The sequence below is a fragment of the Podarcis filfolensis genome, assembly GCF_964270895.1.
Source record: "Podarcis filfolensis genome assembly, chromosome: 9".
NCBI lineage: Eukaryota > Metazoa > Chordata > Lepidosauria > Squamata > Lacertidae > Podarcis > Podarcis filfolensis.
In genome coordinates, this window is record NC_139610.1 from 38543513 (window position 1) to 38687691 (window position 144179).

Here is a 144179-nt window from a genome sequence, read left to right on the forward strand (position 1 = left end):
CTTGGCTCCATCACTGTCTCACAGCCTTGTCTACTGCAGGGTTCAATGAGGGAGCAGAGAATCAGGTGCATCACCTTCAGCTCCTTAGAGAAAAAGGTGGAATACAAATGCAATCAATCAATCGGCAGAAGCAATATGCCTCTGAATGTTGGTTGCTGGGAATCATAAGTGGAGAGAGTGCTGTTGCATCCCAGTCCTGACGATGGGCTTCCCATAGGCATCCGGCTGGTCACTGGAGAAGAGGATGCTGGACTAGCTAAGCCTTTGGCCTGATCCTGCAGGATCTTCTCATGGTCTTGTGTGTGAATAACCTTAAGGATGGATGAGAAATCCCTGATTTGCTAAGATGTTCAGCTAAAAAGAGCCAGATTACACGGGATGAGGGAGATCCATCATCAGACCTTTCTATTTTTTTATAATTAAAAGCAATCATGAAAGGAGTGGCCGACATCCAACTGGACGGGAACTGCAGCCTGGGGGAGACCTCCTTTCTCTTTTACCACTATAACTCCTTCCCTAATAGCAGCTGCAGAGGGTGGAAAAGACAGGCAGCCACTTTTTTCTTTATGTTATTACTTAAATGATTTTATTTAAAAGATTTTTAGCTCACAGAACCCATGGTGTTGCATAATGGTCACCCCAGGCGTTCAGCACTCTGGCACAAAAATCCCTCGTCAGTTTATGTTCTCCTCTCCTGGCACACTTTAAGGTTATATTATCTAATAACATTTTGTAACCACTCCTCCTCATATGGTCATATGGAGGTTTCCTATTTTCTTGCTTCTTTTACCACTTTTTTTTTCCTGGCAGCCATTAACTTGTTTTCCCAGCAGTGTCTTTTATAATACCTCCCTGCAATACATGTCAGGTATGAGGCACCTCAGGCTCAAGAGCCAATCAAATGCAGCCCTCCAGGTCTCTCCCCCTGCTTTGCACCTTCCCTCACAGTTTTTGCTAGGTTCAGAGGTGCCAACCTGAGCAGAAGACTGGGGGGGGGGCAGGGAAGTTATGACATATGCATGATGTGTGTGTGATGCAGGGATGCTGGGAGGAGCCAGGTGTGGATCCAGACAAAGCAGGATGGTTCAGTAGCTGGTGGTTCCTCATCTCTGGTGCTCAGATGAGGAAGCTTCTCAACCATGAGGGGATTGGTTTAAAAAAGGGGAGGAATTGAAAAGGCAAATTGAGAGGGTAAAATCTTTCCAGAATGCTTGGGAATTATTCAAAACTTCAATAATAGCAGCTCATCTAGAATTTATGCCACAGATTAGGAAACATACCCCCAGGGCCAAGGGGATGCCAGCAAGGTTAAGGAGCAGAGTCAAAGAAGTTATGAGGGGAAAGAACGCTTTCTTTAGAAAATGGGAGCCTTGTCCAAATGTGGGGAACAAAAAGGGACACTAACTCAGACAAAATATATGCAACTGGATAATAAGAAATGACACACACACATATATGCGCCTCATCACTTAAAATATTAGGTCCCACAATTACATAATATTAAAGTAGGAAAACAGGAAGGCAATTAGATCTTTGAACAACCAAGAAGTCAAAGGTGTGCAAGTGAAGGAAAAGGAGATTGCAGAGAAGCTGAATGAAGTCTTTGTCTCTGTGTTCACAGCAGGAAATATAGGGCAGATCTTTGTGGCTGAACTAAGCTTTTCAGGAAGGCGGCCTGAAGAACTGAGGCAAAAAGTGGGGACAAAACACTAAGTTCCAGCTCTTAATGGCAAATTTAAAAATGAACAGTCACTGGATCTAAATGGCATTTTAAGATGTAATGCTCTGAACTCCCTCCACAGTAGATCCAAGTGTGAATACGCGTAGATCAGGCATCCCCAACCTGCAGCCCTCCAGATGTTTTAGCCTACAACTCCCATGATCCCTAGCTAACAGGACCAGTGGTCAGGGATGATGGGAAATGTAGTCCAAAACATCTGGAGGGCTGAAGGTTGGGGATGCCTGGTGTAGATAAATCCTATTTCTTAAAGTCACTAGTCTCTGCTGTGCCCAACTGGGTGAGTGTCTGGAATCTTGTGCATCCGCTCAGAGGAGATTGGGGCATTGTATATCAATATGTTTTGTGGGATGTATTGATAGCTGGTACAGTACAACTTTTTTGCATCAAAGATACAGTGATGGGAAAAGTTGTAGCAGTGGAATCTCTGGCCAGGCAGGAAATATTTTCATGCCTATAACTGCCCTTGAAATATCTTATTAGCAACCTTTATCCATTTTCTGCACAATAAGTCCAGTTTCTCTATTTGGGGTCATTAACCGTTGTTCAGCACGATGGCAGAAAAGCAATGGAGTGGCAGCTTTAAGCTTTAGACACTGTTCCATAAGGTAGTCTGGTATTTACCCCAGCTTCTCTTCCCTCATAAGTTTAGAAGGCTAAGGTTGGTATCATATATTCGAAACTGGAGGATGGTGTGTTCCAGGTTAACAACTCAAGTGTACCAGCTTTGATACCATCAGGTGGCTTGGCTTTGGGGCAGAAAAATGAGAATGAGGATATGAAAAGGCAGCCACACTGGCGTAACCACATTTTGAAATGAATGAACTAATAAACATTACTATCTAGAGATGTGGTCTGGATGACAGTTATGTTCAGAATTTAAAATTACCGAACTGCACTATTGTGATGTTTTGTTTTTTGGTTGGGGGGAAGAATGAAGCCATCAGAGCAAAAAACCCTTTGCAACCTGTACAAAGAAAATATAAGTTACAGCAGGGCTTGTTAGAGAAGGATAGAAAAAAGAGACAATAAAGGGGATGGGAGTGGGAGGAAATTGTCCTGGAAATAGTTAAAGGGAGGGTTGGAATTAGAGAAAAACCAAAATATCAGACGGGTAAGGGAAACACAAAGTGCACGTGCAAACATTTTAAAAATACTGCAACTTTGAAGACTTTTTAATTTTTTAAAAAAAACACAACAATTTTATATAGAATCATTAACAGCCTTAGCATTGGGAAAATTCTGTAATCAAACACACAAAAATTAAACCTAAACCTGGACACCCAACAAAAACATTCCTCTTCTCTCAGGCCTTGGTTACGTAATTAAACAATCCATGGCCTTTTAAACTGGGGGAGGGTCTATTGTTTTTGTTTGTTATTATGGTATGTATTTTTATGTTTCTGTACTGTAATGCGCCCTGTGATCTTCAGATGAAGGGCGGTATAGAAAATAATTATAATAAACAAGCTCTGCGGTAGGTGAAGCATTTTTGCACCATTTTTTTTAAAGGGGAGAACCTTAAATGGGGTCTGCAAAAAAGTTATTTACAAGTGCTATACATATGAGTAAGCAAAGCTACAATAAATTCTGTTTAAAAGGCCTTGATAGTGCGTGCACTGGCATGAATTTTCATCACTCATTTGTAATGTTGTTTCAGCTCCTGATAAGACATTTGAAGCACTTCTTAGAGCCTCAAGTCAGTGGCAGGAACAGAGGGAAGAGGTGAGGCCATTGTTACCTTGAAGCAGAAAACTTAAAACGTACAGCACTTCTGAAAGATGACCATCTAGACCCTTCTCAAAGGCCCGACACAGGAATAAATTCCTCAACATCCCTATGCAAATTTTCGCACTGCTCACGGGCTCTAATGCTTTAGGAAGTTGCTCCTAATATTCAACCTGAATCTGTTCTGTGACATCTTAATTCCATTTGCATACAGCCAGCTGGCTAAACAAGTTGTACCAGGTAAAGCATTAGATTTAATCTTTGTTATTCGGGGGGGGGGGGGGCTTAAGGTGGATTTTGGTTCTTGGGATTCAGATGAGAGTATGCAATGAACTAAAACCATGCTGCATTAGCTATGTCATGAACCGATCACCTAGCCATGTTGGATCTCAGTGCAGTAACCTTGTAGGGAGAATAATAAAGTTATTAAAATCTCAAATTTGTGTGTGGGAGAAATAGAAATCTCTGTGACACACGTGGGGGACATAAATAAAATAATTGGCTGAGTGCCTGGATTCAAAACACAGGGCTAAATGCACCTTTCAGCAGGAGAGAGCCCTAGTAGCAGAGTTTAAATTCACGAAGTCAAGCAGCAAGGTGAAGCATTAGGAATGTATGCTGTTAAACCTTTTGCATATCCCATTTAGTCTGCCCCTCTTGCAAAGAGCAGACCACACGCTGCTACTTACAAAACATTCCAAAGGTCAGATTCATGCGTTTATACAAGCACCAGCAAGGAGAACACAGACAGAATACTCTTGGGTAGAACATACAGAAAGATAGATTCAAACACATGCTCTTAGCTTGGAGGTTATTTAGGCAAGTCCTCCTTGATCAGTTACTGGCACAGGGAAAAGGTGAATGGAGAACAAGATGGAAAAAGCTTCACTTTCTCCCTTGTTGGAGAAAGAGGGGAGTTGAACTAACTAAGTCTAGGAACACAACTCTGTAATTTTAACCCCTTCATGCACTAACTAGCACTTATGCATAATTATGTCTGAATGCAATTCCTCCCCCCCCCCCAAACAAACAAAAAAAACCCAGCATAGGAGATGGAAGCATTCCCTCCCATCACAAAATGGCCTTTTTAATTTATACTTTTTATTGAATAATATTTTATAACTTTCACCACACACAGATTAGTCTATATGTAAAATGAGTAAAATCCAGATGCTTCAGCCCAAATCAATTTTGGACAGGTTCCTTTTGGACAGAGACAATTTGGCTGCCATACTGCATGCTCTAGTAACTTCTAAACTGCAATGCACTCTACATGGGGCTGTCCTTGAAGAGAACTCAGAAGCTTCAACTGGTCCAAAATGCAGTAGCCAAATTAATGACTGGGTTTCCATTTATAACTCATATTACCCCCTTTCTAAACAGCACTGGCTTCTAGGCCAAATTCAAAATGCTCACATTAGTGTTTAAAACCCTAAAGGACCCCAATATTTGACGGACTTCCTCCTTCCCCACAGAGTCTCTTATGTCTTAAGATTAGCAGAGGGGCACTCTTAGTTGTTCCACTGCCCTCAGATGTTCGTGGGTGGTGGTGATCCAAGAGAGGCCCAGGAGAGGAATTTGTGGCAGAAATTCCCTCCCCACAGAGGTGTGTCTGGCACCTTTATTATGTAGTCAGTTTCCACCATATGCTGAAGACATGGTACCTCTTTGGTCTTTGACACTAGCAATACGTATTTTAGGACCCATCCTATTCTCGACTGCAATTTGTTTTAAACTTATTTTAACATGGTATTTTAAATACTGCAATCCACCCTAATGCTGTGATATAAACTTTTTTGCCACTAGGAAAATATAGCTATTTGTATCTGTCACGTATCTGCTAACATTAGTGCTCTTTCCCGCTCCTTACCCAAGCAGACACCCATATTTCCCCTGCAACATAGGAGTAGCTTCAACAGTTCTCACTATGAAGAGGAAATCCCTATGCAAATTTCCCCATTTCCTCAGCATGGGGTGAATACAAGAGCCATATTCTGCAACTGGATTTAAGAACAAACTAATGTGCACTGGATTTAAGAACAAACTAATGTGTTAGCAAACAGGTGGGTCAACATACAGCACACATGACAATTTTATTTTATTTTAATAGAATACTACACACTCACCTTGAAAGCTTATTTCTGCTGCTTTCTGTGATAAAACTCCACAGCCATGGGGAGGAGAGAACCAAACCCATTTTGGACAAAGTTACAGCTATTCTACCAGCAGTTTTTTGTTTTGTTTTGTTGACATGGTCAACTCTTAGCTGCAATTATAGTAATCTGCTTCAGGTGGTCTACAGTTTTGCTTGTGTTTCCAATCTGCTGCAGCTGGACAGCAAGGTATTTGAATTAAAAAGATCCTCTTGACTTAGCTTATGGGTCAGAGTATTTAACACATAACTTTAGGAAAGGAAGGGAAATATGTGAAGCTTGTGAAAAAACACAGAGGTTGAATATGCAATGCTGCTCCTGCTCCTATCAAAGCAGCAACATTAAGATGGAATTTTCCAACACTCTTTACTATGGAGTTTCAGCTGACAACTTATGCAATTCCTACCCTCTTCTGAACACCCCACCCCCCTGTTCAAACTGATTCTGCATCTGCAAGAACCCTCCCAACATGAATTCACTATGCTAATGGTTATCTTTGCATTGAAATCCACAATCCAAATCACAAGGAAGGAGTAACAAAGAGAAGGAAGTGATCCTGTTGTGGGGGGAGGATTTTTTGCAGCTTGCAGTTCCTTTGCTAGTTTCTCAGGGTCAATGGATGTCGTGTTTGAAATTTTCTTTTTGACACTGTCAGCAAGTGCAACAGGGAATAGGATAGCAGTTTGATAATGAAATGTTCTGCAACTGTTTGGGGGATGTATTTTTAAAGCATGCCTTAATTTCACAGAAGATTGCCCATGGTTAGGGAAGGGCCAATTTTTGTTTAAAACACACACACTCATCTGTACACAACTGGCATTTTCTGTTAAAACTGTGGCATGCCTTTTTCAGCAACAGCCCTGCTAGAGTCCTATTCAGGCCCCCAGTGTCTGAAAAAAATAGCAGTGAAATGCGCCAAGTAGGAATTGTTCCGAGGCAATTCATCGAGCTGTAGAATATAAGCCAATAGATCTCACGACACGTAGAAAAGCAACATTTATAATCACATAGGAATACAAAATCCAGAATTGAACAGGTCCACATGACAGGGATGTTTGAAGATATTCAGGCCATATAACATATACATCTCCTGAGAAAAGGAACTGGCAATGAGTATCCGCTTTATATAAACCCTCAATATTGGTTATCCCCAGATATGAGAGAAAGAATACGAGACCAAATAAAAATAGCACTAGGTGTGATAGACATGGTTAATATTCTCTTGAGTGGCTGGGAAAGGTTTTAACTTTGGCTGCATGTCCAGGGTTCATGATCTTTCAGTTGTCGTCTTTTCTGTATCACGGCCGGATGCTGTAGTCCCGCCACATGTAGACCTTTCACCTCAAGTCCTTTGTTACAGGTTTGTTTAATACAGAATAACTTTGGGCTTCTTGGTATACAGGCGCTATCAACGGGGAGGAGGCTTTCCACCCAACGTTATTTTAAATCCACCTACCCCTTTTTTAAATGACAATTGGCAGTTAACATATCATGCTTTTGCAGCAGTGTCTTTTAATCGAAATAAATAGAGCCATGCCTTTAAAGAGTTATCCACTCAGGTGTGTTCAAATTCTCCAGTTAGCAAGGCCCAGCTGCTTCTAGTATCCTTGCTAAATCTCTACCTCACATGCACACCATACATTCAAAGCACATGGCTTCCCCCAAAGAACTCTGGGGGGACTGTAGAGCTGGCTACACTCTTAAAAAAAGTGGCTCCATTGACTGTTTTGATAACCTCATTCAAACATTCTTCCCCCATTTGGGAAGGTGGAAAGAAGAGACGCATTCCCTGATCCTTGGGGTCGAAGTGCTTCCCCCAACAAATGGAGGGCTTTGGGGTGTACCTGGGTGTTAGCTAGGTTGACACCCATCATGGGCTCAGGCTCAGGGTGTGTGTGCAAAAATCACACCTCTCCACTCTGACCTTGAATCTTACTAGGCTGCTACAACACAGAGAGATCCATTTTTTCTACCCTCCACTGCCAATCCTTGACAGCAAAACAAGGACACGAATTAAATAATATATCTTATTAGAAGTGTGTGCTGAAAGAGTCAAAGGATGTGCATTCACATTCAAAAAGGTCTCACTTGACCACAGTTGCTATCTGATCTTAGATCTTCGTATTCTAAAGCAGCCTTCCCCAATCTGGTGCCCCCCAGAGATGTCTTGGACTACAACTCCCATAAGCCTTTGCCAGAACTCATGATATATGCTACATCTAGAACCAGAGGCTTCAGGACTCTGAATACCTGTTGCTGGGGAGCAACAACATGAGAGGACTAATGCCCTCATGTTGAGTTTGTGGACCTCCTATATGCAGCTGGTTGGCTGAGGCATGGACTAGGATCTAATGAAACAGGATTCCTTCTGTGTTCCTCGGATGAGGGTGATAGGCATTCAAGATCCATTTCCAGCACGTCTCATTTAGTTTCAGAAAGGCTTAACCATTGAAAAGAAACATGTTCTCAACCCAGCATTTTAGACCTTATTCAAAATGCATTCATTTCCTTCCAGGAACACCAAATTAAGCATGATCTGCTCCAATGTGAGCCTCAAACATTAATCAAAATTACAATGGAATAATGGAAACATATAGCACAAACCCCCATAAATGGGAACTTTATTAAACTAGCAAGATAAACTCAGAAATGTATAAATGGTCCATTAAATACATCCAGTTCATTTTTACAGATACTTCTTATATAGAAATTTACTTACAGTTTCCGAACATGTAACATTTAAATTATTTTCTCTTTTCAAGCTTACTACCATCAAAAGGTAATAAAAAAAATCCAACACCTGCTTTTGCAGATGAGCACACAAAAAGATACAGGTAGCGCCAAATGGACAGATTACTGCATTCAAACCATGGAGGGAGGAGTACCCAAGAAGCTTATAAAACCAACAACAAGGATTCCTTCCTAGCACCTATACTATAAAGAGGGAGCCCAAGTCAACATTCACACTGAGATGGTGTCTTGTTTGAGAGGGCCCAGTAGCACACTTGGTGACATTCTGGCATACGTTTTGAGGAGTTCCTGAAAACTATTTCTATAATGGGACAAAGAAATAAAAATAAAAATGTAAGGCCATGAACTGAAATGATAGAATTGGTGGGTTGAGTCAAGTTCAGCATGGTGCCTCTCTGCTGACGAAAGAGTCTGAGCCAATGGAGGCTCCATGAACTGAACTGGAGGGAGTTTATTTTAGCAAATCTCTCCTTTCTCCTGCAGACATCTACCACATCACTCCTGAAGTTCCCCCACTCCCTTGAGCAGATGGGAGTCAGACAGGGGGCTGCAGAAGGAAGAGAGAATGGTCTTCCTTCTGCTAGTGGAAGCATCTGCTAGAGCAAAGATTTTCCCATCAATGGAGGGACTCAACCCTCAAGATTCAATTGTCACATCAGTGCAAGTGTCTTGTTGTGACTGATTACACTTTGTATTAGGTGAAGGAAGGACGAAAAAGTGGGGAGGGCTAATGGGGAGGGATGACCAGCTCAAAGTCACCTGTCCAGCTATTTCCATTGCATGGGTATTTTTAATAAAAAGGGTTTTCATAGATGACTTGGATAGCAACTATTTAATTACATAGGCTGAGCAGCAACAGCCAGTTTCCCCACCTACATATATGTATCTGGAAAGGGACCAAAGGGAAGGCAGAACTCGTAGTGACAAGTTTTTCCTCATTCTCTGTATCTTAGTCTGACCTGATGTCATTTTTTTTGCAGTGAACTAGAGTCTTTTTTATATATAAAAACAAAGCTTATCAAAAAGTGAAGTTTAAAAAGTAGTGTTAAAATCTGCATCCTGAGCAAAATAAGCTTAATTTACCAAAAATTGGGGGGTGGGGTGGAGCTTTTGTCACGCAAAGAAGGAACTTGCATGTTTTGGGCCAGCTGGTCATTTTGATAAAAGAAAATAGGCAGCAGGGAAATCAAAGGCTCTTCCCTATAAGAGCCATAGCAGCATTTTAAAGTCACCCGACAGTAGTTAAAAATGAATGGGAATGAGAATTGGCAGGAAAAGTGCTCCGCTAGAGGTTGTAGCCCTCGTAGTATCTGTGATGTGTAATATAAATATGGCACTTTTGTATATGCCAAAAGCTGGCAAGTTTGCATGTTAACTGACACAAGGCAAGTCACCTGTAGCCATTTCCCCCCAGCTACTACTTGCGGTTTCTGAAAGTCACAACCTTCAGGCTAATCCTACTAATTCCAGCACCAGTCATTCCATTGACTATTCTATTTGTACATGCAAGGCAGTTTTGCCACACTCTTGGAGAATAAACCTTCTGCCCAGCAGAGTTTCCCCTCCTTCCTACAGACACACATACAATTTAAGACATGCTGCAAATCCCTCAGATGATATTACAACCAACGCTCCTCTCCCCCACAACACAGCAATATCCTGTTTGATCCTATTATAGGCCAGAGGTTCTTTGTGTCCAATTGCCAGCAATGGACCCAGCAACAGACACTTTTTTTTTCTTGGACCCAATGAATTAAAGCGATCCACATCTGCTTTCCATACTTCCCCAAAAAAGAATTCAGGACGGCATTTTCAGAAAAGCAGTGTTCATACAACTGGCCATAATCCCTAGCTCTGTTTTCCTTTCCTTTTCATTAAACAGATGCATTCCTTTAGCGTGTAAAATTCATGTAGAGGTACTATCTCCCAAAAGCAAAGGAACTTTGTTACAGCAATTCCATCACAGTAATGGTCAATACATTCAGTTCAGACATACAGCAGGATCCACACAATGTACCTTTAGTTTGCATTTGGTATTATTAATACGTTAACATTTGGGGTTATTTCACACAGCAGGAAAATGCAGTGTTTAAAAGAGCTGGTTTTCACATTCTGTATTGCCAAACACTACACACACCCTTTATTTTCAAAAGTGATTCAGCAGTTTCCCTATTGTAGTCTGATTTCCATCTTTACATTTGAGAGATGTTGACTTTTCCATTATCATTTGTTCCTTTAGCACGGGCTCCGCTTTAACACTTAGAAGGTCACCATTGTCAGTGTTCCTTTTGATAAACCTAGCACTATTTGCTCGCTTGAGCGTGCCTCCACCACTTTCCCGTGGATAAGAATCGTCAGAGGCTGTTGTCATCTTCATCCTAGGAAGCCTCTGAGACAGAGACCTTGTGAGGGCTGGAGCTTTGGAAGGGACTGGCAAATCCACCTTGGTGCATTTTGAGGAAGAGGCCACTGTATTCCTTGCAAAGCTCGGAACTGGAGCTGGTGTCTTGGGGACAGGGGCCGTTGTGCTTTTGCTGGCTTCGGTAGGGGATGGGGGTTTGGTCAAAGAGCGGCACATCTTTGTTTCGTCATTCTTCGACTTGGGGACATACCTGACTGGTTTGGAGCTTGGCTTTTTGAAAGAGCCCTTGTGCTGGAGCGGCTCTCTCTCAAAATGGCCGCTACTTGAAGCTGCCGTCCCCCTCTGGAATTTCGGCTCCTCTACAGATGTGCTCTGCCTGTACTGAGGTTTTGGCGCTGCCTCTGCAGAGTTGCCCCGGATGGAGTTGCGACGCGTGAGTCGTGCTTCAGGTGCACCGGTGTCTCGGGGTGCTGGCTTAGGATCTGGCTTTTTGGTACAGCTCGGGGGTGCTGCTTTGGTTGATCTGGAAATGGGCACTACTTTTCTCATACTCGCATTCTCCGAAGAATTCAGCGTTCTGACTGATGGTCTGGGGGGGTTGAGAGGACCACTGCCGGGTTTTGCAGCACTTGAAGATTTATCTTTCAGAGAATTTCTCTTTGGCCCCGCTGCATCTTTGCTTCTCACAGGTTTTTCCTTTGGGAGATCTGACTTGCTGCCAGAGTCATTCTTATCAGCAGAAAGCGAGTTCAGGCCCAAAACGGCATCACCACCAGCCTGAAGATCATTCCTAAAAGGGGCAATAGCACCATCTTTGCTGTTCACTTGGTTGTTGCCCCCGAGCCTTGGATCATTTCCTTCTGGCAGATCAAACATCAAAGAACAGTCAGAAGTCTCAGATACACAGAACATTGGTCCATGTGCCTTATTTCCTGAAACACTACCATCTGAGGATGTGGGGCTATCACTGCCTGGTTCCAGAGCTTCAGGGGCATGACCTGCTAATTTGGCTGCATGGTCAGCTTTTGATTTTCTGAAGGCTGGTACAGGAGGAGCTACTATGCCAGGAGTGTATAAGCTTGAGTCACCCAGAGTCTCCAAACCTCTCACATCAGCCTCAAAATGAACTGCAGATAGGTCCTCCACATCATCTGGTTCATGGGGGTCAAGCTTCAGCAGCCCTGGAACATGTTCATCTTCTTCAAGGGACAAGTCCCAGGGGGCTGCATCTGTGGCTTTCGTACAAGGCACATCGAATCTATACTTGTCGTTGTCAGCACTCTCTTGGTCGCTGTAGAGATTAGCATGGGCAGTGCTATCGTCCTCGAGGCTTACCATGTGATCAGAATGAGATGGGGGCAACTGGAAGTAGCTGCACTCCACGCCTTCTTCCGGTGCCTGGTGCAAGTGCAAGTTGGTTAAACCAAGATCTCCAGGCTCTCTAGATTCAGTCCAGGCCACGCTGGGTCTTGCTTGACCTGCATGCTCACGAGGAAGGCTGTTGGACTTGTTTGGATCCTCACCCTTTGAGGTCTCCAGGAAACTCAACAGCTCTCTGTCTGCAGTGACTCCCAGGGAATGCCGGGAACGCCTGGTGCTGACATTTCTGTAAGAAGGACTTTGCGGTCTCTGCTGCAAGAAGGGCAAAAATTCTTCAAGTCCTCTCTTTGTCAACATCCCAACATCATTTTCACTGCTGCTCCTGCCAAAAGCTCCAAGATCCCCGGCAACCCAGGATCGGCGTTTTAGCTCCAACTCCTTTAATCGCTGTTGCTGTTGAAGTTCTTGGGCCTCTCTTTCCTTGTTTTCCTGTTTAGAAAGAGAAAAGGGGCGGGGGAAAGGAATTCAAAAACTTTAAATTTAACATTTTTACATTTTTCATGTTCTTCCCTGTCATTTGAGTTTGGTTCTTGAGTACGAATTACTATGACAACAATTTTCTGCTTAGGTACTGGTTAAAGCAGTAAAACACTCCCTCCCCCCAAAGTATCTATTTAGGCCTGGCTGGTGAAGATGTTATGACATACTTGCTTTTCATGCTCAGGTTCATTATCCTGCAGCTTTCTTTGCAACTCAACTTAATATGAATATTGTTCTGAATCCTAGTTAAATGGTACTGCTTAAGTAAGCCTCCAATTAAAAAACAAAAACAAAAAAACCCATAATGTAGGTCAGCCAGGTAAATGTAATAAGATTCTTGGTCAGGTTAAACTTTCACAAACAGAGTATATTGAACACAGAAGGATAAATTCTTAGATATTTATTACTTCTACTCTCAAAGTGCTCTCTCAAATAAGAAGTTGTTGTTTATTTAAAGGGCAAAGGTGCCTATGACATGATGTTTCTTGCTCTTTCTTGAACAGGAAACTCTAAACCTTTGCTCATACATGAATGTATGCAACCTAAAAGCACTAAAACAAACTAAACATTTTGTGGTTTTGGAACACTTACAAGTGGAGCATGTGAAGCTGTCTCATACCTGGTCAGACTGTGCGTCTTTCTAGACAAGGGATGCAGCTCCTTTCCCAGGCACACACTTCCATGGGAGAAGGGGATGTTTAAAATTCCCCACTGTGATCTCCTCCTTCCCTCCACGTCAAGTATTAGGAAGCGGCTGAGCAGTGGCAAATAGAGAGCTGCTCCTTTCAGAAATGCTATTTTGAGGTACCAGCTCCCAACAGAATAGCAAGGAAAGCCTTTAGGAACCTCTGCTTCCTAAAGCTATAGTAGCTGAAGAGGGAGGCAACTGGAGCATTGCAACATCAGAAGAGATGGGGCATGTCCAATATCCTCCAAGGCTTGCAATACTCTGCCTACTTCCCACTTCAACTACTGGTCGAAGGGGTGGTTCCTAAGAGTGGCAATTTTTCAGCACCATTTGCACAATCACTGAGAAGAGGCCACTAAATAGCATATGGGCAGCATACATCCTGCCAGTTCCTTGCTTATTGTCTCATCTGAGGCTTCTTCCAGACAGTTGCTATTTTAAGGTCAGGTTCAATCACACACCAGAAAATTCAGGTTGCACAATTCAGGTTGATTGGGTGCTCCTGCACAGCAATCCCACTCCCTGCCCCCTCCCTAAAATATTACTTTTTGCTATAAGGACCTTGATGAGGAAATGCAAGAAAAGTGTGGGATAATGCTTGAAGTTGACATCCTCTAAACTTCCCACAATCAAATCAGAATGAGTGCTCAATCTGTAGCCAATGCCTTCAAACCTCCCAGTAAACAAATTAGGATGAACAGTTAAGAAGCTCACTCTGGAAGTGACTTGAGTGGCAGTAGCTCTCCAGGTTTTCAGGGAGAGATCTTTCCTGTCACCATCTACCCTATTCTTTTTTAAAAAACTGGAAGCACCAGTCATTGAATGCGGGACCTTCTGCAAGCAGCCTTCTACACTCCTTAACTCTCCTTTCGGAGCAACTATACTCTCTTCACCATATGAATGATATGCCCCCATCCAAGCTTCAGCAATTGATTAGTTTAGGACTATGATTGCAAAACAGTATGTCCCCCATGTCAGGGGGCTGCCATCGGAACAGGGGAGGGAGGCATGGGAATACAGAGAGCCGCCCACGCTTCTGAGGAGCAGCTCCTTGTCCAACGGTGGGGAAAGCCACACCTCCAGTGGAGCAGAGCGGGAATGGGAAAGCTGAGTGAGGTGAGGGCTCAAAGATGCTACTGAGAGCCCAAGCACCTCACCTAGCCCAGCCGGCCAGGAAACAGGCATGCCGTTTTCGTCGCCCAGTTTACGCAGAGGGGTGAAACACAAGGAGGGAAGGCGGAGATTTGGGGTGTCTAAGTTCTTATGCTGGGGGGGGGGCGGGAACCGGAAGGGGCCACTCCCGGAATCTGCAAGTGATTGAGACGGACATGAACTTTCTGGTCCTGCACTGTAAATAGTTTGCACAAATAAAAACCTGCTAAAGACAGGTCAGAGACCTACCTGGTTACTCGTGAGCAACCACCTCACCGCCTGACACCCCACTATGGTTAAATTCAATTTCTGAGCAAGCTCAGAATTTGGCAAGGAAAGTCAAATTCAGTATAAGGTTTCTAGGCCATGTGACAATAGGTTTGAAAGCATGTGGGCATTGCCTGATGAACATTCTGAAGACAGGAATCCAGGTCAGTTCTTCAGTACCAAATATAACAACTACTACTACTTTATTTATACCCCACCCATCTGGCTGGGTTTCCCCAGCCACTCTGGGCAGCTTACAGCCAAATATGTTTTGCTCACACAACTAGTACATATGTGCAAATTGACCCAACAGATAAAGGATTTCCCCTGTTTTCTATGCAAATCAATAAATCAAGGAATAATGGTTAGGTTTGGGTTTAGCCTCCTGAGCACCCCTGGATCTGTTGCAATACTGTTGCAGCCCGGGACTTCTGCCACAGGCGGATTTAGGGGAGTGTGAACAGTCTGCCTGCAGTGGGTGTCAAGATGAGAGGGTGCCACACAGGATGCTGCTGAAATCTTAAAGCCCAAAGTCCACCACAGATTTTGATGATGGGGTTTGTTAGGTGACTCCTGCCCAATGGGAGGTGTTCAATGCTAGTCCTACCCAGAGTAGACCAACTGAAGTTAATAAACATAGAATTGTAGAATCATGATTAACCTGGCTTCATTCATTTCAATGGGTGTACTCTGCGAAAGACTAACATTCAATTCCACCCAGAGGCTTACCAAAAGCATACAAGAAGGACCATGGAGGAGTAGGAATTGGAACCCAGGTTTCCTACTGCCATATGTTCCAAACTCTAATGGATACCCCCTCCCATTTAACACTTCTCTCTCTCATGGATGCCCCAGAGCTGAAACATAAAATGGCACACACCACTCTCTTCATCCAGTTAGCAGCATTTTTATTCTGAGAATCAACACCTGCTGCATACTAAAAAACGTACACTGAGTGCACCTGCTTACACTGCTGTTCAACAGTTCAAGGCCACAGATGCATGACCTTTTGGATCAAAAGGAGCCAAATGCTCTTCAGTATACATATATGACTCCAGGTACTTTGCCTATTGTCATTTTAAAAAAGCACAGGAAAGATTGCAGTGTTTGCATGCCTCAGGCACAGAGGCCAGTCATGTGGCCACCTGCAGTTTTATCTCTAGACAATGGCTGGTGGTGTCTTTGCTTCCACCCAAAAAAACTGGGCTACAAGACAATGGACTACACAAGACAATGGACCTGATAATGCCCTTTCCCCCTCACCCATTAATGATAATACAAACCAAGAAAAAGCATTGTGGGGATTTGCTTGCAGAGATCTAAAGCACTATACAAATTTAATAAGTAAGTAAATTAAAATAATCCTAAACTGTGCCCAGCGAACAATGAAATTTAAATAGCTATAGCTTAATAAAATCTTTTCTGTAACAAAATGTTGGTTTGAGGTTGGAAGAAGCCATTGTTGCAACAGGTGTCCTACAACACACACAACTTTGTTCCATTATATTAAGGTTACCAGACATCCTCATTTCCCGGGGACAGTTCCCAGATTTACAAATCAGTCCCCATACAAAATCCACTGAAGTTGAAAAGTGTCCCCGGATTCACTGGAAAAAAATCTGGTAACCTTACATATCATATGAAGGATTACCACTATTAAAATCATCCAACAGTAATGTAGCTTAGTTACATAAAAGTCAGTGGATATTTCAGGTAATATTCAACAAAGCTTTACTCAGAATAAATTCTTTAAAGTCAATCAGCATGATTAAGTTAGATCTGTTAATTTCAAAAAGCCAAGTACAACTTAGCTGAATACTACTCTCACAGTTTTGTAGAGATGTTCTTCTTACCTTAACGGCTTTGCTGAACCTAAGACAAAAATCCCTAAATATCTGAAAACACTCTTCCAGTTTCATGGTTTCTTTATCTTCGCATAAGAAGTCCATAAGGGCGTGTGATTCCTTCAGCAGTTCCCGTTTCCAGCGCTCCAGCTCTTTTATCTCTTTTACAGCAAACTTAAAATAAAACCAAAATACAAATTAGATCCAAACAGAGACTGACCAGTTTTAGCATCTGTTAAAGTCTAGGATTAATGTCAACTGGCTCGAGACTACAGGACTATAGTGTTTGGAGCTGTTTGGCTGAAGCTTTGCTGCCCTAGATGAACATATATACCTTTTCTTCCACTGGCCAAACAGGTTTTTTGAAACCTTCAAGACCAGTTTATTAGAAGCAATAGTGAATAAACAAATAATAAATGAAAGGTAGAAAAGATTGGAAGAAAAAGAATTCATTGGGCATACTCAGCACAGCGTCCGGAGTGCAGCGGAGCACATAAAACGCTGGAAAGGCCTTCCTTGCAATGGTGGAGGTGAGTCAGCTCAAACTCTTGCTCTCCGGTTGTATTTATGATATCCATTTAGGAAAATGATATTTATGTCCCGTATTTTGCACAACCAAAGGAGGCAACCCTACTTCCCACAAGTATTTGGTTGGTCAATGTGAGAACAGGATGCCAGACTGATCCAGCAAGCTTATATTATGTTTTTATATGGACACTAAAATTCCAGCACAACACATTTTTAGACAGCTTGCAAGAACTCAGCCTTATACCTGCCTTTTAAACATTGTGAGAATTTGCCTATAGGAACACTTAGTTTGAAACTCAAATCCAGTTTGAGATTTGACAAACACTGTTCAAGCAACATTTGTTTCATCAAGATAAGATGTTGCAGCCATGGATTTTAAGAAGATTAACTTGTTGTTTTCCTATCCCCATTTGTTCATAACAAGCATGCACACAGGTACTTGCAGAAACCTTTACTCATCTAATAAAAGAGCATTATTTAACAATGAAGCCAGTGCCAGAAATGTATTAATCTTCGTTTTCTCGGTGGTTTCCCTTACAAAGCAAGAAATCAAATGGGGAGCCCAAGGGTTTGCAAATGGGGAGCATGTAAATGTTGCCTTCAGAAGGGTAGATAATCTTCGCTTTGTCAGCCATCCAAAAAGGAAAAAAAAGAGTGTCACTCAACAAGGTATTTATTGAGATAAGCTAAAGGAGCGACGTGGAAAATTGGCTCCACCTTTCATATTAGTAGCTTATTCACAAGGATGGGAGAAGCCAAATTTTAAATCAGGTTACTCACCCACCATTTTTAGGAAGTGTTATATAAGGTGAACCTTGTAAAATGAAAAGCGATTCATTTGGAATTACTCCTGATGTTTAAAACAAAAAACATGGATGCTAAAGAGATTCCAAACATGGCCTAATACAGCAAATTTAGTAGCAATGGGGCAGAATGCAATTGTTCAGACATGGTAACAAATATGCTGAGCAGCGCATGGGAACCTATATAGAGGCAACTATAGGAAATGTGCGGCACAGAATCTAAAGTTCTCCGGAGCAAGAAATAAATTGCACCTGAATATCTAAAGTGTGAACACAAAAACAGGTTATGAAATTACTGTTTGAACTGGGTTTGTAGACTCTGGTTTGTGCTAACCATGCTTATACATCTGCTCCAAGCAAACCAGGGCTAAAGCAGCATTCCATATTCTCCCATCTGCCTGCCAGCAAGCAAGCAACGTGACAAGCAGGTCTTGCTATTATCTCTCCAAGCATACCCACCAGGGAATGAGCTGTGCTAAGCAAGCTGAGCCATGATTTCACTGCATACTCAGAAGCTTAAATCAGGGGTAAGGCAAGAAACCAGAATTAAGCTCTATCTCTCGCACCCAGCCATTGAGAGCAAGATTTGCAGGTCCCCACCTTCAGCTACAGTTGAAGGATTTTTGAAAAAAACGTGGTTGCTTCTGTTTAGTGCAAAGCCAACCCTTTCTACAGTTTTAGCAGCTATTGCTAGAAAACAGTACGAGCAAATGCTGTTTCCTACAGATGTTTTCAGCCACTCATAAAATAACCTGATTTAAAAACAACCATAAACAAAACAAAAACATGGTACTATACTTTCCTGAAATTCAGAAATCAAAGTTCCATAGAAAGAGAATGATGCAAATTATTTAAAAATTTGGGAGCTATAAACCAATCAAATCTGATGTGCTAGGCACATATTCTCTGAGACATTGCCACTGGTGAAGTGTTACTCCAATTACTATTGTACTCATGCACAGAGACAAATGAGACTGTTTCTCATCTCCTCTAATGTCTCCACATCAAGCATTTCACAAGAAGCAAACAGGTCTATGGGAAGGGGTCAGAAAGCAGCCAGAATCTTTAAGTTTCCCTACATAAGTGGGAGAGTTACAAACTTGTTCCTCTTTACAAAAAGCTGGGGTTCTCAGGATGCATACCCAGGAAAGCCAAGCTGGAAAGCCAAGTTGTGCAAACCACTGGATGACATCAGCATCTTCCCTGCAGACTACCAGTATTTAAACTGAAGCTTTTGTGGAATTGTTTGCAATGGATATCCAAACACGTCAAATTAAAATAAATCTACCCCCTCCAAAAACAACAAACCCAGGGATAAAGGCAGCAAATAGGAGGGGTGTCTGCTAGAGGGAAAAATGATTTTAAAATCTTTACTTCTTCACAAGCAAAATATAAAATCAATAATTTAGTTCAGAAGCATTACTGAAATGCAGTTTAGCGCCACCTAATTTAAGATGCAATGTATCCTTGCTCTTCAAAGTAGCAGATAAAATTGCAGCTGTGGTCTAAACCACAGAGCCTATGGCTTGCTGATCAGAAGGTCAGCAGTTCGAATCCCCGTGACGGGGTGAGCTTCCGTTGCTCGGTCCCGGCTCCTGCCAACCTAGCAGTTCGAAAGCACGTCAAAGTGCAAGTAGATAAATAGGTACCACTCTGGTGGGAACGTAAACGGTGTTTCCGTGCACTGCTCTGGTTCACCAGAAGCAGCTTAGTCATGCTGGCCACATGACCCGGAAGCTGTATGCTGGCTCCCTCGGCCAATAAAGCGAGATGAGCGCTGCAACCCCAGAGCGGTCACAACTGGACCTAATGGTCAGGGGTCCCTTTACCTTACCTATTGATGGCAGCTGCCTAAGCTTGATTGCCCCCCCCCCCACTCAGCATTCTTCTCTGTAAAAAGGCTCCCTTGAAATGCTTACCAGTAGTATGAAACACTGTGGCAGGGCACTCCTAGACTAAATATTACAGTTAAGGACATTAGTGAAATTCACCAAGGGTGCAGAATATGGACATAAGAAGGAACTGAAGTGGCAGAAATCTCCCAACAAACCTGGAGGAAGCCTTCCATCTGGTGAAACAGTTCAGAGTCCCGCCGAATATTATCCTTAAGAGACTTTGTTTTGACTGAGAGTGAATGGAGCTCTGCTTCTATACTTTCAAGAGATATTCTGCAAGGAAAGAGTTGTAATTGAAAGCAATTTTAGAGAGAAGAGTTACCCACCAATAAGTGCTGACTACCTAACTAATTAAAAACACACACATGACAGCAAGTGTCATAACACGAGGTGAACAAACTGGACCTGCCAGTTTAGCAAATCTTCCCACAGTAGAAGATATGACCTAATAATTTCCCCTCCCATTATTTTCAGTGATCAAGGTTTTATGCCAAAGCAATTTCATCAAGAAGTTTCAGTAATGGACTCTGACCAAAGGGCAAAATATTTCCCCAGACTACCTGTCACTAAATTAAAAGAGCCTGGGATTCCCAAGTCACAGATCTTGGGCACCCAAGGAGTCGTAACAGTGGTGGAACATCTGCAATGTTACAACTCCTTTTCTGTGCAGCCCTGTCCATTCTTGGTACATCATCACAGAAACTTAACTAAGTTTTAAGGCAGGGGCTGAGTGCACAATGTTTCTTTTTTCTTGAGGGCAATATTCCCTTGGGAATCTGTCAGGAGACACAGACCAATGGCGGGCAGAACCAGAGAGTAAAGTGTTATGGATGAACTAATCCAGAATTTGCTTCCATTTTCACCTTAGATTAGAATCCCAACCCTATTTAGCAGCAACCTTTTTGTTTTGACGGGTAATTTTGGATCTACAGAGTGGTTTTTTAGTACGGTGTAACAGACCAATACAGCTACTGTTCTGATAGGCAAGTGGAAGTTAATTCTTTTCTAACATTAGCGTTTTTTGCACACGCATGGCAGAAGCATACCAATATGCTCTCAGACAGCTTGGCTGGTGGGGTAGGGTAGGAGTGTTCCCCCCCCCAACCAGAGAAAAATTAAAAGACGGGAACAAAATGTTAATCAAATAGAGTATTGCTCCTTGTTGTAAAGCTACACAGAAAGTGAGAAAACACTTTAAGAAGCCAGGAAAAATAAGGAAGGAATTCTAATGGGATGGAAGAATGTGACAGCTTAGTAGGCATGGTTGCATGTGGCCTCTGGGGTCACAGGTTGCCTATCAGGTGCTTTAAGGAGCTCTAGTCACTTGTCTCATCACCACCGTAACAGAGCTTCCCATCTGGTGATGAGAGAAGAAACGGGAAACATGTATGTTTTCTTAACAACCACATTATAACTCACTATCAATTAAAAAGAGAACCAATTGTTGTTCTCAGTTCATTAGTTCCCTGCAAATTGATATCAGCTCTCAGTTTAAAAAAAATAAACAACTACACTATTTCTGCTCAACCTTACATAACTCGACTTTGAAGTTTGGTTTTCTGCTTGCCGGATTTTTTAAGGATTTGTCACCAAACCACAGGGATAATTCTTCCCCAAGAGAGTTACCCTACCTAGGTCAGTTGAGGAAAGTTGTTAAATCACCAAATAATCCCCTGTAATACCAATACTTAACTCTAATCAGTTGTTCTATCAACAAAATTATGTGGAGACCAATAACCTTGAACGAGTTAGCAGTCCTTCTGAAAAGCCCTTAAAGATAAACTCAGAAAACCTCTAAACATGAAGGCATGCTTCAGGCATTGTTCTATCCACAGTGAAAATGAAACCACAGAGTCTATAGTAAACACTTGTTAAGATCTCAGTTTTCACGCCAAAACTTTGCGCATGTATTGAAGTGCTTCACAAAGAAAAAAGTTCCCAGTCAACGTTCTCAGTTTTCTTGCTTACCTGGCTGCCTCCTGAACGTGCTGTAGTTTGTCTGAAAAGGCTAGAAGACCTCTATCCTTCTTTTGGGCTTCCTAAAACAGACAAGATGACCCCATAAAATTCCACTCCCATGCTTAAACAGTACATAAACTTAGAGGTCTTTTTGGAAGTGCAGCCGAAGAGGTTTCTGTTTTAAACCTGCTGTGTTTGTTTTAGAAGACTCTCTTTTAGAAGGCTAGGAAGGATCTAATTAAACAAGGTAAAAAAGACATTCTCTATTTTAGAGAGCCTGAGAATTAGTAATCCTTCAGTGAATTCAACCCAGGTGCACTAAGGAGAGCTATTAGGCAAAAGCAGTGTACTAATGCCATGTATGCAATCTAATACAATATTTCCTGCTTAATCTCCACCTAATATCACCTCTTTTCTCTGTCCCCCTCCCCCGGCGCCTTCAGATTAGCTGTTAAACCTATTTGCACAGGGATATTCACAAAGTCACAGAAACTAATGCTAAGACTTAGAACAAACTAGGCAAAGATTAACTATAATCACCACCAAGGTTAAACTAATTGCAAATTGACAATTATATACATGTAAGGAAAACCTCAATCTATGCAACCAGTTTCAAAAGAAATAAGAGGGCATTGCCCTCCTCTTAAATCTTATGAGAATCACACACACCCTGAAGTATTATCAGCAAGTAATCTATCAGATGAGGTAGCTTCTTCACAAACAACAGTTTAAGATTGGCATAGCTAGGTAGACAGGACAATCTAGAATTGGGAATTTAAAATACAATACCCAGAAAGTGCTTGTTCCAAGACTTTTAACTGCATGCTTACTCTGCACATTTTAGCATTGCAATAATAAATTAATGAAACCTGCGAAGAGCTTAACAATAACCATAAAAATGAAATGTTGCTCTTAAATTCTGTGGCATGCATCCCCCCCCCCCCCGCCCCACGCCTATCAATCACCTCCCCCTGCTGCTTAGATTTCTGCAGCCTGCTATCTTGGAAATGATTGTTATTTACATACCAAAGCAACAAAATGAAGCAGATTCATCCCAGGCTTGTTTGCTTTTGTATCTGCCAACTTGAGTAATGAGGACAGCTTAAAGCCAACTGCATTGCCAGCATATCCTCCCTAAGGAGTGGAGAGGGGAGGGGGTGATGGAAAAGACAGACAGAAGAGGTACAAGATGTCAATCTGCAGTACTGTAAATTCTGACCCTCTCCCCCAACGCCCCCAAATAAAGCTTGTCCACTTACTGCATTCATAATATTCCCAGCCTGAAGGACCAAGTGCAATATGGAATGTAACTCTTCACAGCACATTAGCTCTGCAAAAACAACAACAACAACATAAGGTTCTGAATCCATGGGCTGTTTTCAAATGGCATCCAAGAAATATTTTATTGCTCCAGAAAAATTGCAGTCAAACCAGGCATTATTATTTTTTTTTGGAGGGTGATTAAAGGAAAGTTCCCAAGCAAGGCAAGGGAAAAGCCAAAGCCCTACTGCCTCACGCTGACTGGCACACTGAGTATTTTGGAACCAACTCTGCAAAGAGTCTGACCAGATTGCCTGTTCACTTAACAGTGATGTACAAACCTGGTAAGGTGCTTGACATTATATGGAATAGTTAAGTCAGCAAAGCATGAGACTCTTAATTTCAAGGTCGTGGGATTGAGACCCATGTTGGGCAAAAGATTACAGCATTGCAGAGGTTTGGGCTAGATGGCTCACATGGTCTCTTCCAGCTCAACAGTTAGGAATAGAATCATAGAACTGTAAAGTGTTTTCAGTCACTCGCATACCAATAAAAGAAGGGCAAGTAATCTAAGAAATCTGAAGAGGCAAAATATACAAGCAGTTTTGTCTATTGAGTATCACCAAGGCTGTCAGTCAAGGGGCAACTAACCTGTAACCCTCCAAATGTTGCTGGACTACAACTCCCATCAGCCCCAACTAGCATGGTCAACAGTCAGGGAGCATGAGAGATGTAGTCCAACATCATCTTGGGGAGTCACAGTTCTTTCAATATACTGATTAACCTAGTGTGCTGCATTGGAAGCCAACAAATCATTGTCAGCCTACAAGCACTTTTTATTCCTCAACTTATTAATTTGCACATTTCTGAAAGAGGCCACTGTTATTCTTGTTCAATAGATGTGACCTAAAGGCCAAAGGTTTTCCTGTAACCAATGCTTATGTACCCAGGCCACAATTAAATTCATACATTATAAGGAGTATGTGGGAGGAAGCAAGAAAATGAAACAGGAACTTAGAATGGTCTGTTTGAGTAAACGCTGCAGTTTCTGGGTCAGTTCATGAACTGCAAAATGCTAATTTGGATGTATGAAGTGTTTAAACAAAGCTACAAATATAGTATGATTTATTTTTCTTAGATCCCACCCTTCCTCTTGGGAGAGCCTAGGAAAGATAACCATCATAATAAACACTACAAAATAGTTTTTTAAAAACCACAATTAAACCACTGACCAGCAAGAAATAAAATGTATCAGAAATAGTACTGGATGAATCCCAAGCCGGAATTAAGATTGCCGGAAGAAATATCAACAACCTCAGATATGCAGATGACACAACCTTGATGGCAGAAAGTGAGGAGGAATTAAAGAACCTTTTAATGAGGGTGAAAGAGGAGCGCGCAAAATATGGTCTGAAGCTCAACATCAAAAAAACGAAGATCATGGCCACTGGTCCCATCACCTCCTGGCAAACAGAAGGGGAAGAAATGGAGGCAGTGAGAGATTTTACTTTCTTGGGCTCCATGATCACTGCAGATGGTGACAGCAGTCATGAAATTAAAAGACGCCTGCTTCTTGGGAGAAAAGCAATGACAAACCTAGACAGCATCTTAAAAAGCAGAGACACCACCTTGCTGACAAAGGTCCGCATAGCTAAAGCTATGCTTTTCCCAGTAGTGATGTATGGAAGTGAGAGCTGGACCATAAAGAAGGTTGATTGCCAAAGAACTGGTGCTTTTGAATTATGGTGCTGGAGGAGACTCTTGAGAGTCCCATGAACTGCAAGATCAAACCTATCCATTCTTAAGGAAATCAGCCCTGAGTGCTCACTGGAAGGGCAGATCCTGAAGCTGAGGCTCCAATACTTTGGCCACCTCATGGGAAGAGAAGACTCCCTGGAAAAGACCCTGATGCTGGGAAAGATTGAGGGCAGAAGGAGAAGGGGACGACAGAGGACGAGATGGTTGGATAGTGTTCTCGAAGCTACCAGCATGAGTTTGACCAAACTGCAGGAGGCAGTGGAAGACAGGAGTGCCTGGCGTGTTCTGGTCCATGGGGTCACGAAGAGCTGGACACGACTAAACAACAACAACAACTACCGGAATAATTAACCTATATGCAATTGTTAACGTATTGAAATAGTGTACATTTTCTATGTACAGTCAAGTCCATGCTGATGCTTCCCTCCTCATTTTCAAGCGCTTACCATAAAGCCATTACCCCTTAAAGCCAGAACACTTCTCTGTGCACTAGGCAAGTGGGTAGCGATCAATGACCTTATAGCTCTTAAAAGCAGATTCAAGCCTGAGTGCGCACACCTGCCAACCTGAAATGGTGATGAGAAATGCAGTGTAGGGACTGGAGTAATGGTAAGGAGAACTTCTCAAGGCTTTATTGGCTTCGTTCATATAGGATACTAACCTATGGTTTATTTTAACAGTGGTTTGCAGTACAAACCAGGATCAGTCTTGTAGATGAGCAAGTAACCGTGGCTTGTTTTGCCTAATTGTAACTGCTCTGTAGCCAGGTGGGCATCTAGGGCAGGGCATGGAAATGAACCAGGGTTATGCCAGGAATGCAAGATCAGGTGTGATGAGAAACCATGGTTAAATACAAGCTGAAATTTGTAAACTAACATCAAACCATAGTCTTTGATTTGATCACAACCTGATTCAAGGTGGATCACAATGACAGCATTACAACCATAGAAATATAAAGTGAAAAAAACGGACACGTGTTTTGGCCGTATGAGGGGTCCCAGCTGAAAATTACCAGAATGGATGCCACTACTCCACAAATGAGAAAATACTGCAAGTTATTTCATATACAGGAAAGGAGTATCGTCAGTACAAACAAGTGGGAAAATGACTTCAATAATGTGGCCTTGTGATCAAAGTTAAGAATTTTGAGACACATATCAGACTGATAACACACACGCACCTTTGTGGAATGTGTCAGAGCTGGCTAGCTTCCTTTAAATAGCTAATAGGTACCTGAAATTCCAGATCTCATCTCTCTAGTTAAGTTGATTAACCTGCTAAGAAAAACAAGTGCCTAATGCATGCTGCAGCATGTTTAATTACCCTTTGTAGCCATTCTTATAATTGTCATGTCTTTCTGAAGAGAAGTACAAGATGGAGAGAATTCTTTTTTTAACACCATGGCTTCGAGTCGCAGTGAATAGCTGAAAAACAAACAAATTAAGATTTAGAACTGGTATACAAGTGAGAGAGAATTTATAGTGAATAGAAAAGGGCTTAGCGTTTCCTTACTTTGGCACCTGGATTAGTAGGTACATAAAAGAATCTGCTTGACACAGTTTTGATAGGTCTCCATTGAAATCCTTTAATTTCTTTACCTAGGAATGGGGGGGGGAGAGAGAGAGAGACAAGAGGTTGATAAGAGGTTGATAAGAATCAAACTGGTCACTGCTCAAACCAATGTTAAAGAATGAACTGAGATTTAGGAGCTCACCATGATTTTAAAAATTGCTTTTGGTGCTAGGACTAGATCTTATGGCAGATAGCCACATCAAAAGCAATGCCCATGCATATATTACCAAGTAACATCGGGTTTGCCATTGTCCTTTAAGTTTCTCTTCCCTAGAGTCACCTGTCTGTCTACTATTTTTATTGCAGGAGCAGGATATCTCAGCACAACACCGTCTCATTCATTTTCTGCTGCTAACATTTATTGGGGAGAGAGATAGGACACTGGGCTGCTGTTTCTAACAAGGGCCCTTTGTCTGCTGTTAAATCTAGTTCAAGCCCAAGACACTTTGTTTAATACAAACATTTAGAGGTGGGGTGGGGTTTTTTGTTTCTGTTTCTTGCTTTCTTTTTGGCAAAGCTTGATAGCCTACATCTAGGAAGTATGCCACCATGCCTGAAATGTATTTACTAAAACAAGCTGACACTTTCTTTTGCCCCCACATTTATTTATTTAAATGTTTTTATACTACCTTTCATAGCAAGGCACCTCATCAGGCACAGGCAAACTTGGCCCTCCAGATGTTTTGGGACTACAACTCCCATCATCCCTAGCTAACAGGACCAGTGGTCAGGGATGATGGGAGTTGTAGTCCCAAAACATCTGGAGGGCCGAGTTTGCCTATGCCTGCACTTCATAAAGGAAAGGCAGGACAAAGGCTTCCCAGGACCCACACTATTGCCAACTGATGACAGGAACTTTGCAGAGCCCCTCTCCCCACATGCCAACTGCTGAGCTGTAGTGCACCATTTGCTCCTTATCAGGGAAAAATGGAATTGTGAGTTATGAGCCCTTGAGCTGCTGTGTGCTCAGGCAGGGTGTATGTGTAGCAAGCAGTCCTTGTCTGGAGACTGTATCACAGCAAACCTTCCCAGCTGCTCCTACATAGCTCCTGGTGTGTCTGGCTCCCTGCAGGGCTGAACTGTGTCTGATAAACCTGCTCTTCTTTCAACCATACTTTTTTGAAAATGTAATTGTCAAACAAGCCAGACTCTAGAAAAATGACCCAGTTCTCTCTGTGGTTAGAACTAACAAGGGGGCAAAGAGTTGTTCAACTGTTTATTTGTTTACAGTGGTACCTTGGGTTAAGTACTTAATTTGTTCTGGAGGTCCGTTCTTAACCTGAAACTGTTCTTAACCTGAAGCACCACTTTAGCTAACGGGGCCTCCTGCTGCTGCTGCACTGCCGGAGCACAATTTCTGTTCTTATCCTGAAGCAAAGTTCTTAATCTGAAGCACTATTTCTGGGTTAGCGGAGTGTGTAACCTGAAGCGTATGTAACCTGAAGCATATGTAAGCCGAGGTACCACTGTATAAGAGTATTTTTAAGCCATCAGCTCAAAACAAATCTCATGGCAATGTACAATAAAAAATATTTAAAACAATCATAAAATAATAAAACACAGAACAAACGAACAACACTGAATCCAGTTAATTATCTAGGAAATTTGGGCAAAACCAACGTTTTCAGCAGGTGATGAAATATAAAAATGATAGGAGCCTGGTACATTTCCCTCCCACTAAATTTAACTGTCACTCACACACGCCTCTGTTTCAAACATGGGCTCGATTCAGACTTTGCCTGAATGCAAAATATTGCTTTGGGGCAGCAGAAAGCGTCAATGAATAAGTGCATTGCTAGGAAAAGCAGAGGTTTCCACAAGCATTAAATGTGTTCATTTGACTGCTTATCATTGAAATGTTTTGTCTGACAGGTATCAGGCATGCAGAGGACCACGAGATCAATCTCCATGTTGTCACAAAACTGGCACAAGGCAAACACACCTGGCAGTTAATAGTACTGAGCGCTACAAGACAGCACGAGACAGCCTGCCAACACATTACCGTGGAAATTATCAAAAACAAGTTGTGTCTCATTTCTGCCTCCCTCCCTTTCTCCTTTAGGGGGACAATTTCACACATTCTTGGCCTTTACTCAGACAAGGATATGGTATCTACATTACTTTTGGAAACCGTGAGCCTACATACTTTACAATTTGTGGGTAGATTAATAGAACATGAAGAGGAAAATAGTTTACTTAAAAAAAATTAAAATCAAACTTTTACATACTTCTAAACTTGCAACACCTAAAGCAAACCTGTAAGAATTTTAAAAACCTCTTTAAAAAGTTAATAATGGCTTTGCTGCAAAGATATTTGAAGCACTCCTACTTAGTATGCAAATTAATGATCGTAATATCTGTTATGTATTTGTTTAGTGCTCCTTGAATCCTGCATAGACACTGATTGTGGAAGCTGTGGGTGTACAGATGGCTTCAGTACTCATAAAGTACTTTTTAAAAAAGGCACCCACGCTGAAGACAAGGGTAGGCAAAATACAAATGCAACGTTAACTGGCTATGCTTTATCAGGGCAGGCATATTTCATAAGGCGTGAAGTTAATAGGCTTGTTTAGGCAGAAATGGAGGTGAACAGCTTTTATCATCCCATCGTACCCTCACCCTTTTGCACACCTGGTTCTGATTTCATGGCAACTTCATGGCAAGAAGTTGCACCCTTTACTGTATGGATCCATAAACTAAATCCCAGATTTGTAACGGGACAAGGGGGCGGGGTGGAGATACATTGGTGTGATTAGGTATTGTGAAGGCAAAAGCATTCTGCACATGTTCAAAGACCCTCTGTATTGTACACATTCAAAAACTGAGCCCCAATGTTTGTTTTTAGATCTGGGATGTGCCCAAGAGCTACTTAAACAAATCCTATCTATATCCAAATGTTTTAAAACAGGCATGGCCAAACTTGGCTCTCCAGATGTTTTGGGACTACAATTCCCATCATCCCCTGACTACTAGTCCTGTTAGCTAGGGATGGTGGGAGTTGTATTCCCAAAACAGCTGGAGGGCCAAGTTTGACCAAGCCTGTTTTAAAACATGGAGAACATTGGAGCAAAGCTTCCCTTTGTTCAATTACCATTATTTTTATAGACTTAAATGTCTGGCTCCCTCACAAGGTCAGTAACACAGTGATGCTGCTCACATGGGTTGTTTGGATTCCTGCTGTTTCCCCCTCCACTGAGACTATGGACATTGGTATGGAAACAGATAACGCAAATATCCAAATGCAGAGAAGAATCTATCTGGTGGCAATCTATAAAACAAGGGTGGTTTATGAACGGGATCTTTGAAAATATGCAATGTCCACCACCCATTTAAGAGACTGGAACTCTTCTAAAGAGATGAATGGAACCCATTTCCTTAGTATAAGAATTATGAGTTGGACATCACATATATTATCAGTTGTCAGCCTGGGAGGTGGGCAGCAACTGAATGAAAAAGAATGAAGCAAGTCCTACCTATATAGTTTTTGCATACAGTAGATCTTGCTACAGGGAAGGTATTTCTATGCTATTAAGTACAGATTTGGCCCAAAAACAGTTTTGCACATTCATGATTTGGTGTTATTTTGCGTATACAACAATGCAACTGGTGTGAATATTTCATTCCCCCTCGAAAAAATATTACAAAGTAAATGATGTATTATTTAACACAACACAAGCCACTTGTCACTTCTCTATCTTCATGCTTGATTTCTATTTTTCCTTCCCCCAACCTATTTGCATTTCAGTTTTCGTACATCTTTTTAAAAGACAACCCAACGATTGAACATTGCTTAAGAACTTTGCTCCAAATGTCACAAGCCTCTGACAAATAAGAAATATGCACTTTCTAGCTGAGCAGGTACAATAAGGAATAACTGCTCGAGAGAAGAACTTCAGTAGCCTATTGCTTCCTAATGAGCCATTTGCTACTGATGGATAGATAGATACTTTGGCAGGGAACACTATGCAAAGGAAATATTTCAAGGGCTGGGACCTGTAAACAGGGTGATACATTGTTCATTGATTCAGATCAATGAAAGTTGAATTCTTTAACAATGTAAACTAAGCGAAACGGTGTAAACAGGAGTCCATAAATTTAGTCACCATGGAAACTGTCCGTCCTTCCTCTGGCAATCATCCCTGCCCTCATCTTCAACTTCCTGAGCTTCAAAAGGCCCTGCCTCTTTCCTGAACCTAAGCTTGTAGGGGGAAGTTTTGCAGTCTCCATGCTGCACTTTATAGAAACATTCTGAGCAGCTCCAAAACACAGCGTGGTCAGAGATGAGACTCTACTCCTATCCTGAGCCCTTCTGTCTTCTGAGAACTTAGGAAAGGGGCACAACATTTGTGGACTTCTGTGTGTGTCCAGGGAGCTATGCAAGAGGCTCCTGTAGCGTGACTGCTGCCGCCTTCTGAATTCTGTTTACTTTCTGAACTCGTAATAAAAGCCAGAATGTTTTTTATTATACACCCAGTAGCAAATACAATGGCTAAAGAATTGTAGCATACAGTACACTGGGTATATGGGTAGTTAAAATGCTGCCTTAAGTGCAACAGTTACAGGTAGGTAGCTGTGTTGGTCTGCCGTAGTCGAAGCAAAAAAAAATAATGGAAAAAAAAATCCTTCCAGCAGCAAGTGTGCATGCACACGAAAGCTCAGACCAATAACTAACTTAGTTGGTCTCTAAGGTGATACTGGAAGGAATTTTATTTTATTTTATTTATTTTGTTTTGTTTTAACTGCAATATTTTGGGGATTAACATGCTAGCTTCTTAGCTTGCTCAGATCTTCAAGCTAACACTTCAATAAAGAGCTAGCTTGCAATCCAGCAAAATGTTGCAAAGTGCGACTATTTTAATTACTTCTACACCGTAGCAGTAAAACTGTGCAAGTCGAAGCATGCTGATGTTGAGTTATACCAAAAGCATCCATGATATGGCATACACTTGAACACAACCCTAATTGCAATACTACTATTCCCTCACTTCCTCTGGCTTTGCACACCACCCTCTCTTCTTTCCCAGTCCATCTGTGTAAAGTCATCTCATTTGGCAGCTCTTCGTCTTTAACAATGCTTACTGTCACTCTTCTCATTCCTGGGAACTCACGTGCTCATGGAATCAGCTATACTTTCCTTAGAAGACTCCCAAGGCTACCCTTGACATTCCATACTTTTCAGACCCAGAACTTTGTGCCTGTGCTCACACATGTGCACATACATGTTTCTCCCTTCTCTTGCATCTGAGACTGAATGCAGAAATCATTGCTCACCTTCCCTCCCCTCCAAAAAAAAACACACCAAACACATACACACATCCTATTCCTTTGGAACCACCATTAGAGAAACCCATTTCCCTTTGTTCCTAAATATGCAACCTTTGCCATGTCTTCATCTTTGTTCCTTCCTTCTCTGCTTATACACAAGCTGGAGGAGGAGATGTCTTACAACTTCTTTTAGATATGGGGGGGGGGAGGAACCAGAAGTCATTTTTCCCTGTTTGTATCTACTGTTGGGACACTCCTTCATGACTGGGTCATCCTGGGCCTCAACACTGGTCTCTGCTAAAGCCACCTTTCCCTTTAGTGATAACATCTGCAAGCCAGTTTATATATTCAGGGAAGTATATGACATAGTCCTCCATCCGAAAAGAGATTCTGTATGAAGGTGCCAAGGAGCAATTCCACATGAACATTCTGTGGTGGTCCTGGATGTCAGAGTTGGTTTTCCATGAAATGCTCAGTATCTACAAACTTCTGTTCTTATAGTTAAATGGACTTTTTTACTCTCCAGTCCCCAATAATCTATTTATTTTCTCTCTCTTTTTGTTAGCACATAAAACACCTTCTCTCAATCATGCTGCTCTTATGCCTGGAACAACTTCTCTATTACTGTGCTTCAAATTTCCATTCTTCCTTTTAGTTCCTCCACCCAATCCAGTCCCCCCCCCCAGAAAGAATTTTCTGGCCTATTCTGTTACTGGCTATTGCCTTCCTACTCCTTAGGGTTGTCTTTCCTTGTCCATCAGCACTGTTTCATCACTTATACAATCTGAATACGTAACAAAAAATGTTTTCAAAAAATGCTCAAGAGCACAACAGGAAAGGAGTAATTAAGATCCCTAATGTATACTGACGGTTCCATAACACCACCTTTACAAGATATAGCTTTAGCATCCTCCTAAACAACATTTGCTCAAATTTAACATTGCTTTAAGGCTGCTGTAATGTCAGGTTTTGTGACATTAGTCAGCAAGTCACAGCATAAGGATTATATTTTTGGTTTAATCCTGACCTGAGTTCAGCAGAGTTCCACCGCTGCTGAAGAAAGGGGTCAGGGCAATTTATTTATTTATTTATTTATTTATTTATTTATTTATTATCCCTCCTGCTCTCCACAGCCACCAGTGCTCCCTGAAATACTGCCCCTGGGAGTTTTGGGGACCCCCTAGAACATTGTTTGAGGTGGTACTTGGGCTGCAGATGGAATAAGAAACTTTTGCGGGATCTTAGCTCCCAGAACCAATGAAAGAAACCCTTCCATCCATACAGGATCAAGTCTGGATTTGACTCACTATCTTGGCCAGTTAGAACACCCCCCCCCCAAAAGTCATATCTTTCTCATCTCAAGAACATGTAGCTAATAGTGTCTGTTCAATTTACAGAAGTTTTTTTGACACAATCCTCCTCTTACCTCTTCTGTTTCTGGCAATAACTTGATGAGTTCACGTAGTATCTCAGAACCATAGAGATCACTTCTTCCCGAGTGGAGATCTTCAATTATGGATTCAACTGATCTTGGTGGGGAAATATAACAAAGACATACAGTTTGATCTAGGAAGTTTGCATTTCCATAGGATAGAACATTAGATTTCTTGCATGTTCAAGAACACAACCAAGCTATTTTTGCTTTATATGCTATGACAGCTTCATTGCTATACAACTTTCAGTGGCCATGCATGGTATTCAAATGTGTCCTCATTGCAGGTTCCACTGAAATGAATACAACTGTCTAGAACAATAATGCATTAATGCCAATGCAACCCACAATTCTTACTCTTTGCCTTTTTCACACATAAAATAAATGACTTTAGAAAAATAAAACATTAATTTTCAAACTATAATGGGTTTCAATCCTTGAAGAGAAACACTGAGCTCAACTGAAAATCAAGTATCTAACTACAGACTGCTCAACTTTACAGTAAGATTAGCACATGTATAAGGAAAATACAGTACAAGTAAAGTTGACACATCTGTACCCAATTTTTTAGTTAGATTGGGCTTGTAGCTATATTACTTATGGTGAGGTATTTCTCATTTTCTACCATATTTTTATCACCATGTCTGACAGTTTCAATAGTCATGTAACATCTTACTTTTTAAACTGCTTAAGGAAGATCCCAATATTCATACTTCTTTTGGCATCCAAAATATTAATCTGAAAAAAAGAGAGTGATGCATTAAAAGGCTTGTTCAAACAGAATGTTTTAATAATGCTGGATTACTTTGCTTACATTTCCTGGCATGGAAAAGCAGAAGAAAGTTCTATCCTATAGCAAATGCAAGGATAATTCTTCTGTGATATGCAGATAATCCCAAATACTGTGTAAACATTCATACACCATGAATGAAATTGCCATTAGAGCCAACTATCTGTAAACCAGAAATTACTTCTCTCTTTTTTTCCTATATAGTACAAACTTTACAATGCATGTATCCAGCAAAATACTGTTAACAGTTCATACTGTTACACGTCAAACATCATCACCTCTACAAAATGAAGCTGACTTTAAGTACTGCTGCCTTAGAACATAAATAATACACTTTAAGCTTTTTAAAAATAGCATTGCATCTTTATGGGGCTATTTGTTTAATATCCATCTGACAAAAAAAAAATAGATTGGATCCACGGTTTTCACATTCATGCTAACTAAAATTCATTCTACCTTAGCACTGATACTATAATACTATAATTACTATATCAGCCCCTGCAAACGATCAGGATTTGTGGGAGTTGTAGCCCAGTCAGGGGTTAGCCAACATTGCTGTGCATAGTTGCACATGCACAAATGAATGATAAGAAACAAAGGTGAAAATGTTGTCCGGAGCTTGTCCTACACTCGAGTAGGACTCTGGGGGGCGGGGGGCGGAGAGATACAATATAAATGAAACCTGAAGACTATCCTAACCCTCTAAAGTTTTCTTGACTCCTTTTGATATACCTGCCTACCCATTTGAATCTGTGGCTAGTCTTCAAATGCTAAAAGCCCAAATAAGTATGTGGCTTCCATTTTGCACACTCCAGACACAGTATTTCACCACATTCCAAACTGGAATCTAAAAAAGCCAGAAACAATTACCTGGAATGATGCCACCTTATGTTATTAGGTAAAAACGTTACATTGGTAACTAGGCTTTCATTGCTCCAATTAACCCCCATGCAGTTCATTAGCAGCAGAAAACTGCTTTATGACAACTGTCACCTGTAGGCCAGAAAAGGCAGATATCCAAAAGCATAATGTCTTTTACAAGAATAGCTCCATCATACACAGTGACTAGTCTAGCAGCCCTCAGTTAAATTCCTCTTAGGATAGCATAACATACCACACTTGGTAATCTAAACTAAAAATATACCGTTTTGTTCAATTCCCTGAAGCAGGGGTGAAAATATGAATTGTGGTTTTTGTGTGGTAGTACTCAAATCCCTGTGACAGGGTGAGCTCCCGTTTCTCGGTCCCGGCTCCTGCCAACCTAGCAGTTCAAAAGTATGTCAAAGTGCAAGTAGATAAATAGGTACCGCTCTGGTGGGAATGTAAACGGCGTTTCTGTGCACTGCTCTGGTTCGCCAGAAGCGGCTTAGTCATGCTAGCCACATGACCCGGAAGCTGTACACCAGCTTCCTTGGCCAATAAAGCAAGATGAGCGCCGCAACCCCAGAGTCGTCCACGACTGGACCTAATGGTCAGGGGTCACTTTACCTTTACTCACAAAATACAGTTGTTTGACTCATGCAAAGTCAGAGTTATCAGTTAGTCATTCCAATGCTATAATGTTGACTGATAACAGAAGTGACATCAAAATTCTCTTCCAAACGACTCTATGGTCTGGAAAGTAGTTACAGGATAAGTTGCATTGTTTCTGACTCTTAGTAAGCAGTGAAAATAGCCAAGATCCATTGATCCCTGGGCATGTACCTCCAGATGGTGGAGATGTCAGGCACTATCCTGGCGCCCAGATATCTTCACTTAGTTGCAAGTGGGCAATAGTCGGGTACAAAATGCACCCGGCACCTTGCTAATTTTGAACACTGTAACTATTGATAACAAGACCCTAAGTTTCCTGATAAATTACTGTTGGTGTTTATCTGAGAATGTACAAACATTACAAAAGTCCCCACTTGTTACAATATGCTGTTTATAACTAAAACATGAATACTAAGTTTTATTTTTTAAATTAGATGTTTCAAGTCCAGTCTTATATAAAGAACAACCCCTTCTGAATATTTGCCAAAGCAAGGAGTACATGGTTAAGTGAAAACGTACGCATATAGTACAGCCTGAACTATCATTACAGAAGCTGTATCTGCTATCTAATCTGTTCTCAAATGTTTTCCTGAATGTACTTTCATTGACCCCTAGAACAGCAATTTCATTGGCTAACTGGTAAACCCCTATTTAGATGCAAGGGAATCCTTTATAATTTTTATAAGATGTGTTAAAAGATACCAGATCACTATGTTAAAGGGAGGGGCAAACATAAGCCCCCAGGGGGGTCATATCATACTATCAATTTTGAAGTTACCACATGAAATAGATAAAAGTACACCATCTCCTTGGGTGGGTACTAACTTGAGGCATATTCTCTCTTTTGCAAACACCTACCTATCAGACCCTCTCAGTGAGCTGTGCAGTCAGATATTGAAGAGGATGCAACAGGCAAGGTGAAAAGAGCTCTCTGTTCAGCAAGCATTACTTTTTCCACACTCTACCAACAAATTTCTCCCTTTTGCTTACTGATTCATGCAACATGCTTTCTTGAACACTTGCCCTCAGATGTTTCAAGCAAGTACTGTATTTAGCAGGAAGCCTCAGGAACTAATAAGCACCCACCCTTTGGAAGTGCTCAAAAATTCAGGAAGACAAGCAAGGACAAAAGTTAAAACCTGTTAAAGTGTTGCTCAGCACATGGCAATTATCATCTGTGCTTTTACATGTAAATGCCACATTTTTATCACTCCTAAATCCTGTTTGGCATTCCTGACAACCATCACCTCATTCTGGGGCTTGGCTCTGCTCTTACTTAAAATGTATGCCAGCATATTTCCACATTTTCATTACTCTACAGTCCTGAGACTTGAGCATCTTTGCAACCTCATGCCTCCTGACCTGAAGTCATATATAAAGTTTAGTCATACAGATGACCAAGATTAAACACTTGATAAAAACTAAAATTGCACTCAGTGCAATGTTGATAGCTCATTTCTATTAAAGATGTTAAACAGATTGTAACTTGATTCAACCTGAAAGTGAATACACTAGTTCTTTCCCTGCCTTTGAAGCCAAACTTGCAAGACACGTGCATTGGACTGAAAGCTCAAGCTACAATTTTCATCATGTTTCTCAGTCTTGAAACAGAGCTCAAAGGCTCTTTCTTCATCATCTTTTATCTGAGGTGTTCCATTTCCATTCTTTTTGGATAACTAGCTGCTTATAGATTTATTAAGCATCATATCTCCTGATATTCTTCAAGACTCATTAAGTGAATCCCACTTTTATCCCATATTTTATGAATGGAAGGAGAGACAGGGCAGTCAAATAATTGAGTTATTTGAATGTAGAAAAAAGTGGCTTTTGAAGGAAAGATCTATGGACAGAAGACCAGATTCTGCTATTTCAAGCCCAAACATCTTTAGTCTACATAGATTTTTCAATTCGGCATAAAAGTTATGTATTCTTCTAGAAAAATCTGGAATTATAATTTACCCCAACACACATTAGTCTTTTAAAATGTCTTAAGTTTGTCGTCTGCACAAGAGAAACACACTGGTACTTCTCGTTACGAACTTAATTCGTTCTGGAGGTCCGTTCTTAACCTGAAACTGTTCTTAACTAGAGGCGAGCTTTCGCTAATGGGGCCTCTTGCTGCCGCTGCGCCGCCAGCACACGATTTCCGTTCTCATCCTGGGGCAAAGTTCTCAACTCGAGGTAACTCTTCAAGGTTAGTGGAGTTTGTAACCTGAAGCATTTGTAACCTGAGGCGTTTGTAACTCGAGGTACCACTGCATTTTGCAATGAAATTCCAAGATGTCTTCTCTTCCAATCATCTCCCCTTCCTCAACCCTTTTGACTAATATCCTTCTTCCTCACTAGCAATGTAAAGTAATATCCACATTCAGCACTACACTACACTCCATTCATTAGGACAGAGTGTGTGTATACGTACATATACACATACACAGGGTGTAGATGAATGTATACACCTATATTCTACTTATATTTGAAGAGCACTCAGTTTTCCTCATCTGCATGGGAATAATTTACTATTATACTCTAGTTGAGTAAAAATCTCCCATTTCTTTCACCTGGCACAAGATGACAGTCCAATAATTGTCATTTGGCAATTCACTTTAAAACTGCTTTTTCCACAACTTTGAAAAAGTAGATTTCACAGCACTTCGACCCTTGCATGCCTATTTTGGATTCATCTTTATGAACAAGTCTGAAATCAAACAAAAACCCTCTAGAGCAGGGGTAGTCAACCTTTTTATACCTACCGTCCACTAATGCATCTTTCTTGATGGTAAAATTCCCTTACAGCCCACCAGCGCTCAATGGAAGGAGGATTCAGCTTGTGCCGTAGAACCCCCGACCGCCCACCTAGAATCCTGAAACGCCCACTAGTAGGTGTTAGGGACCAGGTTGATAACCCCTGCTCTAGAGCCATAGATAAAAATCACAAGACAGATAAAGAAATAATATTGGGGCATCAACAAAGACTTGTATATTCCTTTCTCACCGGGGTCACCATTCTTTTGGGCCCCATGATCATATCTGGAATTTTGAAAAGGTGTCATAGTACTTTAGTCCCTATGGTTCATTCTTCCACCTCCCCCTCCCTTGTCACTTGTCCAAAACAGAAATACACAATATGTGGTTGTGTGTGCACACATTCTTCAATTTCCACGAGATCTGGATAAAAATCAGATGCAGCGGAATTAAATTGGATTGTCTTGAATTTGTGTGATTTCCCCAAAACACCAGCAAAATAAAGTTAATGCTTGTAGACTGCAGAGTAAAAAATAAATAAATAAAATCAGATCCGGTGCTTGCCACAAAGACATCAATCCAAGGCACAGATCCACATGGATCTTCATGATTTTCACATAGGGTGACAAGAAAACCATCACCAAATCACAGAACTCATATACTGGGAGGCCTACTGTTTAATAGGTAGAATCTCTTGTAAAAATTATGAGGGATCATATGGAGATATGCCTCAGATCCATGTTTTTTCATCACGGCAACACTGGAAAGCAGGCATAGGGCCGGAGTTTGCCTATGCCTGCTGTAAAGCATTCAGTCATTTCTGGTTCAGCTGTTCAATTGCTCTCTAGGGGCCTGTTCTCAGGATCGCAGTAGTGGGAATCAAAAGCTTCCGATCAATTTCTGCTGCTTTCCAGTCACACTGAACCAGGCATACACATGCCTGCGCCACATGCTGAAGACAGCATGGAATGACTTTTAGTTTACCATCATAATTGTATACTGGTGTCTGGAAGTTGGTATGCCTACGATGCATCCTAATTAAATATGTGATCCCCCTTCAAACCACATGTTAAACAGGGTTTTAAACTTTATTTGAACATGTAGTTGGGGGCGGGTAGAAGCATGCCCAATTGCCCCTCCTGCTATGACAGCCCCAGATCACTCCAGGTGGACTCAACCCAGCGCATTCAAGAGACTGCCTCAGCCTGCTCCGTGGCAAATCCTGAATCAATCCAGTTTGGCCCGATTCGGGATTAGTCCGGAGCCCTAGTATTAATGGTACACCTGTCTTTACCCCAGCCTCTGTCTGCACTCATACAAATCCATAGTTTGGTTAAATATTACAGATGCACAGTGATGGGCAAGCTACACTGTGCCATGGGTCAACTTTGCATCCTTTGCCATAGAACAACCTGGTCTTCACTGCTGATTTTTACTTGGCAGGGGTTTAATCTAACCCAACAGTTTCACGCAAAATATCTAATTTTTTAAGGGGTTCCTAATAAAGGAGGGGACGCGGGTGGCGCTGTGGGTAAAACCTCAGCACCTAGGACTTCCCGATCGCATGGTCGGTGGTTCGAATCCCCGCGGCGGGGTGCGCTCCCGTTGCTCGGTCCCAGCGCCTGCCAACCTAGCAGTTCGAAAGCACCTCCGGGTGCAAGTAGATAAATAGGGACCGCTTACCAGCGGGAAGGTAAACGGCGTTCCGTGTGCTGCGCTGGCTCGCCAGATGCAGCTTGTCACGCTGGCCACGTGACCCGGAAGTGTCTGCGGACAGCGCTGGCTCCCGGCCTCTAGAGTGAGATGAGCGCACAACCCTAGAGTCTGGCAAAACTGGCCCGTACGGGCAGGGGTACCTTTACCTTTACCTTAATAAAGGTGGAGGACATGGGTGACGCTGTGGTCTAAACCACTGAGCCTCTTGGGCTTGCCGATTGGAAGGTTGGCAGTTCACATCCACGCGACTAGGTGAGCTCCTGTTGCTCTGTCCCAGCTTCTGTCAAGCTAGCAGTTCGAAAGCACACTATTGCAAGTATATAAATAGGTACTGCTGTGGCGGGAAGGTTAATGGCATTTCTGTGCGCTCTGGCTTCCATCATGGTGTTCCGTTGCACCAGAAGCGGTTTAGTCATGCTGGCCACATGACCCGGAAAGCTGTCTGTGGACAAACACTGGCTCCCTTGGCCTGAAAGCGAGATGAACTCCACACCCCATAGTCGCCTTTGACTGGACTTAACCATCCAGGGGTCATTTACATTTACCTTTTATGTATATATTGCTTTTCCATGGCAATGAAATAACTTGTTTTGAGACCTCAGACTATTTTCTATGTGACAACACCATTAAACATTTATAGAACCACTCTGGAATAAAGTGGTTTGAAGTCAGCTATTAAAATCAACAAAAAAACTACAGGTAGCAACCTCTCTGCAGGAGGTGGACAAGAACTTGAAGTAACTTTTCAAATGTACACACAGCTATGATTAACACACTTAAGTATATACACCCACTTCGCTACCCTCCCTTTCAATCTTACAAAATATGTGTATGTGTTTAGTCATAGTATGCAAACTCCTTTACCAACTTGTAACAATCTGTAGTCAGACAGAAAGATGTTTCCAAGCAGATTTTTCTAAATGTGCTCCTAGAATTATCAGGTGCTTCTTGTTTAGTTCTATATGCATGAACTTGTCTTTTCTGCGAATTTCTACCAGACACTGCATTATTATTTTCTTCTAATTGTGCTTGCACACTATCTTAGACATTTTTCCCAAACCACACGATGACGTCCCCACACAGACACCCAACCTAGCAAAACCTAACATTAGCAGCTTTCCAAAAGTCTGTCTAGATTGCATTTTCAACACAACAGTAATGCTAAGAGGCAAAAGCTTCAAAAGGCACAGCCCAAACATATTAGCGTATTATAAAAAGAGAACGATCACTTTATAGCACATACACTCATGGATGATAAATAAGCAGTGGAATTGCTTATGTTATACACAAGGTTATCAAATTATTATTTTTTCGGGAACACATAATTTGATAAAATATTTACACAAGGATATTTCCACAAAAATGCAGTGTTGTTTTATGGATTTAGTCTTCCTTATACATTTGTAATAATCTCCCATAAGTTATTTTAGAGGCATTTGCCACGAGATAAAAGTTAAATGGGTTTTAATTTTTCAAGAAGAGCTAACATGTTCCTGTCATGTGATGCTTTTCAGTAAACATGCTTAGGATTGCAAGTCCACGGAGCTCAAAGGAGCCGACTCACTAATGTGTGTGCTTAGGATTGCAAGCCTAACACCCTAACACACTTTAGGATGCATGGCAGCAAATGTGCTGCCTACCAACTCTTCTGGCTACAATCCAAACAACTAACTTTATGAGGGTAAGGGCACCATGCACCATTTTTATACAGCATTTCCTGAAAAGAAAGCCACTTCTGACACAAATATTTCTTTGCTGAAGGAAGCCCTTCATGCATGCAGTACCCAACTTCCAAGTTTTAGACTGCTTTTACTTCTTTTTACTGTACATAGTTAGTGGCCCAACTTCCTTATCCCTTTAATATTCACCAGCTCATTAGTACAGATCATATAATAATAATAATAATATTTTAATTTATACCCCGCCCTTCCCGGTTCAGAAAACCGGGCTCAGGGCGGCTAACAGCAAATTCAAAACACTTAATTGATGCAACAAAAAACAGCATAAAATACAATATAAAATGTGAATAACAATACATTCAGAATTCAAAAATCAATTTAGGGGGGAAAACCATCCAATAAACATTAGATGATCACCAGGGCTAGCTGGCTAAATTAGTCCTATTTGGGCCAGCAAGGAGACCAGGGGAGAATTAGCTGTGAGTTCCCAGAACAGGTAGTATTCATAAAAAGGGGAGGGGAGAGAAGGAAGGGGAATGAAAGATCAGGTTAAGTTCAAATTGAAAGCCAGGCGGAATAGCTTTGTCTTACAGGCCCTGCAGAAGGAAGTTAAATTCTTCAGGGCCCTGGTCTCATAGGACAGAGCATTCCGCCATCACTGAGAAGGCCCTGGCCCTGGTGAGGATAATCTGACGCACTAAGCAAGACCTCAATTTTCCTGAATGAAGAAGTGAATTATGTGCAAACAGATCTAACAAGTAGCCAAGACAAAGACCTTACGCACACCAGAAACATGTGTGCCCATACTGACTCAGGAAGGTTCCTTGCTCCAGGAACTAGGGTCACTTCCACTGCCTCAAAGTCAGAAGAAAAGAAGTGAGCTGCAGACTACAGAGCCATGCATTAAGAAAAATACCACCACTCTCATGTATTCTGCGTCAAATAATGTGAATGCTACACGCAAAATAATGCAATAAAACAAACCTGCTTTAGTTTATCTATTTTACACTGCCTCAAATTTTAAAAATTAAATGAATCAAGATGGGTAAAGCACCCCTTCCCAGTAGAGAAACTAACTATAGACTGGTGCTGGAATCTTACTTCATCACTAGTGACAAGATTATATCCTCCACTGTACCTGAGACCGCAGGATAGGGTGGGTTTTTTTGGCAGGAGAGGGGGTAGAACAGACCAAGTTGCAAAAAAAGAGTCTCCACCCACCAACAGACAGGAATGGCTAGGGGGGAGACTTTGGAGAAACAGCCAGGGGAGCTTCCTGCAATACCACTCCAACATGTGCCGCCTGAGGTTTCACTTCACTATGGCCAATGGTTTACTGGGTGCTGTCATAGATCCATTACAAGCCTCTACCTCCCACCTTCAGCTCTGGCAGCTGGGATGAAGAGGTGGAGGCATGAGGACTCCTAAACACTAGTCAGGCATAGAGGCAGAACCAGCTTCTGCCTCTCCCTTCCAGCTCTGAGCACCTGTTTGCACAGAGGCACAGCAAGACAGTTCACCTCTGCCTCTCCCTTCCGATGCTGGAAGCTTGGAGCTCGAATAGTGGAGGCGCCAAGGAACAAAGAGCCTCAGCGCACTCCAGCTCTGAACTTTTGGGACTTTGAGGAGCAGGAGCAGCATTTCAGGCAAGCCTCTACCCAGTAAAGAGAGTGTGTTCTGGTAACAAATACTGGGTTGGTTAGTAAAGCATAGAGTCCACTCAAGCTCTAACGAATAAAAAACTAGTGGGAATTCTGGACAGCACAAGTTTTTAGACACTGTCCAAGTTTTTCATGAGAGCTAGGGGCTTGCCCTTTTCATGAGAGCAGATGTACCTGAACCGCACAGTAATATACAAAGTCCCAACGATCCTTAAATACTTCAGGCAATGTCAAAATACAAATACATTAACCCCATCTCATTGCATGACGCATCTTGATCCACAGACACCTTCAACCATCAATTTTGAGCGACACACAAATTTAGGCTCTAGCTACAGATCAAGAGTAGTATACAGATTTAATAAACAAACATTTTTCCTGATAGGAACAAGGTTACAGCACAAGAACAGGGGGCAAGGGAAACGAAGGCAAGAAGTTCCATAGCAACTTCCAACACATAAGATTTTCTTTAACGAAGAGGAAGTACGCTCACACTTACCTCTTGTTTAGTATCTTTAAAGGACCTCCTTAAAGTTTTGGTTTTGGAACCTCGGGGTGGCGTCTCTTCTTGCTGGCCAAAGAACTCCTCCATTGTCTTTGTGTCAATCTGATAATTCTGTTTAGCACCAATAGTCCAGATATTGTTTTTGCCACGGACTTGTTCCTCAGGTATAGTTTTCCAGAAGAAGCTACGTAGTCTCTTTTTCTTGCTCTGGTGGCCATGCCCATTTACCAGCTGTGGCAGTGGAGGTCTGCTCAGTGCTAGAGGTGGAGGGGGTGGAGGAGGTGGCACCACTTCTAGTGAAGAAAATCCAGCTTCTGCGGGTGGACATGGTAGAGGTGGCGGCGGTGGTGGTGCTGGAGGCAGTTGTTCTTCTGGTTCGGTCGTATCTCCAATCATTAATCCAGCTTCAACTGAAATAGCTCCATTTTCTTTGTCATTGACCAAAGAGACACAATTCATAACGTGCATTTTACAGCCTCTCTCTCTATGAGAGAGAGAGACTTACTTCCTCAGATGTGCATGGAGCACCAAACACACAGCGGCAACTTATTATCTGCACACCAGAACTGTTAATTTACCATCAGCGACGGGGAATGCAGGAAATCAGTCATTTCTCAGAAACCTGCAACAAAATAATAGCAGAGAGAAACAAAATTAGACTGGATATGCTGAGTAGCATGGCTGAAGCATCAATTTGTAGGCTGTGTGCAAATAGGATGACCAATCCAGACACACCAATTAGTAGCCCCACCCTATGGCTCTTGGGCTCGAGGAGACACCCCAGTTCCATGTTTGTAAACAACAGAGGCAAGGACCATTGCTTTAAACCTTCATGCCCAAGGCTTGTTAGCTTAGTCTTTGAGTGTACAGACTATGATCCAAAGGAGGAGGTCATGCACATGAGAGATGTCCATGGTTTTACTGAAGTAGTTCCATTCCTAATGGGTCAATGTGCTGTTGAAACACCAAAGGACCTTGCCTCTTTGGTAAAATTGAGCAATGAAATCAAGACCCTACAAATGAAGGCGGCACCTTAATGAAGGAGACAGCCATGACAATCCACAGGGATACTCATAGAAGTTTATTATGCAACCAGTGTTAGGACATTGTTACTTAATTTTTCAAAGCATAGGATACTACCTTACACTGAATCAGACCATTAGTCCATCTATCTAGCTCAGTATTGTCTACAGTAGGCACCCCCAAACTCAGTCCTCCAGATGTTTTGGGACTACAACTCCCACCATCCCTAGCTAACAGGACCAGTGGTCAGGGATGATGGGAACTGTAGTCCCAAAACATCTGGAGGGCTGAGTTTGGGGGTGCCTGGTCTACACTGACTGGCAACTGCTCTCCAGAGTTTCAGGCAGGGATGCTCTTCCAGCCCTACCGGGAGATGTCAGAGACTGCACCAGGGACCTCTTGCATTCAAGGCAGATGCTCTATCACTGAGCTAATATGGGATGTTAATTACATATACAGCTTTGCAAAAGGACAAGTATTATTATTATTCATTCCATTAATTGAGTAAATATAAAATTTATTTTAGCCTTGGCCTTGGCCCAGTATACCTGAAGGAGTATCTCAACCCCCATCGCTCAGCCCAGACACTAAGATCCAGCTTCGAGGGCTTTCTGGCAGTTCCCTCACTGCGAGAAGCAAAGTTACAGGGAACCAGGCAGAGGGCCTTCTCGGTAGTGGCGCTTGCCCTGTGGAATGCCCTCCCATCAGATGTCAAGGGAATAAACAACTATCCGACTTTTAGAAGACATCCAAGGCAATCCTGTTTAGGGAAGTCTTTAATGTTTGAAGTTTTATTCTGTTTTTAATGTTCTGTTGAAAGCCACCAAGAGTGGCTGGGGAAACCCAACCATATGGGTGGGGTAGAAACAATTTCTTCTTCTTCCTCTTCTTCTTCTTCTTCTTATTATTATTGCTATAGCCTGTACTTCAAAAATTAAGACAAATCTCCATTCACCTAATGAGTGAAAATTTGATACTATCTAACACTTTTATTTCATATTTCCACTTGAAATGCAGCTACCTTGTTTTAAATGCAACACAAAGGTAATCCGAACGCTTAATAGCAACTTTTATGATAACTAGATCTACACTAGCTTAATGAAAAAAATATTGAGGTAGTCTTCTCAAACTCATCATACCAACACTTAAAACCTTGTTATAACTGCATTAAAAACAAAAAGTTAATTGTAGACCTTGGACTCATCACTTCATCATCACTGCTTATCATTTACATTTCTTTCATATCATTAATATCACGAGTATGGATGCCAAGCTACAGTAGGAAGGCACACTTTACATATTGCATAGTACTATCTAACATTGTTATCCTTAAGCATTCAAGACTCTCCACAAAAGCTTGCCATGGGAACTTGATGACTAATAATAATAGAACAATGCGCCAAACATTCATTTAATTGCATTGGAATTGTTTAGCAATTTAGTCATTTCACCTTGTTCAGAGTAACATTTGTATGGAACAGCAAGTTTAGAATTATCCTGAACTGAGTGCAGAAGTCAAGGCTTCCTATGAAAGATATGTACATATAGGAAGCCACAGTTTTCAAACTCTGAGAAATTAATAAGAAATCTTGTGAACTGTCAACTTTCTGGAGTCAGGTGTTTACCAACTATAATCCTCATTTTTAAAATTCAGATTTTAAAGGAGAATCTGTACACAGCCATAGTCACACACTGACTTTCCGAACCACGGCCCACATACATAGCAGGACCTGAAACGTATATTTAACCAAATGCCATTTTTCCTGCCTTAGAAAATGGTTCTCTATTATAAAACAGATTAAAAAACACCTAATTGTGTAGCCAGTTACCATTATAAAGATTAAAACTAGCTATTTAATTGAAATGTAACAAAGTATACAAAGAAAATGATCTTACCCCTCTATCACCATGGCAATAAAAGGAAATGCTAATAAACTGTCCAAATGTAATATAGAGATTCTGTACAATGGACTAATTTTTAATTCATTCAAAGTATTTATATGGCACTTTTCAGAGCCATGCTGTCGCAACGCAATGTACACAAGATGTACTGTTTAAGACACATCAGAATGGTACACATTGCTATCTATGCGAAAGCTTCCCTGAATCACATAAACCATGTACACTAAGGTGGTTAATTTGTGGTGCTATAGATGTTGGTGGACTACATTTCCCATCATTCCCTACCATTGGGCATGCTAGCTGAGTGCTGGTGGAAGTTGGAGTATCACAATGTCTGGACGGCCACAGGTTAGCCACCCGATTTGTACCCTTGGGGAAATGGACCATTGAAAAGAGAGCCTGCACTATAGTGGGGTCCAGTATACTTCAATTATTCAGAAGAGAGTTCTGTAACTGTGGTGCCTCCACTGAGAAGGCCGCTTCTGTCATGCTTGACAACCTAACCCTTTACTGCTGGGCACAAGAGCATTTAAAATGATAAACTAGTTAGAAATTCCTAGTATATTTTTCATTCTAAATGTAAGAGGCAGTTTATTGCAGAAGCCATGGTCTTAAACTTTAAAAACCCCACACTAAGAGTATTAACAATTTTGTAAAATTAATATAATTGTTGAAGACCAAATTCTGGATATTGGATAAACCCAAGCAATCCTGATATATTTCGAGAGAAGCCCAACACCTGTTGGCAAAACTACATAATGAAACTCAGCAGCATTGGGTTTAAAAAATAATAATTCCATGGACACACTTCAGTGCTTAGACTGCTACTGCAAAGTCAGTAAAATAAATGATCACACGTGGAGAGGAAGATGTGTACCTTAAACTCAACATATGTGCAAAGCTAAGAATTTACATAGGCAAACCTGTATGTCCAGATTGCCTCATACCAGTTTAATGGGAACTTTAAAAGCCGGGACAACAACCATATAATTGTACTGCCGTCATCCAGCAAGTAAAGGCGGCATTGGAAGCAAATACGTATTTTTAAATTTAGTCTTTTATGGTTTTGAAATCTGAATCATCCTAAAGTGTAAATTCATTCTCTTTTTTTAAAACAACAACTACTTTATTCTCAGTCTTTACCAATGCTTCGGTGAAACCGTATCTAATTCAAATGATGAAGCAAAAGAATCAGATAAGGAAGAGGGCTTAACCAGGGATGTGGTAAACAGCAGAACTGCATTACAGGAACACTACAACATTTGAAAACAGTGAACAGAAAAAGGTGAATGGAAAACCCACAAGAAAACAAATGTAGCAGAATTGGTAGAAAGGAAGCCAAACCAGGCAGTTGCTAAGAACAGAAATTTTAGCAACCAATTACCCTACTTGCATTCCCTAAACATGTGTGGAGAAACATACAAAAGTTGCTAAATATTTTCATTTTAGTAACATGCAGATGGGATATCAGACACAGTTATAGAAGAAAAAGGGCACATATTCTTAATTTCTAAACTGCCTTTCCTGCCATGGGATCCCAGGGTGGTTTATAGACAAAACACACATAAAACAACCAGTTCTAAAAATAAGAGTATTAAACTATATCCATCAGCCAAAACAATTTCCATAACACAGCAATAAAAAAAGACTAACTTTGAAGCTCAATATCTCTATCATTACCCACAAGCCCAAGTGACCAGTTGTGTCTTCAGTGGATACTGGGAAGTTGTCACTGAGAAGGACAAACTAGGTTCCACAGAGAAGGAATTCCACTGCTACAGAGAATGCCCTTTCTTGTGTCACCAGTGGCCAGATAGGTTTCAGATACATCCAATGAACCACGTTTTAAAGATGCATGAAAGGTACAACTTAAAAAAAAAAAACAGGCAAGGAAAACTAACACTGCAGTCAATAGCACTGGACACAGAACAGGTTTAAATCTTAGATGAGCATGAGACTTGTTGAATAACCTTGGGACAAGTCACCTAAGAACCTCACTCCTAGCCTCAGTTTTTGAGTTCCATAAAATGGGAGTAGTAATTATCTATATGGCTGTTGTGAGACTAAGTGAACTGAATAAGGGCCCATTCATGCTTGATGCAGCAGGTTTTTGGTGCCATAGTAAGTATTATGGTGTGACACATAACTATGCAGTTGTGGCCATCAGGGCATCCAGGTACCTGTCTACTAGATGTTCAGAAACATGCAAACCATAGTTTAGATCATTTCCCCCTGCATATAGCAAATGCTTGCTATGACTGTCTCTAAGTGATTGACAATACCACTACAGAGTTTTTCTTGTATGCTTTCTCCTTTCCTTTGAAGAAAGCTATTGGAATAGTTCAGTCAGTAGAGCATCAGACACTTAATCGGAGAGCTGTGGGTTCAAGCCCCATGTTGGGCAAAAAATATTTCTGCATTGCAAGGGGTTGGACTAGATGACCCTCGTGGTCCATTCCAACTCTACATTTCTATGATTCTATTGAATGGTGATACTTTTCTTTATTAGTGTCCAATTATATCATTTAATTTTATCATTAAAAATAATTTTTATTAACTTGCCAATCACATCAAATTAAATCACATCACATAAATTCCAAATTACAAAGCCAAATTTTTAAATTTTGTTGGGGGAACCCATACTTCAAGATCCAAAGTGGGATTCAGATCATCTTCTTATTACTGCGTTAATGTCCAAATCAGTCCCAATCAGTCCAAACAAAATTCATAATTCTATCCAGTCTTATCTTGGTGTTTCCACATCACATTTAATTTTATCATTAAAGCAAGGGCAAAGCAATTTACGTTAACGTAAAGATGAAAACACCATCTGTAAATCAAGTCTGCTATATGCTAGGTTGCATCTCAGTGGCAGAGTTTACTATACTATACTATACTATACTATACTATACTATACTATACTATACTATACTATACTACACTCATACAATATTTTATTAGTGGGGGGGGAATGTAAGTTTATCAAAGCAGTTTCTTCCCCTTGATAGTTTGGGGAAAAACATTTTACTATACTGGCACATGGTGCTTCCTTCCACAAGTATGAGCTACTAGGATAAAATACTGAAAACTTAAGATATCTTTCCACAATAGTTAGTGGATTCCTGATTTTAGCTTTTTTAATATGGGTTTTATTGTATGGTTTTTTTGCGCTATTTTTCTAACCTAGTCTGATATTTATGAATAGAGGTATATAAATCTTTTAATAATTTTTTTTATAAACAACAACAATGTTGTGCAAGAACGCACAACAGTGGGCTTTTTTTCAGTGTCTAAAGGTACACAGAGCCAAGTTACTAAACTGATGGTAACCAGGAACCAGTTAACAGACCTGAAGTAGGATCCTTATCCTGTAACTTGTTAGATCTAAAAATTCAACTTCAATACCTGATGAAATATGGATTTCAAGGACCAAGAAGTGGGTTTGAGGCATACGGTGAAATTAAAACCATGCTGGGGGAAAAAAGGCATATTAGCAGGGGTTTTACTCAACTGTGCATAACAGACATAGGATAATAAGATCACAAGCAAATCTTGGAGAAGAAAAAGCTTGCAGCAGAAAGAGCACAATTACTATTCTGCATTAGCACAACAATGTAGTTCTTTGTTACAGGACTACTGAAAGATTACTAAAACTTCCTGGGAGTGGGGGAGACAGAATGAAGATGTTGGATTAAAGGTAAATACATCCTGGACAAAGATCATCTATAAGAACAGAGGTTTATTTTGGATTGCTGGGATATTTAAAAAATGAGTTTGATTCTTTAGATTATGCAATAATTATAATGAAATATATCAAGGATTTGCCGGCATGGCAAGTGGCTTCAGAAGCTATTCAAGACAGAAATGGATATTTTCCCTTATTCTGGTTATTCTCCATGGCTGCGACTCATTTTTTCTTTGCAAGTCACACAATGTTGTTGTTTTTTAATGCAATTCCCAGTCACTGCAAATTTGCATGGGTTTGTGCCCAATTGCTGAAGGGTGCTAGTACTTAACCATCAGCTCTAAAATATGTTTTGAAGAATCATGTTGCTTTTTAAATGAGATTACTGCCATTGTTCCAAGACTGGCTTCTTTGATCTACAACTGATGCATTCAAAAACAGAGCAGGGGTGCTTGACAACATGCTACTTAATTGAGAAAATCGTAGAGTGGTTAAGAAAAAGACATCTAACTTAGGACATTTTGTTGCAACAGGGAGGACTGAATTGAAGTTACTGGTAACTTCCACACCAGACTGTCTAGCTTTCAATATGTACATTAATAAGTAACCATTCTAAATGTATCACACACATACATAACATTCACAGAAGCCCAGTAATCCCAAATTACTTCTCATGTGCAAGATAAGCATGAATGCTACAAATTATTCTCTGCTCTGTCCATCAGTAAAGGAAGCAGGTGATGGATGATCTAAAAGGAAGTGATTAATACATTCCTAATACTGCACTGATGTGCAGAATGAATAGATGCAAGAGGCTGAGGAAGGAGATTCCTTTATAGTCAAGACGAGAAGACACAAAACACGCCTCCTGAGCAGCATCATAGAGTGGCAAAGACGTTGGGAAGTGGCAAGAGAAGCCACTGCTTTGTTTAATAATTCTATTCTACACATCACTTTGATGCAAGTTTTACAAACTGAATTGAAAACTGCCTTCTATGTACATAATTTTATGATACAATTGTGAAAGAATTCTCTCTGAAGCTCCTCTGCCCCCACAAGAGCTGAGAAACAGCAAGGTGAGAAAGAAGATATCTACATACCATGAGCTTTCAGTGGTTATTTGGACACCATGCACAATTTGCAGTAAGTTCTTTCTGCAGTATTGCAGCCTTTTTTCTTGGCAAAACTAGAGAATTGCCAGGTTTTTGGAAATGGTAAGGTAGTAGTGAAATCACACATGCAAGATATCCACAGATGGGCTTCACCATCTCCCCCACCAAAGACACACCATTCAGACAAGAAGCACAGCAAATGGTAGTAGCTCCCATACATATGGATTTGCCATGGTCACACGCCTAACACTATTTCACATGTTACTTTCTTTTTCCTCAGGGATTGTGTGACCATCCTCAGAGGAGAAGACTAGAAGACATAACCTATTCTATTTTAAGATTGACACCAATATAGGTTTAATTTTTACTGTAAGCTGCTTTGACACATTTACATCTCTGACCCACTCCAGCTTTTTTTGGAATAGGATAGGGAATAATAGGATTGTAGAGTTGGAAGGGACCTTGAGGATCATCTAGTCCAACCCTCTGCAATGCAGGAATATGCAGTTGCCCCATATGGGGATCGAACCTGCGACCTGGGTGTCATCAGCACCATGCTCTAACCGACTGAGCTGTCCAGTTGCCAAATCCACCTAATGCCAGAATTTTCAAGGAAACCTAGACTTTATAATAAAAATGAATTTAAGCAGACACAGGTGAAAATCTGACTTTGGTATTTCAATTCCAGATTCTGTAGCCAATTTTAGATTTGGGTAGGCTTCTCCTGGTAAAATGTTTCAGAGAACAAAATTTAATATTAAAACAGCACAACCCAATAATTTTGCTTCCAGAACTATATTTGAAGTATCATATTTCAGTTCAATTCAGGTTTGTTACAGGAACGTTTCTTAGTCTTGCTGAAGGTTCTCTTTAGATAAAACATCCAATTTTTGTTTATTGCAGGGTGTGTGTGTATATATATATATACACACACAAACATGCACGCAAACTGTTGTGTCAGTTGTATCTGCTTTAGGCAAGGGTGTACTTCATTGTGGCACAGCACGGAAACCCAACAATTGGAGAAGGAATTATATGGTTTTATTTTGATGCTCTTGTTTTACCCAAGGTCTGCCTTAAGGCAAATTCACCATACAGCCCCCAGCGATTCAGGAAAACGAGACTTATCAAACTACACAGCAGCCTGGAAAACTATTGCTCAATTTGCTTCAGCAGGTGTCTCCTACCCTGTAAGCAAGTACAAGAGTAAAACTGGAGGCTATTGCCACACACTTTGCTGCATGTGGGATAACAGCCTGAACAACCAGTCTGAAAGGAACTGGCGTTTCAATTCTAAGAGGTCTTAGGGTTGGTTCCCATACAACCCAGGTGTTCAGGTTACACAGGTGGGGTGCGGTAGTGAGCCTCACATAGGGCCCTGCTTTACATTAAAGGGTGTGAGTGAGTGCTGGGCGGCCAGGAGGGGGATGTGCATACCCAAGGCTCGCTCTCACAGCGTCATCATACATAGCATATACACACCTGTGTTCTGCACAAAAAAGATACTCAGAGCTGCTTTGCAATGTAAAAGCTGATGCACAATGGCACAGTTAGGTAATTCTAAACTCTGGAGAGGAAGGGGGCACCTTTCAGTTGGTAACGTGTATCACTTCACATGCTTCAAAACTGTGGTGTGCTAGCTCTGCTATGTTTGGAGAGCCTCTCTGCTCATCCTCTTCCTTAGTGGGACCAAGGACCTCTGTACTGATGGTACCACACCAGGGGAACTTGAACACCTTGCTGCAAAAGTGACACACAAGGCTGAGTGGAATCACAGAATCATAGAATTGTAGAGTTGGAAGGGAACCTGAGGATCATCTAATCCAACCCCCCTGCAATGCAGGAATGTGCAGCTGGGGATCAATCCTACAACCTTAGCATTATCAGCACCATACTCTAACCAACTGAGCTATCCATACATTTAAAGCACATGACTTTCCCCAGAGGAACCTGGAAACTGTGGCTTTGGGGACACACACACAACAGTTTCCTGCATTCTTTGAAGGAAAATATTTGCTTTAAATGTATGTTGTGTGCACAGCCAAGATCCCTTTGAGTACATTATGCCAAAAGTGCTAAAGGAACAAGACAACTGTGCAATGGAATGGTGCTGCTTAGAATATGTAAGACCAATTTATACTTTATTATTTCATAGAGACAAGACTAATGGGAGAGAACAGAATTCCAGTCTACATCTAAAGCAAGTAGACCATCACCAGGTTTAGGCAATGAATTACAAATTGTTCATTCATGTGGGTCTGTCTGATAGTAATCAGCACCAGGGATCCATAGACAAATTGGGATTGCTCCAGAAATAAGCTACATTTGCCTTTTCACCATTTGTTTATATTCTTCCAAACAAACGAGCTACCATTAAAATATCTGTAAAATAAAATAAAAGGTCTTCAGCAATATTCAGCTGCATTCAATATAAAGCAAGCATAGAAGGCAGAGATCCTGCCACAAGCAATGAGTGCAGAATAGACTTCAAAATACCTGCTTCCATATCAGAACTGTGATGCCTAAAGTTTCACATATACCACAGCCTTTCAATCAACTCACTGCTCCAATGTAACATAACATCATTCATACAAAATGGGTAAAGAGAGCAACTAACCACAGATACTGCAGCAACTACTGTTATGCATTAGCAGGAGCTCAATGAATGGCACTTGAAATTCCACTCATTCCCAAAAAGAAACAAACACAAGCCTGTTTTGCTTAGCATAATAAAAGATATAGCCCAATCCTATACATTTAAACTGGGAACAAAGTCCATGTTATTTCCATGGAAAGGCCCTGAATCTTTCCATGCAGTGCTAATGCTAATTGTTCCTTGCCATCAATTCACATTATACCCCATTGCTCAGAAGCAAATCCATTGCTGGCAGTTTTCAGTTTGTCATTACTGAAAACCACAATATTGCACTAACCAGGTGAATATTACTTCTGGTAGCACAACTACTGAAAGCAAAGTGATGTGTGGATGTTATTGGCGATTTTGCTGCTGGCATCTACTGGCAGGCACCTGTAACCTCAGAGCACCCTCTTCTCAAATGTTGTTTTCCAAAACTGAATTTGCAAAGTTGGAGAGAATATCGTCCCCAGAAGCCTATGTACAACTCTCTAAAAAGGATACTGAGATATAATGACACACTGGTGTTCTTTGGGGCTACCACCAGTAAGCCACTAAAAGGATGGGGTTTCAGCACCTTGAATGAACCTTAAGATACCTTCTGGAATAAAAAAGAGTTCTCTTAAAAGCAACACACTTTGTATAAATCAGACCAAAAGAAATATTATAGTCCTAGCTCAAGCAATTAACCCAAATGTCCCTCTGGCTAGCAGCACAACATGCAATTTAAGGCTACTGGAGGTTGTAAAAAAGCATGTTTTTGCAACAGAAAAAAAATACACCCCACACTTAAATATCTGAAAAACAATTTTAATTTCTCTTTTGCCTACTTGCAGCCTGCACTTCACAAGCTAAAAGGCACTTCCTCCGTGCTAATAAAAGCAAAAGTGGAGGGGGCATGAACTCGGAAGAATAGAATTGTCTTGTCCACCCAAGACCACCCAAGAGGGGCTGGGCATGAAAATGCGACTACTAGTTGATCATTAAGAAAAAGGTTCACCTACGTTTGCCCCGGTCCTGGTTTGGTTAACAATCGTTGCCTGGATGCAACACTTGAAATTGGAAACTCCATTGTTAGCCAGTGTTTTATAGGGAGTGTGGTGTGATTTAAACTACAAAAAAACAAAAACCCGAGACAGACTCTTTTCCCTCCTCGCCCCCCCCCCCACCTTTCAGATGAACGGCAACAAAAGTGTAAAACGCCCCTTCCCTCATCATCATCATCCTCCCCCCAAACCTTTTTTTATTCTTATTATTATTTTTTCTTAATTGCTTGTTTTGTTTCAGGGCGGGTCCTGGAGGGGGGGGGGAGAAAGAAAGACAGAATAGGCCAATTAAAAATAACAAGCCCACCGCCACGAGAGACCAAGTTGGAGGAGAGCTCCTCTTCTCTTCAGACGGGGCGAGGCGGCAGCATAGACCAGATTGCCGCCCCCTCGGGAGCCGCGGCGGCGAAGAGACCTCGGCCGCCGCCAGAGCAGCCCAGGCGGCGGACGCCCCGAATCCCCCCGCTGCCCCGTGCGCGGTCCCAAGACCTCCGCCTCACGCCAGCTCCGGAGTTCCCACACCAGCTCCTTTCCCCAAGGGCGGCGGCGGCGGCGTCCTCCTCTCCTCACACCCCTTCCTCGACGGGGTGTGAAAGAAAGCTCGCCGTCTCCTCAGCCCAAGCAGCCCTATTGTTTTCCCGGCGCGCTTCCTGGGGGGCCTGTCCTCCTCGTCGCCCCCCCGCCCTACACGAGCTCCTCAGGCACCTTGCGGTAGCAGCGCCTGGCGGGAGGAGGCGGCTGCTGCTCCAAGGTGGCCTCGGCGCTTTGTAATCAGATCTCCGCCGTTTTCCTCCCCTCACAGCCCGAGGGAAGCGCGCGAGGCTGGCCGGGCGTGGGGAGACAGAGCGGAGGGCGACTCCCCGGGAAAGGACACCCAGCGGCGGCTTCCCACCGCCAACTCTCGCCGCCAGCCGGCCAAGTCCTCTCACGTGCGCCGTCTCGCTCGCTCGCTCTCCCGGCCTCACCCCGCGCCCAACTTTATGGTTCCCAGGAAAAGGGCAACAAGAGCATCGCGTTTGGCAGCCTTAGGTCAGCCCTGAGGAGATAAGAGGCGGCCGGAATCAAAGGGTCACCAGTATTTTAAAAGTGTGGAGAGGGCGGCGGGGGGGAGAGAGAGCTTTCTTCCTTCCCTCCCTATTTCGCTTCCACCTCACACAAATTGGAGCGGGGGAGACGCAGCTACAGACTTCCAACTTCAGCAGAATGAAAACGATATTGCAGCGCCCGGAGAGCCGATGCTGCTGCTGCTGCTGCGCTCCCTCTGCCCTCGCGAGGGCTGCTCAGCCTCCCCTCCCCTTTCACGCTCGCCAGCCGAGTCGCGCAAGCCGGCGGGAGGAAAGCCGCAGATCGCCGCCTCGTAACGCCAGCAAACGTTGCTGCTGCCCTCGAGAAGGAGCCAGCAGACCCCGAGCGAGCGAACGAGGAGAAATCTGGGAAGGAGAGTCACCCGGGGGGCGCCGAGGATCCCCGGAGAGCCCGCCTGCCGCCGTCGAATCATAATTACAGGAGCCTCTGCCGGGGCTCAGCGATGAATCGGTCTTAAATGGGCTGTGGGGAGGGGAGGTTTCACGGCTTCTGTTATTCTAGAGGACCACAAAAAAAAAAAAAGCCGGGTCGTCCCTCGTCCAAGGCCCCGTGCCCGGATTTTAATTCCCCCCCGGACACCTACAGATCGGATTACTAGATTGCAGTGCCCAGGATGTCGCGCGGGGCGGGAGAGCTACCAGATCGCAATTTCGAGGAAAGCAGCTCCCTGGTCCCACGGAAGATGCGCACCGAGACACCCCTATGAAGAGAAGGGGTGGGGGGCGGGCGTGGGAAGCCCCCGCTTAGCCGCACAGGGCTCGACAACCTGTCCCTGGAAAGAGCCACTGGCGCCCCCCCTCCGCGACCCGTCTACGCGTCGCCTTCCCAGACGGAGCGGCTGCTGCTGCCTCGACTTACCCGGCCCCCCCAGCTGTGTGCGCGCTGCCCTCGGACACCCGGGGCTCCTTCGCGGACGCCGGACTCGCTCTCGCTGCCTGTCCAACTCTTGCGAAGAGAGAGCTGCTGCGCCGCCGCCGCCGCTGCCTCGCCTGCTCTGCCTCCTCCCTTCGCTCTCACTGCGGCCCGGACCCGGGCGGAGGAGGGAGGCGGCACCGCGCAGGCGCGGCGTTAGGCGGGGCTGTTTCAGGTAACGCCAGCAGCCTGTTCTCCGAGTCGAGCCGAAAGGCGCAGTTGCCGCTCCTGCTGGTGCTGGGGACACTCTGGCTATATAGGTTCTCTGATTCCTCCTCCCAGCCTCTCGGTTCGACCAGGCTCTCGTGGGAATGAATGGCCAAAGCTGAGAGGCAAGCCGGTGGTGCCCCGGATGCGAGCTGGGCGTTTTCTACGGAGAGGACCTCCCATTGAACTCAATGGGGCTCACAGATCCTACACTGGGGAGGAATAGGTCCCCACTGAACGGACCCTTACAGATCCTGATTTGGGAGTGGAGGGTCCCATTGAGCTCCATGGGGCTTGCTTCTGAGTAGACCACGTGTACAAGGGCCATTGAGGTGGGAAAGTACAGGGGGAAGGTTCTGGAGCAAAGCTGGGGTCACAACAGTCTCTATAGGGCAGTGATTGGTAAAGAGAACAGAAGGAAAGAAGCCAGGCCCATTGTCTGCACACAAGCAAGCCTTTTTGCTGCTGCATGGTAGAAAAATGTAAAAGGACCCCTGGCCATTAGGCAGAGTGAAGCAACCACCAATGGTGCCCTGTGCAACACTACACTTCAGAGCCCCCTGCCTCTTCCACTCCATTCCACAGTATTGTTGTGGCACCCTCTGCAGAGCGGCACCCTGTGCAGCTGAACCAGTTGCACTACCCTAAAGCCGCCTTTTGCAAACACCTTAGATGACAGCTGCTGGTTGTTGTTGTTGAGTCGTTTAGTCGTGTCCGACCCCATGGACCAGAACACACCAGGCCCTCCTGTCTTCCACTGCCTCCCGCAGCTTGGTCAAACTCATGCTGGTAGCTTCGAGAACACTGTCCAACCATCTTGTCCTCTGTCGTCCCCTTCTCCTTGTGCCCTCCATCTTTCCCAACATCAGGGTCTTTTCCAGGGAGTCTTCTCTTCTCATGAGGTGGCCAAAGTATTGGAGCCTCAGCTTCATGATCTGTCCTAGTGAGCACTCAGGGCTGATTTCCTTCAGAATGGAGAGGTTTGATCTTCTTGCAGTCCATGGGACTCTCAAGAGTCTCCTCCAGCACCATAATTCAAAAGCATCAATTCTTCGGCGATCAGCCTTCTGCTTCTGGTAGGCAGTTACTTTAGTGTTGCACAGGATGCTGTTGAAATTTTTGGCCCCAAGGTCTGCCACTGCTGTGCTCCCCACTCCCCACTATTAGTCTGTTGCGTCAGGTGTGATATGGTAGAGAATGCTATCCCGTTGCTAATGTTGAAGTAGGATTCAACTTTCAGACTAATTGGCTTCCATAGCTAAGAATGTACTCTACTTTGGAGAGTAAAATGTCTTGAGCCACACTTTTGAGAGTTTCTGTAAAGTTTTGAAGAGCAATTAGAATGTGACCAACAAAGGATAAGGTGAAGCTACGGTATATCCTGTTCTGCATTTATTCCCTTCACTGCAGTCCTTTTATGCTGGATTTCACTAATGCAAACTGAAAATGGGATTCACCACAGATTTACTGGAGAGGAGTCCACTTACATGCTAAAAGTCACTGAGATCCATGTGGGAATCTTTTTTCAGCTGGGCGCTGCATTCCATCTTCTGCAACGTTTCACGGATCGCATCCTAGTGGAGGGCGAGGCCAGAGGGAACAGTGTGTGGAGCAAAGGATAGGATTTTTGGCTTTGTACAGAAAGCCTGCCATCCTAACCCCCCTTATGTAGGAGATAGCCCCACTGAATTCACTCTACGTTCTATGTAGACAGGGCTAGGGTTTCACTGTGTAAGCTGCAAGCTACAACTGGTCCTAAACCAATGGATTCATGTTACAAGAAAAAAGATTCTGACTAAACATCAGAAAGAACTTTCTGACAGAGCAGTTCAACAGTAGAACGGTCCTCCTTAGCAGAGGATGGACTCTCCTTCCTTTGAGGTTTCTACGCAGAGGTTGGATGGCCATCTGTCATGGATGCTTTAGCTGAGATTCCTGCATTGCAGGGGATTGGCCAAGATGATCCTCAGAAGTTATGCCCAAAACAGGTACAAGGGGATTTGAGGTACAAGTATTTGAAAGGGGATATGAGTGAATCACCTTGTATATAGCTCCACAGGAAAAGAAGCAGAAGGCTAAAATAGGAGGAATTTAAATCTAAAGGAGATGGGTGATGGATGACAAATAAGAAACTTCTACCAGGTCTGTGACTGTGTAATATTTTTGTTGTATAATATGAAGCGAACGCAGAGGGATAAAAATGTATTACACAATGTAAAGGAAATTAATTATGTCTGTGGATACTTGGTTGCTTGGTAGTTGAATAACAATTTAAATTGCAATTAGCATGCATTCCTGACATTCCACACTTTGTGCTCAACCAGCCTGACAATTACATGAAAGCAATCCTTTTGAAATCTATAGGCTACTCACATACGAATAAAATATCATATTGGACAACTGAAAAGGGATCCTGATAGTCAGTGTCAAACTCTCTCCAGGGATAAAATTTCCCACCACAGTCACTCCCAGAAGATGCTTATCATCCCATCTCCTGAAGAAACTCTAGGATAGATAATTTCCACAACTTCTGTTCCAGGCTCTAATGCTGCATTTCATTATTATTCCTGATCATTTGATAGTCATGCTTAGAGTAGATCCACAGAAAAAAATTGACTTTAAGTCTATTGATTTCAGTATGTCTGATCTGAATCAGATTTTATATATATATATATATATATATATATATATATATATATATATACACACACACACACACACACAGAGAGAGAGAGAGAGAGAGAGAGAGAGAGATACTACAACCTGAATCCATTCATATTTCATTATGTGTACCCACCCACTGTCATGAGGTGCCAAGAATGCTTACCCTTCCCTCCCCCCTTGAAAAGTGCTGAAGGAGGAAGTTCAGAGAGCAACACTCTCTTCCACTTCTTCCTTTACCTTCATTTGCTTCTCAGTATGTTCAGGTATGCTCCTGAAAATAAAGCAGAGTGACCAAGGGCCTAGGAGGGGAAAACAGAGTGATCTAAGAGGTTGGGTGGCCATACTACTACTACTACTACTACTACTACTACTACTACTACGAATTTATTATTTGTACCTTGCCCAGTGGACTGGGTTGCTGCAGCCACTCTGGGCGGCTTCCAACAAATATAAAAGCATAATAAAGTGATTGAACATTAAAACGTCTCTATACAATAGTATGGAGTGAATGAATGAAATGCCACAGGGACACACACACACACACACACACAGGATCCAGTTAAACAGAGCCACTTGAGATGCCGTCATGTTTTCACATTTACTCTTTCCACTATCAAAGCGCAGTTGAAACGCTATGCCATGTGCCACTTCTCACTAATTCTTTTTGCACTTGGGTACCCCTTGCTGAAATCCCCTGCATTTGCTAGAAGAAGAAGAAGAATTTGGAACCCAGTTCACCAGATTACGAGTCCACTGCTCTTAACCACTATACCACACTCCACTCCAAAAAGCCTCTGGTTTTAGTACTTTGAATATGTAAAAGATCCTGCACAGTAGCTCACATACACATGAGAGAGAAAAAGAACTGCGTTTCTCAAGCTGAAGCCACTGCAGCTTCCATTCTTGCTTTCAGTTAAATATTGTTTCCCATTTTATTTTCAGTTCCATATCCCTGCAGTGTCAGTAGTGAGGATTCCTAGGTTCCATACAGCAGACCCAGCCTATTTGTGTGGATAGGCAAGGCTGGGACGCAAATTAATGCTGGAGGTAGTACCAAAACATGTTACACCGGATTCACAATGGGAGGGGAGCACCTGCTGCCAGGTCCACCTTTGTAAACAAAGCATGCTCACGTTTATAAGCAGTCACCCTGATCACAGTATTGTTACTTTGAGAGTCTGCAGTGTGCACTTCCTACACACCTGCCCACAAATATATGCCTTCCCCCATTTTAGCTATTTGGGTGGAATTGCCCCTTGGTGCAACATGAAGGTTGCGGCACTTATGCATGCAGAAACCCTGCATGCACATCGAGAGATGAACTGGTTTGGGGGCAAGTATTTCACAAAACATTACATTTATGCTGGAAGTATATAGAAAAAATAAAACGGGAGAAAATTGGCACAGGCTTAAATAAAGAAAAAATAACTTGGTTTTACAATGGCACCTCAGTTTGCAAACTTAATCCGTTCTGGAAGTCTGTTCTTAAACCAAAACCGTTTTTAAACTGAGGCACGCTTTCCCTAATGAGGCCTCCCGCCGCCGGTGCCCTCTCATCGTTCGATTCCATTCTTAGACTGAGGTAAAGTTCGCAAACCGGGACACTACTTCCGGTTTTGCAGAGTTCGTAAATCGAATAGTTCGTAAACATGGCTGTTCTTAAACTGAGGTACCACTGTATTGTTTTTATTACCAAACAGGAATACAAAAAAATTAGAAATGAGTGGGACCTGCAACAAAAAGTTGCAGAGTGGAGAATTCCTGTTCAGGATTCTACCCATGCCTTCTTCACAGATACAGTGGTACCTCAGGTTACAGACGCATCAGGTTACAGACTCCACTAACCCAGAAATAATACCTCGGGTTAAGAACTTTGCTTCAGGATGAGAACAGAAATTGTGCGGCGGTGGCGCAGCAGCAGTGGGAGGCCCCATTAGCTAAAGTGGTGCTTCAGGTTAAGAACAGTTTCAGGTTAAGAATGGACCTCCAGAACGAATTAAGTTCTTAACCCGAGGTATCACTGTACTGTATTGCACAGTCCATCTCCCTTAGTTTTCCAGTTCCCCCATTCCCATACAGAGACAGCATTTCTTGGCCACCAAAAATCAGGTTGCTCCATGTTTAAGGTTTTCCACTCCTATTCTTTTGTTGCTGTTGTTCTTGTGCCTCTAAAACCTTGGGATTCCCCTGAGCCTGCTGACAGTGCCATTTTGCCTGCAATCAGATATATATGTTCCACCCCCCCAAGAAAAGATTCTTATCTCTGTGGAGAAAGCACATCTATGACTCGGGAGCATTTAAGATTAAAACTCAAATGTTTTACAGTATTTGAAGAAGCTGATATAAATATAGCTGCCATGGGCAGTGCACATTTGGATCAGACACACCTGGGTAATGTAAAACCACAGCTCTGTCCTCCAGCCTCACCGGGTCACCGTATGCAAATCAGTCGCTCCATCTCAGTTTCACAATTGCAAAACAAGCTGTCAAATTGTTGAGACCATTAATAAGGCAGTTTGCAGATTGGGAAGTATTTAAGAACTGATAATATGCAAACACCTTAAAACACATTGGCCCCCAGTACAGAGGTGCTCTCTCTCTCTTCCCCACTAAATAAACACAAAACACACTCAAGTGTTGTGCAGAGGGAACAGCGAGAGAGGTATAAGCCTTTCTGTAGATGCAGACTTTATTGCCAGTTCAAGTGCAGATAGCCTTCTTTGGCTAAGGCCAGGTCCTGGAAGCCAGTCTTGGAAGACAAGCTAGCCTTTATAAACCACTTTATATATTTAAAATCTCTAAGCGGTGTGCAATATCAGAACAATATAATTAAAATGTAAAAAATACAACCAAAAGCCAATAGGACAGCAGCATAACAGCAAATAAAATAGGAATTCACTGGGATTCTGATACATAAATCAGGGGTAGAGAAAGCCTGGACCAAGTCTTTACAAGGTACCTGAAACTACCTCACATGGCAGAAGATGTGGAAATTCCATAACACAGGGCAATTGCAGAAAATGCCCATTTTGGGTCACTACCTTTAAATATCCTGTAAGGTGGGGTGTAACAAGTAGCGATCATACAGGTTTTCTACAGGAGTGGGCAGTCTTTCAGGCAACCTGGTCTTGAGTTGTTCAGGACTTTATATGCTAAGAACAAGACCTTCCACGTGGCCTGGTAACTAATCAGCAGACTATATCATATGACCACTGGTTCTGCGGGCACAAGCAGCAGAACTGTAGATCCTGTGTACATCTTATCATGAATACTCCTTCTCCCAGCCCTAACACCTAGTATGCAGCAGGACCCTAGATAACAGCCCTCACTAACCTTATTATCAATTTATCATCATCCTTGGCAAAGGCTGCTATAGAGGTTCTTGCATGTGGAATAGACAACATTTATACCCACAACAGAATTAAGAACAGAAGAACTCTGTTGGATCAGCCAATGGCAATCTAGTTAAGCAGCCTGTTCTCACAGTGGTCAATCAGATGCCCCCTATGGAAAACCCACAGACAGGGCCAGAGCGCAGGAGCACGTGTCCCTTCTGTGATTCCATCATCTGGTGCTAACAAAATATGTACTCCCCATAGCTTCAGCAAGGCAAGCCTTTTGCCATCACCCTCCATGGAACTGGGAGGTATACCAGACCACAGAAACATATATCTTCAGAAAAGATGAATGAGCCAGAATAGCACAGAAGTTTTAGACTGCAAGCTTGAGGACAGGCTCTGTCTTAGGAATGATTTTTGCAAGCCATTTGGGGAGCCTTTTTTCAGTTGCCTAGGAGCAAACCCATTTGAAGTGAGACTTACTTCCAAGTAGGCATGTATAGGATTGTAGTGTATCACCGACTGCTGTCTTGTGAAGAATCTTGGGCATCAGGAGGGGATACAAGTAGCTTGTTAATGGGAGTATTCATACCGAATGCACGTTTACATCTGCCCTCTTTGCGACTTTTTGTGTGTGACTGTACTTGCTTTCTTGAAGACTGCCTTCTCCAGTGTCACACCCTCCTCATGGGACTGCCTGCTTGTAGAGTCGCATTAGGCGTCTTCTCTGTTTCAGCTCTGGATGTTGCTTATGAAGCACCTTTTTATTGGTGTCTACAGGTGCTTGTCAGCTTGTGAATAATCTGACTGTGAGCACTCTGAGAAGTTTTTCCCCTGCCGTTGGTTTTAGCTTAATGTATTTTTTATTATTTTTACACATTTTCTAAGTCTGTCTGGGTACTGTTGTTATTATTTATTATTAGTTATATTCCATCTTTAATGAGGCTTATTGTGTGTCGGTAGAAAATTGGGCTATAGGGAAACTGATGTACAGAGAAAGTTGATATGCATGCATTTTTTACCTGTACATCAAAGTAATAAATATTCATTATTTATTATTATTACATTTACAGTCTGCCTTTCCTCCAAGGAGGTGTAAAATGGTGCACAGGATTTCCATCTCCCCATTTTATCCTTGCCTCATCACAACCTTGTGGGATAGGTTGGGCTGAGAGACATTGACCCAGTGAGTCAATCCTGGCTGAGTGGGCATTTGAACCCATGTCTCCAAGCTCCCCAACGTCTATACCACGCTTGTGTCCTGAACATTACATGGTTCTGTAAATGCTTCTTTCCTTTCTGCAGTGCTCTCTCTTTTTAGAATGAACCATGTAGTTAAACCATCTAACTAGAAGTGTAAACACAGTTCCGAGAACTAGAAGTTTTGTTGGTTTGAATGCATTAATAGAGTGTGCATGGATGTCTGCTTACACTAAGTAGAGAGGGTTATTAATGTTATTAACTCAATTTTTGCAAGTATTTTGGCTTCTTCCAGTCACCATCTCTTAGAAAATGAGCCTGTTACTGAATGCCCTTCCCCCAAGTCACTAAATCCTAATAATTTCTGACAAATTCCCAGAGTATCTGGGAGGCCAGGGTATGCTACGGGAGAAGCTTAGACAGTTCACACAGGAGCAGCACATAGTGAGTAGAAGAGAGAAGTCAGCGTTTTGAAACCCAGAAAGAAAGAAAAAACACAAGCAGTGATGGCAGAGGCTGCTTAAGGTGAAGGCTTGCCATCAGGCTTATGCAAAAACCCTTTAAAAGGAGTTCAGATTCTCACACAAGCATCACCACCTATATATATAAGTAACTCTTAATTATTTTAAACCAGAATGTGCTTCTGTAGGGTTCACACAGCCCTGCTTTGTACTGGCTGGGTTTTTTGTTTTTGTGTTTTTTAATGTTACTATCATTATAGTAAGTCTCCTTAATAATTAACAACTACAGCTAAGGGGGCATCACCTTTGTTGATTTTTACTAGACTCATGTCAATGCTTTGCAATCACTCCAAGTCAAAGCACAAATTGACCCTGCTGTTAATTGCATGAACTTGTGCTATCTGCGTGATTCCAGGCCAGCATTCCCAATCCAGTGTTTAGTGTCTAGGTTTGCTGGATTTTGTGCATTTACAGAGACACACCATAGAAGCTGAAATCAATGCACCGTAAGCAGAAATGATATTACAACAGCAAAGCATTCTTACTGTTCCACCAAAAGCAGGGAGAGGGGCCATCTTTATTTACTCTATCATGCTTTCTGCAAAAAAGGGGGTTCCCTTTATGAGAGGAAATTGTTTCTGACATATTGAGAAAACAACCTAAGGAAAACAATCTAACCAAAGGTAAACACTTACGCCTTACTGCATTAAAATCAATTACTGTAAGTGCTTTAATCTCTCCCATTGTGATCAAATGAAATCTAAAAGCACTTAACATTGGTAGATAATGTATATTTCACAATTAAATCCCACAACTGATATCATTAATTATCCAGACCAAGGACTAGCTCCAGATACCTTTCAGGAGTCTGCACAGTAATATAGCGCTCAAGAGGCCACACTCAAAAATGTAATACACGTTCTAAGAAAATACAAGCTTATGGTTGAGATTAGAAAAAGTAGACCTATTTGTTCACATACTGGAATTGCATCAGGGATGGTAATGCTAATGATTATGTGATTTCTACTAGTCGTCATTATGAATATTCACAGCCCAGAGGAAAATTTCCACTTGGGTTTGTGAGTTTGTGTTATGGGCAGTGGCCAGCTGCCCACACAGTGCACAATTCTTCGTAGGAAACGTTCTGTCCTTCTGCACACTTACGACATTGTCTTTAGAGGGCCAAGCTGTGAGGATGACATATACGCAAAGGCCTCCCTTTATCATTTATGCAGACGGCAAACTCCCACCACCATCAGTAGCTGCAACAAAAATGGTAACAGTATGCCACTCTACCAAGGACAGTTTATTGTTCACAGGTTTAACTGTAATACCAATCCAGCTCAGTCATGAATTACTTAGTAGTTTTGGATAATATGTGCCGTCTGAACCTCAAAATGTGCCTATCTATGCAACAACAGAGAGCATGTCAGTAACCTATTTCAAGATTCATGTGAGGAATTTTGTATTTATAACTCCTGCATCTTATTTGGTACATGGGACACTCCTAGTGTATAATGAGTGGTTGTGAAATCCTTCACTATCTCCTCTTAATTTCCTTAACAATGAGATAAAGAGCACAATCTGAACTCCTGGAGGGAAGTAGTGAGTGATGGGAGTCACTGCGGCATCTGGTGTTCCACCATTTGTGGCAGCCAGAGTAGAAGGTGGGGCGCGAAAAGAATACATTTGCTGCACCAGCTCCAGGCTGGCGCAGCAAACAGGTGTGGCTCAGACTCCTCACAAGATTTGTCAATAGATACGAGCACCTTAGGGTCCAGTGGCTCCTTGGCTAGATCAGTTCCATATTCCTTCATTCCAGGGTTATCATATTTCACCCCATAAGTCACATTTTTAATGCCGATTTTTATTTTCAAAAAAGAGGGGTGCGGCTTATGCGGTGGAAACCATTATGTGGTGAAATACAGTAAATGCATAGCTTAGCCTGGTCTCTTAACCCCGCCCTGCAAGCCCCCCACGGAGAAGTAGGCCCACTGCAAGGGGCCTTAGGCGCACACCCCTCTAGAGCAGGCAGTTATAATTGCTGGGCATATCCACGGGCCCAAGCCGCATGCCACTGGCCAGGACCTTGCCACCACATTTCTCCTCCATCTCCATACTCCTCTCGGGTGAGGCCTCCTCAGCTGCTGCTTTCGCTCCTCGCACGAGGCTGCCTCATCCTCCGTGGGTTGAGGGCCGGCTCAGCCAACAGGCAAGTTCCACAGGTAGGAACAGGAAGAAGCTGGGAAACAGCTGTGCTATGAGCAATTTCAATTACAAAAGCGGGCAAATGCTGTCAGGCAAAACTGATGTCCCACCAGCAAGGCATTGTCACCCTTGCGACTATTATGTGGGGAATGCTCTGGGGACGGCTTTTAGGGTCTGAAAAAGGGGTGGTGGTACGACTATTATGCAGTGAAATACGGTACATTGACTACCACTGGTAGTAGCTTCTCCTGTCCATGCTTTCGGTGGGTAGAGCAGGGACCTCCACAGTAGGCCACTGCCACATCTAAATCCACTCCAGGTTTGGATTCATTTATCTGTGTTTATTTCCTTTCAGTGGAGAGAAGCCAATGCTCCTAACAAAGTTTAAAAAATTCCTCCCCTCCAAAAACACCCACTTCCCTGATCCCAGCTTTCTAAGATATGCAAGTCCCTATATTATCTTACAAACCTTGATTTAAAAAAAAAACACAAAAAACAAAGCACTAAGCATCCTTTGAAACGTTCCATTTTATTGCGTCCACATCAAGCTGGATTTGATCTAGTCCCAGTGTCTTTGATCTAGTCATAAAGAACTATCCTTACAACTAAGAGCTTAGACACTGCAATGTTTACTAGTGCAGCCCTCATAGAAGCACTTAAGCTTGCACTAGAAAAGTGGTGGAATCTAGTGCATTTATAGTGGGATTGCACTGTGCCTTACTGTTCATAGAGTGATAGAACTAAAAAGTAAGAAGGAACTCCAAGGGCCATCTAGTCCAGCTCCCTGAGACAAAAGTGATCCTGATTTCTATTTCAGTTACTACTGATCTATGCTTCTGACACCAGTATGGCAGTATGACAACCTGCAGCACCGGGAAAAAAAGTAGATTGAATAATACAAAGTACCCCATTAAATTTACACCTATTTGCATATGTTGATTATTCTGCAAAAGATTTTATGATTTTCCTTGTGTGATGATTTCAAATTCTTCAGTGCAGAATTTGAAATTCTTTGACAAATATTTCATGACCTGTACCTCCAGACAATTTCTCAAACTGATATATAGAAATTCACCATGTCACACAGCGCCATAAGAACTGAGAAATGCAAATAGAGAAGGAAAACGACAGTGACAAGTAAAAAGAGAACTCTAGGAACAAACTCGGGGTTTCTGTGAAGTCAGTTATTATCAAACTGAGGCACAAAAGATGTAAACTTGGCCAATAGTTGCTTTGTGAAAATGCCAAATAAATTTTAAAGGAGGAGGTTTGAAAGCTCAAGGCAGCACCCAGCCTCCGTTTAGCCGTCTTACTGCATGAGATGTCACACGCGAAGGTGAAACTTATGAAGGAGTCCAACAGCACAGCCTAGGGCTGGAGGAAAGTATAAAGTGATAAATGGGGCTAGGTACTTAAAAAAGAAAGAATTGTCATAGGAAAGACTGAAGAATTAGGGGGAGACAACTAAATCTACCCAGCTAACACACAAGTTTTGCTATGCTTGCTATATTGTCATCTTGAGAGTTAGCCATTTCACATTACCAGAGCTGTGGCCATGAGGATGTGAGCAGGGAAGAGACAGTTTAGAAAGTTTTTGTTTATATGTCAAGCAAATTTCTAGCCAACTAGTACAAAAGCCAGGATGACTGTTAACTTAGCTGTCAACATTTAAAAACATTACAATACATGGAAACACATGAATACCACTTCTATTCAGAGGATTTGTGGTTTTTTGGTACCACAGACTCACCTTGTCTACCCTGATAGGTTTTTGTCGCATCTCCAACGTTCCAGCTGTAAGTCCACACAAGACAAAGCAACAGAACATGCTGTTTGAAGGAATGTGAACAAAGGGGGTGAAGAAGAGTACATTTCTGCTATAGCCCTGCTTCCTCAAGAACATTTGCTTCCCTTCCTAGCAGTGGAGGAAAAAAGCCATTGAAGGGAAAAAGTTCCAGTCAGAAAGGCAGCTAATCATATCTTGTTTGTAGGGCTATGGCTAATAAAAGTATCCCCAAGGCTTAGCTGGAAGAAAAAGAAGGTTTGTGCAAATGTTAATCCACAAATCCCATGAAATAAAGGAAACAGACTGCAGCAAACACCTTTAGTATGAAAACAAAGTTAACAATGGAGGCACATTCTGAGGAATGGTAACTTGGTAAAGTTATTGCAAGAGAAAAAATCCAATTGCAAAAAGTCATTGAACAGACAAGAATGTAATAAGGAATGATTTAAAATGTACTTGATACACACATTACATTAAGACTTAAACTAAACCATTTAAAGAAGCAACTGAATCATTTCAACATATAATACATAATTGTACAATCCATATAAACTGTGTTAAGTTATTTTTACTTCATTTATATAAACACAAAAAGCAGTGGATAATGTGCAATTGAGGATGCTCCATAACAGTGAATTTTAAAAGGCTATAAGAGAACAGAAATGTATGTTTAATAAAGGTTACACTATTGATTGAGAAAAGAAACAATCAGTCATATTAGTCATGTGACATGGTCTGCCGTTCAACAGAAGCACACACAACCCAGACTGGCCTCAGACTGTCTCTTTAAAAAGTCATCAATCCAAAGAGGGTTTCTTACAGATTATGTACACTGGGTACAAAGTGTGTTGCAAAAGGCACTTCTGAATTTAAGGCAAGTAAAGGTATTTTTTTTAATAGACATTTAAATATTAAAGAAGTAGGGCTATGGTCTGCTTCTCCGACAGTTCATCTTTACAATGCCAAAATGTGTTTTCAAAGCTTCAGACCAAGAGGGCAATTCTATATTTAGTGTTTCTGAACCACAAAATTGAATGATCCAACATTTTTTTAAAAAGCTATTTGCTGCAATTCCACGTATCAGCCAGCCACTGATATTTTGTGGATGTTGCTTGAAGGCCTTCCTTATATTATTACTCTGTAAAACATTTATTCTTTTAACACATTTACATGAAAAAAGAATCTTTAGAGAAGCTTAATACATTTATATAAAATATCTGATGTTGATACAAACTATGAGCATCTCCCTTTGAAAAAATTCTCATCTAGCCACCACAATTACCGGAGATCACGAACATCTTTGTCAGTGCAAATCTATATTTCCCTACTACAGAAAACCATCCACCCTCAAATACAAAAAAGATCTGTTTCTGAAATGGCAAGTTACATTTGGTTACATCCATCCACCCTCCCAAACTATTATAGTAATTATTATCAAGGGGGAAATTAAAGCTGCTTGTGCAAGTATCATTACAAACAGTCCTCCTTATACAAATTCATTGATTCTCATAAGGTGTACAATATTCTTGGTTGATCAAGGGATCTTCATGCTGTGGTCCTATTGCTGATCTTCAAGCCAGGATGGAGCATCTACTCCAGGCGTTTTCAATTTGATATGGAATAGTTTAAGAGTCTGTTCAAGCTGTTTTTGATTCCCCGCAAAGTATGCTGCAATGGCATTGTGGAACAGAACAAGCTGATTGTGCAATACTTTCACCTGTGGACAAGGATAAAGTTAAAGATGAAAAGGCATGTAATTGAATATCGAAGATGATCAGAGGTTAACCCCAAGGTGTTCCAGTTTTAAGAACAAACAAATAGTTTTCCAACATTCTTCACAGTTAAAAAGCTGTGCAGATGTGGAATCAGTAGCTGTTGATATGAGAGGAAAACAAGAGTGCGGTGTATGGAGGCAAAGAGAGTACCCCAAAATTTTGGAGCTTCAGAGTTTAAAAAATCCTAAATTCTTAAGCCACAGCACACCCTGGATTATGTCAAGTATCTTCCAACAAGCTACCATCATCAGGAGGTAGGCCAAACATTCTACATCTGCAGACATTCTTCAAAATGACAACAGCACAAAGCACATAATTCAAATGATGCTACATATAGATGAGTGGTTTTTAATTATAAATAACAAAAAAGGGGAATGGACTGCCACTTTCTTCACAGGACATTGCTGAAAAACATTTCAGCCAATATTCCAATCTAAGTGTCCAGGAGGGACAATGGACACCATTCAGGTGAAAACAGTAAGAATGAATTTGTATCAGATATGTCCAGAAGAGCAGAACAAATGCTGCAGATGACTGAATGGATGGAAACCCCTGAAGGAGACTAGTAAAATAAAAGTTGTGGACTCCTATAAGAGAGGCGTCTGCTTCATCTTTTCACATACATACTCAATTTTGATCCGTGGATATTCTTAAAATTTAGCAGTATTATCATCCTTTTCTGTTATTATTTCACCTCTGCAAAATTGACTTTTGTTTCCTCCAGAACTACCTCCCTCCCCCCCCTCTCCCCACACATCTTCTAGCTTAGGACAAAAACTTCCATGAATCTGATCCACAACTTATGCCATAATAAATTTGTTAGTTTTTGAAGTGTTACAAGTCTTTTTTTAGTTTTGCTACAACAGATAAACATGACTATCCCTCCAGAACAGGCATAGGCAAACTCGTCCCTCCAGATGTTTTGGGACTACAACTCCCATCATCCCTAGCTAACATCAGGGATGATGGGAGTTGTAGTCCCAAACATCTGGAGGGATGAGTTTGCCTATGCCTGCTCCAGAACGTCTGGAAATATGCTACATCAGTTAACTGTAGCAGTTACCATTTGGGCTCCCTGCAGCAACTTTTGCTACAAGGCAAACAAATGCGATCTCAATTGATATTCCTTCCCTTTAATAAGCAAAAATATAGAGTGGCAATCTTGCAACACATCAAAATAAAAGCCAATGTAAAAAAAGGCATCAGTGCTGTATGGCAACTATTTGTTCATTGTTCACTTCTTCTACTATTCAGTCTTTTGGGTGTTTACAACTAAAGGCTGGGAAACCAGACTTCGTGGGTGAACTATGTGGGATGGACACACTTAAAATAATATGAACATCTGATTACAATACTCAGACAGCACACCTAGACATTGCTGTATTTTACTGACTAAACAGAATTTTAAAATCAAGTGTTTTGAGTTAGATTTATGTATTCGCTTATAATTCACAATACTTTTAATGGCAGCCCATAATAGTCAGCAATACTCATACATACCAACAGAGCAACACTGACGTAAAAGAAAGCATAAAAGCCCCCAAAATCGTATTCCAAACGTTGGAGGTCCCCCAGAACTGTTTTTTTGGGGTGCAGGGAAGGAGTAAAACTGAAAGTTCTGTAGTGCAAGCATAGGATACAACCCATCATATCTGAATACTTTCTATAAAAAGGGAAGTGGCAACAAGGAACAATGTATGCTTTTTTCATTTACTATTTGAACGCTAAATGCACATCTATAAAACTAGCTTGTGTTCAAAATGTTCAGAACTGTTGAGAATGTATGGGACAGAGCACATTTTTATGAATGTTGCTATAACTGTAGCTTTATCTTTTACTAATGCCATCATTAGAAGACAGCAAAGGCTTTTAAATGCATTTTTGAATTACTGAAGTAACCTCAAACTAAAAGATCTGTGTGCCATGCCACATATAGTTATTTAAGATGATAGATCTTCTGGAAGTTCCATTGTCCTGAAGTTTTAACACTTTACATTTATTTCTTGGAGACGCAGGTGCTTTAAAGGAGTGTATGGTATAGAACTCAGCAACTTAAGGGAGAAAATTATAGGTCCCATGGCTCCCACACACCCTTCTAGGATCAACGCAGTGCAAAAACAGGATATTGCAAAACAATTATGTTCCCTCAAATCTTCCCATGAAGAAGTGGATTTCACTACAATCCAGAGGCCTGCAAAATTATTTTCAGGCAATTATTTATATTCCTATATTCCTCTATCTTTCAGTATCAAATATTTAAAGGCTTCTTCTTAGCCACAACTTTGAATCATTAGCTTTGAATCTCAAATAGCAGGTATGTCACTGAGGAAAGCTGGGAGAAGGCTAAAATCCTGTCCCCTGAAATCTAGCTTTCTGTATGCTGTTACTGCTGATCAAATGATTGGCACCAACAGCGAGCATTCCTTGCCAAGGAACCACCGGAAGGACTTTAAGGCTCCCAATTGTTCCTTGGCTGCTACATTTCTACCAACCCCACATGATGTCAGGTGTGGTGCAGGAGGGCGTAGCTTGGGGAAAACAGCCATACTGGGATCCATGCCAGGTCAAACTATGCCCACAGGCTGGAGATTCTCCATGCATGCTCTAAAGCAGAAGAAATTTTAGATCTTTTTCTTGTGTGTATGGAAGAGAAGGAAGAGGGGACTGCTATGTCCAAAACTAACCCACAGACATAAGTAGTGCTTCATGGTTACAAATAGACAAAATCAAGAAGAGTGATTTCCAAGAGAAAATGACACCCCCCCCCCTAATTTGGATGCCATAAATTCCTCTGACTTTGGCTGCATGTGGCTCAAAACCAAGGGGAGCTTACCAGAATTTGCTGTTCCCCACAGTGAATAAATACTATATGAGCCACTTATGGAAGCACTAGTGTGCAAACAGAAGCATGCTGATCCCAGCAGGACCTTCCACCACTGCCACAGATTGCTTCATTGCAAAACTATTTACACCAGATGTGGATGACATTTCAGAATATTCTGCTACTCAAAATGTGCAGAGATCTATACAAGAGTGGATATTGTTGGTTACATTTAATAAGGTGCAATCTGTGCAAACATAGACTAGGCTAGAATAACAGGTAGTGCTACTAACTGTCAAAAGAGTTTTTGACATCTTACAGACACTTATCACTGCACACTGTCAGTACAGCTTTTTATTTTTTGTGAAGAGAGCAAAGATATCAATTTATCTTAACATTTGAATGGCTGCCAAACCTCCTTCCCCTTAGGGTGTCTATAGCTAATGAAGTCACTGTGACATAATTCAAAGACAATCAACATAAGAATTATTGACCCTCAAATTACTATCCTTAGCAAATTTCTGAAAATGATGCAAAGGAGAAACCTGTAGCATTTCAAGTAAACTGACTATCTGACAAATATTACAGAACCACATTCAGTCCATAGGATGAAGTCTCCACCTTCCCTCCTTTCAACCCATGCACATCAGTCACAGCTTGCACACAGCTTCTGCCACTCATTTCCCTGTAAGGAGCCAACACAACAGGTATAAATATGGAACTGTCTTAGAAGTATATATTTGTACCTTCAATGTGGTAGGTACCAGATTGCTGCTTAACAATGCTGCAAATAGAACTATTAACCAGTCAGATAGTGGCTCATTATAGAGCTGTCCTACTGCTTCAAACTAGCACTTTTAATCAGTGGGCTATTACACATGAAATAAAACTTTTGGTAGGTTTGCCTTTGCCCAACGCAGCTACTTGTCAAATAGAGAATAAAAAAAAGTCTTGGCCCCTTTTTGTATAGAAGTTCATTGTACTCCAATTCTGACAGCAATCGACACTACTTATATGTTAACAAGAATAGCTATAGCTGTTACATTCCACATATTTAGCCAAAATGACATATTTGGTCAGGAAACAGAGGTCTACTAATGGTAGTACTGCAACTGGAACTCAATGATATTGGCCAGCAAACACTGACCAACCACCCAAAATTACAGAGTTTGGTTTCCAGTAATACCCTAAAGTCAGAAAGAGAAACATTCAGTTCATGTTCTGAGCTTTTCTCCAAAAACTGAAGCAAGTAAGCATACAACATTAGACAACATCTCAAGCTTCAGATAAAAAATGAATTTGCAATCTAATTTGGAACTCAAAACAAAAGCAGTTCTAGGAAGGGAAGAGTGCTGGCAAAACTTATGCTTGCCAGACAATAAAGCATTTTAATTTCACCAAATATGACAACTATTTCAGAACTGAGGGGGCTAATATCACCTCTAGAAGGCGTGTATGTGTCACACTTTCCCTTGCAGTAAAGCAGGACTGTTAATTGTTGTGGCTGCTCATTACATACTTCTGCTAGACTATCGATCAGTGGCAGGGGTTGAAACTTGTGTCCATGTCACTGTAGCTCAGCAGCCAAAATTACCAGCAGGGTTAGCGTTCCACTCCTCCCTTTACAGTGGTGAACTTTTATAATCAGTTGAGCCCTGATTTTATCTGTCTTCAAGGGCTCCAAGGGTCCTCATGAATAGTCAGGTAAATTATCAACCCCTTGTTGTCAATATGGCACTGAAATAATTTTAAGGTGTCCTGCTACGCACAAACAAGAAAAACAAAAAGGAGTTAAGAATAGAAAAAGAATCTGATTTAATGCTCTTACTCAAATTTATTCTAGTACTTACCTGCCAGAAGTTTAAATAGTTTAGAAAAGAGACAGAAATAATCAAATTCAATAGACTGCATGATCTAATATATAGCTGATAATGCAAAGTTGAATTTCAAGTATATAGCAAATTAGGAAGTAATGCAGTTCCTTACCTTGTTTTCCTCCAAAAACTTCAATTTAACTGATACATCATTGCGCATTTTGTCATATTTCTCCTTATGTATTTGGAATAGTTGTTGCGACTGCTCAATTTTTGGCAATGTGTTTGCATCTCGTGGGCCAAGATTCAGCTCCTCTAGATCTGTGCGATAAGCATCATATTCAATCCTGAGAAGAAAGAATTAAAATGACCTGTGCATATTTGCATGGAGCAATAGAAACACATATAAGTCTGCCCCCCATTTTAAAGGCTTACATATCATCCCTGTCCATGCAAGTAACCCAGGTATCAGTTCTTGCAATCAGAAAAAGGGAACAAAGGCTCCCATTTGGGAATATGATATGGACCGAAGTAATCACAGAGTGATAACCAATAAGTCTGTCTGCTTACTTAACAGCAATCTTTTGCTTCTCACACTACCCTGGGTCTCACCAATACATGTAACAGATGTTTTCAAAAGATTACAAATGTATGATAATATGGGGGAAGCTAAAATCTTTTATTTTGTCATCTGGAGCCTCTTACAAATAGTTCCACTTTCTGTGCCTGGTAGGAATTGGTTATAAATGAGATGGGGAGATCAGATAGCGTTCATATTGCAGGTTTCAACAATAATGCACATGGGAGCATGCAGGGTATTTCGCAATACTGTAAGCTACAGAACACGGGTGGCAAACTTCTTTTGGCTTGATGAGCCAGATCTTTATCTGACCAAACCACATGGGCCAGCTTTGATAGCACAACCCATCTGTCAATCACCTGACTTCATTATGATTGCAGATGACTGGCAGGTGGGCTGTCCCACCCATGAAAGTCCATTGCACAGCACTTCCTAAGCACTCTACAGCCAGTTGGTTGTTGGGCACTTGGGAACCACAGTATGTGGGGCTTTGCTGCTCCTATAGCACCAAGCAGTCTGCCTTGAAACTGTTGCTAAAATGCAAAGAACAAGCTTCATTTAAACAGCGTTTCAATGCAAACCTTTGGTGCTGTATGAGCAAGGTGCACCCAACGAGTGGCGGGAGCGTACCTTTCTCCATCAGAGGAAAAATCGATAGCACACTTTAAGCTCCCAATTATTACTTTGTAGGCATGTTGATACCTGCTCCAATGCCGGGTGTGGTTTAGGGGAAATGGCTCAGCAGGCCAAATAGAGAGGTCTAGGAGGCCAACTTTGGCCTGTAGGCTACAGGTTTCCCACCCTTGCTTTAGAATATTTTTTAGCAATAATGGATGGCATTTACACCCTTGACTGATCACCACCCTTCCCCTCATCAATGAGACTGTAGCACTCTATGAGGGAGATACTGACTTTTTAAAGACTTTGCGACTGGGTGCCCCAGGAGTCATTTTGTTGGAGCAGAACTGCAGAGGAAGTGTGGAACCAGCTGTTGCTAATGAATGCCATCCACCCAGAGAGCTACAGAACCAGCAAGGCTGAGTCCCTCCTTCAAGTTTTCCTTTTGGAGTGCCTCTTACATGGGTTTAACTGTCTGAGGGCCCTCTTTGGTGACAGAAAGGAGTACCAGGGAGGGGTGTGTTCAGTTCAATGCATCTTTGGGTGAGACAGAGCAATCCGGGTAAGAGCCAGATTGCTATCAGGAACAGCGAATCTCTGAGTGACAGATGGGTGGCAATGTGTAGTGTCATTTATGTGGTTCTGTCAGTGAATGGTTTCATTGTCTCCTGGTGCTTCTGCAGTACGTTTTTGTTGAGTGGAAGGAGTGATGGGTGATAGCAGTTGTGATTGAGTGGGAGAGTGATTGTGTGTACTAGTGGATGTGTGTGCAGTACTGAATGAGTAGTAGGTGATGTATGATTTGTATAAATACAGGCAGAATGTGTGTGTGATGTGTACGTGTTAATGGGATAAGTGTTTCATTTTGTGAGTCGGAATGTGCCTTGGCAAGAGGGAGGCTGAACTCTATAAAGATGTCTCAAAATCTGTAGCTTTGCTGCTTTTTTTTAAGTTTTATGGCAGTGAATTATATGGTAATTTCTGAGTATTCATTGTATTGTATTGTATTGTAATTGTTATTTTGTAAACTGTATAGAGATTGTCTTCAGTACTGAGTGGTATATATTAAATGAGTAAGATAAAAATAAAGTCATTTACAAGCATGTACTGGAAACTATGGCATAGCCAGATCTTTCTCTGAAATGTTCCCCACATCAACTCACACCCTCAAATAGATTAATTTCGAAGATGAACAGCAGCTTGCTTCTTCAGCAGTGGAAAAGGACCAGTAAGAAAAGCTATGAAAAAAGCTGTAGCTGCATAATATGGTTTCCTGACATGCTTATAAATTTGTTTTTGGGATGCAGACCAAGAACTGGTGCATCAGTTGGGTAGTTTTCACCTGCCCTCCACATCCCTGTTTCCTTTTATGTCATGTCTTAAGCCAGAGGGCAGGGACTGCTTTGTTTGCTATTGATCTCATGTAAGCTGGTCAGGGAGGGCTTTCCATGTAAACAGCAGGGTAAAAATGCCTCAGGCAGTATATTTGAATTTGTTTCTGTGGACAGTATGTCTTAATGATATCTAAACTCAAGATTCAACGAACAACTAGCCTATGTGTTAAAACTACATACTTCAGGAAGACATCAGATAATATTGTATAATCCATTACCTGGCACTTTCATATTGTTTCACGGTTATTAATGTGTCCTCAATAGTTTTGTTCACCAAAGTGTTCACACTAGCAATAAAAAAGTTAATTGCCCCAAGTAGAGTTTCACCGTTTTTAGCAAGAAGTTTCTGAGTATCTGCATTGTATCCAAATTCCTCCTGTTAAGAGATTGGAAATATAACAGTGTTTTTGAATGCTTAACTTTCCATTATTTATTAAATGCCAAATTATTGACACTATTCATAGCAATCAAGAGACTTCAAAGCCTTAAAATAGCCTGTGTTAGCTTACTGATTAGCTTCTCTCACAAAACTGAATTCTTCATTTGTAAGAACGTTATTCTATATGCTACATGTCTATAATCATTTTAAAAGTGGAATGAATGGCTTTTCTATGGGTAAAAATTGTGGTGACCTGTTTGTACATAACACTACGATAATTTCATTAATCCATGACTTAGCTAATACGTGCAAACCATACCCAGTGGTTTACTTATGGTTCATTTACTTCCAGCAAAGGATCATCTGAAGCCATGGTTTATTTTTAGCTTATGAACTTGATTTGTTTTAATTATGGCTTAGTGTTATGCACAAACACTCAAGCATTCTTGGCTAGTTGGGCTACTGCATCCCAAATGCTCACCAAACTACAAAGGCACAAGGCAAAACCAGCTGGAAAACAAAGCAAGTTTTGGAGAAACAACTTACTGTTGTTTGATCACCTGTGGAATAACTCATGTTTGTATAAGAAACCATGGCTTAACATTACGCACAAATAGGTACAGCTTCTGCCCTAAATTAGCTTATTGCAAAAATTGAAATGAATGTGCAGAGATTAGCTAGAGTAGGCACGGGGAACCTCAGGCCTATGTGCCAGATTTGGTCTGCCAGGCCTCCCCACTTGGCTTGTGAAGCCATTTCCCAAAACCATGACCACATGCCTCACAACTGATGTCATGTGATGTTAGGTGTGGGGCACTTGGAGACATGGTTGGATCAGCTGCTTACACAGCCAACCCCTATGGAATGCAGGACCAAAATATCTGCACATCGGCTCTTGTCTGGCAAGTTCAATCCTGTGGGGCTCAAGTGCATGAGCTAGGTTCCCCCACCCCCACCCCAGGAACTAGCTTGCATATTTGAACCCTGCAGAAATCAGGATGCATGAGGAGTTGAACCCTGCTGGGGATTTCAATACGAACTCCCTTCATGGTCAGGGATACTTTTGCTCCATTTTAGCTGCAATTTCAGTTGTCCATCCCCTTTCTTTTCTCTAGGCAAGGAGATGGTTTCCATTGAAATACAGTGGTACCTTGGGTTACGTACGCTTCAGGTTACATACGCTTCAGGTTACAGACTCTGCTAACCCAGAAATAGTACCTCGGGTTAAGAACTTTGCTTCAGGATGAGAACAGAAATCGCGCGATGACGGCACAGCAGCAACAGGAGGCCCCATTAACTAAAGTGGTGCTTCAGGTTAAGAACAGTTTCAGGTTCTTTAACGAATTAAGTACTTAACCTGAGGTACCACTGTAGTTGTAACATCAGGTGATCTGACAGGTGGGCAGGGCCCATGAAGCCAATTGTGACAAGTCAAAAAAGCTCCCCTGCTCCACTAAGCTAGAAAGCTAGTGATTAACATGCAAGGCAACAATTTATGCTGTTCTCTTTTTTTAAAATTATGCTATCTGTTATCAGACAATTGTACTAAAAATTAGATTAAACAAATGGAGACATTTCCAACTTTTCTGAAACTTTACTATTTTTCTATTGCAATTAAATGCTTACATGGAGTTCTAATGATTTCAAACTCAAGTCTGCAAATGTATCTCCCAGCTGTCTTTGGGTATTCACCATCTGGAAAAGCTGTGTGGACAATGTTTGTGCCAATTTCAGGACATTCTCATACTTCTTTTTGTTATCCCTCAGTATTTCTATTTGAGCTTCCAATTCCAGATCTACTGTTCGTGAGCCTCGACCCAGCTTCTCAGAGATAATCTGGCGAGTACACTAAAAAGTTTGCAAAAGAAAGTATAAAATTACCATTTTCTTACAATCAGGCAGTATAAATATTTTGCTAAATAAATAAATAAATAAAATACACCTAAGAAGCTTTCTTCACAATTCGTAGCCTGTTTAGGACTCCAAAAACAATATTAAAATACTGAGTGCACCACACTAGTGATTCAAATGTTGATCTAGAACTCTAAAAAGTAGATCTGTGATCCCTGTAGTATGTATTCCACTCACTTGACTCTGTGAAAAGCCAATTAGAGCAAGCTAGTACAATTCATACTGGTTCTGTATGCGAAAAAAGAACAAGTGTATTTTTCAGATTAAAGGGTAAAAGTGTCATTTTGGGTTACTGCTGCTATGTAGCCATTCGAGACTGAAAAAGCTCATTAAAAAGATTTCAATTCATCCTGAAAAATAGAGAGCAGATTTTAGTATTAGTCAATCTTCTGTCTGGGCTTAAGTAAATATGCTGTAACACACAAAGAAACTCACCAATATTCTGAATAGTAAACCAAGCACAGGGCCACAATGAAGTGTGAAGAAAAAAACCACTGCATTTTTTAAAAAGTTGCAGGAACTTTAATGAGGAATACTTTCCTCAGCAACTGATGAGGCAGCCAAACGGTGAGCAGATAAACAGAAAGCATGATCAAGAGCAAATACAGCAGCAAGTTTTGAAACAATCATAATTCTTAAAATTTTCCATCAACAAAAAAGATCAAACATGAAAGCACAGAATGATTTGGGATGCACAAAATAGACTCTGGGAGCAGGGAGCCAATTCACTACCCTGCTTAAAATTACCAAGTTCCATATGGACCAGTTGACACAACAATACAATTTCCTGATTCCGCATTGAAAGAAATTCTAACTTTCAATAGGTATACATGTAAATGGAAAAAAACAATGTGGAAGTCATGGATCACGGATACAGCCAGTTAACCACTCCCATGTTGAAAGAGGCATTTATATACTGTAACTGCTGTGAATCAGAAAATGAGGGAGGGAATCTAAGCATGTGAGCCTGAACTTTGTTGAAATAATGCATACATATCAGCCTTAACATCCTATATCAACATGCAGAAGCGAGGGCAAGGTAACAGTCAGCCCATGGACACATTTTGTCACTCATTTATAAATGAGCTCATCTATGAATAGGTATAAATAGGCACATTAAGTTTCTCCATGTGAGGAGCACATACATATGGGAAAGATGTAACGTGTCTTTGAACTAGCTTATTTGAGGAAGAAATCCATTAATGGTTACTTATACTACATTTTCCTAAGCTGCAAAAGTTTGGCATCCTAGCATATCCTTGGTGCCTAAAGTCAGAAACTACAGTGATGTCGCCAGGTTCTACGGACCTTCTTTGATGTGAGATTTTTGGAGTAATCAGTGAGTTTGTTTGGGCCATGGGTGAGAGCCAGGCGACTGAGAGGTGCTCAGGGAAGAAATGTGTTAGAAGAAGGAATTTATAGCAGTCTTTATTTATTGGTAAGCTATATGAATGGTTTCCCTGGTATTTTTGTAACGTTTGTTGCTCCTGTTTTAGTTTACTGTACACTGCTAAGATATATTTTTGTATATTAAGTGGTATACAAATGGTGTAAATAAAAAAAATATCCTTCCCAGGTTTGGAAGAATACTTTCCGCTGCCTTTAGTATAATTATGCTAGTAAGAAAAAACGTAACTCAGAAGCAAAAATATAGTTTGTTTTCTATTTTAAGTACATATATAGTTGTGGCAGTATAAGCAGTCTTCATAGGTGGGGCAGAGTCTTGTCCTAGTAAACAATTGCATATTTCAGATTAAAGTTGTGAATATTAATTTCACTGGGAATATGCTGCAAAATGACATAATTATACACCCTAAGCACAAAACAGCACCATTAAAACACACACTGCCCCTTCTTTTGCAATCTAAAATCTACTGACTACATAATGAGCAGCACACATAACAATGAAATTCGAGATCTTATCGTGTGTAAATCTTACACACGTGTTGCATTTCTTGCCAATTTCAGCAGTTCTATTAGGAGATGACCAATTCAAATAACTCCAAAGCAATTACTTAATAGCCCACTTTATTAAGAAGTTCACACAGTACTCAAAATCATCTTGAAGAAGTAAATTTTAGAAAAACAAATTAGGTTCCTTATTACATGTCACTGTTCCAAAAGCCTCTCTTCATCCCAAGGGGTCACTGTAGCAGAAGGAGATTAAATTTTCAAAATGCACGTCAGTCTCTTAAGACTTCTAATTCTGGTAAAACGCCAAATCCTTTTACATTTGTAGTATTGGAAACAGTGCTTCCTCTTAGCCAACAGGCCAAGAGAGAATGCTTAGCTTGCATCTGTGGGATCTAAACTGCAACTATGAAATACAAACCTTGTAAGTATTTAGGCTCCATCTTCTTACAAGCTCCAGCTTTTCCATGGCTGGGTTCTTCGCCTCCTCTGCTAGCACAACTGGTCCACTTTTCTGCTGCATTCTTAGATTGCCTGTTTAGAAACCAGATGTAAATAGGCATGCTGAAGTGTGCCACTTAAACAGAAAGCTACAAAGTAAAGCATTTCCCGCTTCATTCTGAAGTGAATAGCACACTAATCTCTGTGTTAATATTATGGTGAACCTTAAAGAATAAGATTGCTTGGGTATTTGGATTTAAGTTACAATAGTCAGTAATTTGGAGATCTTAATTAAGAAGCTTTAAAATACTTTTATGAACAGGATATTAGAAAATGCTACAAAGCAGACTCAATTAATTACTGCATTTGCCAGCTGTTGCATTGTTCACAGTATGAACTGATGTCCAAGTACACTGATGAATTAACAATTCTCTCAGCATGTGGAAAATATGCAGTATCTTGTATTTTCACTAAAGGCATATGTTGCAGTAAAGCTTATGAAGACTGGTTCTTTTAAATATCTGCATAGCAGTTATGATTACAAGCCTACACACATTTAACTGGAAGCCAGTCTGTTGAACTCTATGGGACTTGTTTCAGAGTTGAGAGGAACAAGATCAAGTCACAAGAGGACATCTACATGACATAGTAACTATGCCATTTCACTTTTTATAAGATATGCAGACAGAATTAACTTCCCTATAACTAATATACAGATAGATAGATAAATAAATAAATAGCTCTGACAGTTAAATACCAGTACAGCATGCTTGAGTGCTGCTCACTGTTGCCAAGGGAAGAGGCACTCTTCCTTCCAACCCCATCTAACTTCTATAGCACCCCATTACTCAAGAAGGCTTCAAAATTTTTAAAGCAGATGTCTTTCTGAGCTGTGAGCTGTGGTGAACCTAGGATGTGCCTACCATGTGTTGGCATGTGATGCATCACCCCCTTCGGATGTTTTGATGCTCAGAAGACATGTGTGAAGAATCACACAGTGATTCTAAAGTGACTCTAGTGATGACTACAAATACACCGCAAGGTAGAGGAGAGAAAGCAGCCACATTACAGTTTCGTCAACCAGAGGGCTTTTTTAGCGCACCATATTCCAAATCAGAATTATTATCCCAAATTCATGCAATGATTCAGTTAGGCATCTCAATAATTTTGAAATGATTTTTTACCATGGCCTTCAAAATCAAGAGAGCAGTGGAACCCAGCCATAAGTAGAAGTTAGTAAAAGAATTGCAAGCAAGGCTGTGAATTTTAAAATGTTACCATCAGCACTCTATATTTAATGGCATTGAACTGCAGATAGGGAGTGCATAAAGTCTGCTCTTTTTACAAACACCCACCAGAAACAAGCACAGAATTGTTGGAAAACATTCCAAATTGCAACATATGCCTCACCTATACCAGTTTTATGATATGTTCCTTCATAGCAATACTCATAGCTAACTAAAAAAAAATGTGTGGCATTGCAGCTTGCTAGTACAAAGATGAACTGTCAGGATGGTGTTGACTCCCACAGATGATGTTATTTTAGTATACAGGATAGAGCATGTTGAGAAGAAGCACACCAGCTCCTGCAATTCTAAAAGCTGCAACCTGAGATGTTTGCTATGTGAAAGCTAACAATCCAGTAGGAACATGTTTGGGCTATGACCTAAACATTAACAACCAATAGCAACTTTAGGAAGGTATCAATTCATTTGATTTCTGCAAATGATCCAGCAGAGCCACAAGCAAGCAGATTTTAAATTGCTGTAAACCAAAGTATTATCAATTCATTCTAAGTGGCTCATACAATTACTGGATAGCAAGTGCTTTCTATAACCTTTAAAATATGTTCACATTTCCAACCATGCATGAATCTAATTTTTAAAAGGCTAAAACATGAAGGCCTCAGGTACATTTAGAGATTTCAGTGCTGATCACTGACACATACTCTCAACTTCATCATACCTCAAATAATGTCTGCAGAATACCCTACACACAAAAGCCTTCCTCAAACTGATGTCCTAAATGGGTTTTGGGCTAAACTGCCATCAGCCCCAGCTAGCATGGCCAATGTCCAAGAATGATGGGAGGTGTCCAAAACATCTGGATGGCACCTGGATGGGGGAGGCTGCCTTATACAATAGACCTGGGAAATACTCTACCCTTTCAGAACAAAGTACCAACACTAGACTAACTTGATCAAAGCCAAGCAGTCCATGGTATAGCCTTGGAAATTATATATTCCTGTTATAATGGAGAACTAATGGAACACCACTACCACTACAAGAGAAAACTGCAGTAGCAAGGTCATTCCTCAGATCATTCTCCTGATGATAATATTTGTTTGATCATGTTTAATAGTAAAGAAAGATAGTATACAGAAAGAAAAATGCACTGGTTACTTTGCCAAGTGACAGAACCATGAAAAAGCAGCTGTTATGCTTAGCAATAGCAAGTAAAGGAATCATAACAAATTATCTGCTAACTTGGGAGTTAGTATTGTATCAGCAAGAGTGTTATCTGCTTAAACCTCTGAATACCTTTCGGCATAATTAAATCACTCCCTTGTTCAGCCAGTCTGCTAGCAGCTGCGCTGCTAGGAGATACAACAGGTGACATGGGTAATGACGAGGGACCTGAAAACGGGACATACACCATGAAAATCCATCCTTATTCGATCAACACATTACATGTACACAAAATACTGGAGAAACTAGACTGAAACTTGTACATCAACATTTCATGTTAGGGCTGCTTTGAAACAGAGGCAGCTCCATTATGGGGGCTGCTCCACAGGGCAAGCCCTTTTGTGTATACTGACCATTTATTTATCTCACCACCACCACCACCATGAACTAGCCTTTAGAACTCAGCAGAGTTTTTTCATGTACAAATTCATTGAATGAATTGCGAATAGACATATTCTCTGGCCAAAGTGCTTTTTTAAAAAAAAAACATACAAATGAGTAACAATGAATACTACATAGAATCCCTTTTCTATCATTAATGTATTTGTAGTAAATATTCTTAGTTCATCAGTAATTACTTACCTTGAAATGGTCCAGCTTCAATGATTCCCTCTTTGGTACTGTCGAAGCCATGTGATGTAATTTGGGTTTCAGACAGACCAAGTCCAGCTGGTATTGAGTGCTTCAAGTCCTTAGAAATGTTTGAATAAAAAGGGAAATCCATGTAAAGATCCCAGATAAAGGAACTTGTAGGCATTATAACAACCTATCAAGCTCCTCTATAACAAGGCATTTGACAGCCTAGAATCTAGTTTATGGTGTCATGAGATTCTATTATGATGACTTAACACAGTACAGCTTTGCAGTCTGCATCATACATTTCACTTACATTTGTGAACCAGGTGCTATATGTCAGGGGTGTCCAACCAGTAGATCGATCCCTGGATGACTGTGGTGCACCGCGGGATCCCTATAGATCGTCAGTAGTGATAAACAATGGAGTGAAAGTTCCCGCCCCCCACTGCTCTTTTCCTTTGTTGTGTCAAATGGGTATTTTGCCAACGAGTTAGAAAACATCGTTGTTATAGGTGAGCGGTGTCCGTCCCCCACCCCCCAAAAAAATAAAGCTAACATGCTTTGCTATTCCTCCCTAAAAGAAGCTCAACAACTTTGGCTTCGTCCCCCCCTAAAAAAAGGTCAACAACTTTGGCTCTGGCTCTACTGGGAGTAGTTCGCAGTCTCTTGGGAGTTGGATGTGCCTGCTATATACCAATGGTTTACAAGGACAAAGTGGTTTCTATTAGGAACATGGGGAGGGCAATATAACTTGTGGTCTAGAATGCACCTTGATTGGGTCAATATAGTACTTATATCCAATTTCTTTCCTAAAGGATTTTGCTTTGACTTCAAGCATCCCTCTGCCATTTGGAAGGCTTAAGAATGAGACGAGTTCCATCAAGTTCAATGCAACTGCATTCTAAATAAATGTGTTTAGGACATTTAGTTTTATAATTTCTGCCTTAGAGAATATCTCTTAAGTTTGGGATACCTTACATATAGAAGCCACTTCTTGCAACAGTTTACTCAACAAGCCAAATTTGGTGAATATAGTTATGAGATGATAATAAAACATAACAGTTTCTAGCAAAAAGCTTTCTATTATCATTGTCCTCATCAATAAACTGAGCTAGCCCTAACAGCATGTTAGGAAAATGTGTGGTATCAAGCACAACTTAGTGCCACAAAGTCCCCAGGGCTCCATTCAGAACCAACCTGGGTCTGATACAGCATGAATTAAGGCTTAGACAAGAATTTGGATCCCACTGCTTCTTCCCCCCAATTTAACCTGGTTAAGGAGGGGACAGCAGATGCCCCAGATTTTGAGTTTTCACACAGCAAGCTACATTTCCTCCGCTGCTCAGTGACAACAAAGGGAACTGCTGGTATGCCCAGGTCCTAAGCCTAAGGTATTTACTGTTGCCAGTCCTCCATGCAACTGACCCACAGTTACGGGAAGGTTTGAGAAAGAGGACCTGGGAGCAAGGGCTGATCGAGCAATTCCAAAATGAACACAAACGTCAGAGATTTGCATCAAATTCAGAAGGTATTTGAAATGGTTAAAAAAAACCAACTCCCTCCATTCCCCAAATTGGGAACTATTTTACCTTAAAAAAAATTAAAAAGTTTTTTAGAAGTTTACAGTTAGACATTATGGCAGGCTATAGTTAGATGTTGCCAAAACAAACCCTTAGAAACTTCAGACTTACATGCTTCTGCTTTCTTCTTCAATCCTTATTTGCAGCAAACTATAGCTTGCAATTTTATACATACAAGTAATCTGTAATTTGCACTTGCCTGTAGACTAGGATCAAGCTTGGTTTGTAAGCTGGGACAAACCCCAAGATGTATCAGAGGTAGGGACTTGCCATGTGTCAGGGGAAGGAGGGAGTGCAGAGTTCTAGGTTCATGCACATAATGTCAAACAATGGGCAGCATTACATTTGACTAAGACGTAAGGCTCAATTTAGACAAGCTATTAACTAAATTTAACTTTGGATTTGTGAAATATCTGAACTGATAAACTATGGTTCATGACTTGTTGGTTAATCAAAATAGGAAATGGTTTCAAGTGGATTTACAAACCTCAATATAAATAATTATGGTGAAACAAGAACCCACTCTAGTTGTGATTGCAATTTGTTTTAAACTGTTTTCAATGTTGTATTTTACACTGTGCTGACCAATCCTGGGACCTCATGGTGAAAAGCTAATAATAATAATAATAATAATAATAATAATAATAATAATAATGAAAATTAAAGGAGACAAGCATCTCTAGCCCAGGGTTTGCCATTACCTCTGGTAGCAATAGCATTGGCATGTCTGTGGTATGTTAGTGTAGCTAAGATTTTCTCAACATAATGACTAATAATGGCTGAGTAGTTCAAGAAATACTACACCACAGTAAAATGAGGATATAGTCAAACCTCAGTTGTTGAACATAATCCGTTCTGGGAGACTGTTCAACTTCCGAAACATTTGACAACCGAGGAGTGGCTTCCAATTGGTTGCAAGAGCTTCTTGCACTCAAGCGGAAGCCGCGTCAGACATTCAGGTTCCGAAAAATGTTCGAAAACCGGAGCATTTACTTCTGGGTTTTTGGCATTCAGGAGCTGAAACGTTTGAAAACAGAGCCGTTCGAGAACCGAGATTTGATTGTATAAATGAATCCTACAGCTGCATCCTAATTTGTCCACACCAGGGCTGAAATCATAGAAGTCTGTGAGTCCAGGCTTCTCACTGCATGTATTCTGCTTTCATATTAAAAGTCAGAAACTTACATGCTAACTTATAGAAATAAGGAAAGTTGCAAAGGTAGCATTCTGCCACCCAGCAGTATGGCAGAGTTAAGAAACACAGTTAACACCCTGCTACATTTCCCAGCATTGCATAGGCTGATCAACTAAGTAGGATTTTTTTATTTCCCCTTTTTTTGCCAGAAATACAACTTACATTTCAGTTGACTAGCAATCACTGCCCTGACTGACGGAATAGGCACTGATTTCCTTTGGTATGGATGCTTATTTCTACAAGAAAACTATGTGTGGTTTGGGGTTTGTTAGTTTTTTTAAAGGGAGAGAGAGAGAGAGAGAGAGAGAGAGAGAGAGAGAGAGAGAGAAGAGAGAGAGAGAGCTGACTTATGGTGTTCCCCTCAGCCCTGGTAAACCCCTTAAATATCCTCAACAAGATTTGACAAAGATATGAACCAGATTTGCTTTTCAGTGGCTTTCTCAACTTTATTCCCAGGTACAAATCTCGGTTTTCTGAATCATTCTGTTACCTGCCCATTCTGCTAATGCTCTATAGAAGTATGCTGCTCTGTGGGACCTCTGTACAATATTCCTCCCTAGAGTCACTCTCATCCCCTTACCACACCCAACTTCTGGCACATCTGAAACATTTTCTTGTTTTCAACTAAGTGCCAAAGTCTTATAGCAATGAACAAACACCAGGGATTAAGGCTTTAATCTCTAATCAAGAGATCCAGCCTCTATTGAGAAAGGTTGTCAGCATTAGTTTCAAAACCACAATGTTAATGACCATAATAGGCACAAAAAACCATGCCAAAAGCCTACCCATATCTCAATTTTTAGCTCGATGCTTTAAAAGGTTTTAAAAAACATGTACAGTTTCTGTAACTTTTTCAAGGCCTGGTTGGAATAGGGCACCTGCTTTATAGACAACTCTCTCACCAACCTTTTGTCATTTTAATGTAATTCACTGGCAACTCTTTGAAATGCAGAGTTGACAATGACCAAAATCCACAAAGAAACATAAAAATGAATGATGCCTATTCTCAGCTGCCTGTAGCTTTAACAGGCTGGAATCCAAATGGTCCAAGCTACCCCAAACAAACACTCATATAACTACATATAGGCTACCCTCTATAACATATCCCCCCACTATTCAGCCCATCTCTAACCCTAACTCCCCTTCTCCCACATTGTATGTCGGCACAACACTCTAGGTTTGACAGACAATGTAAGGGGAGATACACACAGGACAACCCAGACGGGTTGGCAGGAAAACATCACATATAACAGACATACAAAATGGCTAGCTTAAAAGCAACTGTACTAAACTTGAGGGAACTGGGAAACCCTATCAAAAGAAAACACATCACCTCGTATGTAAGCACAATGAAATCACACGTTGCCTTTCTACAGGAAATACAAATACAGGAAGCAAACTCCTGAGTGAACCCTGCTTCATTCAACAATGGGTGGCCCCTGGCTCAGGTAAGGTCTGCGGGGTAGTCCTAGTACTCAGTAGAGACCTAAATTTTAAAGCCACAACAGTGCTAAAAGGCAGATTCATTTTTGCTAAAGGGGTACTAGATGGGAAACTAAACTGACAAATGGATCCATAAATGCCCCAAACACAAAACAACTAGAGTTCATCCAAAAGACACTAAGCAAATTCCTCTCCTTCTCCAAAGGGGAAGCAATCCTAGGAGATGACCTCAACCTAAATATGAGAGGCACCTCCCTAAAAGACATCCATCCTACAACCCCATGGGCAACCTTCCTCAGTGGGAAACCCCAAACAATTAGAGACTCTTCCAAACTACTGAAAATTCAAAGAAACAGAGGCCTTTATGACAACCAGGGAGAAAAGAACCTAGGAGACACCAGCCACACATTCCAGTTTGAATGCCATGGCACAATGTCCAGACTGGACAGAATTCAGCTCACACAAGGCCTGATCCCCGTGGTAGAAACAACAAACATTGGTAACATTAAAATCACAGACCACACCCCAGTAGAAGTTACTCTCAAAATAGGAGAGGAAACACAAACAACCCCATCACGGTCCTTTAGCCCCGTCCTAATCACAAACCAACTGGCTAGAGAGAGTCTCTTGAAAACTCTCCAAAGCTACTTTAAGGACAATTATGTGGGCAACATAATAACCCCCTCCTCTGGGACACAATGAAAGTGGTCACCAGAGGAGCCTGGATAAAGGAGACAGCATCCCTTAAAAAACAAACCTCCAAAACTGGTAAATAAGAACAATAAATTACGACCCTCTCATCACACTACAAACAGGAGCAAAAAGCCTCCTTAAACTCATAGAAAAAACAAAAAAACAAAAGGGGGGGGGGGAATTGACTCTCCAGAAATCAATAAAACAATGATTAACATCCTATACTCTAAACGGCACTTTTACAAATATGGAGGGAAGAACTGGGGCTGGGGCTGATGAAGGGGAAGCAAGATTCATGTAGCTGCTTCTTTGGCGGCTGATGGATCCAAGTCGACTTCTGGGGAGGTATGGAGTCTCCCAGGGGGCCCTTGGACCCCATGCCAATGTCAGATGCTGGAGTGTGCTGCCCTACAGCTCTGACTTTAGAAAATGAGTTTAGGAGCTAAAGTCCCACGTCAGAAAATCTGCAGAAACTTGCATTTTTGGCAGCTGTGAAGCCTTGAGTGACTAAAAGAGTAACCTAGACCAAAACCAATTCTTAAAAGGGGGCAAAACCCAATATATAGGTCACAGTGCAGAATTAGTTATTGGAAAGTCTGCCCTACACACCAGGCATATGAAACCCCCTTCCAACTTCCCCTCTGCAATATTTCTCCTCCTCTGTGGGGCACACCTAGAAGTGCTAATATGTCAAGTGCTCCCAAATGAGCAAAGATGAGTGATGCAAGCATTCAAATGACAAAGATAATTTCCTGACATTATTTATACAGCACAAGGCAGTAACTTTACTTGTGTGTCCCGCAGAATAATTTAGTCTGCTGGGTTTCCTGTCCTAAAGAGTAGTTAAGAGGGACCTGCCAGCCAGGACTCCATTGAATGGGCTACCAGTAATGAAATCAAGGGTGCATATACTTTCTTCCATTTGAACTCGAGCAATTAATATGATAACGTCGTCTATTCAGCATTACTCAAGAACAGATTTTGAAAGCCTTTTGTAGCTTCTAGTGTAACAAAGTGATAAGAGGATTCCAACTAAAACATAAGGAAAAACTTTCTGATGGTAAAAGCTATTGTTTTCCAATGCACTGTCTAAATAATTAAATACCTTAATCTCATCAGCTCTGATCTTTTAATACAAGTTTGCAGCAATTAATTTCTACTACTTTCGCTATGCAAGGGACTTGGGAGCAACATGGAGTTGTGTTTAGGAAATCCTTCTGACAGGCAATAATGATTTCCTTCAATCAAAAGCCTTAGTGCCGTTTTAAGTAACAGCAGCAGCAGCAGTGGCAGCATTGTAACATCCCACACCATGGGTAGGCAAACTAAGGCCCGGGGGCCGGATATGGCCCAATCGTCTTTGGATGGTCCGGGAATCAGCGTGTTTTTACATGAGTAGAATGTGTGCTTTTATTTAAAACACATCTCTGGGTTATTTGTGGGGCATAGGAATTCGTTCTCCCCCCCCAAAAAAAATATAGTCTGGCCCTCCACAAGGTCTGAGGGACATTGGACCGGCCCCCTGCTGAAAAAGTCTGTTGACCCCTGTCCTGCACAGAATGACACAATGGGAAGGGCTGCCCCCATTATTTCCATAGATCCATTCTGTAGCAGCATATTGCAACACTGCTAGGCTGCAAATTGCAGCTCCGCTGACATGAAGTGGCAGCAAGGCTTTTTAAAATCTTTAAATAAACTGGAAAACGCCCTGCCACATCCTCCCATATTGGTACGTTCCTTCCCCTCTGAAAATTAATAGATCTGATCTCTCTCAATAGTTGTTGAAAATGCTCTCCTACTTTTACAAAGGCAACAGATGATTCTACAAACTTTTTATGGGCACAGCCAACCAGCCAGGTATAAAACATAAGATTTTTTCAAGTCTGAAAGAGGTTATCCCTCAAACCACACAGCCTATACCAGAGCAACCCCTAGTGGACAAAAAGTATGTTACAATTTCATTTTATTCATGCAGTGTTTATTTTACAATAGCAATCCGTGTTTGGCAAGAATTATTTCACTTAACATTGTCAGCCTTGTAAATAAGCCAACAAAAGTTGCTAGTCTGCTTATGGATAATTTTAATGGGAGCATGATACTTTTACATATCCAGAAGATAAGCCCTAATAACCAACACAGACCATATTTGTAGGTCTCCTGCAGCCAGAAAAAGGTGCTCTTTGCAAAAAGGAGTAACACAGAAAACATTCTAAGAAAGTTAAAAATAATTAACTTCAAAGAAAGCATGCAAAACAAGGACACATATGCAAAATATTTCTACACCCTCAGCACTGATTTTCATCACTTATTACTTTGACCAGCCTCTCCATAGCCACCTAGACAAACCTTTTTTCATCCTTCCCATCAATAACAAACCTTCAGAATTCAGGCTGCAACTTCATACTCACTTACATGGGAGTCCCACTGAAGTCAATGGGGGCTTACTGAGCAGACATCTAGGACTGCCGCAACACACTGCTATCCTGTCATTTACAGTCACCCCACCACCACTTGCTCCCACACCTCCCCTATCACTCTCAGCAAAGAAAGCAATACTTAGATATTCTTTTCCTCCTGTTCTCTCAAATCACTGCAGCTACATTAACTGTCTGATTCACAAAGCAGTTAAGACAGAATCCTCAAGTTCAAACTGACACAGCACCATGATCCCATCAGTTAGTATCAATGGAATGCTATTTCAAATAGCAATCATAATCAACGGGTGCTGGAGGGAGGTGGCAGCACATTCCTACTTTGCTTGCAAAACATGCTGGTCCTGTGAGTCTGGTGCTGGAAGGGAGGTGTTTGTGGGTGGGTGGTGGCTGAAGCATGTAGCTCTTGCTCTCCTCCCCATCCCTTTGTGGCTTGAGGTTGGGAAGCCTTGTGCCTCATGTACTTGCAGGCACATATTCTCATCCTGCCTGTATTAACAAGCCCTACCTACCCAAGCAAAATTCCTGGTCACCACAACTTGATAGAAATTAAGCATATATTTCAAGTCCCAGAAAGCTAATGTTTCAAAATACAACTAAAGTTGGAGTCAACAAGGAGAGAATAACCTGAATAGTCTAGCAGTCTAATACGTTCTCAGGTTCTCTGATTTATTCACCTGGATATTGGACTTTCCTTATTCCCAACAATCAGAACAAATTATACTCTAGAAAACATTAAATGAAATCTACAAATAACTTTAACTGCAAGAAATTTAAGCATTACAGCATCTTACTCTTCTATGTTTTATTACTTTTATGGAGTTATTTGCAACATATCTTGTGATTTGAAAGGATAAAACCTATATTCATCTCTAGACAAAAGGCTGGCAAGCCTTCTTCAAGCAGGAGAACATTAGATTAATCTAGGCAATACTTTCACCCTATAATTTGCTTGCTCCAGGCATTAATCTAATTTGATTATTAGTAAAATTCTCAGGGATTTAATTTACACTATACTTTTATCACCATCACCATCATTATTTATTAATATATGTGTTGCCCAATGCAAAATGCCACTAGGCAACTTACAGTACCACAAATTCTGTTTTTTAAAGCAAAAATATTTTTTAAAGCAAAAATAGTTTTTTAAAAAAAAAACTAACAATAGAAAACCCCCATTTTGAGCTGATCTAAATATGTGCAAATTCATCATTCAAAAAGTAACACTCCCCATGAAAAATATTAAGCCACTAGCTGAGAAAATATATTAAACTCAAACACTAAAAACCACTATTATACATATTGTTAAACTGCTTAGTTATGCCTCATACCCTGTTATAGTTGTGCTCATGTGTATCTTCAAGTTCTCCATTACTTGTCACAGAAATCTCTGCTGCTGAATTTTTTGGAGATTCTTCAGCCATTGAACACTCCTATAGTTTGAAGAGAAATATGTTGAGTGTTATAAAATGATATTAATATTAAATGTTTAGCTATTTCGCTAAACTACCACATTTCACTGAACCACAAAGAGGATATTTGCAGATCCCAACCCAATGATCCTATGAAACATAGCTTGTTAAATTATTCAGTCTCCTAAACAAAAAGCAAGTAGTAGATCAAGTACCCTTTGTTCAGGTCAGTCTGCTCCCACCCCAGTGCTAGACACACATAAAAACAATTGATGGCCCACATAGTAACTTCTGCCTCCTAGTCACAGTACATTAGATATTCCTGACACTTAACATTACCAAACAGCATAATATTTATATTTACTTTGGTACATGGCAACCCTTTTCAGTTATCAAAAGATGCTCACAGAAGGACTTAAGAGAACTGCACCGCATGTGAGTCATCTGCCTCTTGTTGTGCAGCCTCAAATATTAATGCCCGTAAGGCTGATGAGTGCATCTGATCAAGCACCTGATTGTCACAGTGCCAGGTAAAACTCTAGTTTCTCTATGGAAGTGTACATAAGACTAAGGCCAACCAACGGCTGTTCACTTACCTCCCATGGTGTTCCCACATTAACACTGTAGTATTATAATAGGTTATATATTTAATCTCAGCAGATGTACAATTTTGATACTGTAAACAGCGGAATAAGTAGTTTACAGGCAAACTGTTTCCTCTTTCACACAACACCTGCAATTTTATTAGTCAAAACTCATGTAACTATGGCATCTGTTTTTACAAGGTACTGAAAGCAAATCAAAAGACTAATGCACACATGTAAGCTACCGTATTTTTCGCTCTATAAGACAAACCCGACCATTAGTTTTTAGAGGAGGAAAACAAGAAAAAAAATATTCTGAATCAAATGTTGTACTAAACTATTTAATAAACAACCCTCTCCCTCTCTGCACAGCGCCTCTCCTGTGAAACGGGAGGAGGAATGGTGCCCCTTCTGTTCCTCCTCCTGCTTCGCTGGGGCGCTGCGCAGCGCCATTCGCTCCATAAGACGCACACACATTTCCCCTTACTTTTTAGGAGGAAAAATGTGCATCTTATGGAGCGAAAAATACGGTAATATGAAAACACTACATAGCTATTATCTGTAACTTTAGCTCATCTTTGCAAAACGGCATATGCCCCATGGGCTAGAGTATCTCTCTGCATCTTCTGGGTTTTGTTAGATTGTGGAAGGACCTAACGAAGAGTTCACATGACTATGTGGTAAAAGCCTGAACCAATCAAGTCACCACAGAGTACATCATGCAGAGTGACCAGTGCTGAAAGTGCTAAGACACTAGCTGGATTAGTTAAGCCTGGTAAGGGCAAACTGTAAATTACAATTTATGACATATTGTAATAGTCATTCAAGCAGACCTGCCTTGCCACAGATCAGGACACATCAATCAAATGTAGCATTCAGTTCTTAAAGCAATGGCATGGTTTGCACGTCATATTAAACCATAGTTTTAACCAAACTATGGTCTGATGTATGCTGCTTAATAGTTCCCAAGACACTCCTCTCTGTGGCTTCTACTAGTCTGTTCACTTGATGCTGAACCATGATTTCATAATATATGCTAGCAAAATCCTTACCTACTGTGGTTGGTTTCATATACCCAGTTGGCTATGAAGCTCTCTGCGTGACCTTGGGTAAGTAATAGTCTCTTAGCCTAATCTAATTCACAGGATTGTTGTAATGATAGAACAGACAGAAGGGAGAACCATGTATGCCACCTTGAGCTCCTTAGAGAATCACAGAATTGTAGAGTTGGAAGGGATCCCAAGGATCATCCAGTCCAACCCCCTGCAATGCAGGAATCCTCCCACAGAAAAGTTGGGATATAAATGCAATAAATAAACAAATCTTTTCTGTTTTCTGCCAGTAGACAGATTGTAGAAAGAAGGCTATCAGTTATGTACTTCTCTCTTTGATCATGTATGTCTCCTGAATAAAATCCACCTGCCAACAACATGCAATCCTATGTTCATGCTAGGAAATAAGGTATTGCATCACTTTCCGTAGGTGTAATACTTTTTCTATGATGTAATCAAAAGCATTGCTCTATGCAAAAACAAAAAACAAAAAAACCAATAAAAAGTTTCTCAATACAAATTAAAAGACACTTCATAAAACTTTAGTACACACTATAAAATCTACAATGCATTATATGACTCTGGAGGCACAAGTAGCCTTTGAGCCTACAGCTATACAATTCAGCACAATAGCACCATGTTCTAAAATTTAAGAAGCCTAAACACAAAATGCCCAAAATCACATCAGTCAGGTCAAAATTTAACCAGCTATGATTATTTTAAATACTTTTATATCACAAGTCTTGCTTATTTAGGGTTGTGTTCCCTGCTTTCTCAAAGCCAAAGGGAGACACCATCAAATTGTACTGAAGTCTGACTCAATATAAAAACTTACCCATGGCACATTCCTATGTAGCCTGCAGTCTCCTCATCCCCCTCCACATACTTTTAATCTGGTCTGCAACACATGTGCTGTCTGTGAGGGATGCCAGGTGAGCTTAAGGAAGACAGATTGCTCTGCCCCTGCTTTGGTAGTTTCTGGGTGGCTGCAGAGGAAAAGGTTTATCTTCCTCAGCAGTGATCATGGAAGCTGAGTGAACTTCTGGAAGAAGGAATGAGTGTCCTACCCTTCCTATCACATCTCACTTTACTGGGTGGAAAGGGGGCTTTCTTGTGTTTTTATATTGTGATTTTATCCTGTGAACTGCCCTGAGACATGCAGGTATGGGGAAGTACATAAATTTATTATCATCACCACCATCATCATCATCCTTCATTTGCAGCCAGTACATGTCTATTCAGAAGTAAGCCCCACTGAGTCCAATGGAACTGGCTTCAATCCCAAACACATTTATGTAGTGTAGTGGTTAGCAAGTCACTTTAGGACCAAGGAGACCAGGATTCGAATCCCCACTCAATCATGAAGCTCACTGGCTGACCATGCATAATGTCGTGCTTTGATGGACCCGACCCCTGCTAGACTGAAAGCAGAATGGAAGATTTTTGTGCTCCACATTCAGCCAAGCAGACTTCTCTCCCTTCTTACCTTGGGCACTCACCAGAGACATGCTTTGCCACTGCCCTGGTGATGTCCATTTTCCCCACCTAAATGAATGACTACACTTCTTTCCTATGGGGACAAGATGCATTTTGGGATGAAACAAAGCCAAGCCTGTACTCCCAACACCGCGTAGCCACTACTCACAGGGTTCTTTACAATGTACAGACTCTTCCTCCAACATTCCCAGTCAACCATCATGTGAAGCAGTTTACAAGTTAAAAAGCAATTAATTACACTGGTGGGCACAGCCACCTTCCCCTCATGTTTGTGTTTCTCTTGATCGAGTCATTCCAGAAAGGGAATGTCCCTGCCCACTACTGACATGCAGCTGCCAAGAGATCAGCACCAACTAGGAGTATTGCCCCTTACAGAAAAACAGAACTTCCCACAACTGTTCTAAAAGTTGCAGGTGTAAGCTCTGGTGGACTGCACTATGCAGAGCTTGCCATAGTACCAGGGACACAACCAACAAGGCTCTGCCCTTATCCTAAGATACAACTAGCACAACTGATGCAGCAACAACTGGATATAATCACCTGAAAGTGGCCTGGAGCATTCTGCACCAGTTGTAGCTGTTCAAGGACAGACTTAAGAGCAGGATTTGGCCATTTTCTTGTGTTCACATCTTAATAGGACACTTTGCAAGAAGTTACTCAAGCACCAAATAAGCTCCTTACCCACAAAGGGGAAGCTGTGCCCTTACAACAAAAGCTGAAACTGTAATAGTCTCTGAAATTCGGGATAAGACTAGGCAACACTTTCAGTCTCAAAATAACTGGTAGCCAAAGATCCATATTATGAGGGTGCAAACATCCGAGATGGGTATGCTATATCCCCTATCTTCTACCTGGCCGACTGCATGCTTTTCAGCTAGATCTTGCCAAAGAACAGCAGTGGGCATAAGTGGGAGGTGTGGGGGAGGGAGGTATTATGAGATTTTACGTACCAGGGCATAGTGGTGAAAGACTTCTCAAACCATCTAGCATCTGTGATTCTATCTTAATATTAATTATTTCTCTATAAACACACAAGAATCTGTCACAGAGGTCTGCCATGTGTATCTTTCCTGAAAAAGCACCAGGTGGCCCCAACCACCCAAAAACCTGTGGGGACAAAAATGAGGCTGAGGGACAACAAAAGGTTATCTATAAAATCCTCATTGTTCCTATGCTCTGACAGAAGGAGGCAATACAATGTTTAATGGGGCAATACAAAATCAAATGTAAAAATTAAATTGTTTTCAGTTAATCATGTTTTGAATTTGACAAATAATATTCTGTTATAATCAAGAACAATTAAAACAGAGATTGGTTCAATTTCCCCCCAGTCTGAGCCTGTTATTGGATTGGTTGATTATAAATCGCTACAACCACTTGTATCACCCAATCACCTCAGAGTCAGACTGGAGTTCTTCTGGAGCCTGGTGAAGTTCATCAACAGTTTCAGGATTCTTGCTGTTTTCTGACATACCTGAAAGTGAAATAAGTTGAGCATGCATTGAGTTCTTCTAAGTAACTAAATTATGGGCTTTAAGGAAGTTCCTTCAATATATTTACAAACCTTTCCAACTATATGTATCCAAGTTAGTACACTTTTCATTACCTAGCAAATGTTATCATGAAATGCAAATTACTTTTACTCTCTTTCATAACACAAGGGACAGAACAACAAGAGAATAGTTAAGGGCTCCCTCAGCTAAACTAGAACTACTAATTAAAAAATACAAATGTTCCCAAGCAATCTAAAAACGAATTACTATTAGTTCTACCTATAGATCAAAATGCTGAGACTAACACAAGAAACTCAAGGTCACAATGCTGTATACCAGCACCTGATAAGCTTTTTCAGTATTAGATATCCACAACAATATTTTAGATACAGGTAATTTATAACTTATGCACATTTAACCCTAACCCTGCCCCTGCTCCCTTTCCGGGGCCAAAATCTGCATACACGTCAGCGGTCACACGCCAATCAAACCTGCATAGCCTCATGACTATCAGTTTGGAACCGAAACAGGGAAATCTAAAAACTGGACAGTACTTTCTTCATAACAAGGGACTTTTTTAGGTTTGCAGAAATGTATTTAGTTGTAAGGGGGAAGCCCCCAGAAAAACCTAATCCTTAATTTCCAGGACCTATAGAATACTGAAGGCAGTTGAGATACAGAATGTTGAGTGTTATTAGAAAAAAAGGGAAATTGTTCTGGGTGAGCTTGTAACAGCTCTCAACGTTCTATAATTGGGATTAATTAGGGGGATTAAGGTCAAAGAGAAGATTGTCATGAGGTTAAAATAAAGCTCTTCTCCAAACTATACAGGGAGGTTTCAGGTGAAGGAGGAACCGAACTAGTACTATTTTTCTTTCCCTCTTCAGAAACCTCCCCCCACCCCCGCTTTTTAGTGATGGATAGATCTGTCCACTTGTGACCTGGGTCAATTTTACATGCATTTACTCTTAAGTATGGTCGGTCCTATCTCCACATTAATCTGATTTTAAAAAGAAGTCCATACAAATATTTATATTTAAGTATTAATTTTATCTCAATGTACATATTCCTAAACTTTCTATCCTAAAACACATTTTTAAACACACGCTGGTACATTCTGAACCAGGAACTGTACTGCAAAATTATGTTTCAATTCATGTTTAAGTCTGCGAGATATGAATTAGGTCATCTCCTTTAAAAATACATAGTCTTCATCTCTACCACTCTGATACACAGCAAATTGATCAGGTTTGTTGATGACAGTCCATCCAAATCTTTTAGCATTATACAGCACAAGAGTTACAGGAAGGTGGAAAAGAAAGAAAGAAGTTTTCCTTTATGTGGCTATTTACAATCCTCCTCACACAAGCCCTGACTAGTGTTATAAAGCTCCTGTTCCAGAACGATTAGATCCATAAACAAGAATAATCTTTTGAGAGTTGCAGAAGACTATGCTGCATACTATACTTTCTTATTTACTATATGTATGCTCCTACTTTTCCTGATTAAAAACCCTCCCCTAAACCTAAGTTTTCCTATTTCCCGGCCAAAACTAAATGCTGAGCAAACACTCTGTAGGAAGGTTATAGAGGGGAACAGGAAGACTGACTGCTGATGCCTTCAGTGCCTATTTACAACTAAACTCAAGAGACCTAGAGCATCTAAAGGCACTATCCAACTAAGGCTACAATCCTAGCCATGTCTTTTTTGAAGCAAGTTCACTGGATTCAATGTGACTTACATTCAGGCATGGGAGGTTAGGATTCCAACCTTAGCTATACTCAAGAGTAGACCCACTAAAAGCAATGGACCTGTCCACTGCAAGAATCATTTCAACAATATAACCAATTTAGAATGTTTTATTTATTCTGTAGCTAATTAAAAGTATTTCCATCACATGGCTACATTACCTAGCATACAAGAACACGCTGAACGTAAGACAGTGAAACTGAATCACATGGATTACATTACACTGATGTACATCTTGCTACATTATCATAGCCAAAAGGCAGCACTTAAAACTTTTCAAACCTTTAACAACTTTTAAATGCCATTTTAAGTATATAAACTCACCCGCTAAAAAAGAAGTTAATATTGGCACAATAGAATTAGCAGATATTGCACTATGCACTGGAAGCACTTCAGAAACTTGAAAAAATATATAACTGTTAAATATTTGAGTCTCAAGGAACAACACTAGTCCCCTTTCTTTTCAGCTATGCAGGCTGCCGGAAAGCCCATATTTCACCCCATATTCAGCTCTTACTCTTTGCTGCTCCTGTTGAAGACTCTGACCGTATGGTCTTACCATTCTAGACCTCTTTAAACCCACGACCCCTTTCTCTCTCTTCTTCCATCAATTCAGAAAATATACACTGAACTTTTTTAAAAAAACAATACAATAAAAATCAGGTCTTGTCAAAGACCTTTACTTTATGTGTAAAGGGGACATTATCAACTTGAATATTAATCTAATATTAAACAAACTCTTTCACTTCATAATGAATGACATTGTGTCAATCACAATAGAGAAAATGGAGAGAATTTTCAACAAGTGGAAGTAGTTACCATTAATCGCTGTGCTTCCTAGGACTGAGGAAGTTAAGCAATGTTCACTGCAAATTAGTATGTTTAACAGTGTGGTTTTACATGATGCCTTTCTAACCTGCCAAGAACCCACAAATACACTAGTGGTAAACAGAAAATTAAACGTGCAGGGAAGGCTTCCACTAAGTTCCACTATGCAAGTAAATTTTTTTGGAAGCATTTCTTTCACAGTTAGCACCAGCCTGCATCTAACTGGTGTGGTCAGAGGCGGATTTAAGGGAGTGTGATTGGTTCACCTGCGCTGGGTACCAAGCCGAGAAGGTGCCACAGGGGAAACCACAACAATGACTTAGAATGGAAGGCGAGAGGCAAGGGAGTGCTGAATTTTGGCATTACACAGGGCATCTCTGAAATTTGAAAACCCGAAGTCTGCCACTTGTGGGATGTAATATGAGTAGGTAGACAGAAACAGGATTTTGCGGGTGAGCATATATGAAGCAGTGACTTGGCCATGTTGTACCACCCATCAAACAGTTCATGCAGCCTGCCACATCCAAGTTTTCATTTACCGGTAGGTTATGTTGAAACTCAATGTAGCAGTCAAGTCTCATCTGTTCATTGTCTTAAAGAAGCATCTGAGTATCTTATCTTAGGTTGGATTAGGATTTGCTATATACCTCTTCCCATCACTTCCCTGTAAAACTCCCCTTCCTTGTCAGTGGGTGTAAAAGGAGAATACCTAACGCATGAATAGGCAAACTAAGGCCCGGGGGCCGGATCAGGCCCAATCGCCTTCTAAATCTGGCCAGTAGACGGTCCGGAAATCAGCGTGCTTTTACATGAGTAGAATGTGTCCTTTTATTTAAAATGCATCTCTGGGTTATTTGTGGGGCCTGCTTGGTGTTTTTACATGAGTAGAATGTGTGCTTTTATTTAAAATGCATCTCTGGTTTATCTGTGGGGCACAGGAATTCATTCATATATATATTTTCAAAATATAGCCTGGCCTTCCACAAGGTCTGAAGGACAGTGTACCGGCCCCCTGCTGAAAAAGTTTGCTGACCCCTGATCTTGGCACAGGAACAAATAAAGTCTCACTACCTACCAAGCCGAATCACAATTTGTGGACCTGGAAGCACAATTAAGCAATCTAAAATATTCCAGTTCTTTTACCAGAAATCTCAGAACTATGTCATATTATGAATCATTATGATCCCATAATATATGCATGCTATAAAACCCCCAACAATTTCCTTCAATAAAACAATATCGTAATGGCAGAAGGTAGACTATATATATGCCATTACTTCCTTTTTACACTAGCTGCCTAGTTTTTATTTATTTTTAAAAGTTATACCCTGGGTCTCAAATATAGGCTTTATTTGGTTCTGTTGTTTCTGCCTTTTCTTTTTCTTTTTTCTTTTTATGAGCATATTTTAATATTGTGTGTTGCTTTGGGGGCTTTCCAAAAAGTTGCCTAAGATTTTAAAGAAAAACACTGGTGGCAACTGCTGCTCTTTGTAGCGTGTTATTAAGTATAAAACTGTAAAAACTTACAAATATATATACTGCACAGCAAACATCATGGAATTAAAGCAGAAATACAACACAGAATTAGGTGCATGCTTTTGTGATTAGCCTTGTGTTTAAAATGTTTGCCTCTAAAGACACAGGAAAACATATCCTACTGTACAATAAAGCTGTCTTAAGGAACAATAAGCTATGACCTCCACATAAAACTGAAAGGAGAAGCATGCATGGGGCAGGTGGGGGAGGACATTCTTGGGCAAATCCTCCAAGTTCTAGTCATCTATAAAACCAGAAAAGCCACAATTCCAGAAAGAGTTGGTACAATACACACAGACTAGTGTACTCTGCAAGATGAATGCTGTGGTATAAGAAGTGCAAGAAGAGACCCGAGTACATTATTCAACTAAGCAGCAGCCACATTTGTGCATCTCACTGTATTTTGAATGTACCTGCAAAAACCATTCAATGTCTGTTTCCTATGGATGACTATTTCCTAGCTTGACCATCAGCTTCACCTACTGACTTTAGAGAAGTCACTTCCACCCTAACAATCTTTAAGAACTGATCCAATATTAAATTTCTTCATAAAAAGACATAACTATTCAAGTTTTAAATCCCAGACAGTACTGAACTACAAGTTCCATTTCACAACGAAGAAAGCTACCTTTGTGTGAACATAGCCCCAAACCTTTCATCTATAACTCATCCAAATGGCCGGGAGTCATGGATTCCGGGGAAGCAGGGCAGAAAGAAGAGTGCATGGCCAGAATACAACCCCTGAGCAAAAACAAAGCAGCAGCAACTTCACTTTTGGAAGTCAAGGGTGTAAGCACCAAGGAACCTAAAGATTTTGGTTTTTTTAAAAGGCTAAATAAAGTGAGAAAGAGAAGAAAACCAAAAAGGGCGTTTTTCCATGAGCAGCTTTGTATTTCTCCGCTGAGCACAAGTACTTCCTCCTGGGCACAAACACATCAGCTTTACACCTGCCCTTTGCCCCACCCTCCAGGAGATAAAGACCAGGAACCCTGAGTGCGCACCAGGATCCCCTTCCCGACAGGCCTCCCAAGCGGATTTGTTACCTAACAGGCGAAGGTCTAATCTTCCCGCATCGTCCTATACCTCCGTGCTGTGACATTTAAAAAATAAATAAAAATAAAGCAACACCTGTTGAGCCACTGCCTGCCAGGCAGGCTGCAGCGGATAGGAAACGGTCTCTTCCGAGAAAGAGCGAAATGTGGGGGGACGCGCCCTTCCCTCATACGTGGCCTAGGCCCCGGCTGAAGCTCCGGGGCCGCAGCAGGAGGAGGCCAAGAACACCGGCCTGGCGCCGCGGGCGAGGAGGAAGGAGCGGAGTAACGGGAGAGGCGGCGGAGGCGGCGGAACGAGAAGGGCTTCGGCGAGGGAGGCGCTGAGGGCTCCGCATCGGTCCTGTCTGAGGGGAGGGGGTTTTTTTGGGGGGGGGACACGGCGCTCATCTCTTCGTCACCCCCGCCCACAGCAGCCACCCACCACACCCTTCTTCTTCTTCTCCTCCCTCCCTCACTTGCCTTCAAGCTCGGCTGCTTCCAGCTGCTCCCCCCGCAAAAGCCACGGAAACACGGCCGAGCAGCTTAAACGGAAAGGGCTCGCGAGGAAACGGGCGCCGGTTACTTCAGCCTCTTTCTCTCACCCCCCTCCCCGCCCTGCTTCCCTCCCTGAACGGCTGCACCAACCGGAACTGCCTGGCCGGAAGTAGAGCGTCCGCTTGCTGCTCGGTAACCTTCCGAAGGGGCCGCTCTAGGCGGCGGCAGCAGCGAGGGGCCGCTTCCACGTTGCTGTCACCATGGCAACAGCATCCGGGCCTGTCGTTTTGCGGCCGGTCTCTCCCCCCCCGCCCCCACTTCTCGCTTCCAGCCTGCGACAAGCGGGCCGCGGCTGCAAACCTAGTGGGAAAAAGGGGGAGCTCCTCCGGTTGTGCAGGGCAACCAGTGCGCAGAAGTAGAATAGGGTGTCGTGCCCTTTAAGGCTCCTCCACTTCGAATTGCGGCTCGCCAGTGGGAACGGGAAGCGAAGGGTGTGCTGTGTGTGGTTTTTCCTTTCCCGCGCTCCCAGAGGTGCATTCAATTGCCTGCTGCAAAAACAAGGAAGAGCCTCGTTTCATCCGGGAACTTCCCTAAGCAGGGTTGCATTCAGGTGTTGAGATTCCAACTAAACATCAGGAACACCTTTCTGATGGCAAGAGCTGTTTGACAGTGGAAAAGGCTCCTTTGGAAGGTGGTGGACTCCTCCAAGGAAGGAGGTTTTAAGCAGAGGTGGGATGGCTGTCTGTCATGGATGCTTTAGTTCAGATTCCTGCATTGCAGGGGGTTGATGACTCTCAGGTTCCCTCCCAACTCTACAGTTCTGTGATTCCTAGGAGAGGTGGGATTGTTCTAAGTGGCAAACGGAAATACAGTCATACCTCGGGTTGAAGTAGTTTCGGGATAAGTATTTTCGGGTTGCGCGTTACTTCCGGGTTTCACCGCTCGCGCATGTGCAGACAATAAAAATGACGTCACACGCATGCACAGAAGCAGCGAATTGCAACCCGCAGATGCGGGTTGCGTTCGCTTCTGGATGCGAACGGGGCTCTGGAATGGATCCCGTTCGCATCCAGAGGTACCACTGTACAGTGGTGCCTCCGTTTACAAACTTAATTTGTTGCGGAGGTCCATTCTTAACCCAAAACCGTTCTTAACCTGAGGTGCGCTTTCGCTAATAGCGCCTCCCACTGCTGCGTGACTTCCGCTCACATCCCAGGGCAAAGTTTGCTACCCAGAACACCTACTTCCAGGTTAGCAGAGCTCGTTACCGGAAGCGTTCATAAGGCGACGGTACGTAACCCGAGGTTCCACTGTACACAAGACTTCAGGTGCTGCCGATGGGCCTCCACCGCACCTGATAACACAACACACCACCTTTAATGTAGCTGCATTCCTCCCTCCCTCCTGCCAGCACCATGGAATCAACAGCCCAACCCACCTTCCCTGCTGGGCTGCCAATGTGGCGTCTAACCTTCAGAAGGGCAGTGGTGCCACTTTAGAATACGACTGACCTTGATTGCCATCTGTGGTGGCCACCATCTTTGGATCGCATAGATCATTGTGTTCTGGGTAAATTAAGATGGTGGGCAGCCACCATAGATGGGACCTAACCATGGTTTCCAATAAAAAGCAGCAGTGCCACCCGCTGCTAAGACACCACCAGGGGAGGGGGGTAGCAGTAAGGACAGTGAGTGGTGGCATAGCTGAGTTGAACTGCAGTGAGGTCCTCAGCTAGTGTGCCACGGCTGCATGTAATTAACATCATGTGGAGAAAAAGTAAGGCTACATACACTAGTTCTATTCAGTGGTCTCTGCTTAGGAGATATGCACCTAAGTCGTAGACAGTGTGGGGGCAAGCCTGGCACACATGCTGCAATGACAGGGCTAGCACACATGGCTCTACTCTTTCTTCATGTGCTGTTGATTGCATGGAGAATATCATGGCTAAATAGAGTTCAGTGAAGAATGTGAGTTGGAATCAAAGTCTATATTGTGGCTGGAATAGGTTGGTAGGGGCAGTCACCTGGGCTCTCTATTGATGTAAGAGGAAGTGGAATAATGTGTTGTACTCCTTTTTTCGGGAGTAAAGTTACATTGGTGGAAACAATGGCTGAGTGAGTGTAGGATTTGGACTAAGCCACCTGCCAAGCCTCCGCACTTCACCCATTACAGGCTCTTTCCCTGTGATCACTCCTGACTTTTCTGCATTCAGCATAAAGGCCTGAATAAAATTTCAAAGCATGTTCAGCTGAGTGCATTCTCCCACCAGATCTTCACATGGAATGCTTGATAGGACATGATTCTACTTTTAGAGCACAAGTGGTGAACCTCATGCCAAATTTGGCCCTACAGGGTTCTCTGTTTGGCTCCCAGGACTCTCCACAGGCCACACCCCTCACCAGGCCTGCTCAACACCCTCCTTGAGTGTTTTGCCCTGCTAGAATGTGCCCTTGAACTCTGACATTGCAAGATAGAGAGGAAAGCATGAGTATAGGGAGAAATTAGCCTTCTAGTTAGTTGCTCTGCTCACTTTGGCCTCAGGCTTCACCCCCCCCCCCCACTGGCCTGTGGCCCCAGAAGACTGCTCAGAATAGACAGCAGCCCTTGAGCTGAAATAAGGTTCCCTAAACCTGTGCCAGGCATAGAGTAGGGCGCCAAAGATCCATGTTAAAAAAGCTACTGCAACAAATAGACACATCTGTCAGCAGATCTCTCAAATTAAAGCAGCAGTACTGACATGTTTTACATATAGTACAGCTGAAGTTACGTTTCACACTTTATTTTGATGTGAGATAAGAAGATTCCTAGTTGAAAAGTACTCAACTCTTTAGTCCACATGTTTGAAACTCAGTGTAGAGAAGTTATGGAAAATATTCTTATTGGGCAAAGATACCAGAAGGGCTTGTTTGTGCTCATTCCTTAACTGTGTGCTTGTGATATACAAGAATATACCCATGGCATTGCTACTCTAACTCTGTGACGTTTATTTATTAACACAGTGACGTTTATACCATGAGATCAGGGTACTCATTTGAAAGCCAATCTAATTAAAGCACTTGAGGATAGCGAGGTGACAGAACAAATGTCTCTAGATGCATTTGAGCCTCTGAGGGAGTTTGGGGGTTGTACCATGGCGGAGTCTTCAGATGCTCCCTCACTTCTGCCTGCAGTAAGGAAGAAGAAAAGCTTATCAATCAAGGACAAAATTAGTATAATAGCTGCAATAGAAAGTGGCAAGAAGAAGGCAGACATTGCGGAAAGATACGGTATAAAGAAAAACTCCTTGTCCTCCATCATGAAGAACAAAGAGAAAGTTTTAGAAGCCTTTGAATCATGGCAATTTGACCCTAAAAGAAAAAGGTTAAGGACTGCATTTCATACAGATCTGGAAGAGGCACTGGTGAAGTGGTACAGAATGGCTCAGTGTTCAAATATACCAGTGAATGGGCCAATGCTACGCTTTCAAGCTAATGATTTTGCACAGAAACTTGGACATAACGATTTTAAATGCAGCAATGGCTGGCTAGATCGTTTTAAAGCACGGTATGGACTGGCATTCAGATCTCAGCCAGTTGTAGCTACTGCTCGTACTACTCGTACCACTACTACTACCACTACAGAGGATACAGCAACTGCTTGGCATCAAAATATTCTGTCTTACTATTTAAAGGTTTATCAGCCAAATGATATATTTAACATGAAGGAGACAGGATTGTTTTATCAGATGTTACCTAGTCCTACTTTTACATTTAAAGGAGAAACATTCTCCCTGGGAAAATTAGGCAAAGAAAAAATAACTGTAGTGGTTGGCGTAAATATGGATGCTTCAGAAAAACTTCCGTTGCTTGTTATAGGAAAGAACAAAACTCCCTGCTGCTTTCAGGGTGTCACATCACTGCCTGTGGAATATCAGTCAACTACTATGGCACAGATGACTTCAGAGCTGTTTGATCAGTGGGTGAGCAAACTTGACAAGAGATTTCAAATGCAGAAGCGTCACATCATTATTTTTGTGGATTCTTTCCCTTTTCACCCAGAGGTAAGGAATTTGAAGTCTATCAGACTTGTATCCTTCCCTTCTTGCTCACCCTCCAGATTTACAGCTGTGAAACAAAATATCACCAAGAGTCTGAAAGTAAAATACCGGTGCCTTCTTCTCAAGAGATTTGTAGACTGTGTTGAAAGTGGTAAGGAATTCATGCTGACTTTGCTTGATGCCGTTGACATGTTATACCTGTGTTGGAGGGCTGTATCTCCAGGGACAGTTGTTAAAAGCCATAGCAAAGAAGGGTTTAGATCACAAACTGGGGAAAACATTGATGAGGACGCAGAAACGGAAATTAATTTTGATTTGGCTGCATATGCATTGGCAGCCGGAGTTGAGTTTCCAAAAGGCTTGTCTTTGGAGGAATATGTAGCTTTCAATGATGACTTGATAAATTGTGAAATGCCTCCTAACACTGAAATATCACAGGCTAAAAAAGGTACTTCAAGTGGAACTTATGAGAAAGATGAAGGTGATGACTTTCCAGGATGTAAACACCCTTCGCCATCAAAGAAGGAGGCCCTTACTGCTTTAGATACTCTTCGAAGATTTCTTAGACATCAAGATTTGAAGGAATCTCTTCATACTTCCTTCATGATTCTGGAGGACTTTATTCATCTTGCAGCATCTAAATAAGTACTTTAATGGAAACTACTAATTGCTTAGTTCGTTTTAAAAACAACTCTATCATATAGTACAGGCCTATAAAATTTGAGGCCTATTATGCTAAACCCGGCCTATGAGCCATGTATGGTGGATTTTGCTGCCTCCATGGGACTGCAAAAACCCGGAGAGCTGTCAAATGCCCACCACATCTTAGTGCATGGCTGGTGAATTGTGTCTGCCTTGGCAGGTCACAAACTGGACAGGCCCAACGAACAATGCAAGATTTTGTGAATTGTGTTGTAATGGTTCTACCCTGATCCATAATTCTGTCTACGCTCTCAGGTTACAATTGTATTCTTCTCACCCCAGAAGAATTCAGAGTAGCATTTGAGGCTCACAACAACCCTGTAAGGTAGATTATGGCAAGAGATTGAGATGTATCTTTGTAAGCACTGCTGTATAACAACTAGTTTACGTTAATGCAAGTTATCCTAAAATAGTAGTTATTCTTTCTGCATTTATGATTATGATTAGATATTTATTTATACCCCGTCTTTCCCCTTGATGGGACTCAAAGCAACTTACAGATGCAGTGGTACCTCGGTTTACGAACAGCCCTGTTTATGAACTATTCGGTTTCCGAACTCCGCAAAACCAGAAGTAGGGTCCCAGTTTGCGAACTTTACCTCAGTCTAAGAACGGAATCTGAATGGTGGAAGGGCACCAGTGCAGGAGGCCTCATTAGGGAAAGTGTGCCTTGGTTTAAGAATGGTTTCGGTTTAAGAACGGACTTCCAGAATGGATTAAGTTCATAAACCGAGGTACCAGTGTATAATGTTTTGTTACTGCTTGCTGTTTCTTTAGCTGAAGATGCTTCCCCAGCTCTTCCAGTCAGTAGCCCTTGAGTGGAATCTTGGCATATTGCTTTGACAAGCGACTCCCCACCATCTAACACATCTAATATTATACCCCTAAAGAGATCACATTGCAAAACTAACTGTGAGATGCATAGCAGCAAAGTGGGTCAGGTTTGACATGGATGTAAAATGTGACTTGAGCTGCCAGCATGAAGTACTTTACACAAAGTGTGTGAAGAAAACACTAAAATAAATGAAATATTTAAGACTAGAATGTACTTACAACATTTCACTGGCTCTGTTTCACATGATGCAGACTAAATAAGTTATTTTGTTATGAATTAAATCAAGTAATATTAACAGATAACAATATATACCCACATGCTCAAGCCTTTATAGCAGCTCAATATATTAGGAAGATGTTAAGACCCAGAGGATTCAGACTGGGACCAAACAGACAGCCTTGACACACCTGAATAACCTGTTTAGCAGTCCAACTCGTCATTCAGACACCTCACTCGGGGCTGGGGGGCTTTGATCAGCTTCTGCACCCCTTTACAGATCCAGGTTTCCACCACTTCCTATCCTAACCTCCTATCTCCCTAAAGCTGAGGAAGAAACAGAACTGGCGAAGAACCAGAGGTCTGCTTAGAAAATGTATACTTAAGTGGGCAACTGGTGCATCTTGGCCAGTGGCGTAGCGTGGGGGGTGCAGGGGGGGCGGACCGCACCGGGCGCAACATCTGGGGTTAGGGCAAATCAATGGGTTAGGGGGCGCAAATCCACGGGTTAGGGGGCGCAAATCCACGGGTTAGGGGGCGTAAATTACTTGCCTTGCCCCGGGTGCTGACAACCCACGCTACGCCACTGATCTTGGCACCCAGTTGGTGATCTGAAAGAGAATGGCCTGGCTTTCCTAGCATAAAACAGCTCAGTGTGTGCCTGCTTTTTTGTTCATTCTGGCACTGGCTCCTGACTGGATCTCCCTTTGCTTTGTGCCAGAATTCTACCTGCACTTTGGTCTCTGTGCCTGGTTGGACTCCAGTAAGATGAGCTGATCTCGGACAGAAGCAAAAAACGATCGAAATAACTGGTGGTATTCAACTAAGTTTTATTAAAAGCAGACCCACTGAAATTAATAAACGCAACCAAATTAGATCTGTGAATTTTAGTGCGTCTACTCCGAGCAGCATACCACCCAAAATATCAGCTAAATATTTTCTGAGGTGTTCTGGATACATACAAAAAACCCTTCCTACACAGCCTGAAATTTCCAGATGCTTCAGACTATAACTCCCATGACCTCCAGCCATCCTGGGTAACAGATGGGAATAATGGGAGTTGCAATCTGACTGCCTTAAGGAAACCCATTTGGCGCGCTCTGACTTTAAAACTCTACTTCTTTGCTCTTGCTGGCAATTACAGTGCCTTACATAAAAGTGTGTGTGTGTGTGTGTGTGTGCGCGCGCGCACACACACACACACACACAAGATTATGACTACTATTCTTACCACTACAGCACATGATGGTGATCTCATGATATAATTTCAGCAGTACTATTTATGGCAGTATTCCAAAGCGTGTATCCCAGTACTGCAGAACGTACTATATATATATATATTTCAATAAATAAATAAATATGTTACTCTGCCCATCTGGTTGGTGGTTTTCTTTTCTTTACGTTGCTTAATTCATCTTTATAGGGGGCAGGATCAAAGGCACTTTGCAAAAAATACACAAATTATGTAATCTGTGGAAAGTGATCCTGAGTATGTACTTTGGCTTAAGGATGTAAGAGTGCCAGAGAGCAACTTGGAGGTTTACTGGCAGGGCAACAACTAAGGCTATGCACACATTGAATTTATTCTGGCTCCAGAGTGCTCCCACTGCTGGTTTTTGAAACCGTGTACACATGATAGCCATGTTCAAATATATAAAAGGATGTCACATAGAGGAGGGAGAAAGGTTGTTTTCTGCTGCTCCAGAGAAGCAGACACGGAGCAATGGATCCAAACTACAAGAAAGAAGATTCCACCTAAACATTAGGAAGAACTTCCTGACAGTAAGAGCTGTTCGACAGTGGAATTTGCTGCCAAGGAGTGTGGTGGAGTCTCCTTCTTTGGAGGTCTTTAAGCAGAGGCTTGACAACCATATGTCAGGAGTGCTCTGATGGTGTTTCCTGCTTGGCAGGGGGTTGGACTCGATGGCCCTTGTGGTCTCTTCCAACTCTATGATTCTATGATTCTATGTGACATTAGTCGCAATCCACGTCTATGATGCAGTTTCTCAAATAACAGAGGACAAGTCTGCTCTCTCTTCTCCATGACAGCCACCCAGATATTTGAAGACTGGTATTATACCTACCCACTGCCTTAATCTGTACAAGGTAAATTTATGGTGGTATGGTTTAACACAGATTTCACTTGTAAGAGAGAGCATTGCTGTTCCCTCATCCCTGCCTTTGTATGTCTTGGGATGTGGTAATGTTGTTTCCTGAGTAAACAGTCATTGAATGACACTCTTTCACACCTGGAAGAAGAAGAAAAGAGAATTACGTTATTACTATTTGAGTTAGGGATAAGGTAAATACATTACCATAACACTGCTCACGAAATGCATCACACAAAGTTTCCGTTGTGTTACTTGGTCTGTAATTTTATTTTTGGGTTGTGTTGGTCCTTCCCTAGCAATGTCCCTGCTCTTCCCCTCTGTTATAAAGCTCTTGCTTCCTGTAGTTTTGAGGGTGGGCCCTTCAGATTTGGTTGTGGTCCAACAACCTTTGGCTATGCTGGCAGGGGCTGATGGGAATTGGAGTCTGACCACTTTTGGAGGGCCACAGGTTACCCACAGGTTGCCCCTAGGTCTTGATCCAGTGTGACATCACTTTCCCCTCCCTGCAAAATGTAGTTATGCTCATAAATCCTACCTGGGTGACTTTAAAAGGTGAACTTAGTGGACCATGAAGCCCCTTAAGAAAAATAAACCTATATTTGGCAAGTTCAGATATGCAAACAGTGGAAGCAGAAGTAAAAGAATTTAGAGACATTACAAAAGAAAATCATTTAAAGATTTAGTGCTTCTTAATGAAATTTGGTGCTCTTTGGAGATGCATATTCCGGGATTCATGACCCCTAGAAGCTAAATATAGTTAGTCTTTTGAAAACTCTACTTTCAGAACTCTACTTTCAGAAAAACCCTGCCTGGTCAGTAGAGTGCACACACAGTTATAGCCAAAAGCAGGGGAGGCTTGAGGGATTCATGTTTTTATACAGTACTAGAACTCCCAGGATCCTCCAACTGGAGCTAACTGCAAAAGAGATAGATCTAAAATTAAAGAATTCTGAGCCCAGGAGTTTGTCTGAGTGCTAGAACTAAATGGAATTCACAGTCCTTCCATACGGTGTCTTTATTGCAGCAATATATTCTTATGAATTTAATCCTAGCAAGCTATTTAAGCCAGGCAAGCTTCCTGATGTTACTGCCTGCGTGATGGGTCATGAAGAGAACAAAAGGAAGGGGGCTCTGTGTCAGATGCCAAAGGGGTGGTGCCCCTCCTCCAGATCTTAGATAGCTAGAAGGACAAAGCCTGAGTTGGAGAGCAGAGTTTGCTGTGATGTGACCTAGAGGAAAAAGCTGCAGGCTGTAAAGGCAAAGAGAGAGTCAGAACTGATTTCTGCTTGAATCCAAGGCTCTGGCTACGAGAGAAACAAGACCCCCTTGGGGTGTTAATTAATGCTGTGAGCCCCTCCATCTCAGGCTCAGGTCGTATATATATGTAAATAAACCATATATCATAAAGACACCACAGTCTCTGCTGTGCCTCATTTCCAAAAGGAAACATAAATCCTGGGAAAGTGCCTGGAACCCCTGGAATCTCTCACTGCTCAGAGAATGGGCTGGAGTGCAACACTATTTTATTTGGGCAGGGTGTATGGAATTGTATTTGTTGCCATTGTTAAGTGGTTGGGAATCAGAAATCCTTGCCAGTCTACTTCAGATTACGTAGTGACCTACCAATAGATTCCATTACAGTGGTGCCTTGGGTTATATATGCTTCAGGTTACATACGCTTCAGGTTACAGACTCTGCTAATCCAGAAATAGTGCTTCCGGTTAAGACCTTTGCTTCAGGATGAGAACAGAAATCGTGCTCTGATGGCACGGCAGCAGCAGGAGGCCCCATTAGCTAAAGTGGTGCTTCAGGTTAAGAACAGTTTCAGGTTAAGAACGGACCTCAGGAACGAATTAAGTATTTAACCCGAGGTACCACTGTACTCCCATATCGGATGTGATCCTATGCACACTGACTGGAAATAATCTCCATTGAACATTGGACATTGCTTCCAAGTAAACCTGCCAAGCACTGAGCTGGGAAGTCTGATCTAAACTACAGCAATGTTGTTCCTGTGCATTTACAAAGGAGTTAGGCAGAATATGATAGCAATCTTTAGAATTAAGAAACAAACAAACAAAACTGGTTAGTTTTATTTAAAAGAATTAAAAGTTTTAACATTAAAATTTAAAAAGAACCAGCCTCAGCTTTGTTTTAGCAGTTGCAAAGATTGAGTCTACATATTCCTCACCCCCCCAGGCCAATTTAGGTTCAGCTTTCAAAACCACCTTAATAATGAAACGCTCCAAGCCCTTAAGGTGCACACCTGTTGCTGTTAACATTAAAACCCTTCTGTAAACTGTAGCAGGTCATAGCAGGGCACTAGAGGGCGCTGCTAAAGCAGTAATCAGAGTATATGTGTGGTTTGGTGTGGGGTGGGAACTAAACCACAAAAATATCCAGCCAAAGGTTTAAAATGATATTGGTGGTTTCGTATTCTTCATATTGCTATTTGTTCAATTTTAAATGGACATAGACATATTTGATCTCTTTACCTTGTGTCCTTCTTAAATATTATGGTGCAGGATCTTCAGTGAAGTTCTATTTTTAAGTTTTCATTTATATCAGTTCTAAGGCAATGCGGTACCTCACATATGAGGAAAAACCCACACTTCGGACACATAACCAGGGCAGGGAGCAAACCTGAACAAGCACACACACACACACACACACACACACACACACACACACAGCACACACCTGAGATACTGGGTGATATTTAAGGGTCACTACTATCTTTCAGCCTACTGTACCTCACAGGATAAAGGGGAAAGCTATTTATGCCACAGGAAGCACCTTACAGGAAGCGTGGGGTTTAGAGAGATGAATAAATAAAGCAAGACGATTGCTTTAAAAAATTGAAAGTTGAACTCCGTGCCCTACTACCACATCTGGCAGAAAGACCTGGTGTAGTCAAGAGATGAGGAAGGTAATGTATTTCTGGTCAGGGCTGACATGACCGTTGGGCAGAGGGAGGCAGCTGCCTCAGGCTTCACTTGCTGAGGGGTGGCAGCAGCAGCAGCAGCAGCAGCACCTCCTTGACTGTTCCTCTCTGCTGGAGGGCAGAATTGGGTGTGCCAGGTAGACTGCCCTGCACCCCCTAAACTACCCAGTATCCCTCAGGTGTGCTGGGGAATGCTGCTATCCTGTTTCCAGCCTTGAAGTCTGCTCTTGGTCCCTTCGCCTTCTGAACATGAAGGCTGGCACCATCTTGCCCTTTGCCTCAGGCAGCAAAATGTATTGGGCCGGCTCCTTCTGTGGTCAAGGAGCATGCTGAGGAGTAATGCTTTTTTCTAAAGCAGAAGCAAGCCTCCGTTTCATACCAAACACATCAGGCTTGCCTTCCCTTATACAAGTGAAAAGCACTGAACGAAGTGAGGATTTATGCTTGGAGGCCATGGTTCTGCGTACCGCAGCTTTACCCTGTGCTTTCAATGAGCCAAAAAACACCTTTATTGTCTTAATCCCCCCGTCCATAGAATCATAGAATCATAGAGTTGGAAGAGACCACAAGGGCCATCGAGTTCAACCCCCTGCCAAGCAGGAAACACCATCAGAGCACTCCTGACATATGGTTGTCAAGCCTCTGCTTAAAGACCTCCAAAGAAGGAGACTCCACCACACTCCTTGGCAGCAAATTCCACTGTCGAACAGCTCTTACTGTCAGGAAGTTCTTCCTAATGTTTAGGTGGAATCTTCTTTCATGTTTTGCTGTTGTCTGGTAGTCCTAGCAATGAGTCGAAAACCAAATGAACTGAAACTCTACCAGCTATTAAGGTAGAACGAAGGGCTTTAAAAACGGCACGATCTTGTCCCCAGCAGCTGATGGCCTGCAACGGAACAGAACGCAAGGCTTTGCTTCAACCCAAACCATATGCTTTGACTCTGTGCCAGGCTGGTAGTTGCTGCCACAAAGGCACCAGGCAATATGTTTTATAGGCATATTGTTGCTGGGTGTCGACATCTACATGCCAATGCTCTGCGTGCTTTCCCAGCTTGCTTTCTGTTTTGTGTACTTAGCGAGGTGTCCAGGGTAACAAGCCAAAAGATGGAGGGAGATACCTTGTTGCTTGGTACCAAGCCTTTTAAGATCAGGTGAGAGTTATGTATATGAGTATGTTGGAAGTCTGCAAAGGAGGAGTAACTGCGGGTGCATTTGCACATTCATTTTATGAACCAAAGTCTGTAGGGTACTTTTGGTGTGTCTGGAGCTGTGCACCATATCTTTAAGAGCACGTGCAAAGGGATCAAATGTAGCTATTTTGGTAACACTCTGAATGCCAGACCCAATCTCCATTCCTGTATCTGTCACATTTATTTCCAACCCATTCTCTAAGGAGTTCAGGGTGGGGGAATTGGGATTATCCCATTTTATGGTGTTGGCAAATACTGCAAGGTTGCTTTAGGTCACTTCCAGAGACAACCTGCTCAATGAGCATTCATCCTGCTTTGTTTGAGGGGAGGCCAAGTGACATTGCATTAAAGCAAGTGTCTTTTTTCACACTTCTGGTGCATATCCCCATCACTTTCCTTATCAGATATTCGGGGGAAGCGGGGTTTGTTATGCAAGACCTCCTAAACCACTATCATCATGACACCCAAATCTGCTCATTTGTTGTTGTTGTTTAGTCATTTAGTCGTGTCCAACTCTTTGTGACCCCATGGACTAGAGCACACCAGGCACTCCTGTCTTCCACTGCCTCCCGCAGTTTAGTCAAACTCATGCTCAGGGTCTTTTCCAGGGAGTCTTCTCTTCTCATGAGGTGGCCAAAGTATTGGAGCCTCAGCTTCAGGATCTGTCCTTCCAGTGAGCACTCAGGGCTGATTTCCTTCAGAATGGATAGGTTTGATCTTCTTGTCAGTCCATGGGACTCTCAAGAGTCTCCTCCAGCACCAAAATTCAAAAGCATCAATTCTTCAGCAATCAGCCTTCTTTATGGTCCAGCTCTCACTTCCGTACATCACTACTGGGAAAACCATAGCTTTAACTATACGGACCTTTGTTGGCAAGGCGATGTCTCTGCTTTTTAGGATGCTGTCTGGAGCTGTGCACCATATCTTTAAGATACGTGACTGAATCGCACCGGAAAATAATGGCAGTCTGGAAACACCCTAAGCAGAGAGATTAAAGTTTCCCCAAGTCCACCCAGTGAACCTTATGGTTGAATGGAGATGAAGACTGGAAGTCAGATATCCCTGATCAGCTTTACCTGCCCAATTATTTCTGACTGTTTCAAACTGGGCATGGTTCCTTTCGGTTTCTGCTCTGCAGGTAGGAGAAAGATACCTTTCGCAATTGGCTTTGACTTACACAGGAACATAGGAAATGGCCTTCTACAGAGTCAGATCACTGATCCATCTAACTTCTTGACACTGATCAGCCATGGATCTGCAGCGCGACAGGTTTGTGTATATGTCTATTCTAAGCAATTGTGAAGAAACTGAGATTTTTGAGAATTCAGAGAATTTCTTTAAAAAATTACAATGAATGGTTTGGTATCTTCTTTAGTTTCATTCTCTGTGTTGCTCACCAGTTTGGTGTGTGTCCCTTTCCCCACTAGGTTTCAGTCTCCAACAAAATAGAATATATATGTGTGTGTGTGTGTGTGTGTGTGTGTGTGTGTACACACACACACACACACATATATATACACACACACATAGCATAATAAGCAAGTTTTCAAAAAATCATCTATATTATAGATGAATTTATAATTATATAAAGGGCATTCTCTGCCTTAAGTCGCCCTAAGTTGTGGAATTCCCTCCCTGCAGAGCTGAATCTGAATCAAGTATACAGAATCACAAAATTGTGGAGTTGGAAGGAACCCTGAGGATCATCTGGTCCAACTCCCTGCAATGCAGGAATCTCAACTAAAGCATTATTAAGAGCTCCAATTCATCTTGCATGTTTCCTCATACTCTATGCATTAGTATAGAGACAATTGAAATCACAAGTCATTTCCTCCAGCTGCTTCATTCTTGTAGTTTCCTACCCTTTAGCAGGTTTCTGGAGCACCACTTTAGTTTCCTGTGCATCAATGAAGCTATGATCTCCAGTACTAGGTGTTCTTCTGCTGTTTGTAATATTGCCTCCCTCCCTGCCACCTTTGCTATATAGCTTTCATCAAATGCTGGAGAGGCACCTCTTTGCCTTGACCTTATCACTTCAGATGTGCATTTTCAGAACCCTTTCTTTATTATGAATGTAATATGCTTTATCTGCTTACAGTGGTACCTTGGGTTAAGAACTTAATTCGTTCCAGAGGTCTGTTCTTAACCTGAAACTGTTCTTAACCTGAAGCACCACTTTAGCTAATGGGGCCTCCTGCTGCCGCCGCGCCACTGGAGCACGATTTCTGTTCTCATCCTGAAGCAAAGTTCTTAACCCGAGGTACTATTTCTGGGTTAGCGCAGTCTGTAACCTGAAGCGTCTGTAACCTGAAGCGTATGTAACCCGAGGTACCACTGTATTCTGAATTTTAAATTGTTGTAACCCACTCTTGGAACTGATGATGAAGGGCAGGCAACAAAATCAGTAGTATTAGAAGTAAATAATAGTGATCGAGAAGTATTTTTTTATTGTAATCAGTTATTACTAATACAATAAATATTCAAAAGTTATTATTAGCCTGCATTCTCAGAAAATATGGATATTATCAGATATGATTGAATTTTACTAATTTGCACATTATAAGATCTTGGACTCAGCTACAGTGCTGCAAAGAAAACGTTTTAAATGTGTTGTAAAGTGGCACTAGATGGCAACAGTGAGCTATGCCAAATTCAATGTATTTTTCAAAACTTTTTTTTAAAAAGCATTTCATAGCGTTTTTAATATGTGTGTAGATTCCCCCCTTGTTGCTCTGATGCTTTTTGGTGAGCAGCACCATCCGAATGTTAGGAAGGTTTATCTTGAAGGCTGAGAAGCAGGGTAGGGCAGTTGCAAAGGCAACTGGCTTCTCTTTTGAAGTCATGCTGTGAATCATGCTCTTCGGTTAGGCGAAGAGGCTCTCTCCCTAGGCGTGGTACAGCCTGGGAGACAACGTTTACGCTAATGTGCAGCTGCTTACCTTTTCCAAGCACTTGGGCATGTGGGTTACATTTAACTGCCAGGGTGGAGCCTCAAACCAGATTTGCCTGGCAGAGTGTCTGTGGCAGGATCACCATCAGTTAGTCTGGAATCGAAGTCTGCGATCCCTGCGGTGAGCTACTTGGAGGCTGCAGAGTGGAAGAAGAAAGGGGAACTATTGTGCTGCTGGGTCCCAGTTCCTCAACGCGCGCCCCCCGACACTTCACAGATGAAGAGAGAGAGATCATAATCCTGTGCATGAGTGGGTGGTGCTAAGGTCAGAGTCAGGAAACCTAGCAGCAAGTAGAAAGCAGGAACTAAAATATATCTGCAAACAGATGGCTTCAGATGGCAAAAGCAGTGAAGCAAGCGACACACTGAACGGCAAGTCAACTTCGTATAATGCACACATCTATGAACACTGATGCCATTTAGACTATTTTGCAGCAAGGCACCACAATATTAACTAGCCCTGTGAGTCCATAGTAGCAGGAAAAAAATATTATTACAGAGTATTTGGGGGCATGTGAAGACTGCTTTGCCTATCACATGGAGGAACTGCAGTCTCCCCTCACAACAAAATCAGCAGTTGCCTTTAAAGGAATACATTTTATGCCAGATTCTTTGCTTGCCTCAGTGAGTTCTTTGAGCTTGAGAATTATAGCTAACTGTAATGTAAAGGCGATAGGAGGGGACTTACCAACAACTTTGGTAGGCAATTTCTTTGGGACGTTTCCTCTGTGTTTCAGTTTTAGGTGTCACAGGCATGTATATTTGTGAATCAGTTTGCAAATTTATCTTTAAAAAGGACTGCAGAAAAACTCATATGCGTTTGTGCATTGTTTTCAGTAATATATGCTTTCTTGTGTGCACATGAATTCCCTTAATATACCGTAAGCATTTTTGCAAGCCATTTCCACTAATATAGTTTTGTACATGGTGTTCACTAAAGCAGGCATTTGTTGTGCAGGCTTTGGGGTTGGAGAACTGCGTCACAAAAGTTGGAGTGGTGCAAAATTCAAAGGGTAGCTGTGTTTTGGTTTGCTTATTGGTTTGGAAGTTGGGTATTTGGTAACGTGAACCTTGTGAATTTATCTACCATTGCTATCAGAGGTTGGGCTTTTGCCCAGTAAGGACTATGTAAAGCAAAGTTTTGCAAACTGATTCTAGACAACTGAATGGTATTGCATTTCCATGGCATTTAACTTGTCTATCCTGAGCTCACCTCATTATACAGGCTTTTGGCTTCCAGTCTACCAGTTTTTCCTATCTGTAGGAACATATTGTTATGGGTTTTGGGGGGGTGTCAGTCTGGAGGATATCTGTGGGTTCCTTCCAAACCTGTGATCCTATGTATGTAAGGTTATAATTTATGAGAGGAAACCAACCAAGCCAGTTCTGTTGTTAAGGGAATGGCCAATAAAGTTCTGGCATTTACTGTACATGTCATAAGAGGCTGACATAGCAACAAATGGGCAAACCTTTTCCCACCTCACCTGCTGGATGGCACATCATCATCCCAGGATGGGGAACAAAAAAAGGCCAGAGGAGGTTCTGTGTGTGTGAATTTGGCAGATGCTGGAAGCTGGAGACACAGAGACAGGTGGACCGAAGAGCTGTGACTTGGGGCTGACTAGGAGAAGCCAAATCAGGAAGCAAGATCTGCTGGAGTGTTAGTGCTGTGAGCCCCTCCACCCTATGCTCAGGCTGTATATTTGTGTAAATAAAAGCATAAATCCGAAAGATGCCATAGTCTCCATTGACCTTCATTTCCAAGGAAACCAAACCCTTGGTCAGCTCTGGAATCACTGGAGTCTCTTATTGCTTGAAGATCGGGGTGCATGCAACAACAACAACAATTTATTATTTATACCCCGCCCATCTGGCTGGGTCCCCCCAGCCACTCAGGGCGGCTTCCAACAAAACAATAATGATGCTGCCTTCTACGGAGTCAGATCATTGGTCCATCTATTGTATTATCTACTACACTGACAGACAGTGACCCAGCTCTATCTAGAGATGGCAGAGACTGAACCTGGAACTGAGCTCTAGCTTTTCCTCATCCTTGTGCCTGCCTGCCTGCCTGCCCTTGCTTTTGCTGGCCGACCTTCCTATGAATCCTCATTCCAGACCCTTTCAGCTCAGCCTCTCCTAGTCAGCAAATGACTCTGGCGTGAACCTCCAGTTAATCTGCTTCAGTGCTCCACCCTGACTCTGGTCCCAGTCTTGCTAGAACTTGTACCTTCAGCCGTCTGCGTGCTCAGTAGCATATGTCATAGGCTGAAAGATTGTGATTAGGTCTCCCCAGACTGCATCTAGCCACAAAACCACACTGGCTCTCTTCTATGATCAGGATTTCTACCACATTCTTCTACTGATTGCATTCTGAGCAGTTCTCAGCACAGATTAAGAATAGTACAGTGGTACCTTGGGTTACAGACGCTTCAGGTTACAGAAGCTTCAGGTTACAGACTCTGCTAACCCAGAAATAGTACCTCGGGTTAAGAACTTTGCTTCAGGATGAGAACAGAAATCGTGCTCTGGCGGCGCGGTGGCAGCGGGAGGCCCCATTAGCTAAAATGGTGTCTCAGGTTAAGAACAGTTTCAGGTTAAGAATGGACCTCCAGAACAAATTAAGTTCTTAACCCGAGGTACCACTGTAATAATAAAACATTAGGTTTAATTTCCCCAGGATTCTGGACAACTCCAGCCTCAAAACCCAGCTCTATTACCATATAAGAAAAATGGAAGAATGGCATCATACTGTATTTCACTGGGCCGCAGACAGGTGGCACTGTAAACTGCAGCAAGATGAGAGGTGGTAGATGGGCAGCCTAGGCAAGCCATAGGAAGGCAGACAGAACAGGCTGCAGCAGCAGCCTTGCTATGAAAGCTCCTTCACCTGCCAACCCTGGGGCCTCTGTTCCTGGGATATAGAACCCCAGGCTGCTGCCAGCCCTGCTACTGGACACCTCCTCCCCAGTGAGCTTTGAGAGCTGCTGTTTCTGCCCCCGCTGCCAGTTAGAAGCGTGGAAATGTGGCCAAAAGCAGTGGCCACCCAGCCTCATAATCCATTGCTGCCATCACTGAGTATAATCAAGAGTTAGATGAAGTGCCTGCGGCAGAGGAAGATCACAATGCTGGCTGGCTGCTGCCTCTGGCCTCCTACCTGACATCAGAGGTGGAAAGTCCTTTGTGAGCCTCCCACACTTCTCCACCTCCAACGTCAGATGTGCAAAGGAGAAGTGCTTTGGGAGATTGCAAAGCCCTTTCTTGCATTCTCACCACCCCCTTCAACCTCTGATGCTGCAGGTTGAAAGTGGGAGTGTGGGGCTGTTGCTGCTGCCACCACTGGCACTGCAGGAAGCGAGAAATGCAGAAGGAAAAATGCCGGCTTCTCTACAGCTTCTCACGGTGGGTGCCAGGAAACCCCGCAATGGATTTTGACAGGTGGGCGGGACAACCCACCTGCCAACCATGCAGTGGGATAACAATGTCATGTGAGTGGCAGGTGCGTTGCCCCACCCACCTGGCAAAGCTGGCTTATGCAGTGGGAAATAAAGGTCCCCCGCTAAGGGGTTGGTTGGCAGAAGGGGGAGTTGGTGAGCAATGTAGCCATGGAAAAACCCCTAGTAATTGGTATGTGGGTGTCACTTTTACAAAGTTTTTGTGATCTGCCCTGGGATCTATACTGGATGGAGGGCAGTTTAGAAACCAGAGAAATAAATAATCAAATAAATAAATAAATAAATGTTATTAATATAGTATTTATTTACATTCATTATAAATACTATGTAGTTTGTGTCCTTTATCGAAGGCTCTTTATCCTGAACTTTGATACCTATCAATACATATATAGATATATATTTAGGTCCCACCCTATTCCTTTGACTGTACTTTGCTTCAACTGATTTTATATCATATTTTTAAATGGTTGTGGCCCTCCCTAGGACCTCATGCTGAAGGGTAGGTAAGAAATCTAATCATAATCATAATATATTCCAGAGTTGATCCCCATAACAAGTGCTGGAAAGCAGATCTGGTGAAGCCAGGCTGAGGTTAACCTCCGGCCAAATTCCTACTTTCTTCGTTATTTGTATCCTGGAGAAAGTGTGAGGTTATCGGCTTAAACTGGCTACGGTCTGGGAAGATTGGTTTGTTAGGTGACTTTGGCAGCAAACCTTGATCCCTTCTTTAGTACTTTCAGTTCCGCCTCCTACATTTCCATCCAGCTTGGCTCCTTGTTTTTGTGTTTTGATAACTGTTAAGTAGAGCACTCCAAAACACACAGCCACTAATAAACAAACCAACAACTGGCTCCATCGCTAGCCAGCAGATTAATACTAGCATTGTAAACCCATTAACAAGCTGGCCAGTAAATGAATCATTGACCTATTTCTCAGAGATAATAGCTGAGAAACTGTAACTGATGACCTATAAAAGCAGCCATGTTTTTAAGAAAGATTAATTGCTGCAGCAGGCTGAGCCAAGACATATTAGCCACCTCCTGGGCTCCTACCAATCACAGAACAAGGCTCCCCAGAATGCACGTACTTGCTCACCCTTTGTCAGCCAGAAAATTCTGATTCAGACCGAGGGTGTGTCTGATGTGTACACTGTGCATTTGTGCTTCATGCTCTGATAACCGAGGATCTGTCTGGCACTGTTGGAGGGCAAAACGACATAAACAGCTCTTGAGATTAGTTTTCATGTGTGGCTGTGAGTGTAAATGCATTGTATGAATGGCTCCTAACATTACTTGCTTCCTTGTAACTGTGAACTGGATAAATAAATTCTACATAGTAGAACTGCACAGTGAGCAGTTAGGGTGTATTTTCTTTTTTAATAATAATAATAATAATAATAATAATAATAATAATACTGCAGCACCACAAACTCACACAATGCAACATTGTAGTAGGACTAAGGAGGCCTGGGTTCAAATCTCCATTCAGCCATGAAGCTCAGCATTGGCTCTGTATCAGCCATTCAGTCTTATCTATTTTACAGAGCTGCTGTGAGAATAACAGGGTGGAAGGGAGAGAACCATGCAGGCCGCTTTGAGTCATTGGAGGAAAGATGGGTTGTAAGTGAATGAAGGAATGAAGACTATAGCCAGTGTGGTGTAGTGGTTAAGAGCGGTAGTCTCGTAATCTGGTGAACCAGGTTCGCGTCCCCGCTCCTCCACATGCAGCTGCTGGGTGACCTTGGGCTAGTCACACTTCTTTGAAGTCTCTCAGCCCCACTCACCTCACAGAGTGTTTGTTGTGGGGGAGGAAGGGAAAGGAGAATGTTAGCCGCTTTGAGACTCCTTAGGGTAGTGATAAAGCAGAATATCAAATCCAAACTCTTCTATAATCTGTAATCTCAGTTTTGAATGTGTCTGTGCACCAGTGTGTGTGTGTGTGTGTGTGTGTGTGAGAGAGAGAGAGAGAGAGAGAGAGAGAGAGAGAGAGAGAGAGAATCCAAATCTCTCGACTCCATTCTCCCCAACTATGCACAAGCAAAACATCCAGGGTGGAAAAACTGTTAATTATCTACAACCTGAAAAATGCTTTTAAAAAATAGCTGTGTGAATTGCTTTGGGGCTAGTAGGGGAGGGAACTAGCGTCCAGTAGTGTGGGTTACCATCTAAAATACTCCGAACACTGATAACAGGATGAACATTTTTAAAAATTTCACCCTGCTCTTTTCTGTGGGTATGAATTGTATGTCAATGCAATAAAAAGGAAGTTATAGAGATAATCCGTTACCCACCGCAACATTTTCAACTACTGGTAATTACCCATTGTAAAAACCAGCACCTTCATAGTTTGCAGTCTCTTTCTGAAGAAGCCACTTGATGTGCCAAGAGGTGCCTAGTGATCCTAGCAGTTTCCCCCTCTGCATTTCCTAACTAACAGGGCAGGCCTTACATGAAGGGAGCTGCATCAATCTTGGTGCGCAGCCGCTTTCTAGGCAGCACAATTTCCCACCCTTTTTTCCTCCCTCCCCCTCTGTGTCATTAAAAAAATAAAAGAGAAGGGTGTGAAAATGTCTAAGGCCGGCACAGCTTGTTAAATCAATATGGATCATCACGCAATTGCCCACAAGTACTCCCCTGGAGACGATACTGCCACAAAGAATAGTTTCTCATCACCTATTTTTGCTGAATGAGGATGAGTCTGACAAGCACATGGGATATGTTAAAAACGGCTCTGCCTTTTGACACTGTACAAAATGTTCAAAACACTGTGCACTTTTGTGTTGGAACACTCCTCAGGATTGTGCACAAACAGTACTATCTATCTGTATGCAAGGATGTGGGTCTGTTTTTTCTATTTCTGATGTGAAAACGGAGAGGATCGTAGGTAGATGCCTCATATCGAGACAGAACTTGTAGATTCATAGAATCATAGCTAGGGGTGTGATACGTCTGGAATTTCCTGGACATAACCGGAATATTGCAGTCTGAAGCAGTGTCCAAAAACTACCTTTTTTAAAAAAAAAGCTCAGCAAATTTTTGAAATAGGGCAACCCTATCATAGAACGATTGCTCAGTCTGACAGAGGTTTTTCAAGGTTTCAGACATGAGTCTTTCTCAATGCTTTCTGGAGAGATGTGGGCTTGAACCTGGGAATTTTAGAAAGTGGAGCTTGTGATCTCTGCCACTGAGCTTATGAAACATAACTCACATGCGTCACGGGTTTTCTGTGCTGCTTTGGGACAAAACAGTGTACGAGCTTCCCAGAACTCTTTATATGTCTACAAAAATAGTGTTATGAGTTTGTGGGGAGTGAGACACTCTAAGTTTCTGGGTCCAATAAAATTGAGAACTAATCAAGGTTTGGGGGAATTAAACTGTGCCCAACAACCTGATGATGGCTTGCTGAGTGAGAGTTGTTAGGGCAGAGGTCGGCAAGGTTTACTTCGCCTGGCCTGGTTCACTCCAGCAGAGATCCCTCCGTGGGCTGGATTGCGCGCGCCCATGATTTCTGGCATCTGCGTCTGTGCTGACGCAATTTCCGGTGCCGCGGAAGCAAGCCCCCGCACCACACTGTGGGGACTCACCAAGCAGGCAGCTCGGTTCAGGGGTGGCTCATGGGCCGGTTAAACGACCCCCATGGGTTGCTTGTGGTCCATGGGCCTTAGGTTGCCTACCCCTGTGTTAGGGGAACAAAGCCTGATGGCGGCCAAATCATTAACTAAACGGGGCAGGGAGATGGGCAACTAACAGCATAGGGGTGTGAGCCTCTCCTTCATGTAGAGAGGTAGTTAGCAGGAGACAAAAGGCTAGTTTTTCGAATGGTACTTGGCAGTGATGTGCTGGCAAAAACTGTGAGAGGCTGTAAAAAGGAGACAGAGGGCATGGCTGATTTCTCTGCTGGATCCAAGTTCACTGTGCCTATGGGAGAAGCAAGAGACCCTCTTGGAGTGTAGTGCTGGGAATCCTCCACAGTAGGCTCAGGTGGTATTGATGTGTAAGTAAGCCATATATCATAAAGACATAAAGCTGTGCCTCATTTCCAAAGGTAACACAAATCTTGGGTAAGTGCCTGGAACCTCTGGAATCTCGCCCTGCTCGGAGATTGGGGCAGCATGTAAAGCTTTTTGCAATTTTTTAAAAAGTCCATTTTAGTGGTCAGCTGGTACAGGGACCAAATATAGTCCTGTCAGTGGCAGCCTGTCCCATTTCGCTGCTTGAGGCAAAATTGGAAGGCGCAGCCCAATTGCCAAAACTTCCCTTATCTGGGTCTGGTGGCAGCGCCTGTGAAGCAGCAACAATGGTGAGTTCTGGTAAGATATGATATTCCAGTGAGATCCCGCTGGTGAAGAAGTGGTGGTATAGACAGGGTGTCTGCAGTGGTACTAACAGTGGAGGGGGTCTGTTGCCTGAGGCAGGTGCTTCACCCCCCCCCATGGGTGGGCTGGCCCTGGCTACCAGTTCCTGGCACACTGTGTGTGTGAAGAATTGCTGGTCCACCACATCAGATAGTTTGAGATGCAAACTTTCATTTTTAAAAGCAATATAAGAAGCCGCCTTAAAGCAAGTCAGACTGTTGCTCTATCAAACTCACAGTGACTAGCAGTGGCAACTGAGGATTTCAGACAGGAGTATTTCCCAGCCCTACCTAGAGATGATAAGGATCCAAACTTTTTTGCATGCAAGGCATGTACTTCATCACTGAACTAGATATATTTGAGGCATTCTTGTCTGGGTGGGAAAGAGACTGTCAGATCTTGAAAACAAGAGAGGATTGCGAGATTCTCACACGTGGATTTTCCTGGTGGTTTCTTTAGCTGAATCAGCAATCGTTGCTCATTTGACAGGCCCAAACTAAATTGCATCACTTCCTACGAGCAATCAGACATAGTGCATCTCCTTAAGGCATCTTACACATCCAACCACAGAGGCAGGAAACAGGAAATGTACATGTTCTGTACAGCTAAGGGAGAATGAAACAAACTTCATACCTGATCACAGAGACGCCAACATGCAGAAACACAACTTTATGTTGCCTTTATTTCTGTTGCTCAGCGAAAGACCTGCTTGCTGTGGTAAGTGGCAGTAACATGCTCTCTGCATTGTTAAGGAGAACTAACGATAGAGGCACGTTTTATGCTTGAGGCTATGGAACTGTTTTGAAGTGTCACACCCAGAAAATCTGGTCCCTGCAAAGGCTGTCTGTACAAACTTGCACTCTGTCTTGTAGCTCTTCTTCCCAACAGTTTGCTGTCTTTTCTTTCCATGGATCCGGCTTGAGCTACAGATCTGAGGTGTGTTGAGATGTGTGTGAAGCCTTTGTTTCTGAATCATTGCTGGCTCTGCCGTATGAGTTTTTGTATATATATATATTTTTAAAGTCCTGTGCTTCTAAGACTGCAGTCCTGTGCACACTTGGCATGAGCACAGCTAGACTCAGTGGGTCTTTTCTCTAAGAAGACAGGCAAGGACTGCCTTGTAATATCGGTATTTTATGGGCAAATAAATCCACACTCTCATTGTTATTGTGATAGCTGAATGTATCAAATTATTGGGTAGTAAGCTCCTAGAAATATTGAGCATGTGGTGCTGTTTAAGATAATGTCAGCCCCAGAGAATTTGTTTTTGGGGGCAGCACAGCAAAAAACGTGTTTTGGGGTGTTCTTCTTCCCATGTAAAAATAATTGGGGGTGGAATCATTGTCCTAGTTTTATCTTCATATATTTGAGACTATTGGTGATTAAGTTTCAGTCAGAGTTGACATTCAAATTAATGGACCTAACTTGGTCATCTTTATTCATTTCAATGGGTATACTCTAATAAATGGTTGACTACTATTTAATGTGTCTAAACATGTACATTTTGTACAAGAGAGACAGAGAGGGTAGAAGTTCTTTGTTTTTTCTTTTAATCGTAAAAGGGTTGTCTAAGCATGCTGCACTTAAACCCAGCAAATTTACCTCAAAAGCAGAAGTCCCATTTGCTGATATTCATAACTGGTTGTCAAGAAAGTGAAAAAGTTTTTCCACAAAGGTTTGGGTTACCACAAGCCTAAGAGTTCCTGTATTTGCCTTGTTTTTCTTTCATTGCTTTAAATTACCCAGTGAGTTTGTTCCTGCTTGTACTTTATAATAATATGAAAAGTGTTCATTCCTCCTTCTGTGGGCTTCCTCCCTTGTGTCTGAACTGCAACTGTACCTGACCTGAAGATGGTGGGATAAAATATGAAGAGTGACTTAGCGAGTTATTGTGGGATTTTATTATTCATATAATTCAAATCTTGGTAAAACCCTAGACTGGTAAAGCTAGGTTTCAGACAGGAAGAATTTAGTCACAGGCAACTTTTTAATAAAAGCTGAGGTTGGTAGAGAAGAAGAAAGTCTGCAAGCTCTACAGAGATTGAAGAAAATTGTTGCCACAGGAGAATGGCAGTTTGACTGCCCACCAGCTATGGTAAGCTATAAACGATGGCTTATTCTGCACAAGGAAATTGTGCCTGCATTGGTCCTCATTGCTGCTCCCTGCTTGCACAGGGGGAAGAGGAGAAGAGGGTGAAGAAAGAGCTGTGAGTGGAGAGGGACCTTTTCTCCATCCTTTGCCCCCCCCTTGAAAATTCAACAATCCTGCTGCACCTGGAACTGGGTGCAGAGAGAGCAGCTGAAAGGGAAACAGCTGCGGGCAGCCTGAGGAAGTGCCATGCACCTTGAGCCTAAAAAAGCAAGGCTAGAGTGAGATGCTAGGTCAGGGGTCAGCAAACTTTTTCAGCAGGGGGCGGTCCACTGTCCCTCAGACCTTGTGGGGGGCCCGGAATATATTTTGGAAAAGAAGAAGAACAAATTCCTATGCCCCAGAAATAACCCAGAGATGCATTTTAAATAAAAGGGCACATTCTACTCATGTAAAAAAACGCTGATTCCCTGACCGTCCACAGGCCGGGTTTAGAAGGCGATTAGGCCAGATCCGGTCCCTGGGCCTTAGTTTGCTTACCCATGGGCTAGGGTGATGTTCACTGTTTCTAGGAACTCTTCTCACTGTGAGACTTCTGTGGGTCAGCTGAGTTTGTTTGGAGGGTGGAACAGAACCCAGAGGCTGAGAAAGAGGGTGTGTCAGAAGGCAAAGGAATTGATATTGATTTCTATATATTAGTAAGTTTGTATTAATATAATTTTTATCTGTAGCTGTGTATTTTGTAATACTTTAAGTTGTCTGTGTTTCCTGTACACCGCTTCAATATATATTTAATATTTTAAGCAGTACTGTATAGAAATTAAATAATCAACCAATAATCAAGGTGCGTCTCCACCGCCATTGTTCAGCCTGAGGTCCAGCTCTGAGGGCCTTCTGGCAGTTCCCTCACTGCGAGAAGTGAGGTTACAGGGAACCTGGCAGAGGGCCTTCTCGGTGGTGGCGCCCGCCCTGTGGAACCCCCCCTCCCGAACAGATGTCAAGGAAATAAACAACTACTTGACTTTTAGAAGACATCTGAAGGCAACCCTGTTTAGGGAAGTTTTTAATGTTTGATGTTTTATCGTGTTTTTAATATTCTATTGGGAGGCACCCAGAGTGGCTTGGGAAACCCAGCCAGATGGGCAGGGTATGTATGTATGTACGCACGTACGTACATATGTAAAGGTAAAGGTAAAGGGACCCCTGACCATTAGGTCCAGTCACGGACTACTCTGGGGTTGCAGCGCTCATCTCGCTTTACTGGCCGAGGGAGCCGGTGTACAGCTTCCGGGTCATGTGGCCAGCATGACTAAGCCGCTTCTGGCAAACCAGAGCAGCTCACAGAAACGCCGTTTACCTTCCCGCCGGAGCGGTACCTATTTATCTACTTGCACTTTGAAGTGCTTTTGAACTGCTAGGTTGGCAGGAGTAGGGACCGAACAACGGAAGCTCACCCTGTTGCGGGGATTCAAACTGCCGACCTTCTGATCGGCAAGTCCTAGGCTCTGTGGTTTAACCCACAGCGCCACCCACGTCCCTTACGTATGTACGTATGTATGTATGTATGTATGTATGTATGTATAAATACATACATACATACATACATACATACTGGTAATCACTGGCAGGAAACAAATCACAATCCCTAGTTTCATGTTATGTCTGAACCAGGGATCATGGTTTGTTTTGCTCCCAACCTCAGGCAAGGTTTATTCGTGGCTTAACCGATTGTGGTTACTGGAGCAAAACAAGCCACAATCCTTAGTTAGAATGCAATGCTAAGCCAGGGATCGTGCTTTGTCTGCTCCCAGTAAAAATGGGACAGATCAAGGAGGAGCAAAGTAGGGGCAGTTTGCTTGTGTGTTGTAAGCCATGGTTTATGACATGGGTGGAGTACCCTTTTGGCCTGGGTGAGACCACCATTTGTCTCCCCTTACCCTAGAGATGTGTGGGTCACCCGTCTGTAAACCGTCAGATGACTCATAGGTGGACACATCCACCTGTCATAGAAGAACCACAGGGTGGGGAGTCTCCTTTGCCATAGGGAACTCTCTGGATTTTACCTCCCAATGCTAATCATGTAGCATTTGCAAAGCAGTCCATAAGAGAGACGTCGTCTGTTAAGAACTTTGGGTGTATTAATGTTTTGACTGCCGCCATTTCTTGCAACAGCTTGAGACGCTAAGCTTCTGAACTTTTAAAAATCTCTAAGGAAGTTCTTGCGAAAGGCAACTTCCGAAGAAGAATGAAAGTCTGAAGCGGCTTCTTGCTCAGACAAGTTTCAAGGAAGAGAAACCCAAATATTTTAAAGCATATTAACTTGAAGTATAAATCAAATGCTAGCTTAGGCCTCTGGACAAAATATATGAGCATTTTAGATAGAAATGGCTTTCGAGAAATGAAAGCAGATTTCTTATTGTGAAGTAGCCAAGTGCTGGATAAAACTCATCCACAAGCTGGTTTGTTGACGACAGGCTCGGAAAACGTTTCTGGTTTTGGCAGCATTGCTTGCCTGTCTCCGTATCAAATTTCCAACGATTATTAAAATAATACCATTGTTTGGATCCTCTCCAAATACCTGATCATGATTAAAGACTGAAATGAAGACACAAGACTCCTCAGGTGTTTGAACCCTTTGACACTCATAAGAATGTCAGAAGAACCCTCCTTACTGGATCAGACCAAAGTCCTGTTATTTACACTAATATGTGCATTTATATGCATACTTTACCCTGATACATGCATTTATGTACACGTTGCTTGGCTGGAGAACTGCATTGCAATGTTCAAAGAAAGTGTGAATGTTAAAGGATGGCTGTGATTCTGTTCACATCTTGTTTCAGAGAGTGAGAATTTTGTAAGCTGAACCTTAAAATCCAAACTGAATCAAATTTCTCCCCATCCTCATTCACTTCAAGCTGATTTAGAATATCCTTAATGAGGCTTAGGAGAAAATAGTAATAATTTCTCCAGACAGGCCACACCTTTGAGTCAGCTCTCTAGGAACTGACTCCTGAGTCCTAGTTGTTTCTCTTCAAGGGCCTTACATGCCAGATAGTTGGTTGATAATGCATATATCACACATTCTGTCTCTGATCCTCGTAACTGAGCCCAAATTGTAGCCTAATCTCACAAATGCTTACTTGTATGAAAGTTTCATTAACTTAAAAAGGTAAAGGGACCCCTGACCATTAGGTCCAGTCGTGGACGACTCTGGGGTTGCGGCGCTCATCTCGCTTTATTGGCCGAGGGAGCCGGCGTACAGCTTCCGGGTCATGTGGCCAGCATGACTAAGCCACTTCTGGCAAACCAGAGCAACGCACAGAAACACTGTTTACCTTCCCACCAGAGTGGTACCTAGTTATCTACTTGCACTTTCGACGTGCTTTCGAACTGCTAGGTTGGCAGGAGCTGGGACCGAGCAACGGGAGCTCACCCCGTCGCGGAGATTCGAACCGCAGCCCTTCATAGATTTTAGAGAGGTGGTTTCTTCAGGTAGCAGATTTTTGGGTATGGGGGTCTTGAAAGGGCAGCAAATCGTTACCTTTTTAGTTAATTATTCTTGTATTTGTACTCTCAGGGAGAGGCCTTTGTAGGATTTTTTTTGTGGGGGGATACCATTTGCTATTCAATCCTTGGCAGCAAAATGCATTGGATTTGGCCTCGTCAGGGAAATCTGTCATCTCAAGGGTATTTTATTACCAGTCAATCAATGTGATTTTCATTTCACCTGACTGCCATAACCTTAAAGCACACACTCTTCCAACAACATGCTAGCTTGTCCTCTTCTTCCCAGGAAGTGCTTGGCTTAACCTTTTATGGCTATTCTATAAGATATTAACCAGTTGGTTACATTTCTATTCAGCTTTCCACAAGGGCAAGAGTAGTCAACATGGAGTCTTCCAGATGCTGTGGACTACCTGCAACTCACAGCATGCCTACCACTGGCCTTGCTAGCTGAGGCTGATAGGTGCAGGACCAGCCCAAGACATTTTGCCACCTGAAGTGAAATAAACAATGGCACTCCTCCCATTCCATGTTCAAATGCTGACCAGGTTGGCATCTGACTTTCACTTCAACACAGGTGATGAGGCAGAGTCCTCTACATACTTGAGGACAGTGGCCTAGCTTAGCGGGCACAGAGCAGGCCCCAGTGTTCACAGAGCTCTGTGTACTCTCTGTCCATCAGCACCTGCTGTCTGAGGTTAGTGTCTCAATCTATCTAGTGGTAGGATTGGCCCTGGGTGCAAGTTGTAATCCACCACACCACTGGCTACCTCTGCTGCAGAGAGTTCATGCTGGCATCTGTATAAGTGGATTTGCTGAATGCTACTACGATGAATCTTCCTGGAAAAGACCCTGATGTTGGGAAAGATTGAGGGCACAAGGAGAAGGGGACAACAGAGGACGAGATGGTTGGACACTGTTCTCGAAGCTACCGGCATGAGTTTGACCAAACTGTAGGAGGCAGTGGAAGACAGGAGTGCCTGGAGTGCTCTGGTCCATGGGGTCACGACTAAACGACTAAACAACAACTATGATGAATCCTCCAGCTAAAACTCTGTAGTGCACTTTCAGTGAAATTTCCCTTTCATACTTTTTGGTGACCCCATTTGACACAATGACATCTCTGTCCAATAAAGATGGGGAAAGGTACTAGCATAGGCATGCGGATTGTAGACTTCTGAGATATTTGACTGCAATATTGGTATGTTACATAGCCAACTGTTGCTTATTTTTATCTCTCGTCCCCATCCCTCCCTAGGAGTCTGGCAGCACAACTGGGAGAGTGAAATGGCTTAGACTGAAGTTATTTTGGGAGCAATTAATTTATAAAGCTTCTGAAGTATGTGCTGCTCTCAAAGGCAGGAACAAATATTTACATCTCACCAACCATAACATCAAGCTTTCGGAATGCCTTCTGAATTTGATACCAGGGGGAGAATGATCTATTATCACCGCCTTTTTATTGGTCAATGTGTGTGTGCATATAAAAAAGATTTGCCCTTCCATTCAGCAAGAGAACTCGCTTTCTCAAGGGCGCCAGGTCTCAAATTTGGATCACTTCACTGTGCTCTTTGCCATGACTCCAAGATCACTTTCTGGAGTAGCCACAGCTAATTCAGAAGCCACCTGTTTGTAGTCGGGATGTTCATTCCTCAGTAGAGATGTTAATTCCTTTTAATAATGAATGAATAATGAATGAATAAGCACAATTGATTTCTTCATTGTCGTGCGAATAAATGAATGGGAAATAGTAATCCATCATATCTGAATGAAAAACAGAATTAAGGGAAATTTCTTCCATTAGTTTGTGCATTTTTACTTTCCTTTAAAGTGTGGTCCCTTTGTCTAATCTGTCTGAAATTTGGCTAGTCTGGTGCCTGAGGATGGAGAAGGGGTGTTGTTGTTTGTGATGGTAATAGAATCAGGGATCCACAAACGTTGGCTAGGCTCCCTTGCCAGCCATTATTTGTGGTAACTACCAGCCCTCTCCCATTCATCCTCTGGCATTCACAGAGAACTTGGGAGAGAAACAGAGTCTGCTCTTATTTGTGTGGGTTATGGAGAGGGTAAGGAAGAATGGAAGTCTTTCCTGCTGTTTGGAAAGGAATCCTGCTATTTCTTACCTGATTGGGGGAAATGCAATGGAAATGAGATCTGCAGGGCAGGGATTTGTGTGGTGCTGGATGTTCAGATCACCAGAGGGCAGTTGCCCGTGGTGAGTTGACAAGCAGATTTGTTGATTCCTAAGTAGAATGCAAGCAAACGTCTTATCCCTTAGATAGAAAATACAGAAGTTACAAGCAGCAGAAAACAGGTGGGGTTTTCATTACAATTACTGAAAACAACAACTGAACAGATGCAATTCTGACAAATGGAAACTTAAATGAAACTTTAAAATGAAAAACAGTGATTTGTCTCACACACCTCTCATTTTTAATGTATGTTTCATTGTACTTATTTAACTGAGGTTTTCCCAGCCATTCGCTTGCCAGCCTTCCAGATACAGCTGTATGCCTAAAGCTCAGTACAGCACCTCAACTTTATTCTGCTTTTGAGATTTAGGATTTTTTAAAAAAATCTTTTGCTCCCTTTTGTTCCGAACAGCTGTATAAGTTTGGGGCTGTTCTGTGCTGCATCTTCAGTATACCTTATTTGGAAGAACGTGTTTTTTGTTGTGAGCGTGTCATGCTGTAAATATTTCTTCATAATTTTTTGGTGAATTGAAAACTATGTACCATTGTATAATAGTAGCTTCCATAAAGCAAACCATAAATATACTGACTTTCCTTACAAAAAAAACCAACAAACCAACTTTATTTTCCTAAATGCTTTGTATTGATTTGCAAACTCAGTGCTCCACTACAACCCCCTGATTCCAGATTTACAACACACTGGTTTTAAGAAATATCTGTGGAAACCATTATAGATCCAAAGGACACAGTCATGAGTTGTTATGTAATCAGAAGATGTGGGTCACAAGGAAACTGCCAAGTCTAAGATCCCATTGCCAATAACAGTTTTTGAGCAGCCATGCAGTCAAGGATGCTTCTTGAGTACTGCATCAGAAAATGAATGGATTTTTTTAAAAAAGCTCATTTGCTAAAATTTATTTTTAGTTCCAGTTATCCAAATAAAAGTGATATATACTTGTCCCCACCCCCGGGCCAGATTAAAACCTTTAGAAACCCTAAGCACTTAAAAGATTTTGGGGGCCCCATAGATATATTCAAAATATAAACAATAATAAACCGTAAAATAAAATGTTATGTTTTTGATATGAAACAAAACCTACAGTAAGATAGAAAAACTGTTTATTTTTTATACTTTCTCTTTATTTATATCTGGGGGGAAAGTTCTCCTACTTTTTCTGATGGAAAAATTCTGCGGTGACCCCTTCCCTTGATACCCTAAGCACGTGTTATTTTGCTTAATGGTTAATCCAGCCCTGCTTCCCCCCATTTAGCAGGCTCTACAACAGCACCGGCAGATGAAGAATTTTCAGGGCATGGCTTGACATCACCTGTCACCACAGAAGTACCTGTACTGAATACACTGGGATCACCTACATCTGTTATGATTTTGACAACTAGTGACCAAGGTGTGCAAACTGCCGCTACATCCACAGAAGCAGAGAATTCGGAAATGGAAACCACTGTCTCTGCAGAAATGGAAGACCTACATCCTGCTTTGATATACGGAGTCCCGGCTGCTCTGCTCCTAGTCCTGATTGTTTTGCTGGTTGTCTTCATTGTAAGACGTCGGAAGCAGAAACCACCCAAGCAAGGTAGATATTAAAGTTTCTTGGGTGATGTGTGAAGGATCATATTAGATTATACATATATGGAGGAGCAGGATTACCAGCTTGGCCCCGTGACTGTGGGTGCCCAGTGCCGTGGGTGCTATGCAGTGTGCATGGCCTGGACACTGAAATTTGTGGGTGCCCAGCCCCTTCATGGGGAATTTTGTGGGTGTTCGGGCACTCAGGGCCCCAGGGAGCTGGCACCTATGCAGAGGAGACAAGTGGCTATCACATGGTAAATGTCTGAATTGGATTTAACCCTTGAATTAGGTCTAACTTTAGTTTTGTAGGTGGCACTGTGGGTTAAACCACAGAGCCTAGGACTTGCCGATCAGAAGGTCGGCGGTTCGAATCCCCGTGACGGGGTGAGCTCCCGTTGCTCGGTCCCTGCTCCTGCCAACCTAGCAGTTCAAAACACATCAAAGTGCAAGTAGATAAATAGGTACCACTCCGGCGGGAAGGTAAACGGCGTTTCCGTGCGCTGCTCTGGTTCGCCAGAAGCAGATTGGTCATGCTGGCCACATGACCCGGAAGCTGTCTGTGGACAAACGCCATCTCCCTCAGCCAATAAAGCGAGATGAGCGCCGCAACCCCAGAGTCGGTCACGACTGGACCTAATGGTCAGGGGTCCCTTTACCTTTTTACCGTGTATGAGCCGAAATATGTGCTACATCGCTAAATTTATTTCTAACTACTCAGGACAGAAAGAATATGCATCTGCTCTCTGTGAGAGTCAGTGAACAACTGAAACAAAGAAACAGGAAACCAGTAACATCAACATCCGTCTCCCATCTCCCGTGAGACTTCCAACAGTCTGGAATGTAGACAGAGTCTTGTGACTCCAAAAACTGCACAGTGGCATAAACAGAAATCCAACATATGGGGATTTCAGCAGCTGGCCTGCCTCTAACTTCTGGACATTGTGTTGAAGGTTAAGATTGGATCCTATGCTCATACAATTGCATGTGTGTATAATGCATGATAGGGACGCGGGTGGCACTGTGGGTAAAAGCCTCAGCGCCTAGGACTTGCCGATCGAAAGGTTGGCGGTTCGAATCCCCGTGGCGGGGTGCGCTCCCGTTGCTCGGTCCCAACCTAGCAGTCGAAAGCACCCCCCCGGTGCAAGTAGATAAATAGGGACCGCTTACTGGTGGGAAGGTAAACGGCATTTCCGTGTGCTGCGCTGGCTCGCCAGATGCAGCTTGTCACGCTGGCCACGTGACCCGGAAGTGTCTCCGGACGGCGCTGGCCCCCGGCCTCTTAAGTGAGATGGGCGCACAACCTTAGAGTCGGACACGACTGGCCCGTACGGGCAGGGGTACCTTTACCTTTACCTTTATAATGTATGATAATAATATTCTCTCAGGTTACCCATGGGGTGACATATATTTTGTTGCAAATCAGTCCAGGGTGGCATTCTGTGTGATTCCTGGCAGCCCCCCCCCCCAAAAAAAAAGAGAATACGTTTTCTATTCACTGTGATAGGGAATAGACCCAGGAGGCAAAGCTCATGGTCTGGAAGGAAGGGAAGATGATTTCTGCAGCCTGTGCTTGAGCACTGGGATTTTGAGCCCTCAGTGCCTCGTATATTCCATGCTGCTGAGCAGTGTTGTTGAAAACCAGGCACATTTCTGAATTCCTCAGGAGACTATTATTTGGCTAAACACAATTCCAGTGCAAACAAGAAATCCCACTTAACCTGGTCTGACTGTGCTTCTTAGTCCCCACTGCTTATCTCTCTTGTCCAGGACAGTTATAATGGGATTTTCTTGGCTTTTCGGCTCTTTCTCAAGGGTGTTTGGCCATAGATAATTCCCCTTGCCATTTTTCTTATACTTGCCCTTATACTTACTACAGTATTGGATTTATGCCTCTCCAATAAAGAAAGAGGAGGAAATAAGGCTGCCTCAAAAATTAATTTTATTCTTCACATTTCCCCTCACAAAGGTCTTCCAGGATAATCGTGGCAATTGCACCTACCACTTGCTAAGATCCAAACATGCTGCAGGAGAATCATGGGATTGTGATGTCTTTAATCCGCCAGCTAGAAGGATAATGCAATCCAGGAAACGACATGTTTCCCTTGACAATGATTCTGCTTATGATGCAATGGAAAGGGGAAACGGGCAGAGCCTTTAGAAAATATACAGTGAAATATAAAGGGCTGGTAACAGTGGGAGAAGCTTTAAGATGGTGATTGGACATGCACAGATTCAAATATTTAAAATATACAAGCAGTGGTTTAATAGTCTGATGGCTAATGAAGCTTTTGAGTATTGGTATATAAACATACAGGGCAACTGTCTACAGGCATATTTTCAGTTGCAACGCCATGAATTCTTGGCATTGGTTTTTGGTTGTGTGTTTTTCTCCCGCTTGTGATACTTTGGCTGAGTGTGCACCATATCTTTAAAGCACAGTCTAGGCACCCCACCCCAAAGAATCATGGGAACTGTAGTTTGTTAAGGCTGCTGGGAGCTCCATGAGGGTTAAACATCAGTTCCTAGGATGGGGGGCAGCGGGATGCAGTGGCATAGCATGGGGGGCCCACCCGGGCACAAAAATTGTTAGGGGTGCAAAATTTCAGCACCTGGTGCTGTCTCAATACAGCTACATGCTTTCGTTGCTGAGATCTGTTGAAAACAGCTTCTCCATGAGAACCAGGAAGTGACCTCCCCAGATAACAGAGCAGCTCTTCTTTTTTAACTCTGTGGCTGCAATCTCCTGGGTGACGCAGACACCTTAGGGTGACTCAAATCCTGCAATACACACCTAGATTAAGGAACAGGGTAATTGAGTACATTCTCAACCCAGAAATTTGTTTTCAGTACCAAAACTAAACTCGCAATCCCCATGCACAAAAACTCCTTTCTAGTTCCTCTGCCCCCACCCCTGCTTTCTTAATTTCAGCGGGGTGTGTGTGTGTGGAGAGAGATCTTTCCTTGTTTTTCAAATTATTTTTGCTTTTTTTCTTAAAAAAATGTTTAGGGGTACTCTCATTTTGACTCAATAAAATCACCGGGAAAAGAAATGAAACCGCCATCGGAGGTGGTAACAACGAAACTGACCAATCACCATGCTAGATTCCAACTCCTACTTCACACATTAAATGCTCGCTTCCATCTGAGACTCAGGAAACACCGTGACAGGAAATTAGGCCGCCATCAGGGGTAGCAACGGAACTGATGATTCACCGTGCTAGAGAAGAAACTAATTTATTTTTTTTAAGTTTCTTCTCCCGTTAGATTCACAAAATGTTTAGGGGTATGCATACCCTTGCGTCTCCCAGAAAAAAGCACTGTATATTACTCAGAAATCTACTATTAGAACCCGATCTACTTTTCCCACCAATGACTGAGGCTGCAATCCTATACAGTCGTACCTTGGTTCTTGAACAGAATCCGTTCCGGAAGTCCATTTGACTTCCGAAAACATTTGAAAACCAAGGCGCAGCTTCCGATTGGCTGTAGGAGTTTCCTGCACTCAATCAGAAGCCGCGGAAGCCACATTGGACATTTGGCTTCCAAAAAACGTTTGCAAACCAGAACACTCACTTCCGGGTTTGCGGTGTTTGGGAGCCAAAACATTCGAGTCACAAGGTGTTTGAGAACCACGGTACGACTGTACATGCTTTCATGGGACTGGATCCCATAGAATACAGCTGTTATGGTCCTAGCCTCAAGCAATAGCCAGAATTCTCAGATGGAGGAGAACCGAAGTGGTCAAGTCCATGAATACCATACCACTGGCTGAAGAACACAGTTGGGTTCCTCATCCTGAACCTGAGTCTGGCAGACAGGAACTTGCTGCACCAGGACTGCTAGAACACTCACCCCTCCCTGAACCCAATTCACCCAAGAAGTCAAGCTCTTCTTGCTCCACAACACCTGTTCAACAGTACGGGGAGCAACCCCAGAGGAGAATGCACTCATTTGTACACCAGGGAATTTTGCATTCCTTTGTAGGCAACTTCCTGGGGGCAACGTATCAGTGGTGGGCAGCGTCAGAAGCAATAGTGGGCAGAGCAATTCTGCACACACACCCCATCAGTACCCTCCATCCAGGAAAGCAAGAGGCATTATTGGAGTTTAAGGACACATTCTAGCCAGATAAGAACACCCAAGGAGGATAGTAGGCAGGGTTCAAAGTGAGTGCAGCCTGGGAAGAAGGTGGGGCCTGTGGAGCCAGATTGTGGCCCTCCAGGCATTCCATCAGCCTCTGGGCCTGAGGTTTCCTGTTCCTGTTTTAAGTAGCCACACTCCTCAGGTAGCGGGTAGTGGAGTCTAGGAAGAGTAATCTGGACAGAGTGGTCCACTCACCTCCTCCTTCCATTGGAACAAGTGGCTCACTGAGAGCTCTCCAAGGTCCTGCTGCTCCAGGCTGCCTTGTAGAGTACCCCTGCCACACCCCATGAGCTTTTGCTTGAAGTCAGGTCAGGACAATTATGTTGTGAATTATTTGTCATACCAACTGTGAATCATTTGTACTGACGAAAGGTGCAGCCTATATAGCATATTTTTGGGGTGGAACTTTCAGCAGAACTTGAGGCATTGTGGAGACGGCATGGTTAAATCTGTGGTCCATACCATCAATGTTTCTGCTGGGAAAAGTGAATCAGTGCCTACATCCTTCCCCCTGTCCTTTCCTCCCTCCTATACCTTGCTAGGTATAAAAGACACGTTTCCTTTCAGTTGTTCAGAAGACAGTTTCCTCCTTTAAAAATACCACATCCTAACCTCCAATGGATGTGGTTTCCCCTCTTATTCCATCTGGTGTTTCATCCACCTGCATCTCTCCTGGCAATTACTCTTTCCTTGGTTTATTTTCCTTCATTGCTCTGTGCTCTCAAATGCCTTTCTCTCCAGGTTTTAGGTGTTTGCGTGTGTTTGCGTTTTCATCTTGCCCCTTATCTGTAATCTGCTACAGTCTCTGTTCGTAAACAGGTGCACTGCACATGTACAGCATTAGGCTGTGTGGAAGTAAACAATTTTTATCACAGTTGTTGACTTCTCATTATGTTGCTTTCACTGTTGGAACCTGTTAGCCTCAAGAAATTCATTGCTTCCAGTCTCCTGTTCACCGCTAGACTCTGATTTGAATATTAATGCAGCTTGGCTGTAGTCAACATCTTAAATTTACCTCAGCTACTAATTTCAACTTGGGCTTAATATCCATTTTACTGCATTTTACCTTCTAGCTGCCTCCAAGTTCATATATTTTTCTTTTTTCTTCTTCTTCTTTTTGGCTTTGTGCATAATAATTATTCAGGAAGGTAAAGGATGTAATCCTGGCCCAATTTCCCTCATACTACAGAACAGCCTTTCTCAAACTTGTGCCCTCCGGGTATTTTGGATTGAAAAGCATCTGACATCACAAATCAACAAATAACCAAGGGAAAGGTGGGAAGGGAATGGAGTATAGCTGGGTTGAATCTTGAGCAGCAGCATTCTACTCTGCAATATTTAATTGCCAGCCCACAGTGATCTCTCTACCTCTTTTTTAAATGAATCATTTACTTCTTTCTGAAATGCATTTCATTTTATTTCAGAGGAACTAGCAAGTGAAAGCTGTAAAAGGTAAGACTGCTTCTTGTTCATATCAACAGTTGTGGAACTGTTCTCATGGCCTAGGGCCACATAGACTCTTCAGTATGACAGAACCACAAGTCATCTATTTTTTTAAAAAAGGCTGTTGTCTTTAGGCCATGCCCCCCATATTGCGACAATGGGATCTATTGGACTACTAGTTTATTGCATTAGCTTTATTCCAGATTTAGTAACATTTATTGATTCAACAGCTCACACAATGATGCTCTTTTCTAAATTAAGCACGCTGGCAGCTAAATACTTAAATACAGCCTAACACATGGATTGATTCTAAAATGGTATTAAAAATATCTGTCTAACAATTCTAAACTGCATGGTCCAAAATATGTTTTTGTTTTCTTACTCAGTCCTATTTTTGAAGAAGACACACCCTCTGTAATGGAAATAGAGATGGAAGAGCTTGATAAATGGATGAGCAGCTTAAAACGAAATAGTATGTATTGATCCCATTCTACTCTTGGAACTTTTTCTTTTCTAACAAGCCCATCTCTTCCCACCGTCTTTGCCTAAGTTCTCTAAAATGCATTTAAGTCTATAATCTGAAATACTAAAATAATAGCAGAAGATAATTGCTCTTTAAATATTGAGGGGATTGAAAAATAGATGTGTGTCCCTTTAAGGTGATGTAGTTTTTATTTCAAAGCCTAAATATTTGTAGCCATTTCAATATAGCAAGTGGCTTCTTTGAGAGTGGTGTGTGTTTTAGTATTAAGGAGTGTTTTTTGGCATTAATTTGCGATATGCTTCACCACTATTGACTCATGGCTCCTAGCACTTTTTATTCACTGCCGTCTCCAGGATCATCTTACAGGCGTGTTGCTATGACCACATCGTTTCCTCCTTGCAGTCTTTTTAGGTTTGCTATCTACTCCTCCATTACCTGGAATGAAATCATTGTTTTCTCCACAAGCAGATGGCTAGTTGTGATTATTGTCCAATCTGGAAGAGAGCTGGGCATATCCAATTATTCTTAAACCTATGTCTCCTGGCTTCTTATTCCAATCTGCATGCTTGTTTGCCTCAAACACTGTATATTAAATCAAGCTTCTTGGCACAGGGAATGTGGTATCAATATCTTATTCCAAGAGGTTCGCAAAACATAGCTGCTGGGGAAAAGAAAGACATAAAAACCAGAGAAAGGGCTGAAATACATGTAGGCACCAAGGTTCCCAGACCACAGAAAGTGCCATAAAGTCACTGCGGTCTAGTGGATAGAATAGTACAAGTGGAAACTTGGGCCCAAGGTTGCTTCCAGATGACCTGTTTATTCAGCATTCGTCCTGATTGGTTTCCACAATGTTTGCGGGAAGGTTATACAATGTCAACTGCTTATTGAACATTCATCCTGAGTTGCTTGCAGGGAGATTGTATGACATCTCATCAAGCAGTTGCTATCCCACAGTTTCCACTGCATTTTCCTCTTACTTTCCAATGATAAAAGTCTGTTTTTTCCTGGGGTGGGGGAGTGGGTTTATTCTGCAAGAGCTCCCCTTTAATTGTACAGCCTGAATTTGCTGACATGCCACTGAATTCCACCTGGAAAGAGTGACAGTATGGAAGCACCCTAAGTTCCTGCTCAAAAAGGACGCACTAGGTGATCACGGTCAAATTGCTCCCTCAGAGCCTCAATACCCTGATAAGAGAGGATCGTCTCACCAAGCTGCTGAAAAGACCTTGCATACCTAGAGCCTGGTTCAAAGACTTGCAAAAGGGGGGGGGGGACTGTGCATAATGGCACAGATATTGAGTATGGCAAGACACCTGCATCCAC

The 144179-nt window shown here is 42.2% G+C and overlaps 4 protein-coding genes and 1 long non-coding RNA gene across 11 annotated transcripts in view; 3 read left to right on the plus strand and 2 right to left on the minus strand.

The window, feature by feature from the left end:
- Positions 1 to 8213: 8213 nt before the first annotated feature.
- FHDC1 (FH2 domain containing 1) lies at positions 8214 to 57940 on the minus strand. Its single transcript, XM_083631058.1, has 12 exons — positions 56989 to 57940; positions 43636 to 44263; positions 33692 to 33753; positions 33010 to 33112; positions 26259 to 26344; positions 26070 to 26170; positions 22988 to 23058; positions 22755 to 22862; positions 21738 to 21808; positions 19925 to 20042; positions 16553 to 16717; positions 8214 to 12541 (listed from the first exon to the last, which is right to left on the minus strand). Exons 2-12 carry the CDS (start codon positions 44107 to 44109, stop codon positions 10517 to 10519), a joined length of 3384 nt encoding a protein of 1127 aa, XP_083487184.1. The 5' UTR covers positions 44110 to 44263; positions 56989 to 57940; the 3' UTR covers positions 8214 to 10516.
- Positions 57941 to 69210: 11270 nt separating this feature from the next.
- ARFIP1 (ARF interacting protein 1) lies at positions 69211 to 104783 on the minus strand. 6 transcript variants are annotated; one of them, XM_083631293.1, is made up of 10 exons: positions 104600 to 104780; positions 98877 to 98956; positions 94269 to 94370; positions 85601 to 85709; positions 85091 to 85186; positions 82531 to 82643; positions 79914 to 80135; positions 78127 to 78284; positions 75489 to 75663; positions 69211 to 70623 (listed from the first exon to the last, which is right to left on the minus strand). In XM_083631293.1, exons 2-10 carry the CDS (start codon positions 98952 to 98954, stop codon positions 70465 to 70467), a joined length of 1212 nt encoding a protein of 403 aa, XP_083487419.1. In that variant the 5' UTR covers positions 98955 to 98956; positions 104600 to 104780; the 3' UTR covers positions 69211 to 70464. The 6 variants fall into 6 exon arrangements, with proteins under 6 accessions (XP_083487419.1, XP_083487420.1, XP_083487421.1 ...); XM_083631294.1 differs by lacking the exon at positions 98877 to 98956; XM_083631295.1 differs by lacking the exon at positions 85091 to 85186 and having other exon boundaries at positions 104600 to 104734.
- LOC310770567 lies at positions 85716 to 86521 on the plus strand. Its single transcript, XR_014552278.1, has 2 exons — positions 85716 to 86106; positions 86410 to 86521. It is a non-coding gene; the product is annotated as an uncharacterized lncRNA (long non-coding RNA).
- Positions 104784 to 107744: 2961 nt separating the features above from the next.
- On the plus strand, positions 107745 to 109295 carry TIGD4 (tigger transposable element derived 4; the record flags this gene model as incomplete). Its single annotated transcript, XM_083572162.1, has 1 exon — positions 107745 to 109295. One exon carries the CDS (start codon positions 107745 to 107747, stop codon positions 109293 to 109295), a length of 1551 nt encoding a protein of 516 aa, XP_083428288.1.
- Positions 109296 to 119837: 10542 nt separating this feature from the next.
- TMEM154 (transmembrane protein 154) overlaps positions 119838 to 144179 on the plus strand; it is a 29886-nt gene continuing 5544 nt past the window's right edge. Inside the window, exons 1-4 of one of the 2 annotated variants that reach the window (XM_083631401.1) lie at positions 119838 to 119970; positions 136470 to 136787; positions 142351 to 142378; positions 142756 to 142841. In XM_083631401.1, coding sequence (XP_083487527.1) covers positions 119925 to 119970; positions 136470 to 136787; positions 142351 to 142378; positions 142756 to 142841 — 478 coding nt within the window. In that variant the 5' untranslated portion in view covers positions 119838 to 119924. Of the gene's footprint in view, positions 119971 to 127848; positions 128125 to 136469; positions 136788 to 142350; positions 142379 to 142755; positions 142842 to 144179 lie in introns of those variants that run through there. The other variant, XM_083631400.1, reaches the window with a different exon arrangement.

Bases quoted from the DNA above. Each gene is read 5' to 3' on its own strand.
- ARFIP1 (XM_083631293.1), bottom strand. From the start codon at position 98,954: ATGTCAGAAAACAGCAAGAATCCTGAAACTGTTGATGAACTTCACCAG. The intron at 80,136-82,530 runs GTTTGTATTTCA...CAAACTTTTTAG, and splicing joins GGAGCCTAAATACTTACAAG to TGTACTCGCCAGATTATCTC. The intron at 70,624-75,488 runs GTAAGGAACTGC...CCTTGTCCACAG, and splicing joins AGTTTTTGGAGGAAAACAAG to GTGAAAGTATTGCACAATCA.
- FHDC1 (XM_083631058.1), bottom strand. From the start codon at position 44,109: ATGCACGTTATGAATTGTGTCTCTTTGGTCAATGACAAAGAAAATGGA. The intron at 33,754-43,635 runs GTAAGTGTGAGC...TCTTTTTTTCAG, and splicing joins TTAAAGATACTAAACAAGAG to ATTAATATTTTGGATGCCAA. The intron at 26,345-33,009 runs GTAAGAGGAGGA...CCCCATTCCTAG, and splicing joins TATTGCCAGAAACAGAAGAG to GTAAAGAAATTAAAGGATTT.